The 144,179-nt window shown below is 41.0% G+C and overlaps 1 protein-coding gene across 8 annotated transcripts; it reads right to left on the bottom strand.

Annotated features, from left to right (window-relative positions):
* Window positions 1–43,847: 43,847 nt before the first annotated feature.
* On the bottom strand, window positions 43,848–139,927 carry epha7 (eph receptor A7). 8 transcript variants are annotated; one of them, XM_022193788.2, is made up of 17 exons: window positions 139,733–139,927; window positions 138,131–138,195; window positions 136,847–137,516; window positions 116,789–116,944; window positions 106,282–106,617; window positions 69,802–69,926; window positions 68,011–68,179; window positions 64,302–64,446; window positions 61,880–61,935; window positions 59,105–59,230; window positions 58,448–58,633; window positions 58,050–58,111; window positions 57,616–57,825; window positions 56,128–56,343; window positions 51,413–51,606; window positions 50,611–50,766; window positions 43,848–48,702 (listed from the first exon to the last, which is right to left on the bottom strand). In XM_022193788.2, exons 1-17 carry the CDS (start codon window positions 139,824–139,826, stop codon window positions 48,588–48,590), a joined length of 3,081 nt encoding a protein of 1,026 aa, XP_022049480.1. In that variant the 5' UTR covers window positions 139,827–139,927; the 3' UTR covers window positions 43,848–48,587. The 8 variants fall into 8 exon arrangements, with proteins under 8 accessions (XP_022049480.1, XP_022049485.1, XP_022049481.1 ...); XM_022193793.2 differs by having other exon boundaries at window positions 56,128–56,277; XM_022193789.2 differs by having other exon boundaries at window positions 59,105–59,218.
* Between the last annotated feature and the right edge of the window lie 4,252 nt (window positions 139,928–144,179).

Raw genomic sequence — 144,179 nt, 5'->3', positions numbered from 1 at the left:
GTTATACAGCCATGACTCTAATTTCTACGATGGATAAAAATTAGAAACACTAAAAACAAAATGCACCACAATCCATGGCCTCCAAAATGGCAATAACATTGAATCAACATCTCTCTTAAACAGTTTCTATAAACATTAACAAAAGTAAGACGTATTGCAGGACGGTTGGATTTAACAGCATTTTCTTTTGTTTTTCTCCAACCAATCAATAGCAAGCTGTATGGAGTACCCCTTCCACCGAAAGAACAACAGCTTGTGCAGCTGTGTAAATCTCATTCACACTAATCAGCATCTTCGTGTCCATTTTTCATGGATTTAGCCAAGTAGCTACTAGCTATGTTGGAATGTGAAGTTCACATTGCCTCTTCGGTCATAGTTTTCCCACACTTGATGAGAAATTCACAAGTTTCTCTCTGTTTTTGCAAAACTTTAGTCAATGTTGTCTCGATTCTGTTCCACATTTCCAGCTCAGTATTCTCAAGATTCTTTTCCCCGGACGGCATCACAAATATATCTAAACAGCACAGAGCCTGCTGCTGTACCTGCCCGCAGTATCTCAGGACTGTTTTGCTGCAGAAGCACGTCCTGCCGTACACAGAATCCAGAGGCAATGCTGTAGACAAACCGCAGAAGCTGCACAGAGGACTGACCCACTTTTTTAGAGCTGACTAGGAGTGAAGTGTTTGCTCCTCGACCGGGCGGGAAGGAGGGTAGCCGGGGCGATGGACGAAAGGAACAAACATCTTCTGTAGTTCACCAACATCACCTCGGGTCAGATCCGCACACACGTATGGCCACTCATCTCAGCTCAGCATAAGCGCCAGGTAGTTTGACGGACACGCTGCCAGGCACAGCAGCGGCACCTTTGAAGGTCCATCACTGTCACAGCTCTTCTCACTGTTACCGAGCTAATCACTTAGCCTGTCCACCACCCTGCAGTCCTCTGTGCTCTTCATCACATTTGCATTTTTCTTCCCTTTCTTCTCCTCTCCATCTTTTCCTTCCCCCCTTTTCATCCCTTCTTCTCTTTCCCTCTCAGCCGGCCATTAAAGAGCTTTGTCCACAAATAAGAATTGTGATAATTAATGACACAACATGTTTCTCATTTAAAATCTAATCTAAAGGAGGTGGACACAAATTATCCAGCCTAATTGAAAAGCAAAAAGCAATAAAAAAGCTCTCCCCAACCTTAATGTGATTCTTGAATGGGTGGGGAATGAAGTAAGGGGCCTCGGAGTTGGGTAATATCACTGGTGGTAATGTTAGCTTCAATAACCTTCCTCTTAGTGCTGCTTGCCTACACAGAGCTCCTGAATCACTGTCTGTGGACACATTGTCAGAGAGGAAAATTGCAAGCGAGCATTGTGCTGTAGTGTGTGAATCACTATCAGTGTTTCCAATGAGAATGACTTATGAAAGTAAGAAATTTGCAGTTTTCTCAAGAAAGCTGATTTGTGCTCAGTTTGCCAGTAACTACAAGCACAGAGGAAGTTGAAATGTTAATTTCAGTTCATGTTAAAACACTGAAAGGAACCGAAACTGCTAAAATATGATCAGTGGAGTGTCACTTGGTAGAAGTTGGAATTCTGGATTTTGGACTTTCTCAGTTTACCCAAAACTTAGCATTACAAGACTGTAGTTGTTGAAATGGGCTTTTCTAGGACAAGTAATGATCAAACAGCATGTTAGCAGAACATAAACGAGGTGGTTAAATTGATTTTTAATAGAAGGTTTTGCTTGAAAATAGTTGCAGGGCTGTAAATTCATGTCGGATCTCCGGGCAAATGCACAAGATTCCCATGAAAACAATAGGGGGCCGCATTTCGATCTCCTGGAGGGGCCTGGATGCCGGGACACAAGAAGCCGACTCTCACCATTCTGCAGCGCCATAATTCCATTGAAACCCAGCAAATGTGTCTCACAGTGGGCCTGTTCTCAGACATGTTCAAACAGCGGATAGAAAGAGAAATCTACAGGCTAATTATCCCTGACCTGGGTGGATTTGGAGGACCTGCCAGGCATGTCCTGATTGGTCGTCTCACTGGTTGTCAAGACTGGGATTAGCGAGGATGGCGAAGGGAGGTGGACAAACCCCCTGCGGTGAGCCAGTCAGGCCTCCACCCCACCCGGGAAGAGCACCAATAGGCCTCTTTATCAGGGTGCAGATGGAAATGCCTGCAGAGAGGGCCAAGTGTGGGTATGTGACTGCCTATTATGCTTGTCTTTTGTTGAAAGATGGCACTGGTGGGGAGGGTGAAGGGGGGTTTCATCTTTTTCTTTTTTTTTTCTAAGGCAATCTTGCAAGCTTCAGGGTAGAGCATGATCTAACTCCTTTTCCTGCTGAGTGTTTGATACTGTCGGCCTTCAAAGGTCCAAAATACTACCTGTGACTTATCTAAGCCAGGCCCCATCCAGGTTTTGGGTCTGACAGCAACTGCAGCTGAGCCTCCAGAGACATAAAGGGGAAGGGATCTGGTCGTCAAAAGGTTCACTGTTTTTTTTTTTCAGCCCCAGCTTGAATTTCTTTTGTTGAGTGTCCACAGTGAACAAAAACACATAGCAAAATGATGACTCGGATGCCCAAGATTTCTCTCTCTGGGTATAACCATTCAGAGAGAGAAATCTTGGGCATCCGTCAGTCAAATTGCTTGTGTGCCCAGACCAACAAAGGTGGTTCTGATTCTGAATTAGTGGATGCATTGGCATATATATATATATATATATATATATATATATATATATATATATATATATATATATATATACTTGGTGCACCTTAAATTTCGGCCTGCACAAAATATGTAGGTTATGTGGACACTTAAAGGACTCATAATTAGAGTTCTTTTTATTCTCAATTGGGTGTTTACGCATTTACAGGTGAGTAGTTCATACATCCAGAAGTAAATTTGCAAACACATCTGCTCTAACCCTTACAAACATGGGCAGATTACAAAATCGATATCACACAGACCCCTGTGACTGTGAGGATACATGAGGATAATTTGCGCTCGAGGAGTCTAGCATGGTGTGCCCTCGAGCCAATGGGCTGTTGAGGAGCCCAGTTTTAATTTTGAGAGAAATTAGACTTACCTCTTCTATTCGAAAGATAATTACTGCTTATTACACTTGGGTCATATTTTCATGGGTTTGGTCATCATTTCAGTTTCGTCCCTGAAGCACCAGTCTATTTAGCACTGTCGTCTCACACAAAGAAAGTTCCGAGTTCGAACCTGTTGGTCGACTGGGAATTTTCTTTGTGGAGTTTGCATGTTGCGTGCATGACTGTTTTCCGGATACTCAGGCTTTGCCCACAGTTCAAAGACATGCAGGGTAGGTGAATTGGTATTTCTGAATCGCCCGTCAGTGTGAGTGTGCATGGTTATCCGTCTCTTTGTATTGGCTTTGTGATGAACTTGTGACCTGTGTAGGGTGTACCACAACTCTCGCCCAATATCAGGCAAAGCTACAATCCCCTATGACCCTCTGTAGAATAAAACAGATAAAGCAAAGGGATGGGATGGAAAAACATCCACAAAGTCAATTTGCAACATATTCGCAACTGTACGTAAAACTACAAGGCCAAAATGAACAACCTTGGGCTCTACGGATAAGAAACTCTGTGGAGAAAATTCTCGGCTGCAACTCCATCAAAAATGATGCAACAGTCTGTCAGACATTCTTTAGCCAATGGGGACACATAACACAAGAGGTTTGTGTCAGAATTGTTAACATGGAGTCTGGTAGCACAAACAAGACAGCTGGAAGTGTAACTACAAAGACAAAAAGTCTCATCAGTGAAAAAGAAGCAGCGGAAACTCGGAGCAAGACGATCAATAGTTTACATTATTACTTTTTCGCCAGTTCTCTTGTTTCGACGAGTTTTATCGTCTCTTAAATTCGAAGTTTGTTTGATATTTGAATTTTTTTTCTTTGATTACCTCCATAGAAATGCAGCAGTATTGTGATAAACAAGTCTGATAAAGAAACTCAGACAAGAGCTGTCAGATAACCCAAACAGGTCGCAAACACAAAACTGAGTTAACCAAAAAAAGTTTGAAAGAAATTGGACAGTTAAACTTTCACAGTGCAATGACACTTTGCTCACTTTCAGTTTTACCTTCAGCTAAGTGGTTTAGGTCTAAACACATACATAATAGCCCAGTGTTCTCACTCTGTTTATAATTATACAGGTGATATTAAATTGACAGACGCTCCCTATTGCAAGATCAAGTTTAAACAACGAAAGGTAATTGAGGCATCCACATCAAAGCTTTACTAAGCTCTGGGCTCTTGCTAAGAGGCTCCTTTGGACCCCTAGTGGGCTTGTGTGTGCCACTCATCTTCAGTAATCCTTCCTTGGTCTGGATGAATAAGCCTCTTGAATTTTAGCCTATTATCAGCCATATTTTATATACCACATAGAAATACTCGACAAATCTGCAAAAGACTCAAGTTAAGATAAATTCTCTTTATGTTGGTCCTTAGATTCTTTTTTTTCTTTTAAATTGCCCTTTTAGGCAGTTCTTGTTTGGATGCTTAGGTTGTTGAAAGGCCCATTGGGGTGTACAGGAACTGGCCATCCTCCATGGACATCATGTCCCAGTCTTCAGAGCTCCTCAGAGCCCCAGCAGCGTAATGAGCGCCGTCCTCAGCATCGCAGGTTAATGTGTTTTTATTGCCATGGTGCAGCTAATAGAGTTGTGATGACTCCATACCTGCCACAGGCAGGCGTGAGGAAAAGTGGGGAAAAAAAGCCACCGTGAAGCCTCCCACAGGGCCCAGGGCTGTCCATGGGCAAGAGTGCAGCTGACAGATAAAGCATTTGACAGTGACACATTGCTATGGGATGACAACAAAAATGACTAGAATTTTAAAACACACTTTGTCTCTTCCCACTAACCTTTCCTCTCTCTGTCTCTTATCCATGCCAATTTCTTCCAGTCATTCCTGCTCTTACTCGAACTTAACATAAATAAGTGGATGAGAGAGGAAATTACATAGAGGCACAGAGGGTCTGTCTGTGTGAATTATTATCCTTATTTCCTCTCACAGACATAATTTGCTTGATTTTCTTTTCACGGATGACTACTTTTCACTCATCCACCCTCCATAAATTCTCCAATTATTGATCATTACATTACCCAAAATGTTCTTCATTATGGTTATAGTCTATTGTTTAAAATAATCTTAACACCAGTAGCAGCGCTACAAATTAAAGACTCACATTACCTATATGACTCCATTCTGTTCCCAGCAGTCACAGTAAGGGTTAGGAAGGTTGCTTTCACAGTGTCATCTACTACACAACACTGAACACCTGCTTCAAATGATGCCTGCTAATGGAAGAACAAAATCTCAGCGCAATCTCCTGATTTTCTGTTTCTTCTGAATTGCTTCTCTTTAAAAGAAATCTATAGTTGCACATTTAATGAAACGTTATGTCCTAATTTAGAGGTCTTATTGTGTGGCATATTACAGCTACTAATATCTATTGGACCATTTGAATGGAAAACCAAGCAATGCTGCACACTATGCCTGACTTGAACACACAATTTAACACAATATGTTAGTCCAAACACCTTCATCAGATTAAATCAGTCCAGACAAACAGTACCATACATACAAAGAAATGCTTTTTTCCCTAGTAGAAATGCTAAACCAATCTCATACAACTGTCTGTAATAAATTGACCAGTTTTATGCTATAGGCCCGTATCATTATGTTGGATAAGAACACTTTTACAAATCCGTCCCACAATGTGTCTGTAAAACATAGAAATTGGTCTAAAACTAAAATATCCCCAAGTCATTCATACCTGCAAAAACAATTCAAGAGGCCTCACATACTAATGCTGACGACTTTCTATGATTACCACCAGCAGGTCATGCAGCTGACATATTTCATTAATAATAGTAGAATGCATGAATATTTTAAAAGGTCTTGGCTATATAAGCCATCAAGCCATTTAATGTATAATCCTGTTTGTCCAAATGGATTTTGCCTGAGTGAAATCATAAACATGGTCACTGGTGATTTAACCTTCCAGATGCCGGTGTCTCTATACTACAGTCACTGGAGATGTGAGTATTGGACGAAGATGATCTCCATTTCACTTACCGCGTGACTTCTAGCACCACTTGGACTTGTGTTTGAAGTAGACAAGTCACTTATGCAATCATATATTCTGTATTTTATTTTATTTTTAATCAACTGACTTTACTTTGTAGAATCCTGTTTTCACTTTGACATGAAAGAGTCGTTTTTTGCAAAAGCTTGTCAGAAAAACCTCCTTATACTAATCATGATTCGATGTTGAAAAGCAATGAAACAAGCGATGACACAATGGGTTCAAGCCATGTCACTTTTGTGGTTGACTATAACTTTGCTCTGTCAATATTAACAGATATTCACAAACCACCATTCCAGTGTACATACAACCAAATTTAGAACTTTTTTCAGAGTCATTACTGCTTTGTTTCCAAAATATCCATATGGCTGAGAGTGCTACTATTAAATTCTGTTTCTGACAAGAGCACATTGGAGTGCTAGGCCATGAAATGTCAAATAAGGCACAACTAACACTTCAACTCTTAGTAATTTTACAGGTTGTAATCATCACCACAGGGGCTCTCAGCTATTTTGGGCAATTAGACTGCTGGTCATGTTAAAAGTTACATAAAGTTATGCTTGACATTACATGAGGTCACTGCTCTTGATATAGAAGTGCGGCCGATAGAAAGCTAATTGGTCCCTGATATAATAAAAATAACAGAGGTAGGGGTTTGTCAGTACAAGCCTACAGAATCACAAGAAGATTTATAATCAGCCTGTGTGGGTAGACTCTGAATGTGTAGAGTGGTTGACATTTTTCATTGTTTCAAAACTGCTGAAATTATTAATATCCGAGCAACATCCGGTGATTTATTGAATACCAAGATGTACCTTTTTGCTTCCAGCAAATGTCCTTGGAGTTGTTAGATGCCAAACTTGTTTTCTTATTCAGTTTTTTTCAAATCAGTTCAAGAGAAAAAAGCTAAAGAAATTGCTCATTGTGTTTTATTGAGGTTAACCCACCTGGCCCCATGAATGAAGGAGGGTCATGATGGCTGCAAGCTAAGCAGGGTATTCCAGACATGCCTCTCCCTAGCAGTGTTTTACAGCTCTCATTAAGGTGTTCAGAGGAAAGTTGAGATACATCATCCCTCCACCAAGTTCTGCATCTATGCTAGAGTCCCCTCCAAGTAGAGATGTTCCAGGAAAACCTCCAAAAATGCTACTTTCAGCCATTTCGTACTTTTGGTCACTACGTCATGGTGAGGGTTGGAATGAAGATGAACTGGTTGATGGAAAGCTTTGCCCTTCGGTTCTGCTCATTCTTTAACACAACAATTTGGTTCAATGCTGATGTTGCTCCGATCCAGCTGTCCATCTCACACTCCATTTTCGTGAACAAGGAAAAACTCCTTTGCTTTGGTCAGTAACTGACGTAGAAGGAACAATCCATAACTTTCTATCAGAGAACCATGGCCTCCGACAGACTGAAGGTCACAGCCTGAGGAAGCAAACAGAATCATGTCATCTGCAAAAAAGCAGAGATGCAGCTATAAAGTCTCCATCCCTGACAACCTTCTTGGCTTGACCACCTCAGCCATGCTGTAAGATCCTGACTATTGATATCACAAACAGTACTGGAGATAAAGGACATCCTTGGTGGAGGCACCCACCAACTAGAAACATGTCTGTCTTTCTGAGGAGGATACAAACACAGCTCTCACTTTGATTTGAGCAACTTGCAGCAACAGCCCTGGTACCCGGTACTCCTGCCGGACCTCCAATGGGAATCCTTGGAGAACAAGCAATCCCCAAGTGTTTAGGATGTGTGTCAACTGGCCTGTGTAATTCCAGTTCTTCCCTGAGCAAGTCTGCAAGGGGAATGGATTTTAGCTTAATATAAACTGAGTAATTTATATTAAGTTAAACTGAATATCAAGTATTTACCATGCAAGGTAGTGCACTAAAAAATTTTAACCAATGTTACAAATTGAGGGCAGTGAACCAAAATAGCATGATACTTGTATTCTGATATAATAGTAGATTATGAAGCATTACAATTGTACTTCCAATTCATTATGCAGGTATCAATTAAGTAATATTTTAAACAAAGTCATGTAAAGTACAGGTAGCTTTTGCTTTCCACCTGAATTGTGTAATTTGACCTCTAATAGTGACGTCCTCATCTTCCTAAGATGACATATGACAGCACCCACTGTGGCTGTCTTTGATCCAGTCGACACAACAGCATAAGTATTACAATTTGATACAAAGTCAGAGGGGAGAGAACAATAGTTTGAAGTGCTGTTACAATACAGAAGAAGAAAAAACAACAACCAAGAAAGCCCATTAGTTATTTGTAAAAGCAGCACGGAGCTTTGGGTTAGAATTTCCCTTTATTTCCAACCGCGTGCAGGTGCCTGTGTAAAATAGAAGTTAGTTGTCAGATTAGTCTTAATTCCATTTCAGCCCTGCCAAATAAGCACTGTATGACCAATCACTCAACAGTTGCATGACAGGGTTAGTTTGACACGGCACTAAAGCAACGTGAGATTTCAGAAAAAAAAAAAAAAAGTTTCTCTTGCCAAAATGTAATCAGTTTGGAATTTATTTAATCCCTGATTCATAGGGCGAATAGTAATATGTCTTTTCCTTAATCATTGTGTCTCCAGCAGAGTTCAATAGCAAGCCACATTCCTCCTCCCGACATCCCAGCCTGTGTGCACAGAAAAGCCTTTCATTCCCTATCACATCACTCTGACAACAGTGTAAAATGCATAGAACATCTAAGCACAGCCCAGCAGTCCTACACAGTGTTGGTTCAGCCCCAACAATAATCCACCTTAGATCCTCCTAATTCTGTTAAAACAACAGATCAGGGCAGTCACGTCTGACGGGAAGATTTCAGCAGCTTATCTTCCACCTTTCCAACGACTCTTGATTCTGGATTGTTTGATTATGTATGTCTGTTTGTGAAGACTCATGTATAGAGTCTGCGAGTATCGCATACATTCTGCTCAGTTTGCATGCCAGTACACAGTTTCTGCAGGAGTTTCTTGAAGAAGTACTCTGTTTAGTGTGTAGTTATGGTAGCAATTGCAGCTATTTCCTATTAATCTTGTTTTTGTCAAGCATGTTTCCTGATGATAATTTCTTTTACATGATACTCATTAATTTGATGTGGTGTTCAAGCTGCATCCATTGATTTTTATTTTATTTTATTTTATTTTATTGTAGGTGTTTGCAAACTATTTATACATCTAGCATACACAGAACAGCATTAGCATTGTTTTACAGCAAAGGTCTTGGTTATTTAACTAATTTAGCCCAACATTTCCTCTTCTTTTAGCTCCGTGTTGTTCTCCACTTTAGCTTCTACATATCCACTATGTTGACCAGGTGGTTGTGTTTCTTTTTCTATGCTGCTTTTTGTTGCAGGAATACATTTAGATTACTGATGCTTATCCACGGAATAGAGCTGCTGGTTGTTAGAATAACAATAGCTGTGAGACTGAATTCAAACTAGAAAGTTGCAGGTTGTATAACCAAAACAATGAGTTAAAACAGGCTGAAAAGTTCTGAGTTGTTTAGCGATTATTCTTTCCTTTCCTTACATTTTTGCCATCACATAGGCAATATGCAAAATATTGTTAGTGGAACTTTAATGTTGTTGTTATGCAGTACCAGCTGTCTTTGTGTGGCTATTTTTTTTTCAGGAATCAAACATTTGAAATAAAAATGGGTCACAGTGATGTTATTTTCTCTGTGTGGCTTTAATCCCACAGAATAGAATTCTATTCACCTCCGTGAAGCAGACATTGGCAGCAGACATCTCTTTGTCTGAAATCTCAAAACATGGGAAAATAAAGACAAAATGATGTGCGTGGAGATTTTGTCATTTCGGTGGTGAAATAAGTTTTTAAGTTTACAGAGCAGGCAATACAAAGGCTGTTGTTCATGATGGCGCTATAGTGTCAAAACAGGCATGCTTGCATTAAAATGTTGATTATTACAGAGAAGGTCAGAGGTCATTCCTGGCACTCACTTCTCTACTCTCCAAGAACATCTATATAGTGCAGCCTGTTCTGTGCAACTGATCGGTCATAGAATTTTGAGCGGTACCAGGTGTCTTTGACTCTCATTCGCAGATAGTGAGTCTGACATTGCTGCAGATCAACTTGCCTCTCCTACGCACACATTCCCACATACTTATACCTGCTTGAGTCACAGTTATGAAATCAGCCCAGCTTAACCTGCACATGCCCTGTCGGTTGAACAGATTGCATTCATATTTTTGATTCAAAGCTCTTCGCATCCTGGCTCACCTCCCCTGGTGGAAGCGTTTTCATTGTCAGCATTCAGTCACGGAGGATCCAGGATCCTGGATCATCTCCATGCTGCTTCCATCATGCGTTGCCTTCATAAAATGGGGCCTCGGCGCTGAATAGCACCTCGTTGAATGTACTGCGGTCACACCGGAAAGCTGTCCATTTATCTGTGTTTGTCCTGAAATCCAGCACTGTTCAGAACCCTCCCTCTCTTCTGAAAGTCGGATTATGTCTCCTAAGGGGCCGCTAAGTCTCTAAACCCCAATTACTATGCTACCATTTGATTTATGGGTTTATTTTTAATGACACATTAAAATGCAATTAGCATCTGTATCCAGAACAAACTGTGTGCATCCAATGAAGGACTTTGAGGGGAAAAAAATGACATGGATCCCCTTTCACCACGTCTCCAGCAGTCTCTCTGGCACACTGGCCTCGCAGTATTTTAGCACTTACTTTAGATGAAACAGCTCGGCCTTTAATGGAAGTCTATTAAAGCTGCACATATTGACTTCTTTAGGAATACAGTGGGGTGGAGAAGTTCTTTAGATGAGAGTACCCTCAGACTGCAACCTTAAAAAGAAATCAAGTCTGATTTACTTGGCAAACAGTCCTCTATATCTTTGTTTTTCTTGCTTTGCTTTCCTCAGTCACACACTCGCAATCAAAACCTGTAAATAGAAAGCTAACTGCAGACACATGCTGGCCCACACACACTGTGTACAAATTTGTGTTGTCATACTGGAATCATGGTAGCAAATAACAACTCAATGATGTTTACTACAGGACGTACTATTATCCAGTTCGACATGGATGCTGCGACATCTCCGACCACTGACCTCAGTAACTGTCATTGGACTTAACATGCTCGAAAACGCTATCAGTCAATACTGTGGCTGACCTACACAGCACAGCAGCAGATAGTGGGCTTTAGAAAGTCAGCTTTTGGACACGGCAAAAAGCAGAAATAGCAGCAAGATCAGCAGCCTGCATTCCTGCATGCTGTGCTGCATGCTGATTGAGCTGCCAGTATTGTATTCTCATAAAAAAATGGATTGGCTTTACACAGGCCGGCAGACAGACTAACTTTGAGAATCCTCCTCTTCTCTGGTTTTATAGCAGTTTTATGGGTCTGCAGGTGCTGCCTTGATATCCAGGTTAATCACAGCTAGATTAAATCCTTAAGAGCTTCCAGGAAACCAACTTGACAACTTTGACTGATATGAAGTCCTGGTCACACTGGCCTTTATTAAAATAGTCATATTGGCACAGTGAACTGCAGAAGTGCATGGCCATTCATCTTCCTACCTGTCAAAATGGGGATTTGAAATTAGGGACATTTTTTTTACCACCCCAACCTCTGTCCACATGCCTCTTACATTTAGAGCAATTTAGACACAGAAAATCCTGCAGACGCTCCTGCTCGTAAGCGCAAGTTTTATTTTGTGCACACGCATATGAAGTCATATTGAGGCATGTCAGAGCTGCAGATTGATCATATTTCCTGTTCAATTTGGCTTGGCACAAAGTCACAGAATGCAGTGGCTGCGAGCAAGCAAGAAACAAAGAGGCCAAGAGATGCATTGCCCAGTTGGTTTAAGATAGAGGGCTGCCCAGCATACTACCACCAACTGCACTGGAGGGGTAGGTAAAGTAAATCTGTCCAAAATTTAACGTGGAAGAAGTTTACCATCCAAATTTGCATTGTCGCCCAGTAGCAAAGTGCAGACAGCTGCCCTTTAAGGGAGCAGGACTACGAATACGTAGGATGCTGCTGTAGGGTCCAAACTAAGAGTACACTGATCAGATTTGTCCAGAAGGATTTGTCCAAGATCAGATTTTATTTCCTCCTTTTCACAGACATATAGTATAACAGAGAGGAAGCCATAACAGAATAGGACAGAAAAAAAAATCAACTGCCGTTTAGTAGCACTGGAATTTTCATTGTTTGAGTAGGTAGAGTGGTAGACATTACCTTACCTGCTACAGTAGCTCACCGCATAGCTTGGTAAATAGTTGGTATACCACCAATCCTCTCATGACACATATTTTGACCAACAAACATAAGGTCATAATCCCACAAAGGAACCTACCTGACTTAAGGCAGAATATGTCAAGTATTCATTGCGCTTAAAGACTTGCAGGCTTAATGGATATGTTTCTGCAAAGCTCGAGTACTTTAGACTGTCGAAATGCACAATTTATCAAGCCCACACAGTAGCACAGGTGGACTTTGTCAGCATTTTCATAAGTCTGCAGTGCAGAATTTATCTAATGTCCATCAGAAAGTTACTGTCAGTCAAGAGTAATATGGGTGTAATGTTGTAAAAACCCCAAAAATAATTTGCAACATATTCATTGTTGCTGTGTAAATTTATAGATGTTTTTTAAAAAAAAATTATTATTGTACATGCAGAATATAAATTGAATACTTCTGCTATTACCCAGCATCCTTACTTAGAAGGTTAATGCCACTGTGCTGGCTTAATTCTGCAGGATGTTCATTTGGATTCAGTCTTTTTTTTAATTTACGTCATTCGTACCAAGAAATAAAAGCAATGAGAGAGTTGGTGGCCTGAGCCAGACACGGTCACATGGTTTGCATCCTTGGCTGCCACAATGCCTCGAGGAAATTTACTTTGTTGCCTGTTTCCATGGAGCATACTTCTGTTTGTTACATAGCAGAGAAGGCAGGGAGTGCAGGCTGATACAACTCTGACTCCCAGTCAGCTGTTAATCAAACAGTGGCAGGTAGTGAGGCTGAAACTGTGATAACAAATCTTGATAGAAGTGAGTCATACCACAAAAGATAGAAACGAAAACAAGCTGTAAAACATGTTAAAACTGCCAGAACACCCTCAAGGCTCAAGTTGTTCATGCAAATTGTAAATCATTCACTTGATAACTTACCAATATCGGTTAAAGCAAGTGCCAGCGATTATTTCATCTGTATTTAGTCATGCCAAGCAGCGTTACATGACTGCAGAAATATGCAGCACTTTGTTTTCTTGCCTAACAAGCTGTCAAGTTAGATTGGCACAGGAGGTCTGTCTAAGTTCTTGAATTTAACTGGAAGACTTTGGTTTATGATTTCAAAGCTTTGTCTGTCATCTTTATGTAACCCAGATGTTGATATTGACTGAGTTTCACCATTTATGGTGAGATTGCAATTTTTTGTGCACAAGTGAAAGAACGTTATGGGGAGAACTCGAGAAGGCAGTGTTTATATGCAGCTGAATATCTACTAAATGTCACCAATCCATGTTAAATACAGTTCTACTTTTATCGGCTTTGTTCGGTTGAAGAAGGAAGATGTATTTTAACTAGCTGATATCTTACTTCTTTCTTCATGTGCCACAGTATAAATTCATTTCAAAGTGAAAACGTGCAGAAAATTTTGACATTGTTTGCATGCTACATGAATGAGATACACTTTATGAAATGCAAATGTAGGCATTTGTTAGCCATCCTGTGATAATTATGGCGAGGCAGAAAGATGAGATCTGTTTTTCCCATATTCAAAGTGACTGCCTCAGAACTACAGCTCTCATGATTTACAAAGCAAATTTAGCAGTTTTTTAGCTAATGTATGCTAAGATTAAATCTTGGTTTTGATTAAATAAATGTATTTTATCCCTAAATAATTACTTTAATAATTGCCCATGTGTCAAGTCATGCACTGTTTTAATTATAATTTTTAAAAAAAAAAAATCCTGTATAGGGGACATTTTTAATAGATTTTGGGATATTTATATGTCATTTTAAATCCTGTATGTCATAATTAGTGCAAACTTTCTGTGGAAAGACCGGTAAAGGTGAAAAGTAAAAAAGGAAAGAGTAGAGAAAGGCAGAAATTGGATTTCCTTTATTGTTCTGAGCAAGATCAAGCACCACTAACACAACACATGCAGATACAGAAAGTAGAGGTTGTAAAGAACAAGTGGAAAAACACTGCAATAAAATGAAATTACATAAAAACAGTGCAATGCCCAGGGCTATGGTAACAAATAATTTTATATGCACTGCTATAATACCAAAAGTGACCAAAAAACTGATTTCTTTAAGCTCCCCAGCAAAGTGGGATATGGGGATCTAAGAGTGTAAAATAAAATCAATATACAGCAATATACTGCAGTAGATAAAATATACAGACAATAACTTATCAAAGAGATCTAAAACAAAAAACCTGCACTCATAATATCCGTCTGTATGTGAGCACGCAGTGTGTAAAAGTCATAAATAATATATAAACATGCAAAGGAGGTCAAATTAGTTTGAGAACATAATGCAAAAATAAGTAAAATATGTTTTCGCCGAAAATAAAGCCCTTAAAACTTCAATTTTTTAATAAAAATAATAAGAAATAAAGTGTCACAAAACCCTGATGTACAACTAAACATGTCGTCAAACATTTTCTAAAATTAAATAATATGTATTAGTACACCATTTCTGTCCAAAGGATTTTTGCTTATTTAAATATAATATGTGTGATTTACTCTCAAAGCAAGAACTTATTGCCAATAAATCTCTAGTAAAACTAAAGAAAAGAGATTCACTATCACACAGATAAAGTAGTTTGTTGAGAAAATGCAAAAGTATTTACACTGAGGAAAGTCTTTTTGAACACAGCTGGAACAGCACCATGATTTCACTGTCAATGAACTTGACATGTTCCATGTTGGATATTAACTTGCATATTTTCTATGGCACAACAGAGGAAAGTGGGAGATAAACAGAAAGCACAGGGTGAAACATCATAGTGGTAGCTGAACAGATCTATAAAATGGATGTAGAGTCTATCCTTTGATCTGGGCGTTCTGAGCCACATTCTCTTCCTTTTTCTTCATGCTTCCATTGTTCATAGATACTGGTCCCAGCTGAGGCCTTAAGATGCAAACCTGTTGAGATCAGATGGTTGTTTGTATCTGTGTAAAGTATCTGCTGTCTAATAAAACAGCACTGAACACAGTCTCACAGCTGGACAGGGTATAAAAGAAGAAAAGATTCCGCAGTTTAAACCTGAATCCCATAAAGATCTAAGAAACAAGCTCCATCACAAGAGTGGTATAAATTACAAAACACAAACCTGCAAAACACAAACAAGCATTTAAATCTGTATGTCTAAATATTGGTGAAATAGCAGTGTTTACCCCCCATTTAGTGGCTGTGATAAAGTTCCCGAATGTCTCCATTGATTTGTTCTGCCCATCTGAACTGTGGTGAGCACATCAATATCAGGTGAGCGCATTCGTAAAAAATGAAGCGTATCATTACTGAATTAGATCTCCGACATTACAACAGAAATGACTCATAGAAAATAGCACATTGGGTCATGATTAAAACTATGACTCAGCTCATGACCTCTACTCAGTTTTTAAGGATTGAATAATTTAAGGTTTAGCTCAGCTGTTCTCCCCACTGGCAGCTCTAAATATGACATCTCCCCTGTCTGTATATGAGGGATGTTTGAGTTTATTGTAGAAACATGACTATCTTTACTTACTTTGTCATGAGTATGTGAACCAGATAAAACAGCTGGATAAAGGTGCCTGTAATGGGAACTGCTCTGAATGCTAGTTTGTTTTATGTATAAAAGCCTAAATGTTATGACCTCTCCCTAATTATATACTATTGTTTCCTTGCCAAAGCCTGGACTCTACAAGACCTCTGAGGGTACTCGGTGGTATTTGTCACATTCAACTTTAGCATGAGATCATTTGAGTCCTGTCTTTATTTTTGTTGGAGTCACAGCATATCTGACTTGTTCCACCCATTCCCCAACACCTTATCACCAATTCATCATCTGTCCATCCTTGGGCCACTTTTGGTAGGTCCCACTTCTGACCAGGAACGCCCCACAGTCTTTAGTTTTATAGATGTGCCAACAGAGTCATCTGGCCTTAATAATTTGGCTTGTGTCAGAGTTACTCAGTGTTTTACACCTGCCCATTTCTCCCACATCCAAGATGTTGACAACAAGACTCAACTGTTCTTATTGTCTAATATAACTCAGGCCCTCGCCATGTGTTGTTATTGTGAGATAATTAACAGCGGGAGAGGAGCTACACTACTTTATGGGTCTGGCCTCAACTGCTATCAGTGAACACAACAAGCTAAATGGCTTACCATGTTGCTAGTTTGCTCACAAAACAACAGCTGCTGCAGTCCATCTCAAGTCATTAATCAAACCTCTCTAAACTAATATCTACTTATCAAAATTACATATTCAGAAGATTTCTTTCCATAAAAACAATCCATTCAGGACTACAGAGCTATGGAGTCCCTGCTTATATCTTCACCTACACAATGCCAAGTTGTAACGTTGGTGTAATTTAACCATGCATGTTCAAACCACAAACTGAAGGCTGAATCCATGTTTTTGGGACTGTCTTTGAAATACTGTAGTTTCAAGGTGGACCAAAGTGTTGACTGCTTATTTTGCTCATGATGTGCATGTAAAAACCGCCATAAGGATGTGTTCACAAGGTGTGTTTTTTAAGACAGAGACACAGTGAAAGTAGTACAACTGGATTAACAGTGATAATTGCTGGACGTCTAGGCGGACCTACAAGACTGAAACTGTCTTACAAGCTAATTGGACTAGCCATTCCAATTTTGCTAATGCAGAAACAAGGTCTGAATAAGTGATTGAGAATCTGCTCTTAGCTTGGGTCTGATTAACTGAAGGTCAGTGGATGGCTTAAAAAGGTTTCTAAGATAAAAACTAGCCATTTCAGTCAGATAAGCAGAGATAATAACAAAGTGCATATGAAGTTATTTGGAACGGCCACTGGGAAACTTAAAGTTCATATAAGTTTGACCTCTTTCCTTGAGCGAGGATGGGGTTGGAAGGCAACTAAAGGTACATTTATGGCTGGAGAACGGTGTCTGGTATCATCTGTCAGATGAACAAGCAGATTCATGACAACACAGAATGATACCCACTGTAGGTCCCAATGACAGGTCAATATATCATTTGACGAACCTGAAGACTGGAGTGCCACGCGAATGTTCTCCCAACTTTTAGTATATTTCCCTCTGAGTGTGTACTAACAACACCCTAGCCAAAATATCAAGTGCACATCTGTCTCCTGGTGCCTCCTTCATTTGAATCGCTCTTGAGCCTGACACTTAACCTTTAACTTAAATACTTGAGTAGAGCTCCTCAGTGACCAGAAGATTAAACTGTGGCTGTGGCAGAAACCTTCCTGGTATAAATGCTTTAGTTACGCTCAGAGAATCTTACCTGGTGCATGGGTCAGTTCAAACACTGTTCACATACTTGTCGATTTGACATTCTCTAATAAATAGCACAAAGAAACTTCCCTTTACCCTATTGTTTTGGGGGCACAGCAGAAGTTTCTGAAGGTAAATAATATATTTAAACCTTTGGACAGAAATTTGAAACAATGAATAGGGTGAATAATGATTTATTGTCTTTTTTTTATTTGAGTGAGTTGACCTTTCAAATAATAGTAAAATGCAAATTCTCTGTGAATCAGGTTATTATTTCTATAATGAGGAAGTGGGACTATAGCAGAATAAGCTATGTCTTGATAAAAGGCAAAGTGTGCATGATCAGATTATGACAAAGGTCCTGCAGGAATGAATGCACAAAAGTATTCTACAATCTAGCAAGAAATCATCAAAAGTAACCTGTGATACTGTTTGATATATTAATTTGTAGAGCAGAACTATTTAGCTCTGTAACATAATCATGTTACATGTTTAGTAAAGACCTGGTTTGCATTGTGCATATGTATAGAGTTAAAAAATCTAAAATACTAGAAAAGCACTCAGAGTGCAGACCTCTGTCAAGGATAGAGAGGAAAACAGGAAACCCATACAGTAAAGGAGCATGAGCTGGAATCAAACCTGTGTCTCTGACACAGTTCTGTTTATGAATCACCTTCTTAACCAGTTGAGCTATGTGGACACCTTACTCCAGTTTGTTGGACGACATACAAACCGAGGATGTTTTTGTCCTATTTTGGACCACACACTAAAACATACTAAAAAATTCAAAGTGATCCAGAATCCAGGATCCTTTCCCGATTGCCACCAAAACTAAATCAGCTCTTCCTCTTACCATAGTCTACATTCCCTCAAAATTTCATGTGACTCTGCCCTGGCGTTTTTGAGTTCTCTTGCTAACAGACAGACAGACAGACACACAAATGCCGGGTGTCACATAACCTCCTTGGCAGAGGTAATAATTACAGCAAACGTAGAATTAAAGAAAAAATAATAGGAAAGTGTTTCAGAATTAGAATCAGAAGCAGAGAAAATTTTCAAAAAGATTGACAGCAACTACAGGCAGAGGTTCTAACACAGTTAGCAAATAGCACATGAACTGCATTCAAGCAAGTCATGTACACATCCCAATCTAACCATAAAGCTCTCATGGGTACACATTATGCTGCACACTCATTTTGACCAAACGACAAGGACACAGCTTTAACTAGTGACTGCGATGTTGCAATCTTACTTTTTGAAATCAAATTCAGCAAAACAATCTGAACCAACAACAAATTCTAGTCTTTTTTTCCTTGAATCCCTTGAAATTTGTGGTTGAAGGCGGATCTCTCTACAAGAAATTCTGTCTGAAGAAAAAAAAATAGGGGAATTTATCTTGAAGTCTTTTTTGTAAAGGGGAAAGTAACAGTGTGTTTTATCTGAAGCCACATTGAGAATGGAATTGGTGAATGTGTGTGAGATTCTTCCACATGGCTGAGTTAGTGTGAGGCGACAGAGAGGACTGACCCAGCAGCGTCAGCGGAAATGACATGACTACAATTGATCTTACTCCGCCATTGCAGAGACCTTGTGTATAAAGTCTGACAAAGGGTCAACAGCTTCTTCCAGGCGCAGACAATGAAAGAAATATAAAATGCCACATTAGATTGCAGACGGCACTGCCACCATGACAGCCACGACGGAGGAAGCTCTCGTTGTGAGTCCTGAACCCCCCTGTGCTACCATTAAGCAATTAACACAGGTGGAACATATGGGTGCTGCAGACTGATGTAATCACTTATGCAAATGTACAGAGCAAATTTTTGGCAGATTAATTGCAGTCCAAACATGTGCTGCAAGAGATGTGCTGCAAGAGATGTCCTGATTATCTCATGTGCAGATGGAAATTAAGATGAGGTTTGTGTCAAGCAGGCTTGTCTCAGTTTGCATGTTTATCGTCCCTTTAAAAAAAAAAAAAAAAAAAAAACTGGCAGGGATGACAGTTGACCTCTTGAAGTTGAGCTTGATCAGAAGTTTTATTTACACTATGCTATTTTTTGATTCAAGGTTTAGAAATGCTCTATAAAATACAGGCGGAGATTATTCATCTAAAATAACTTTTTAACAACAATAAATCCCATCACAGACAATAAAACAGAAAACACCTCAATGCTAATATATTGTAAGATGTCGTAGGAGCCTTTAAAGATTGGTCATTCTAGTATCCAACAGCCATGACAGCAAAGGCACCACCCTTTGAAGGTAAACCTTGAGTCTGAAATAACCAAAAGGAGATTCAGGGAAGGGTTTTGAGGTAATGAAGTAATCACAAGGCAATAAATTCACATTCTTTATGTTTTAAAGATCATTTTTACCTCAGTAAATTGACAGGAAGCTGGTGCTGGTCCTCCAAGGAGTCCAAAGAAGGGTCTGTCTAAACCACTCAACCCAGATTTCCAGTCCAAGATTAGTTCCGATGGTCTCTGTTGCTTTTTTCTCCCAACAGTGAATTAAGCTGTGATTAATAATGTAGCTTTTGAATCCTGTCTGACTGAAAAGAAAATATCACTTTTCTACGAAACCTCATGGCGCATTTACTATATTGTTTGTAACATTCTGCATGGCAATTTTGTTGTGCATAAGAAAAAAGCAAATTAGACTTATGAATAACCATAACTTTCAACCAAATCAATTATCAGACCAAACCTGACCATTTTTATAGAATCTTGAAAGAGTACTTCACCAGGTTAGAACTGCACTCCAATAACATTGTCAGATTCATTATGTATAAAGATTCAAACCTGATGTAGCAGAATCAGACGTATCCTCTTTATATTGCACACATTTATCTTCCTTTTCAAAACAGGCCACCCACACAACCAGCTGTCTAACCCAAACGACTATAAAAGTACCAGCAGCAGGAGATGTGCCACAGACAGTTAAAAATCACTGCTGTAAAGAAAGGGAAAAAAAACAATAAATAACCCTTTCATGGTATCTTCTTCTACAAAATTTTAGTTCTTTCATTAAGTTTATAATGTTTTTAAATGATTTCTATAATAAGTAGGTGGTTAAAATATGAAAATATCATGATTCAAAGAGACAAAGCTGGTTGTCGGTTTGATTAGTCCAGTGTTTTATTAACTCATCCATCGACCCCGACCTCCTCCCAACACTGACATCATCCTTTGCTCCAGTCATAGCTACTGAGGGCAGTAGAAGGTGTTGCCACTTAAACTTAGCATTTGTGGTTTTTGGGAATTTGAGGTTTTATGGAAGAACACTCTGCACCTATACTGCCTAAAACTCGACTTCTGGCAGTTTGCTCAGAGATTTGAGTGTGTTACACTAGTAGCAGCTAATGCAGCCTGGTACCACTCACCTTAACCCATAAGAACCCATGGTGACACCAGTGTAACAAGCACTTTGAGTGCCCCAGTCTCCTCCTTGTAAAGCTTTATGTCTGACCTTAACTCATTAAGTCCTTTAAGGAAAAATGGGTCTGGGTTCTTATGGGTTAAGAGAGTTTAGCAGCAATCCACAGGTCTATATTATAACGTTTTAAGTCCTGTAGTCTTCAAACAAAAAGCCATCAATTCAAAACATGCCATCATCACGTTATTATTCACATCCTGTTCTGTTTACCTACCTGTTAGCTGTTGTAATAGACTACCTTTCGTTCTTTTCGATACATATGTTGACAGAGCATATAAAAACATTTAGTTAGTTCTGTAGATAATGTCACATATGAATTTTGAAAAGCCCAAATGATTTAAGAAAGGACAGAATAATCTTTACAGATTAAAACCATCCAGAAGTCACATTAATATAATTAGATTTTTTTTATTTATCCCACATATTCTTTTGTGCTCTTTCAAATTCAACAATTCTTGTATTTTATTCCCAAGAGAATATAATAATTGCTGCACTTTCCACAATTAATACAACAGTGAACAGTTTTAGGAATCCCAAAACTATAAAATACATGAACTTAATTATGTCATAAATCATCTAATGTTAGTTAAATACCTGCAGAATATCTTTATTTTAGGATGAAAAAAATACTAAGTACATGTGTTAGATTTTTGAAATCTAGTTGATAATTTTGAAATAAAGTAGGACCGAGGGGTGAACCTTGAGGTACTCCACGGAAGGCCCTATCTTAAGTTAAAATATAAACATGTGGCATGGATGCTAAAGTCATTAGCAAGGTGTAACACAGAGTAAGTTTTGATGTCCCAGACAATACTAAAACATTTTGGGTGATATTTGAGAAACAATATTTCTTGCTGATTATTACCTTGTTTGTCTCCCTTCAGCCTCCAACTGCAAAGCCATAGAAGAACTAATATTTGGAGGAGGGTTTGGTCAGACTCCTTCTATCAATCATAGAAATTACTCATCACCTTGCAATATTTATGATAATGCAACCAATGACACAGTGTTAATTGCATCCATTTCTCACCTCTTCTGATGGCGTGACACGCAGATCAGGAGGAAGCCAGTTTTGTCTTGCCGCCGCTCACGCTCAATCCATCATCTTCTACCCTTTGTGTGCGATGAATGCTACATTTATGGGGCATTATTTTGCTTGTTTGCATGCCCCTGCTGCTCCAGTTTAGCTTTTTAATGCGAAATCAGACTTCTGTTTGACAACCAGATGCCAACAGTGTGCATCTGTATGTGTTCATACAGTCTGTATTTTGCAACAGCAAGATTCATTTGGGAGGGAATGCAGAGTTTACTGGATTATGATTTTCTGAAAAATCTTCCTATTGTCAGCACCTGCACATTTTGTCATGATCGTCAGCTGCAGAGTAAGCTACTAAACGTGCTTTAGGAAGATGGGCTAGGGTTAAATCATGACAGAATAATAAAAAGATTAGCACTAAGTACAACTGTGAGGTATAACATAGAATCTGCGCCTGTTTTTAAGGTTTAAAAATACCTCATATTTCCATAAAACACTAATGGGATACAAATGCTAAACTGGCGACAGTGTTTTGATGGCTGAGATTTAAAAAAGCATAATGTGTTCTGTACTACAAGTTTCCAATAACCTCAAGAAACTATCTTTATATAATTCTTGAGGTAAAATGGATAATAAAAAATGGGCAACCATGGTAGACCCAATGCTGACACATTCCTAACTCAATAGCCAAGGCTAATTAATTGTTAGAAACATTAGTATGGAGATTGGATTTATCATTATGGCATCATACAATATGTAGGCATGTTCTAAAATACACTAAAGAGCTACTTTTAAGGTACAAATGTCCTTTATTGAAAGAGTGAGAGCTGTATCAAGCCACCACTTCCTACTTTTGATTAATTCCATGTATGCTGAGACAAGACTATACAGTGAGACTGAAATTACGCCTGTTTTATAGTCCATTCTAAAAAGGGGGTGGCATTGCAAAGCTTACTTTTTCTAATTAGTTTTATTTGTGTGACAGATTGTGACCAAACAAAAAGAAGCAAATAGAGACTCACAGTGGAACATGCAGCTGATACATCAGACAAGGAACCAGCTGCGTTACCAAATGGACAGGCAGATGTGCAAAAAATAATGCTTTGAAAGTGGTCACCTGAAAGATCAGTGTAACCTATTGTTTTTGTGGTTTGCAACCCTGATGAAGAAATCCAGACATCAAAAGGTAAAAGCTAGTTGTATAAGCTGATAGTATGAAACTGAATGTATTTAATTCATCTGTTCAGAATTCCCAATGCAGCTAAAAACTCATTTTTACAGCGAAAAAGCCTCTAATTTTTAGGTAATTATTCTATTATGAGAAAAATGTCCAGGAAATCAGCTGGATAATGGACCAGTACATAAAATGTTACCTAAAAAAATCCCTATAAAATCATATTAAAAGAACAAAGTTTACTCAATAAAACATCCAGTTCCATTTTTACGGCGAAACAAATGTCCCCTTTTCAGCTTGTAAAAGTCGAGCAAACGGATTTATGATGTTTTCCCAGGCTTTAAAGTCTTATTCTCAAAAGAGGCATACCACAATAGTTTGGAAAGGGTTAACAACTCAACACTGATGTATATGCACATTTGATGACAGATAGCAAGTAGGGAAAAAAATCACTGGTTTTGTGACAGTCGAACTGAGCCAAAACCTGCTGGAAGACGTTCACTTTTCCGATTCTTTCTCGCTTTAAAATCACTCCATGTGGATATTCTGAGTTATAAAAGTGAAATGAGTTATTGCCTATGTCTAGCAGTATGTTGATTGAGTCTTTATAGGTCAGTGAAGGAAAAGAGGAAAAACTTTTGCTTCCTCAGGCAACTGACTAACCATCAGCAGAACAGCAGTTTAATCTGCAGGCAATCATTTTATCTTGCATTTAGTTGACCTTTCTCATAAATCACAGCTGAGTGATCTGATCGAGCTCTGCGGGGTGGGGAAAAGTTTACGCTAAAATGCAAAGTGTCCTATTTTGTCTCTTACAAAGCATCTCTGTGCTATAGTTGGTGGATCTTCTTTGCTCCACGTTCTCAATTTCCCTGCAGATGTGCACTGCAGCTGACAGCTGCATCAGTGGCTGAAATTGAACGGGCGATTGCAAGCAAACAATTCATGTTAACAATCACAGTTGAAAAGTGATCTGGAGGTTAATTTGGTAATCAGTGAATCCGCAGTAATGATAGCTGCTATAAATTATGACAACGGGAAACATCATTGAATCAAAAGAAAAAGGGATGTTTCCCAGCTGAAACTTGACAGGATATAAACGTGGAGGCTTTAAAATTGAGCATGAAATTAGAAATTGCTTCGAAATTATACACCCAACAGTAATCCACATGAACGTCCAAGTTTATTCATGGACAGAAACAACACATGCAACATTTATAAAGAGCTTGATTTAGTTTTATCATTATTCCTATTAATCAGAAGATGAATAGAAATGAAAGAAAAGATGAAAAGTAGCTGCCGTTGTCTGCGTTCTGCACCACAGAAGAAAAAGTTTGCTCTTCTGTTTTGTTTTATGTTGCTTGACGTCAAGGAAGTTTGGTTTTTTTCTTTGATCTTTGGGTTAAAGTGAGTTCACTGTATGAAACTCTGTCACCATCACCACACTTTAGCAGGATGCTGGTGTCTTTATTAAAGTAACATAGCGATTAATGATTAATCATACATCAACAATAGCCTAATTTCACACATGATGAATAGGAGAATAGAAATGCATGGCAAAAATAGCATACTGTCAGTATTATAGCGATCTTCACCCCCACTTCCCAAAGTTACGTCTTAGGGGATCTTTATGTCTCATATCAAGAGGAACTAAACTCTCCCTGGCTGCCCTGTAGTTCACGCCCAGCCTCTAGCACAAACTTTCCACATCTGAGTGAGTCAAGAAATGGACACCTGAGGCCATTTCTTTGTTGAAAGTATGAAAGTTATAGCATCTAATAGTCATTACGCCATATCTTTGGATCTCCCTGTCAACTTAATCCATCCTTGAGGAGCAGTTGAGTCACTAATGGCTTCACACTTGCGTCAAGGACAATATTTAGCTATTTCTTTGAAGAGAATCTGCTTATATCACACTTTCAGGCTTAAATTTGTGTAGTTTTCCTGATAGAGCAGCACAAGGGCTAATGCATCTCCCTCTATTTTTATAGATTCTAACTCTGATGAACGGTGTAACTCTGGTGATGCTTTTACTCTGCCAAGAAACGCGGCAGACTCATGTGATGATCGGCGTACATTTGTCTGTCTGACCATCTGTTCGTCTGTCTGTTCGCAACGTTACTCAAAAATGGACTGACGGGTTTGGATAAAAGTTTCAGGGAAGTTTAGAAATGACACAAGGACCACCTCTTTAAATTTTGGTAGTGATGAGGCTTATAGTCTTCATCTCTGTATTAATCATGACCACAGTCCTCAAAAGAAGAAATTTATGTATATACTCATCTACATAAAGCGGTCAAACTACATTTACTGTCACAGTTGTACTGACAAATCCACCTGCAGTCTTCTAATGCAATGTGCCCTTTCCTTTTGAATTAGATCTCTGGGCAGGTGGGCCATACCGGCTCTTATATATGCATCAATATATTATTATCATTTCTCTTTAACTTGACACTGAGCCTCTCCAATGGAAAAAAAATAAAAAATCCACTATTTACCTACCACCACTGAGTTAGATTGGGAGGTTTTTGATAAATCCTGTTAAATAATATGCAGTTTCTATCAAATAAAATAGCTTTTTCTGCATTTTGGATCTGCTTAAGTGCATGGTATGTGGTTTCCATGTGGCAGTACACATATTTTTTCATATTGCACTAATCTTTTTAGTTATGCATGACCAGGGCTTAGATATTTTTGGGCAACACATATATGCCCCAGCTGTCAAGTTATATTAATAATACAGCGGCAATCTATCAGTATCTGTGTTTGTTCATAAAATGTAGAGTCCTGTGTTGTCTGTGGAATAACTTATGCTGTATTGCTTTGAATTTATTACAGAGAAAGAGAGAGTGGGTGGCCTGAATGCATTCTCCTAAAACATCTTCATCATAAACACTCTGAAGGTCTTCTTCCCCAGAGTTTCCTATTATTAACAGCTGCTTCTCAGTCGAGAAAGAAAAAAGTTTGTAATGTGGATGTGTTTGTCAAACAAGTCGTGAAAAATATGAAGAATCAGGTTGTGCTCTGTACAAGATCTTGGACATGATTAAAACCAGGAAAATGCAACATATGTACAGATATTCATTTGCAGATATTGTAGTATGAAACTGAACAGCAGTGAAGAAGGCTTCTAATACTAGCAAAGCAATATTAAGCCAAACCTAGCAATTTTGTGCTTAACCCATGCAACCTTTTTGTTGAACTTTGGCTAAGAAACACTTGGGTTAAGGAAATATAAACTGCTAAATTACAGCTGGATGTAAACTGCCTCCCTCCCTGCCCATCTCAATCTCAAAACAATCATTACTTTCAACTTTGCCCCATTGCTTCCCGCACTGACTCAGTCTGCTGGTGTTGGATATCATCAAACAGAATTCCGTCAGCTGATTTGTGTGACAAGCTACGTCTTTGCTGCTGAAGCCTCATCCTCAGGGGCTGCCTGTTTATCTGGCCTTAAGACTGACGATGACCTCTTTAGCACTGTGCGCCGCACTTTATGTGCAAGCATACTCTGGAAGCTAGTTTACATTCAATATACCACATCAAGGTCATTAGGGGACATGTAGGCTATACATCATAGCTGGTGGCTGCAAACGCTTATTCAAAGGGGGAGTGAAGCACTCAAGGGTAGCCTGGTTTTCCATTATGAGCCTCCTCAGCTGCTTTTTTACTATATTAGCTCCCCTTTCGGCAACAAACCTGGCTCACACTTACTCAAATAAACATCTCCCAGAACAGTTTTGTGCATCTGAAAGGCAAGACAAAGTGAACACTTCTGCCCCAGTGTGTGATCCAAATTCTGAGGGTGGAGAGCACTTTTTTTTTCTGCACTCTTTTCCATTAGTCCCATGGGGTGAGCACCATGCGAGGATCAATACAGCCCCCATTACGGACCCCTATTGGGTCTAAGCATCGACCCGTCCATCCCCGATCGGTGAAGAGAGGCCCTGCTGGCTGCCGAGGCCTGTCCCCCCTCCATCAGCTGCATCTCCTAAAGGTGCATCACGTGCAGTTGTGACCTCTCATAAATTCCAGCTGAGCAGCGTTATTATTACAGTGATTACTGGACGCTGTTTGAAGCGTGTTTATCAGCTGTGTTTATTGAAAATCAAGCTTCCTGTGTGAGGACAGCCAAGCAGCTGCTTGCCAGTGCGACCAGGCTATTATAAATTCAGTGTAAGAGTTGCAATGAATTGTCGCTGATTTCAGAGGCAGCAGAATGTTATCTGCAAATGTGTTGCTGCAAAGAAAGCAGCGAAGGGACAGATGTTAACAATTTCTGCTCATTTTATGAATATCTGCAAATCTGCACAGTCTAATCATTCCTAAAGGAATGGCATATCATGCACGTTATATATCAGTTTGTAAGTAATCTCCAGGCAGCGCTTCAACTACACCGACTGTATAAATACTCATCTATTCTTTTGTTTGCCCATCACCACTCACCCAAGCCTTTGGGATCCTCCACCTATTCATTCGCCATGAATAATGCGGCACATCTCATGTCAGATGGAAAGATAATGGTGTCACAATGCTGGCCCCACATCTCCCGCTCAGCACAATTTACAATAGGCCATTCTCTGATTTTCCCGTCACTTCATGCCTCACATTGCTGCCCAGTGAGAGGGTGATTTGCAGTGAAGCACGTCCTGACCTTACACAGGCATACACCCACACAAATCACTCTTGTTGACCTCTGACTGCTGGGATGCTACTGATCACTCCTGATTGGGCTGGTTTCTTCGCCTCCCGCGGCTCTGCTGATAAGACGCTGGATGCAGCGCTGCCTTGAGGGAAATTCACTCGCTGTTTTGAACATACAATGTCGATGAACTTTGCTCTTAATGAACAAGTTGTCTGAATTGTTTTGTAATGAAAACTGCTCAACACAGAGCTTTGACTGTGAGAATATGGAGAAAAAGGGCACATATGTATGACATAAAACACATCAAACAAAGAAGCATATCTGAAATCAATACTACATAAACCATGCTGGATTTGGCATTTGACCCTCATTAGTTATTTTGGAGTAGCTGATACACTTGGAAGCAACCTTTCAGTCAGTTTTACATTCAGCTTAAAGAACTAAACAGATGATCCAGTAGAGATGAGTATGTGTTGTTATACAGTCATGGAAAAAAATATTAGACCATCCTTGTTTTCTTCAATTACTTGTTAATTTTAATGCCTGGTACCACTAAAGGTATAATACCTGAAGAATACAATGAACACAACAAAAAATGCAGCTGATTACGTAACACTCTATGTCCTATTTGACATGTTTAAGCTTAATTGTATTCTCAGGGTATATAAGAGGCCATTTCATGTCATAGGCAGCACTGCACATGTCATGGACAGCGGTGCCCCTCTCCCTCCTTCATCCTCTTGGGGCTGGGTCATCGGCTTCTCTCTCTCTCTCTGCGCTGGCTGGTGATCAGCCCAGAGGAGGATCAACCACCTGAGGCACATCATCATCAGCGGCTCTTTAAAAGCTAGCACCACACAGCCTTGGGTGTGGGATTGAACTGTTGGACTAGCTGCCAGAGTTGGAGCACCGTCTGCGTGAACGAGAGGCTACGAGAGATTCCAAGTCTGCCCACTGACAGAGCTGTCGGCCACCTCCGGTGGGAACCTTTTGATAAAGGTATTTGGACCGCACTGGCCTCTGGACAGAGGACGTGCCCTGCGCCAACCTGCTCTGCTCTAGTTACCGGTCCCCAGACCTAACTCCAGCTGCCTGCGCCAACGTGTGCCTCCCCCTTCTTCCTCCCTCATTTCCCCACTTGTGAGTTTTGGCCTTTGTGGCCAGTTTTGGTTAGCTTAAATAAACAAATCTGTTTAAACTTACCTGTGTACCTGCGCTGAGTTCTCACCTTTAGGGTTCTAACTAAAAACATCCTACACCCTGACAGCACATGCAGAAGCCTCGTGGTTTTTTGCTGACATTCAAGCTGTAGCACAACTCCAAAGTTATCAGCTCTCAGATAATACCTAAAACAAGAATTATGTGAAGCCACAAAGGCAACCATCTTGGCACTGCTGGAAATTGGCATGAATAAGAGACAGATGGCAAAAAAAAACAAAAAAAAAACTGAAGATCTCCAAGTCAGCCATTTATTAAACCAAGAAAAAAACAAGCCGTATGTGGTGCTACCAAATTGCTAGCTGTTCGTGGCAGGAAACGTCTTTCTACTCCATGAAATGACGGTACTCTCATCTGTCCCTGTATCAGGAATCGTCTTCAGACCTCCAGGGACCTTAAAAATAACTGGGCACTGTTGAGGAAATGTGACTTGTTCAGCAAGGACAGTTTGAAACTGACTTCTTGAAGCTGGTCTGAAGGGCAGGAAGAAGCCCTTCATCAACAAAAGGCAGAGGAAAGCCCAGTTACTCATTGCTGGGGATCACAAGGATTGTTGATGATTGGACTAAGGTTCTGTTTAGTGATGAATCCAATTTTCACTTGATGCCCACTCCAGCCAGCTTACTGGTTAGGAGGAAGCCTGGAGAAGCCTACAAACCAGACTCTTGCCTGTACAGTAAAACATATGGGTCAATCAGTGCCCATCTGGAGTTGTTTCAGTATGGGTGAAATGGGGATAATGCACTTGTTTGAAGGGCGAATGAACCAGGTCATGTACAGGGCTACTCTTGTAAACAGTCTTCTTCCATCAGCTGGAAAACTCTTTCCTGCCTTTAATGACACAGCAAGTCCAGTTGAAGTCTTGATGGAGAATCAGAACATTGGAACGATACATTGGCCTGCTCAGTCATCAGATCTAAATCCAACTGAAAACTTGTGAAAATCATCAAATGCAAAATGGAGAACCACAAGCCCCAAAACAAAGGAAATTTTTTGCAACAGGAATGGGCTGCTGTGACAGAGCAATGTCAGAAGTTGGTGGAGAGCATGCCAAGATGCATGGCTGCAGTCATCAGAAACAATGGATATGCAATCAAGTACTAACTCTTGTGTATCATGTGACTAAAACAGACAGAAAAGAAAACATGGAATGCCTAAAAGCACTGTTTTTGGCAGTACAATGCCATAGCTATTGATGTAAAAACTTAAGTGATTTTGGTTATTATCAAAACAACCATGGACAAATGGCTAGATATCGGCTCTTAAATTAAATTCTTATGAGCTATTTTGTTATCTTTATATTTGTACAAACAAATATACCTTAAGCCCTGCGACAGACTGGCAACCTGTCCAGGGTGTCCCCTGCCTTCGCCCGAGTCAGCTCGGATAGGCTCCAGCACCCCCTGCGACCCTAGTGAGGATAAAGCGGTGTATAGAGAATGGATGGATGGAAATATACCTTAAGCTGTACCAGGGATTAAAATAAACAAGAAATTGAAGAAAACAAGGGCGGTCTAATACTTTTTTCCATGACTATATATTTCAACTTTAGTTTGATTTACAAGCTTTTTTTTTTTTGTTGTTTTTTTACATTTTGTGGTTATGAGCACTGAGTAGATCTCCCTCAAGTGTCAGTCAAAAGCTTGAACACCTCCTCATTCAAGGGTTCTGTTTTTTATAAACATTTTTTTACAGTGTCAAACAAAACTGAGGACATCCAACTTTGAAGTAAAACAAATGGAATTACGTAACAGACAAAAAAAAGCTTCAAATTTTAGATGCTTCAAAGTAGCCTCTGTTTGCTTCAATGACCGTTTTTCATACTATTAACCAGCTTCATTAGGTCAACACCAGGGATGTTTTTTAGTTTACAGGTGAAACTTGTCAAAACTGGTGAAATTTTCTGCCTTTTAAATAAAGTCAGTTGTGTTGAAATAGTCTTGGCTTACATTAAACTGACCTGTCACACTACAAGTAACTGCTCAGAATTGCTTTGTGAACCTGACAAAGAGCCCAAGACATTAACCTGGCCTCAAAACTCCAGCTCCTTATCCAGTCGAACATCTATGGAATCCATTGGAACAAGCCCGATCCATGGCAGTCCCATTTCGCAAGCCAGAGAACCCAAATAATCAGCTGCCATCATCCCTTTGTCATACTCATGACACTCTGAAAGGTCCCGTATCAATGCCTCAATGGGTCAGATTGGTTTTGGGTGCACAAGGGGGATGTGCACAATAAGACGCAGGTGTGGCTTTAACACCATAAAAGAAATGTCATTTTCTTCTTAATCCCACACAAATTTGTGCTACTGCACCTACATGAACCCAAATAGCAGAAATGCTTGGAGATGCTGTCACATGCTGTGCATTCAAGACCAATTGTTTTACACTGCAATGCTTAGATAAGGGCTCTGAGATTTTAAAGCCATTTTAGACTTAGCGAGTGCTTAACATAAATGCTACAGTTGACAGTGTTGACATATTCATGCTTAGCAGGTAATAATTATCTGTTTGGTCAATCCTGCCACACCTATCTTTCAGGAGGGGTGTGACAACCTTGTTTCCCTTACAAATAGCGAGTAAGAATGAAGCCCTTAGGGTCACCAGTCTGTCACAGGGCTACATGTACAGACAGACAATCACACACACATTCACACGTTTGGGAAATTTAGAGTAATCAATTAACCTGAGCATGTTTTTGGACTGTGGGAGGAAGCTGGAGTGCCCGGAGAAAACATGCACAGGGAGAACATGCAAACTCCATGCAGAAAGATCCCAGGCCCACCCCGGGATTTGAACCAGGATCTTGCTGCAAGGCGAAAGTTCTAACCACTACATCACTGTGCAGCCCATGGTCTGGTTAGTTTTAGGTTAAAATACAACTTTTTTTTTTTTTTTTTTGGGGGGGGGGTGTTTGTCTACCAGGTTGACAAATCCTATCCAATGTAATATTTGATGGGTTGGTGGAGACGTGAAGAACAGTGAAGCAGTGAAGAACATGGCAAAGTTGACTGAATGTAGTTGTATAGGAACATAATTTTGTGGAGATTGGGCTGTATTTCCGACTCGTATTTTCAGCCATGACATTGTATTTATGATCATGTGCCTAAAGAATCCTATTGGAAAATGAATGAATGAATGAATCTGAGATGTTCACCAAATACTTCTTTCAAGTCTTTTGTTATGCATTCCTGTAGCCTATATGACAATGCTGCTGCAGCTGAAGACGTTTTCTTCCGACCTCCTTCACTCCCCTTTAAGTTAAACTAAACACAACACTGTAATTAGACTGAATATCAACACATAAACATTTTAGTTTTTCCAAATGTCAGTGCATTATTGTCATCCAAGTGAATCTGTTGAACTTTTCCCAAGATTGCTCCATGGTATTACAAAAGTCACTCAGTCTGATCATCAACAGAGACTGCTGCTCTGCAAGCTGTTGGACGGGAGTAAAGATGGCAGCTGCTGATGAGGACTGCTATATATTTGTATGTACTGACAGTACACCCAGACTTCAATTTCTATCAATCAATCACACTGTTAACCATCTGTGCCCGTGTCTTTGCATTAAGAGACTTTCGCATACTTTTGTTTTCGCTGCTATAGTACTGCGAGAGCTCATTAACTTTATTACATGCAGCTGCTGTCAGTGTGGCCGCGCTGAACTGCAGTTGGTTTAGCTTTAAGAATAAGTTTAAAAAATGGCAGGGAATACAAACAAGATGCAAGAATGAATTTAAATCAAGGCAGGATGAACATACTTATTTCTATAGTGGTTCTAGTAATAATTATTGTTGAATCTGAACGCTGTAATATGATTTTCAGGTAGTGCATCGGCTTATGTGGTGAATTCCTTTTCAAAGAAGCCTCTCTGGGGCTGGAAAACAGAGCTGGGCTACTCTCAGCAAGCAGAAAGCTAATGGCAGCAGCACCATCACTCATTCTGCTCCACTGTGTCTTTGAAGGAACCATTGTATCTGCCAAATCCATCAACCTTTCCCACAGAGGCATTTGCCAGCCTGTGAAACTGATCATCTACCTTGGGGATTGCAGACCATAGTGGGGGGAGCAATATTTTACTGCCTCCTTAAACTTAATGCAGGAAGGTGCCACTGGCCCAGCCATAAAAAGGACCCCATGAATCCAAAGGGGCCAGGCCACTCTCAATCAGCCGAAAGCACCCTGAGACACTCTCGATCCAGACATTTGATGAATCTGACTGTCGCTGCAACACTTAATCAAGATGAAATTTAGTTTCAGGAAGAGAAGCAGAACGGCAAATTAGTGTTCTTCAAGGTAAGGTGGTCAGATTTGCATTAGAAACACATTATCCTTTGATTTGCCAGGAACAAATGACTGTAATCAACTTGTGGTGTACTTATCTATACTATCCTTTATGAATAACAATCTCTTTGTGCTTTGGGCAAGTCTTCCCCTGGGAAATGAGTGTGCTGAGATTATTGTAGATGGACTCACAGAGACTACAGTCGCACAGTCTTAAATTGTATTATTTACCATAATTTCTTCCTCTGGGTTAAAACATCTCTCAATCTGCTTTTGATGACAAAACAGTGATAGAATAGGAATCAGGAATGGCCTTCTTTACTATTTTAGTACGACCTTTCTAAATTAGAGTAATTTCTTGTTCCACTTTAAGAAAGTTTTAAAAGTACATATCAGTAATACATTTGCATATGACTCCAATGAAATCAAGTTTATTATGATTTGGTCTGCAGCTTATGGCAGTGGGTTGGGCAGTGACATCAAACACTTATTGAAGTAGAGTTTGCAACCCCTCAGAGACTTAGAAGATCTCAAGTTTTTCAAACTGTAACCATAGAGTAGTTATCATGCGCAGATACAAGTTTGAACATGAAAAGCATTGCAGCTGAATGTACAGAAACAAGATTCAACACAATTAGGGATATTTGCAGAACTGGCAAATGTGTGGATTGTGTAATTTACCCTTTTGATATAGTTAGTAGTTTAGTATTATTAGGAGTAGCATATTTAGCTAGAAGCTAGCAATGTTTGCTGCATTTGCTGGTATTAGTGACTGACTTCTCTGCAATAAATTCAGTTTTCTATAAATTAAAGTAAATTTTATTATCCTTAAGCTATAACATAATATTCTGCAACTTAAGCTTTCTTGTTATCAATATCTGGATGAACATCACATGAGCAGGCAGGTTTGAAAGCAGTATTAATTGATGTTTTTGCCCATTTATGGGCAACAAATGATTTACGGACATAGAACTGGCATATTATCACAGTGCAAAGTGAATATGGTAAATATGTTTGTTTATTTGTGCTTCTACTGACACATTAATATTCATTTATAGGTGTGATTCTGGGAACCTGACAAATGTAAGACCAATAATATTTCTGTTTTCAAAGAAAAATATCTTGATCTGTCAAATGTGGCACCAAATTCATTTCGTGTTTACTAACTTTGTTTGTCTTCAAAGTTAGCATACAGTGAATTAGCAGGAATTTGGGACCAGACAGCACAGAGCTGGTAAGAGCGTGGCGAGATGAAGAGTAAATTTGCAGGCTGTGAAACCAAAACACATTCCAAAACGAAGAGCTGAAGGGTGCTAAAATGCTCAGGAGAACTTATGGAAAGCATTCTCTGAGGTTCATTATTACAAGCAACGTCACTCATGGGATGCATCTGATCCATTGTTAAAATGAAAATATCTACAAGAGTATATTCAAATTGAAAAGAAAGGTGGACCGTGGACACTTGTCTGCTTGATCCTGTGGCTTATCAGTTTAGAGCCAGAAAGCATCACATTAGCATCCATATCTACCCGTAAAAGACTGAACCCACTTGACTGCTGCTCCACTTAGTGGCTGATAATATAGCAAAATGTCATGATCTGCAGCTTTAAATACGTGGTGGAGATCCATCCTATCAAGTGGATGTGTTCAGTGAAACACAGGTGCTCCAAATATTTTTTAAAAAGTGTTATTATCTGCCTTTTTCAGAAAGAATTTAATAAATTTAATATCTGCACTAATGTGGTAGTTAATAACTTCCTATTTGATGCCACGACGCATTATATCACTAAATTACTCTTAAAAACACACTTTGTGTTCGGATGCCCTTGTAACTGTCACTCAGGCTTCCTCATTGCCTCCGCTTTAATCACGTATCCTGATTTGTCAATCAGGAACAGATTCAGAGGAAATGCGAGGGCTGAAAATATGATGTTTACTCTGCTAATGATGAAACCAGAAAGAAGATTAAGCGGAGAGACGGTGTTTGATTTACCGATTATTTTGTTGACATCTGACACTTGGAGCCTGAGTAGCTTTATACTCGGGATTACACACAACATTAAAGGGAGAATCAGGGAAAAGCTCTGCTGTTTGCTGTATCAGAAAGCACCTCGTTGACTTCCATTCTGCTAACAACCAACTCTGGTGCTGCGTGGTGGTTGTTGTATTATTTGAAGACCCTTACTGAGATTGCTGCATCACTATCACTGTTATAATAAGAATGCATTTATTGATGTTTTGTCTGTCCTGAGGCACAATGGACTGAGGTTAAAGCATCTGTTTTCACCTTTAATTTAATAGCATTCAAATCAACATCTTATTGAATAGGTTTGGACATATATCCCTGTAGGGACACTCCACATCAAAAGAACAAGCAAGCAACAGTTGAATAGCATTAAGGCCATTGTATTATGAGGCTTCCTGCCTTTGTTTCTTGTAATCTCTTTCTATTTGTAAAAACAAAGCGCAACATTTTCCATTTTTGCATGTGCTACCCGTCTCTATCCACATCTATTCTGTCTCCATACGCTCAATTAATTGAATAAAGGCAATAAAAATGAGAATAAAGTGTACACCCTTGGATGTGGTTACAGGTGCAACAGAGCAGCACCACACCCATGAGTGTTCCTAGGTGTGGTCAGAGGTGCAGCACGCTTAAAGCTTAGACCCACGAGGAAACCCAGCTTTCCAGCCTAATATTTTGCTTCTCTTTCATAAAGGTCACGTGAGCAAAATATATCCAGTTCGCATGTTTTATTTTTGAATTTGAGTCCACAACAATCCATCAGAAAAGGAGAAAGACAGAATATATCAATTTATCGTGTCCACTTGAAGTGATCTTTAACGAAAGATTAAATTTGCACAGGAGCCTTATTGATGCTTTAGTGAGCGGAACTGATAAAAAAATCCAACATGTCCGTTTCTGTAATGCAATTTCTTGTTCCTTACTCAGTGACATGTGCACCAACACTGAGTTGCGATAAGCCGGAATGGCATCGTGTCAGTGTTATAGATACACATTGTTCATGCCATTGTGACTGATGGAAAGAAACCAGGGACGGTGATTTGAGATTATGATGTTGAGTCGCTCTGGGTTCTTTGAGGTGCTGCTTTTATTGAGCTATCAAACTGTAGTATGCCGACACAAGAGCTGGCGTGACATCGCTAAATTTGATTCGTAAATCCACCTTGGATGGGCGAACATCCACATGTCTTGTTAGGTTTGCACACTATTACAATTCTGGGATCCTAAAACATGCATGAAGCTGCTTAAGGTGTGTACTATTGTGCTTTTGTGGGTGTACATAATGTTGAATGTTCACATTGCTCATAAACTGTTGTTACCTTTTGTTTTCATCTTTCTGTCTTTGTATGTCAATGTGTCCTGCATTCTAATCTTGATTTGTACTGTGAACCATGTGACTGTTTCCCTGCAAGCAAAGATATGTGAAACATGCAAAAACATGCACAACTCCCATGTACAACTTGGTCTGATTAGCAGAAACACTTTCCACATAATGAGAATGAACATAATTAGGGTGGATTGATGTCTTCTACCTACAGGTAAGTCCATGACTAAACTTTGCATGAAGCACCAACTCTTTTTTTAGGATATGGGGCCTCATTCTGCTGAAATCACCTCCATTTTTCTTCGAGACAAGAGTAACAGATTAGGCGTGAAAAGTCTACGTTCTTGCATCTGTAAATACCACATAATATTTCCCCAAAGGATACACCTGAACTGTGAAAAGCATAGCCTTTGTTTTCTAAATGGGTCGTGATCTGTTTTCCCTGTGGAGTCCAACAGGTAAACCATTTGTCAGGCCTGCACATTCCCCCTCTAATCAATTTACACAGTTTAAAACCATTCATCTCCATATCCCCTGTTTGACTTCTATATTAGATGCAAAATGTCAGATACTGTAATAATGGTGAAGCAGGGCTCCGGATTATTGCAGAATCGCCAAATACAAATGATTTCTTTCCCTGTTATCTTTCTCTGGCAGTCTGCCAGGTTCTTCTGTTTTTCTGTGGCAGTACATCAGTGTATTGAGGAGATGTAGATGAAGACGTTTCAGGACCCGTTATATAAAGATTTCAATACGTGATGCATTATGGGGTGATGATTAGCTAACAACTGTAATATAATCGACTGGATCACAACTTAATAAGGATTGTGTCTACTTTCCTATTTAAATGTAGAGAACATGCAGATAAATTTCATTTATAGTCCTGAAAAATAGTGCTTGCCGTGTGGAAGACGGGTTCAGTTCTGTGTGTTTAGGGCAGATGAGGTCTGGAGATATGCTTAGCTTAGCATAGCGTAGCACAATGACTGACCGGAAGGAAAATGTGTTAGCTGGACCTTTTTGAATTAAAAGAAATACCTTCCAACAGCTCCAAAGCCATAACAAACTGTGTCCATAAAATAAAATACACAGCTCAGTCGATACTCGACCTTGAAAAACATCACTCACCATGATTGTACTGAGCAGCTTGAAAGTTAAAAAGTGCAACCTGACTGAGGAGTGGTACTTTTTTGAATCATCACTGTATTTCAGTTCAGTTCAGTTAAATTCCATTTTATTTGTATAAAGCCAATTACAATTCATTTTGTTTCAAGATGCTTTACAGAACCAAAATGGCCTGAACCTCCAGAGCAAGCCCGAAGGCGACAGTGACAAGAAAAAAAACCCTTTTAATAGGAAATAAACCTTGAGCAGAACCCGGCTCATATGGAGAGACCCACCTGATGCTGGCCGGCAATTTGCGAGATATAATAATGATAGACACCCACCAATACCTCTGATGATATTGTTACAATGATGGTTCTGCAGGGACACTTTTACTCATACCAACCATATGGATGCTAATTTGACACTTATCACTCACCTAAATGTTGTTTCAGATCAGGTTTCAGACCCTTGAAATGAAAAGTAAATGTATCAACTCCTTTGAATAGCTTAATAATGATATTAAAGATCTTCAGTGATTAAACAAAGTGCAGCTTCCTATGGCTCTGTATCTCACCATTACTGTGGAAAATGTAATAAAAGCACATGGTCCACATGTGATACATCTGTTTGGTTGATGTGGCTCAATGAACAACTGAAATGATTTGTTCATTGAAATCCAACACTGAAATACAAATTAGGATCTAAGCCATAGGTATCTATGACAGGACTCCCTTTGCTTTGACTACTGGATTGAACTATCTGCTCATTTTTGCCTATATGCAAATCATCGCGCTGTTGAATTTGCTGATCACAAGTGCTCAAACTGTAAGATCTTTTTTTGACTGATTGTAAATTAAATGCTCTTGGCTTCACTGAACATAAACAATAAGGTAAAGAATAATGCTGTCAAGTCATACATTTTAGGGAAACCACACTTGTGCTCAAACAAAACCAGACACTGTGAAAATAGAAAAGCTGGAGGGTTAAAAAAGCAATACGCAGGTGTCTATGTATTGTACTTGCCCTGAATATAGATAAAAATGATCAACATAACTTCATGTAACTTTCTCACTATGGCATGCCAAGACGCGCAGGTGTTCAAACCTCAGAGATAACATTTAACGTGCATGGCCCTGAATGAGTAATAAGCTTTGTTCTTTGATGATGGGTTTGAACATGCTCTCTTAAAACTGCCTTTAGAACAGACTCAGCCAACTCACATAGCGTTAATTATTATTTAGTGCTGTTAAAAGTTTTCATATAGTGCCAGTTTACGAAGTAAATCATCTCAGGGCTACTCAACACAGTAAGGTCATAACCTTAGAATATTAGACCTTTGAGAGAAACCTAATGATTTGCTTTCAGTAAGCATTCGGCACCAAAAAGAATTAAAGAACTTGAAGTGCAGATATTTGGCATCCTGATGTTGACCTTATCGTTACCTCTCAATGAAATACCAATCAGAAGCAACAGTAAAAATATCACAACTTTACACTTCGAAAAGTCAAAAAGTTGAAAAAATACGCCAAAGTGCAACTGAAAAAAATAAAAACTCATGTCGTAAATTAAGCCTGACTTAAATGTCATCTGCTTCTCATGTTCGTATACCAGCAGTGGATGGAAAAGCTCATTTATTTGCATTTTCTTTTGCAGGTTTTCCAGAAACTCCTGTAATATTTGAACTAGACTCAGCGTTGTCTCACCCAAAAGCCTATTTAGTGGCTGTACTGGAGCTTTCAACCATATCACATAATCTTCTTCAGCAGATGGCGATTGTTCAATTAGTGTTGCTTTCTTTCTCAGTATCCTAGTTACTGGAATGGGCTTTGCGCTGTTCATTATGTTTAAATATCATTGGTCATTTAGCTGAATGACCCTTGAAGTTTCTTGTCACCCGAGCTGCAGCTTGACTAAAGCCACTGAGATTTTTTTGACAGTCGAAACTAAGAAGAAGGAGCAAATCGGTTTTAAAGTGAGGCACGTTTGATCACACATTGAAAGTACCTCCTTTATCTACTGACTGTTAAGATAAGTATCTATCTTTAGATTTTAAAGCCTGGCACTAAGACAAAGCACCAGGGCACCATTCCTCCTTTCCACATGCTCAATCTCACTGCTGTGCTTCTGCAAATGATCTAACCATTGAAGCCGGATCAGTCTGTGCGGCTTAAGTTAATGGGAGCTGAGGAGAACCCGCAAAGAGAAACACATGGAAGGAAGCCAAATTCATGTGAAAACCAAACTGGTGCTTCACAGAGACAGTCGAGCAGGCTTGGAGACAGCATGATGAGCCACTGCTGGACTTACCAGAATAAATACTAGAACTGCTGAAAGATGTGATCAGAAGAAATCCATTCAATCTCGTCTGAAGAACTGGAACTTCTGGAAGATTAAAGTACAAAACAGGGAAGTTTGGAGGAGTGTTTGGACAGTTCTGACTGTCTTATCATGCACGCATGTTCAAACAAGCTTGCAAGCGTGTCCACACAGTTTCCCAGGCACATCGTCACACATAAAACCCCACTGGTGGTTGTAAACTAGGAAAAGATAAATACTTCTTAAAACATGTTGAGCTGTGACTTTTTTGGGTAATCTTCCCAATAAGCCACTCCATATTCCTATAATTATGTCCATACTGGATGATAATGCATGTCACCATTTACACCGAGTGGGAATGTTCAATGTCAGTCAGGAGGTAATGAGGGCCTTATGTGGTAAGGCAGCAAGTAGGGTGTGGACGTATGCAGTCCTACAAAACCTTCACATTATCTTACACAAGAGTTTTACAGTATAACTGCCTAACCCTGAGCATCCCATGAAGGTTTCATGTGGATTAATGTTTAAATTAAGGTAGATTTAGGATTACTTAGGGTGTGTTTGCATACCTCTCGACCTCTACAGAGTGAAGGACCATGGGATGCAATGACACTACGCATAGGTGGAATGCTGATTGGGTGAAACATCTCAACCTAGAAAGGGAACTGCCACTGCAGAGTTCAAATGCTTGTAGCTGGAAATCCAACAGGCCTGCCAGGAATGTTCTTTGATTCACTTCAACACTCAGTTTCACTCCAATATCTAGATGTTCTTTGTCCGCTGTGACCTTTGTCTTTTCCATCCCGTCTTGCAAAAGCAAAAGGACCACCAACAGCACAGACACAAACAAGAATTACCTACATTTCTGTTTTTTCCACTGCTTTTTTGATACAGTCCCAAGTGGCGATGGCCACATACAAGGTAGACATGCATCTGCAAAGCTCTACTTAGGAGGTTTTAGGCTTTACATACTGAAACTCATTTTCCTACACAACTGTTCAAGGCATTTTCTTCCTCATGAACCACATGTAGCAAAGACTTTACACTCATAGATCCGTTTATAAAAACACAACATACCTTTAATCTTTGTTTATTTTCAATAACCACATTATTTTTTTGTTATGTTAAATGACTGTTTTTGTTTCCTTGGGTAAGGTTTAAGAGAGGTGAATAGTTTCCTTAACCGTACATGTTTCATAAATACTTGCCAAGACCAAGATTATTTTTAACCATAACTACAATGCAGTTGGCATGTTCAGATAGTGAAGAACGGGAAGATTTTCTCTCTTTTTTTTAATGTAGCTTTGGATGGGATCCAGAGTTTTGCTAAATTAGTCCAATATCAGCGTTCTTGTCTGTCAGCGGGGTTGCAGGAGCACACCTGCAGTGCAGCGCCAACAGTGCCAGAGCCTGGAGCTAGCTGCACCCTACAGCCTTTAGAAGCCGAAGAAAACCTTAGCAAGAGCACAGTTTGGCAGGAAGAAAAAACAGGTTTATGTTTAGACTCAGCATGTACGCTGGAAAAGATCTCAGTATTATTTGGGCGTGTGAATCTGAAGCAGGATTAGAAAGGAGGAGTTTTGTTTGGGTTAATTTAGTAAAGCTAAATATTTTTTTTGAGAGCTGCAGAACTTAGACCAGTGGCTGTAAAAAGATAAAGAAACATAGAATTTACCCAAATTTTACAGATTCTTCATAAACCAATTAAAGGAATGGAGTTGGGGTCATGTAGAGATGAAAAATTCTTTTGACTGGAGCATATGACCACTTCCAGAAAAAACATTCTGGAAAAAAAACATATATCATTTGCTAATGAAAGGTCAATATTATAGGAAAGACCAATATGCTGCTGTAGTGTGTTACGCTACAATGAGACAAGCTGAACGTAAGATGATGCCATCAGCTTGAAGATCCATTACTGTTTTTGTTACCATTTGGAACAGTTGTCAAGAACTCTGAAGAACTCAACCCCTGTTGAACTGGGGCATCTTAGCTACACATCATCCATCTTCATCCAAGTGGTTCCTCCAGTGCTAGCTGTTCTGAAGGTAAGCAGCAAAGCAAGAACTTTGGCACATCTTAGAATGTAATTGTAATGCAATTACTACAACTGTACATGCATCCTATTAGATGAACTCGTTACCTTATGATCTGTATAATCAGATGATAAGGTGTAATCTTGCTTAAATGTAGAACCAGGCCTTGTAGCAAAAATGGCTGTGATGCCTGTACAACTAAGAGGATATTGTGTTAACAGAATAACTTATGTGTTGATGTGTTTGAATTTGCTTTAGATAGGAGAACACTATTCAATAGCATTAGTGGGGAGTTACTCGATCTGTCTGTCATGAAAGTACCACAAATCTACCCCGGTGTCCACATAAATACAAATTGAGCTGAAACTCAATTAGTTGATTGGGTTAGGAATATGACGTCCTTATTTTCAGACTGTTGATTTGGCATAGCAATTGGCTTTTTAGCAAGTTGTGACTGATATTGCTTTGTACTGGTATAGACTAGTATGTATGTACAGGGCAGTATATGTGGGTGTGTGAGCAAGTGAAGTATTCAATTTTGATCTTCTCATAGTCTTAAATAGAAATGCAACATGACTCATAGTTAAGTTTCATGCTTTTAAGTGGTGATTTTATGCTTTAAGTTGAGCTCCTGCATTGTTACTGCTATCATTATCAGTCACAGCACACTACACTATTTTCTGTAATGTGTGCAAAGTTGACACGGTTTGCCCATATGTACATCATCAAGTCATTTTTCTTTGGATTTTAGGATTTAAGTGGATTGTATGCATAAAGGTGAGCGCAATTAGTAAATCCTATGTTTGAGCTCTGTCTGGGTTCTTCATGAATGCAAGGTCTCGGCAACCACAATACCTCAGAAATAGTCCGCAAAATGAACCTACCGAGTTCACATATGTGGTCAACATACTTTATCACAATGCATATTTCTTTACTTATCTTGTAACGACGGTGCATATCAAGGGAGCATTTGGTTCTTGTCGACATGCTGAAGTAGGCAGGTGAGAAGACTTTGATAAATACCACATGATTATGTCCAGATGACTGAGTTGGAGGTTCAGTAGCAGTGCGTACCTACTGATAGTAGTCCGAGTGATGGTGTGTTAGGAGCTGTGCTGGAACAAGTCTGATCCACAGCAGCTCCATCGCTCGACTTACAGGGTTTAAAGGATCTGCTGCTGACATCTTGGTGTCAAATAACGGAGGGTACTTTCAGAGGTCCTGGAGAGTTCATGACTTGTTGGGTGTTTTGGCGCCTTAAGAGGGCCTACCAGCACGTTAGGCAGGCGGTGGTCATGATGCTTTGACTCATCAGTGAACAACTGTCATTTCTGAGGTGTATTTTACAAAATTCAAATGCTGAATTTAAACCTCAAGTCATAATAAAATGCAATTGTTTCAGACATTCCTATCTGAAAAGAAGCATTCTTGAATATTATGACTCTTTGTATTTTTTATTTTTTAGAATTAAATCAGTCACTTGAATTTTAGGTGTTTGCCTGAACTGAAAATGTCGATTTCTTTGCAAAAACTCACCACAAATGTGAAAAAATGTTGAATAAATGTGACCAAAACTCCATCTAAGATATGAAAAATGACATAAACACTGCAAAGGAGACCTGAAAATTCTATAGAGATTGTATTATATTTCCAAAAATATATGTACAGTCTATTACAAAGGTTACAAAGCAAAAAGAAGTCTATGTAACAAGAAATTGTCTAATTAAATGATCATACAGTTCTGCCATTGGGGAAAATACTTTTGACCAGTGAATATTCTCAGTACTTTCATCACAGAAAAATAAATAATAAATCGACAATTTGTATTACTGTACAACAAACTAAAAGGCAAAGAAAAAAAAATCAAAACAAAGGTCAAAGTAAAGATGGGAATCCTATCAGCTGTCTTTGGTCCTAAATGAAAAATTATGTACAACTGAAATCTTGTGGGTGACAATAATTCCTCTGCGAGATAGAAAAATATAGTGCATTTTCAATGTATTCAGAGCTCTCTACTGAGTAATATGTGTAAAAAACAATATAAATAAAATGTACAAGTTTTACAATTAGAACATATGCAAAGATCCCCTCAAATCTCGGCTCTTTCTGACACAATCGACAGTGCTGCACTCTTTGGAATTATCCACCACCTCGCCAGAGCGGTGAATCTAATTTCCAACTGCTGAACCACAAAATTTGAAAAATAACTTCTATCTGCTATTCCTGATTCCAACCAACATTCTACATCCTCCAGATTTATATATTTTTTTTGTCTTTTTACTCTTTTTTATTCTTTTTTTGTGTGTATTTTTTTCCTTTTTTTGCTGAAACAGAGCCACAACAAAACCTTTTTTTTGTTTTTTGTTTTGTTTTGTTTTTTTTACAATTTTTGTCCAGAGTCGAGCAACCTGAAGTTCAGAACGAGGATAAAACAAGCTGAAACGGACAGTAACGTTAATTCTGTCGGTGAAGGTTGCAGGTGATTTGGACGCTGAATCGATTGTATCCTGGCCTTAATCTCAATTTGGCTCGAACTGCTGTCTCCCCAGCACAGGGAAAAAAAAAAAAAAAACAAGGCGGGGGTGACAGAGGCATCTACCCTGGAGGTGTGAGGACCCTCCTCCTCCTGGTTTTAAAATCAGAGCAGGGAGTCAGAGGTGGGTTTGGTGGGTGAGAGATGGAGTGCTGCCTGTGAACTGGGGAGTTTTGTGCTGACTGAATGACTTTATGCCGGTATTCAATTCAAAGGTCTGGCCAAGGCCCAATTGCTGAGCTCTGCTGTATGGATAGAGGGAGGGTGTGTGTGACAAAGAGGTCTGGTTGGTGCTAATTTCTGGTGTCTCTTCACAAAGGTGAGTCGCGCAGTGAAAATGGACCAAAGCGTGCGTCCACGCTAAGCCAGAGATGCTGTTAACCTTGCCTGAAAATGACATACAGCCACATTAGCTTTTCATAGAGATCTCTGCCCACGTTGAAGCATTGAATCCTTAAGAAAACCCATGACGCACAACTTGCAATTTATTTCCTGTTTTTTGTGTTGTCAGGCAACAGGATGGCCAAAAATGCTGCCTGCTAAATAGGCATCTGAGCATTTTGTCTTGCACATTTATTCATGTTGTTGCTGTGATATAAGCCTGTGTTTCACATCTGCGAACACTCAACTGTCGTCTGCCCCAGTCCACAAATTAGTGTCCATGCAGCCACTACGCTCCGAACGCTCCGAGTGGAATAGAAAGTAGCCTAATAACACCAACTACACGTCCGCAGCTGTCCTTGTCTGCGTCCACACGGGAGTATAATCAAGGCCTTAGATGAAAAGATTGATAGGACTCTCGTGAGTCGCTGCAGTCAGGGTGTGGTTAGCCCAGCTTAGCATAAAGACATTGTTTAAAGTTCAACAACACACCTACCTGCGCCCGCTAAATCTCACCAATCAACACATCAAATGGAAATTTAAAAGCTGCAATTTGTGGTTTTAGGTGGAGTTTTGTGCTGAAACTAGTTCTTGGTGAGGTAGGAACAGTCATTTCCCAATAACTTGTCTAACTGCGAGGTTTCAGGGTTTTACATGTGGGCAAAAGTGCTAAACCGTCAACAGTTCTAACGTCTTAAAGGAGAATATTTGGGAGTTTTGGCAAACAGTTGAAAATTAAAAAAAATAAATATTCGCATGACAAAATACATCCATTCTGAGCAGAAATAGAGGCCACAGATCTGTGCAGATGGTTCGAATGCAGCCCAGACTTATGAGACTTCATGTGTAGACCACAAACGCTGATTATGTATTTGTGTAGTCTTGCACAGACATCGATTTTCAGACTATAACCTCCACTTCAGAGGTGACAGACTTTCGTAAAATGCAGCCCTTGACAGTGTCTCGGCAGACAGATGCCTTCTATGTTTACTTTGCTTGATTTATCCACTACTTTCATTCTGTGGCTTAGTGTGGACAGAGGTTAAAACCAGAGAAAAGAAAGTATTTTCAAATGTTTCTGGCTCAATGTGGACATAGTTAAGGAGGCAACAGAGAGAATAAAGAAAGCTTCAAATGGTTTTACTGCTTGTTAGAGAGCTCAAGGTTGATTCCCAATGTGATTAGACTTTCTCTATGCAATAGAGGTGAAAAAAAAACCTAAAGAAAATGACCGCAGCTTTGAAAATATAGATTTGTCTCTCAGGTTGCAGCAGCAGGGAAATAATGGTTTTCTACTGTGAACACCACCTCCTCTTTACGTGACTGTTGAATAACTGCATTTTCTATCAAAGAATACTGCACTAAAACATACTCAACATAGAAACTTTCCTTTCTTTTTTTTGGTCTTTGTTGATTTTTTTATTTTTTTTTATTTTTTTATTTTTTGAAGTGGAGACAGATGGCACCAAATAGGTTGATTGGCTTTTAGCACATCTTCTGCAAAGCCCCCCCGCCTCGTCTCTGTCCTCTCCATACAAAGCCGTATGGAAGAAAAGCAGAGCAATCTTAAGAAACACTTTAATGCATGTTCCATCACATCTACGCCTGCGAGGGATGAGCGGCGGAGACGCATGAATAAACAGGGGGAGCTGCATCGCTGCCTGCAGAGCCGGGACGGAGGGATTTAACAGCACGGTCTGCGTCCGATGCGGGCTCCATCGTTTGGTCCTGCATTTTCATACCCAAACCCTAAAGGGCTCTTTGATTTCTGGGCGGCGCAATGTGTCAGAAGATGATGTCAGCATGGCTAATTGGCACCTTTCTCGTGTTTCAGATGGTGTCGCTTTCATCTCTGCAGCCACTCAATTCAACATTTCCATGCCATGTACGATTCTCATCAAACCTTTAGCATATCATAGTGGCAAAATACGACATGATTATTTCATTTGATGACTTGGCACGGCAGTTTTCTGAGCACTTTCCAAAACCGTTTGTAGGTCAAAGAGGTACATTCCTTTTCCTTTTCCGGCAGTGACTGAATCTTTCCAAAGGGTTTGTCTCAGCACAGCACACACATGCATTTTTCTACCTAGCACCTTTTAAAAAAAAAAAAAAAAAAAAAAAAAACCTCAATTGAGGACCGTTTCTACCTGGTAATTATTGCTCTTTTTAGTCCAACTCTTCCACTTCGCTGACTGTGTCACTCGTGGTATTAAACCGTGTCCGTGCACACCAGTTCAAGTTCCACATAAAACAACATCACGCTACGAGGAAAACAACAACAACAAAAAAAGTAGGGAACTTGTCCACCCCTTGAAATGAGCCGCAGAAAGCATTGCCATTGAAGTGCCTAAAATAGCGGCAATACTAAATCTAAACACATTTTAAGGCAGTATTACGTCTACTCATTTCTTGGATCCACCCTTAAAAACTGTATTTGCAGCCGAGCAATGCACCGAAACAAACACTGTGTGCCACATTTTAGGCAAAATGATGGCAAATCAATATGCGGAGGCTGCAATTTCAATACAATCTTTCAACTGTGCTGAAACATTCTACTCAATAACCAAGTTATTGTTCTAAAACTCTGTTTCCCGTAGTGAACACTAAGATGAAGGATATTGCTACTCTGATATAAAAGTCTGTTGATTCGAAGAACAATTTGCCTCCCGCATCTCCTCTGTGTTGCACTTATCGGAAAAATTTCATTAATAAAAACTTTTGAAAAGTCGAAATCATGTGGAGAGCCCACTCCGGTAAGCATGTGAGGATACCATTTTCACTTCAACAGCACATGAAGGAAAACACAAGTCACTGCAAACAGTCCAGCACATCTCAGCACAAAAAGTACCTTGAAAATCTGCAACCTAAAACAAGTTCCCTCTGTGTTTGGATAAAAGAGTTACCCTGTTGTCAAATCCACAGAGAAGAGGAAAAAAAGAACCTTTGTACGTGACACAAGTCACTCTGGCAGACACACATAAAATTAACAACATTAGATAAAGAAAAGTGAAAACCACCGCAAATAGACAAGTCGTTTTTTGTTCTTTGTAAAGGAAAATCCATTGCCATGGTGTGCACTTAAATAGTCCGTTAAGTTAAAGAAACATAAGCGTCAAACTCCTTTTCCAATGCACCGTTTGATATGTGGGTTGAGCTCGTAAGCGCTTCTACAAAAAAGAAAAAAAAGTTGTCTTGTCCAGGTAGTTTCTTTTTTGTTGCTGTTTTTTGCCCTTTTCCTCTCTTTAGTGCCCTTTTGAAGAGGCGGACCACAATCCTTCACTGAGGAACAAAGGAATGATTTCACTCCAGACACAGCCGGAAGAGTCAGACATAACAGACGTCCATTTACTTTGACGATTATCCCGGTTATGTCTCCGGGCGCTGCTCCAGATCAGTTTTTTTTGTTTGTTTTTGCCCCGTCCAAAGGCGCCGTCCGTGGCAGCGGCTCGTCACACCTGGACACCTGTGCCGTGGAGATGCAGCATCTGGGCTCTCATAGTCTGTATGCTGCTCATGATCTTTTTCTGATGGCCCACCAGCGTGATTCCCAAGCTCATCACGTCCCTGCAAGACGGGACAGCACATCAGTCAGTGCACCACATGACCACAATATGGGGCAAAACAAGTAAGATTTACAGCCTGAGGTTTCTTTTTTTTTTCATTTGAGTGAGTAAGGCGGCTAAACATAGCGGACTTATGAATCTCAACACATTTTAACATCAATACCAAGGACGCTGTAGCAAAATGTATGATCTGATGTAGTCTGAAGGTTGGTTCTTTGAGATGAATTTTGGGGAAAAGTTGAGATGGGGACAGACTGCACAGAAATATTTATACCTTCTTAAAACCCACACATGACATGGAAATGAGAGACGTTATCCTGTGAGATGATGGATAAGTCACAGAGCTAGACTAATATGCCCGAGTGCGTAGCCGCCCTCAACTTGTGGATGTGCATGCTGATGGAAAAGATGGAAAAAAATGATCTAAACTTAGTGGGGTGTTTTGCAGAGCAAGCTGTAAAATATTTGCTCATAAAACAATACAAAAAAGTTGTTGTATTTGTCGAGACTGTTAGGTTTAACTGAGTAACTGTCGATTTAACTCTACCTGGCCTCCTTGAAGGTACCGGTCAGGTAAGAGAATTTGAATATGAAGCTTTTAAAAAGCTAAAATTGAAAAAAATAACAGCCTAGGACATTTATTGTTTCATTTGATCAGCAGTAGTTCTCTTCTGGTGTGTTGTGTTGTGAGTAATAACTTTTTGTAAATTCTCAAACACCAGCAATAAGAATAAAGGGCAGGAGTAACTAGAGAAGCACTCGGAGAACGCAGACCTCCGCCATGCAATCTGTTTGTCTGTCTGTCTGTTTGTTTTTTTGTCTGTTAACAGCATAACTCAAAAAGTCATGGACGGATTTTCACCAAATTTTTACAGGATGTCCGGAAGAGCAAAAGTAACCATCGATTAGATTTTGGAGTTGATCCGGATCACCGTCTGGATCCAGGATATTTTTGAAGGACTCTGTTTCGACCATCAAAAAAATCCTGGATCCAGATGGTGATTCGGATCACTTCCAAAATCTAATCGATTGTGACTTTTGCTCTTCCGGACATCCTGTAAAAATTTGGTGAAAATCCGTCCATGACTTTTTGAGTTATGCTGTTAACAGACAAACAAACAAATAGACAAACAAACTCCGGTGATTACATAACCTCCTGGCAGAGGTAATAATCAGCAAGGATATGGGGAGGGTGGTGGAATTACTGTACTTAAAGTAGTATAGAACAACAACACTGTTCTCTTAGCAACTGCACTCACAGTGTCAAGCCACAATCAACAAAACTCAGCCCTCTGTATGCATATTTACATTAATATCCAACCAGGAAATGGTGGAAATATACTCTTTGGGTCTCAGAATGGCTTGTATTGTGAAAAATCTGTGTTGAAAGTGTCGAGCATCACTGAATTTCACTCTAAATGACAAACTACAATGTAGATATGATTACTAAAAACTAGGTTTGACATGACTCTTTTTGAACTAATCGAACGAGTGCACTGGAAATTTACACTATACTAAGACAACAGGTAAATGTGCAGGAAGTGTTGAGTTCGCAAAAACAGCTAATTAAAAAAGGAGCAAAAAATCAATACATAGCCTTCCTACTAAATACAAAGTATAGTAGTAAAACAGTGGTGAAATAAAGTCTTCTCTCTGATATAAACCTGTTTGAGATAAAGACGTGATTCTCTCTGCAGCTCGGGTAAACAAAAGCCCGGGGCCACTATTTGAAAATTTATGGTAAGTTACTCAAACTCGTAAATGTCATGGTATGGCGCACTACCGCCTGAATACAAAGGTACATTTGTTTACTCGAAGGGAAAGTGTAGGTGAGATCAGAGCCGAAACGTGGTTGGTTTTAATGCTCTCCACTGATGCTTAACCCCCCGAGGGCTTTATATCTACTTACTCGATTGACATCCTGGCCACAGATTCCAGGGAACTGTAGCCAGCTGCTGTGAAGTTGTCTCGGTATCGCTCCATCTTGATGGCTTCCAGCCACTCTCCCACTGAGCGGAAAGCGGTGAAGTCTGGTGTGCTCTGATCTAACAGTGGGCTAATTGGTCTGCAGGATGAGCACAGAACGACATTTATGTCTTATGTGAAAAGGAAACATTCAGCTGAAAACACAATCAAGCAGCAGACGAGACAAAGCTGCGACCAAAGGCATCCAGCAGTGCGGTAAATTGCGAGGAGAAAAAAAAAATTGCTGATTGGAGGCTTCAATCAATAAGAAAATCACAAATAGATGCAGCAAGTCAGCCTCTGCATCTGAAAAATGCTTTTGTCAATATCTTTTTAATCTGAATACATTCCTGAATACATACCCCCATACAGTTTCCATCTAATAAAGTGCTTTTTAACCTGTTATAACCTCTTAGTTCCATCTCACCTCGGGAAAGTATGTTCTGACTGCAAATAGAATTCATTTGACAAACGTCAGACTGAGGTCTGGAGTTCTCACTGCACTCCAAAGTACTAAGAACTCGTTATAGAGATTGATTTAAAAGCCCTGCTATTGACCATAAAGCCATGGAAGCTGCTTTGGGGTATCGATCCCCTGGGATTTATCTTTCATCTTTGAACCGGAGACACTAAATCGTCCTCCGGACAGCTTAGATCATCTACTAATGCGCTAAAATATAAGTTAAAATTCTTTATTATATGAAACCAGATTTGAAAGTGATTCATTTGGGACTTTATTTCCTTACCTTGTACACGTTCCCACTGGGGTTTTCAAAGTGTTAGGGTTGCGGATCATCTTGTCGAGGATGCCGACTATCTGATCGAATTTGGGGCGTTCGGCTCTGTCTTTTTGCCAGCAGTCCAGCATGAGCTGATGCAGGCCTGGTGGGCAGTCCATGGGGGCTGGAAGACGGTAGCCCTCCTCTATAGCCTTTATGACCTGGGGGAAGCGAAAAAGACAGAGGTATCAGCATTTGGTATTGTCTGAACCTTAAACCCTTTAGGATTACCCAAGAACAAACCTTATGGCAAAACTAAAAAACTCAACCAAACTCCTTACTTCCTCTTGGCATCAGCCCTTAACATCAACTTAACCCTAAAACTGTAACATGAGCTCTTTAGTATTAGCCTGTAGTGCCACCTCTAACTCTGGCCTTTAGTTTCTCTCCAAACTTATCCCCAAACCCACAACCTTTTAGTGTCGGCCTTGAGTATCGCATTACCCCACGCCTTCCTGACAGCCTGAATAATTTACTTCTCTCCAGGCACATTTCATCCCTTTAACACAGTTTGTAAACAGCACTGGAGCTTAATTAATTCATAGTTACCTACAGCAGGTAGAGCTGAGGAATGAATGGCCTAACCAGATTTGATAGTTGTGTGCCAGCTTTGTTCCAGCAAATGGGGAAATGAGGACTCAAAGCAGGACCATTTAGAGCTGCCTCGCTGATATGCTTTGAGAAGGAACAGCAGAGCATCCGGTTTAGCATAATGCTGTATTTCTTTGTGGCATTATTCCACTAATACAAGAAATATTTCATGTCCACTAGCTTCTTCGATCATAACGAGGCTGCCAAGATCTTTTCTACTGCATTTCCTTCCTGCTCGAGCTGTTAATGATCTCCTCTTCTATCTGTGAAGCCTGTCGGCACAAAAAAAGATGATATGGTTTAAACAGCCCCTTTACATTGTTTACATTTTATGTCTGAGTCAATTTCCTCATCAGGGGGAAGTACTCAAGCAGGGAAAACTGGTTGTATAATGTCTCCTGTGGTACTAAAGGTAAATCTGTGATGCCAACTGGATTGATTTTCAAAGTAATTTTGGAGAGTGACTCAATCTAGAGACGAAAAGTGAAAATCTCTCGTCCGTTACATCCTCAATTATGATCATTTTTATGTACAGAAGTCTTATCCTAAATGACCAGAAAACTGTTAAAGACATTTAGCCTTATTTTAGATGTTTTCCATTGTTGAGATGTGGTTATACAATCAAGTCCAAATGGGTAAGTGCATTAGTGCTCACAGTTTCAAAAATGTTTTAAACAAATCTGAATATAAATGGACCCTAAATGTCTCAAACAGCTCAGCACTGCGTAGGTATACTGCATGTACATTAACAATACAGCCAGATCTCATCGAAAATAACAATGGACACATTATGCATTAACATTTGAATTCCCTAAATTGTTCGGATTCGTTTGAATAGTGCACAGAAAAGCTGACTGTATGACTCAGCTTCGTCTAACTAGTCACTGTATCTCTACAGCTCATCACAATCCGTTGGCAATAATGGCCAAAACAAAGGAAACGAGATCCAGCGTGTGGTAAATAAACAACATTTTATTTGACAGCCGTGTTAAAAAAAGGTTGCGCAATTTATTCAGCTCAGGTGCATTACCAGAATCAGAACCTTTTTTCTCTCATTTACTGATCCCTGAAAAGGTTATGCATGCTTTTATTTTGTCCTGACTCTAATCTAACTGGGCTCAGTTGGAAAACAATCTACTGTTCGAGTGAAACTCTGCAGCTACGCATTTAACCGACTCCTTTAGTGATAATATTACAACAATCCCTGTCAGTGCGAACACGCTGACTGTGAGTTTTAGATTTTAAGGAGGCATTATGAGGTCAGGTTTGTGGTTTATTTAAGCTCGTGCTGCAGTGTAGAAGGAGTTGTTTCCCTGAGATTAATTTCCCACATTGGTCATGTGTTTAAACAAAATACTATATTTATACAGCTCTGGTGAATAATAGAAAAGATCTCCCCGCAGAGTCTTTAAACCTAATCTATTGTCACTCTGCATCTTGCCTGCACTTTAGCGTAGAGTTCATTAAAAGCCAATGCTGTGAGAACAGTAGATGCAGTGGGCACTTTGATTTGAGCCCCGAGCTCTCCTGCCTTTTATTGTGCGGATAAGAAGCTGTGTACGTCTCTGCATAAATTCATCAGCTCCTCCTGTCAGGACTGCTCAGACAAGAATGAGTCATGGAGGGAAAAAGTGTCAAAACACTGAAACTGTTGGGAAAAATGCAAATAATGTTCTTCCTGTATCCCCCGGAGGATGTTTGCTGACGTCTTGACAAAGCGCAAAAAAAAAAGAAAAAAAAAAATTCTGACATTGATGTCTGTCAAGTAGCGGAGCGTCAAAACACCACATATGCCACTTTCATGCCCAGCCATCTTGTTTAGCATTTCTAACATCTGATTGTTCAATCAGCAGACCTCTGCTTTGGAGTGCCGGAGAATCTTAATCGTGTTTATCTAGGATGCTGCGGGTGCTAAACCCTGGAAGCCCATATAGGAATCTTGAGGCCAGAACTGTTTTCGCCGTCCGCCATCAATCAAAATGTGTCAAGCGTCCGAGAATAAGGAGCGGCTTCAAGTGGTCTGGCGACTGGCGCGGTCGGACTCTCTCAGTGGGAGTTGGCAGGAAGGCAGGCAACAGCACTCAGAGAACTCCGGGTGAGTCAGTCATTACAGCAATTTGTGACATTTGTAAAAAAAAAAAAAAAAAAAAAAAAAAGAGTGTGGGACTTTAAAAAGCAAATGTGGTCTTTTGAGGAAGCAAAGTGTGGACAACGTCAGGAGTCAGCTCTTACTATTTACTTAATGGCAAGGCTGCAGATATCCTCCAAGTTATGATTTGTAACTTTAAGCCTCTGATAGCTTTTTTTATGTTTGCACCTTTCAGACACACATATGGTGCAGTACCAAAAAACCCCCAAAAATCATAGCTTTCATAACATCAGTGACCATAATGGTTGCACGTTCTGGCACTTTGGATTGCTACGACCTTACTTTTTTCAGCTAATTTATTGCAGTAAAATGGGCGAGAAAGCCTTGTCTTTGCTGTATTGTGGTTGAGATTTGACTGATGGTAAAATGATAGTTATTTCTTTCTAACTACGGAGTGCAGCCACCACCCGATGTTGCTGACTCATGTTTTGGTTTTGTGAATCTCCAGCGTCTCTACCGAGACCTTTAAATATTTCATTTAAAGGTGTCAAAACACAGATAAAAGAGGCAGGAATACAATAGAAGGCCTCTTAAAAAATGAGAATATTTTTATAGTTGCTAGTTTTTACCTACCCTTGAGACATCCAGTAGCTTGAACATGTATCATCTCAAGGCCCAAGCTGAGATAATGTGCTAATAATGTCATCAGGATTATTTTTGTTGTACTTGAAAAAGCTCCCCCAGAGCCACAGAAAACATTATCCAGCTGTTGTCACAGGTTGAGTAAAACTTTCAGCGAGGAGTAAACTGGACTTGAAGCATATATTTTGGAACAACCCTTTAAAATCAGAGGATATCGATGTCTTGAACTCCACAACAAAGCAATGCGAGCGACGCAAACGGCAAAATATGCATGAGCTGTTTGCAGCGTAATTGGTTCAACACTGCTAGTCACACTGGTTCCCATTACCATAAGTCATTACAAACTTTTAAAGACATTTGAATCAAAAGCATTCTGCATGACAAGTGTTTTCCACTCTCGTTATTCATATTAATAGCACCACCAAATCCATGTTCTCAGGACTTCATTTTAATGCATGTCCCACTTCAGGCTTGTTTCTCCTTCAAATGGATTCAAAAGCCATGATTATAGCGAGACTTCTTGAACTAATTAAGCCCAAGGTTACCGTCCCTGCTGAGCTGCTCTCATGAGGGTCTTGTAAAAATAAAAAAAAAAAACCTCAAAAAAGAAACACAACCTGGGAATTTTGTCTGCGATCCGTGATTTCCTATGTTTTAGTGTTTAGAGGACTTCATTAGGGCATAATTAGGGATGGATCGAGGTAGAATATTACACTCTTACTATTCATGACCTGTCTTCAGATCATAGTTAGTTAAACAGTAATTCTCAGCTGAGACCTTGACTGAAGGTCTCAACTGTACAAACACTAGTTTAAGATGATCTTTCATTATCTTTCATTATTATTTTCTATGAAGTGGCCCACATGCCCAGTTTGTCCAGCCAACATTTCAAAATAGAAATATATCGATTTTTTTAATGATATAATACAGAGGAAATCTACAAAGTGTCACATTTGTGAAGCTAGACCCATAGAATGTTTGACACTTTGCTAAATAAATGACTTCAAAAAAAATCTAAATGTTGCTGAAAATTCTTCAGATTTTTGATTCTTAAACTGGTTGTGAAATTCTCTGCAGCAAAATGATACACAAAAGGTGAAAATATGAAAAAGATCCCTACTAAGGCAGAAAATACCAAAGACCACATTTCCCCTCTGGGATTACTAAAGTATTTCTATTCTATTCTACAATACTGCAGCAAAAGCTCTCAAATCGCTGAGTTGAATCAGTTTTTGTGCATGCAAAGATTGATGACATAAGATTTTGCGAGCCTTTCTCATTTGTGTTCATAAGGTTGTCCGTCAGGAGAATGACGAATTGCATTAGCCGGTAAATGACTTTATATTTGGCAGTAACTCACATCTTGATTGGACATGTCCCAGTAAGGCCGTTCCCCATAGGACATGACCTCCCACATGACAATGCCATAACTCCACACGTCACTTGCGGAGGTGAATTTACGATACTGGATGGCTTCAGGTGCGGTCCATCGGACGGGTATTTTGCCGCCCTGTTCAGTAAAATGCAGGTCAGTGGCTGGAGTAAAGATCAAATTCATTATATCCTGCATCTTCCCCTAAAACACCAATTAGAGAGAATTTCAGTTACACACATGGTCAGAAAACCAACAAACAACTAATACAAATGTTCACAGAAAGACAGATACCAATTTCTAATAAGTCAGTGGTAATGCAATAAACGGTTAATAAATCATTCCTCAATGCTGTGTAAGAGCAGGTTGTGAAAAATCCCATTGGCCGGTGTTCAGGTTTTGCTGCTGAGCACCTCTACCAAAGTGCATTCATTAACAGCGTATTACCATTTACAGCCGCAGACTTGACGGATTATTGTTACCAACTTAATGCGAACTTAATTGCTTATTAGAAGGCAATAAACTCAACGACTGTGTCCATTATTATTACATTTCTTACATCTGCATTTGGAAGTACATTGACAAGGTGGACTGATCTTAGCCGAAAGACTAGTCACTGGAAAGATTTTACTCAAAATAATGAATATTTTGTGTAGTTGTAGAGCTACAGTCAACTGGCAGCTCAATTATCCATAAATCAGTCAATTATTTATTGTATTAAACATGAGAGGAGCCATCACAGCTTCAGATTTCCTCACATTCAGGAATCTTGAATCATCAATTTGCTGCCCTCAAAAAAACTAATTCTGCACTAAATATTGAACTATTACTTCCTCAGTTGATTCCTGTTGGCCTTTTCTTTAGTAAATCACAGTGTTTTTATATTATTTATGTATGTTATGTGGATATTTACAGTTTGCATATGCATCGTGGACTGTATATTCAAATTTGTCTTATTGAATAAAATCACTTTTTTCTGTTTTTTTTTCATTTTTAATGTTTTTTTTTAACTTAAATAACTGCTAAAGTTTGTGATTGGTTGAAGCTGTAACTAGTTGTTTCACACTATGAATTTGATGATAGATAAGGGTCAAAACACTGCATCTGTCATCAACATATTCCATAAATGACCTCTTTGCTACTGTAACAGCAGACAAAATAACCAGACAAAGGGATTTCTCAATAACTGGCAACACAAATGTTCCTATTAAGGGCTTATAGTTTAACTATAAGACATTATTAAATGATTAATTGCCTATATTAAAGACTTACTTACAGCTTAAAAAGCCTTTTTAAAGTCTGTCTCACAAAAAAGTTGTGCAAGAATACAGCGTGTTTAACATATTAAAAACGGGTGAAAACTACTTGGCCGTGCTCTTGCGCTTCTCTGCTCTATTTTCATGCACCGGCAGTGACTTGATTAGAGAATTCAGACAAGGCTCCTGGTGGAGCGAGCGAGCACTTTAATTGACTCACAGTTGTTGTGTAGACAGCCTCGGGATCGTCGTCTATCACCCTTGACAGGCCGAAGTCAGACACTTTACATACGAGATTGCTGTTGACAAGGATGTTTCGCGCAGCCAGATCTCGATGGACGTATCCCATATCAGAGAGATATCTCATTCCCGCCGCTATGCCCCGCAGCATCCCCACCAACTGGATGACTGTGAACTGACCGTCGTGTTTCTGTTGGGCGCAGAGAAAACACAGGCGGGTCAGCCATCTTCACTGACCATGAGGGAAATGTAGGTCACAGCACTGCAGCAGCTCCGGCACAAGATTTATGATATTTATGCGCTACACAGATCCTGCTGCAGACTCGCTGCTCTCTGGGACACTTTCTAGCAAAAAGAAAAAGTTTGAAAAAGATGCTGCTTTGAGCCTCTCTGTGCTCCGAAGGTGATACTTACCCTGAGGAAACCGTCTAATGAGCCGTTCTCCATGTACTCGATGACAATCATGACCGGTTTCCCTGCAGAAAAAAAAACAAAAAAAACAGAGAAGGATGGACAAAAAAGGAGATGATTAATTAATAGCTAAATTTTATTTGCTTACAAAATGCTTCACAATAAACCGGCGCGCCAAAACCGCTTCCAAGTTATTTTTAGCTGCGCGTTTCATTGGCTTTTAATTAAAAGTTACCATCTGCTCCTTTTATTACAGTGTCTAAATGAGAAAATGTTCAACAGCGAAAGCGGCTAATTTAATCAGATATAATGTCACTCTAACTGCACCTCCCAAAGCTAAACATACCCTGATGATGCACATTTTACATGAGCTCATAGTTGGGATTTTGGACACCGTTTACCTCTTGTTACGACTCCCTCCAGATGAACTACATTGGGATGGTCGAACTGTCCCATAATGCTGGCTTCGCACAGGAAGTCCCGCCTCTGTTTCTCCGTGTAGCCCACTTTGAGGGTTTTAATGGCGACCGACACGTCCCGCTTTCCGGGAAGCTTGAGCCGGCCGCTGCACACCTCCCCGAACTCTCCTGTGTGGGATGAAACAATTCATGAGTGAGGGGGCTGGTGGGTAAAAAGGGAAAAAAAAAAACATCAAGCACTTCACGATGACAAATTTATTAGTGTATTTTGAGACAAAGCAGCTGTGCTGTGCTGGAATACAAATTGGAGTGCGATATCTTGTTATACTCAGGGGAGTGTAACCAAGACCTATAATAAGACATGCTAGAGATGCATAGATACTGTCATTGACCGCTTCTGTAAAACCCATGTGGCAGCAATTTTTCAACTGTGGGTATCTTCTCCATGACTGCCTCCACGAGACGCGGCCCACACATTAATTGCAATGAACTTTTTCCCCCCTTTGCAATTGCTCTATCAATATCCGATGCATGAAGCTGTGTCCCTTATTCAAGGTGTAAATATTTGCCTGTCAGGGTGATGTATGAGAGCACGGAGTGACTTAACACAAAGAGCTGAGAGACACAGGATGGGCTCACCTGCTCCAATAACCCGCTCAATTTTAATGCAGGAGGCGTCCAGCTCCTTGGCAAATTGATGGACAGCCCTGTTTGGGTCCTCGTAGGTTTCAGGGTCAATGTAGGTTTTGGTGCCTGGAAATTTGACTGTAGAAAGGTAAGAGGATTACTGTTACGATTAAATATGCACACTGCGCACCAGCGGGCGCTTGACAGGCAAACGATTACTAAGACCAGTGATTCAGAGGGAATTGCTGAACAGTCAGCGGCCGGTGTCAGAAAGGGTTTTCACACAGGGAAATTCAGCACAGAGAGGGAGGCAAAGATTTGAATAACCCGTGCGTGGGGCTTTTTATGAGGCTGTCGGTCACCTTTCACCTCCCTGCGACTGAAACCACCTCGGTGAAAAACCTGTCAAACCGGCCATTTTGGTTCATTCTCTGATACATTCTAGGAAATCAGGGTTTTTGATGAGCATTACTACACTGAGCACGTAACAGTTAGTACAAATTTTTAATGCAAGCAAAGAACTTTTTAAGCAACAGTTGTCTAGCCCTGAAATATTTTACTATGAATACCATTTATCAGATTTTATGTGGTTTGAATTCTCCTCTGAAAATTTTAGAAGGTAATTTCAACTTCTGCCATCGCTTATAATTAATTCAGTGAATATATTCCATCCTCTGGGATGAATTTTGGACAAAAAAAATCAGTGTTTCCAGTTTCCACGTTTGTTCAGTTTGGTTCAAATCTATCAAAATCTTTACATTTTCTGTCTGTTTCTGATGCCAGAAATTGCTATTACTTTTTTTTAAACTTGTGAACATTTCAGTTCCACCAGTAACTAACTCCATTTAAAAAAAAACTTGATTGCAAATGCTATTAATGTACCAAATATAATTAAAATCAAGTTTCATGAATTCTGGAAACATCAAGTGAATTAAAACTACATCAAATCTGATAAACTGATTTAAAATGTGATGTTTAAATGCTGTGAACTACTTCGTTGCACATGAAGTTCTCCGGCTTATTTTTTGCCCTGCGATTTGCCTGTCAGGCTGTATAAATGTTCTGTACCTCTAGAGATCTTCCACACCTTCAATGCAATTGAAATAACATATATTATTGTAATTCCGATACATTAAAGTAGTCCTCCCTCTTACATCGTTGTACCATTTCTGCTCATCGCTTTTCATCTCACTGCTGGAAGAGACACCACTCAGGGCTTAAGAATCAGCCCTTCAATCTACATTTTGATTTACAGATGACAATGAGCAGACATATGCAAGAACCAGTAGTGAACACGAAAGAAAGAGCGACGCGCTGGTAAAGGACAGATGCAAATGCAACATTTTCTCTTACAGAAAACGCCTCTGAATGAAGCTAAATGAGGGTTTGTGTGAAACTCTGCTGCAGCCTTCTTTTGTTCGAGACTGATGCCTCAGGCGAGAGATGTGGGACTTCGTAAAAAAAAAATAAAAAAATTAAGCCGGTGCAATTTCCAACAACAATGATATGGAAGCCGTTCATGAATATCCATGAGTTTTTGTGGAAAATAAGGAAAACAAACAAGGTTAGAAGAAGGCCAGCGATGGGGTTGGGGTGAGTGTTTTGCGCAGTGCTCTAAATTAAGAGCAAATTACAACATTATGCACTACTACGTTAACAGACCACTCGTGGGGGCTATTACGCGGTGCATTTTCAAATCCACTGATAGCAACATAAACTGTCAACTTTAAAATTTAATGAGTTGGTACAGCCATAACACTGTGGATAAACACTGGACCAAAAACAACACCACAGAGCACGTCCAGTTGGAGAGATGCTCTGTACGTACAGAAAAGGCGACGCTGACCAAGAAATACAGCAAATGCATTGTGCTCCGACGAGGGGAGCCGACATTTCCCTCCACTTGCTCCCATAATTGCTTCGTCCATCCAAGATGTCAGCAGATCTGATAGGAGATGTCTTATCACGACTTCCTCGCCTCTACATGGCAGACAAATTGGGTCTACATGTTGGATTTGCACGCTATCTAGCTTCTGTCGCCCTGGCAGCCTCTCGTCATTTGATATTGCACGGCAGATCCCTCCATTAAGCCCCGACACTCGCCTTATTTGTATTTTCTTCCACTTTTTTTGTGTTTTTTTTTTTTTCAGCAGGAGGGACTTGTGAGCTGCTGAGGTGGATCTGTCAGATACTTAGCGGCAGCCAACCTGGGCCGCCTCGGCTCTAGTCGTGCACTTTGTGACACTCCTGACCCTTTGTTTCCAAATCAGCAGTTTGCCTACAGTGCGGATCATTACGGCTCCACTTGGGGAAGCTGTCTGCAGCTGTATCTCCTGGGGTATCATTAGGTGCGGTGTATCAGTTAAGAAAAAAAAAAAGAACAGCTCTTACTGATAGAAGCAGCACGTATGATAGAGCAAACTGTGTGCTCGCCAGAAAATCTGTCACTCGCTAAAACCATCTGACTTAAGCGTGGTAACATTTTTGAAAAGAACTTTCTTTATTCACTGGTCAGCCTTTTTACTCCCTCACTGGAAGCTGTCACATGCATGCCTTTACAGTCTCCTGACTTCTTCATCTCCACACATCAAGTCTAGCCAATCAGCAGCCGATGTTGGCCTGATAGAGACTGGCTTTGCCTCGAACGGGGATAAAACAGCCAAGCCTGCAGGTGCTAATACTTCTTTTCAGTGTGCATCGATGGAGACGTCTCTTTCTATCTATGGTTGTGTGCATAAGTAGTATATACAGCATGTGTGCGTTTAGGATGATGAATGCAACACTCACACTGGAAGTAGAGCTCCTCATCTCCCTCCTGATCAGCTTTGCTGTACCCGCAGTGCCTGCACGGGGGGAGAGGAAGAGAGTGGCAGAATCAACTGATTGTGCAGAGGAAATAAACGCCCCTAAATTACAAGAATTTTAATGCGGCAACTAATGCCGCGCATGACAAATCTCTTAAGAAACCCCAGCTGAGCAGCAGGAACTGTGAACCCAGCAGCCGAGACCCGGGGAAAGTAGCTCAAGTCTCTAATCATGTAACATATCAAATAATACATGCACTGTAAAGGACTGTTCAACATGTCTTGTAATATTAATCTGTAATATTAACGTGTTGAAGGTTCCCTCGAGCAGGTGATTTACTGCACAAGGTTGGTCTTTGAGCACAAACTGGGGAAAAAAGCGATGACATGGGGAGGTGAAATAAGCCACAAATGACGGACATGCACTGTACACATGTCTGTAGCGTGTCCACTGTTCGTGCTACATGTTTTGATTTTCTTGAGCACAATTCTTCTTGGTTTAGTAGGTTGGTTTGCGGCTTTATTCAGAATAAGAGCCGAATATGCTACAGAATTGGTTGATAGTGTACTGTATGTGTTTTAGACAGGCTTCTGTGACATCTGGGTCCTTTTCCTGTATGAGCGGAGTGAAGTGTCTGTGTTCCAGTTATACATTACATGAACCATGTCGACGGGACTTTCTGAGCCTTGGTAATGTCGCAAAATGAACTGTAACGCTCCTATTGTTTTTCCACTTTTTTAAGGAGTACAGAAGTTGAGGGAGCTATTTTGAGCATCCCGAAGTAAAAGTCCCAATTTATTTTGTGCACAGACTGTGTTTTGTAGCTGACAGTTTGAGAACTCGAAGGCTTTGGAGAGGCATAAAACTCTCGTCCAACTCACAGAATCATCATCTGGTTCTTGGATTTTTAAAAAAAAACTCCAATGAATAAGCCTTAACGAGAATTTATGGCGTTAGCTATGACTTCAAATGAGCTGTTCTGTTGTTTAAAACAGTCAGTCACAGGTTAGAGTTAGTGTACAATAACTTTTGAAAAGTGTTTTTCAGAAGCAAAACTGTAATTGAAATTGATGGCTACGACATAAACCTATAATGATGTTTTATTTTTCTGATCTACTGTGTTAAAATGAGGATGTTGCTCAAAGAAAACCTCAAATCAGGGGAAAACATACCTGAAGCAGTAGCTGTCCTTTCAGGATGTCTGTGATTTGAGGTTGTTTGCATTGAATGTAATGCAAACAGGACAAGTAATGCTACCACAGAGTTAGCTGTGAACTACCAGATGGCTAATTATGCATATATGCAGTATTGTGCGAAAGATTTAAGCATTTTAGATGCTTCCACTACATGATATGATCCCAAATTCAGTCGGCTGTAGACAACAAGTCCAAACATCCAACTAGAATACTAAAAAAAAAAAAAACTATCTTCAGCTGCAAGCGGAGCGAGCATTCCTGCAACAGGTGGTGCAGCCCCCTCAAAGCCGTGATCTCAACATTGTGGAGTCAGTCTGGGATTACGTGGAGATACACTGAGACAGACTAAATCCACAAAAGAACTGTAGCAAGGTCTCCAGGATGCTGGAACAACGTACCTGGCAAGTAGCTTGACAAACTGTTGTAAAGGCAAAGGGTGCTTACTGCGAATACTGGTGTGATTTAGCTGTGTTTTTTCTCTTTAATGCACTTCGAAAGAAGTTAACAGAGGAAAAAATATTCACTGGACTATTTCTGAAACTTTACTTCATGTATATAAAGCATTTTAATGAAACCATTTAAAGTTTAAGAGGCTAAAACATCTAAATTTCGAAGGAGTTAATGGGTATTACGGCTTCTGAAGACCTAGTTTCCATTAGCAGCTCTTGCTTGCACCTGCTTTTGCTTGATCTTTAATTGATATCTCTGGAAAATGAAAGTCTCTTTGGATCTATACCTCAACAAAAAGAGGGCGATCTCAGACACAAGATATACCAAGGTTTAAAATAACACAGCTCAATCTATCATGAAAAGCAAGTTTGGATGAAATTCCTTCCGTGCAGATGAAAACACAGATGAAAATGGTAATATCTGATGACAGACTTGGTGCTTTTTTTATGGCAGGAAAACAAAAAGGAAAAAATGAGCGCCATGCTTTGTCCTGCACTCAGGATCTTACACACTGAAAACACAAGGAATGCAGAGCCAAAGCTTTCTCACACTGGAGTACTTGTCTCATTATGGCTCTGCAGAAATAGCTTAAAAAAAAAAGTTGTTGGTGGGGGCTTGATGTGGAGAAAATGATGCATCACAACCCATTAGCACAGCATGCCACGAGATGATGGGTGCACGTGTGTGCGCGTGTGACAACTCCACAGACGTGGAGGCCTGTGAGTGACAGAAAGGCTAATTGACAAGCGCAGACTCACAGGAGCGGAGAGTCAATGGGGCCCGCGAGAGCGTACCTTCTCCCGATGATGAAGCCAAACACCATGAACACCAGGATGATGGTCCCCGCCACGGCCACCACCGCGATGATGATGACGGGGTTCTGCTCGCTGGAGACAATCGCAGCTGATGACATGGACAGAAAAGACAGGGGGGAGGAGAAAAAAAATCATTCTGTGTGAACTTCAGCACATCAAAGATCTGCAGGATGTACAGTAATTGAGCCCAATGAGCGGCGTGGAGATTGATCACCCTTCTTCCTCCCCCAACCCCCATCTCCAAGCCCACCCCGTCCCCTCCGAGAGAGAGAGAGAGAGAGTGAGAGTGGAGGAGGGACGCTTCTATTTTTGAGCCGTCCTTATACACACGGCTCTACTGTTTCAGAAAGTGGGCTTAATAGTCCCAGACGGCGACGGCGATGCCCTTCATCTCAAACAAAGACACATTCAGGTTGAATTGTTTCCCATTCAGAGCTCTCACAGTGCTCAGACTGTTTGCATTGACAAACTGCCGATCGCTGAAGAACGACCGGCCGCGTATAAAGTCAACGCAAGTGGTGTATGAGAGAAGAAGCGGAGGGGAGAGGAGGGAAGGAAATTCATGCATTTTAAATCAAGCGAATCTGCACTGTATAAATGCTGAGAAATACTATACTGTCTGACAGGAGGAGAGGAGAGGAAGGGTTGGGGGGAGGGCTGAAAAATGTGCCGACATTCCCTCAGCTGTTACTCAATCAAGCTTCGATATTACCAATCGCCTATTTTGGGAGGGGAAGTAAGAGCACTCGACTGTCATATTACACACTTGCAGGTCTCCCTCTCGAGGCCGTCACGGAGGAGGCTGATGGTTCGCCGTGCCGGTCAAGGACACTTTGACTGGACTACAAGCTTCTAACCTTGTTACAGGACACACTCTGCATATGGTGTGAGTAATTAATGTGCCCTTTTGTGCGGAAACATTGGATGGGAGGCGGGTGGGAGAGCTTTTTTTTTTTTTTTTTGCGTGGGCGGGTCGGATCGTGGAGTTCTAAAGGGAGGAGAAATAAACGGATAGGTGACTTACAGGTAGTTGAATACCTAAAATACGCTAAGTATGCACTACCGTTTGTCCATGAAAACTCACACTTTCATCCATGTGCTAACATAATCGCACAAGGGTTTTCTAATCATCAATTAGCCTTTCAACACAATTAGCTAACACAATGTAGCATCAGAGCACAGGAGTGATGGTTGCTGGAAATGGGCTCCTATGTAGATATTCCATTAAAAATAAACTGTTTCCAGCCAGAATAGTCATTAACACGTTAGCAATGTCTAGACTGTATTTCTGATTAGTTTATGTTCATTGAAAAAACTGCTTTTCTTTCAAAAATAAGTGCATTTCTAAGTGAGCCCAAGCTTTTGAACGGTAGTGTATGATTAAAAAAACATAATAAATACCATCCAACAAGGGACCTTAACACAGGTTGTTTATCAACCATTATCAAAGGTCAAGTTCTGTCTTTTCATAAATGTGAAACAGATGGAACTTTACACATTCTTGATTAAGTTTGCTCGAATGAATATATATGGCTCTGTTTATTGGAATTTTGAAAGCATACAAGACAGAAATGGTCTCCAATTCTCATGTTTGTCTATGTTCACAATATCTAAGGATGCTTCTGATCCATAACACAAACCCCCATCGCTGCATCAACCCCCCTGCAAAGCTCACAACGAGGCACTGCGAGACTCAGGGCAGAGCTAATGTAACTGATTAGATTTAAATGAGTTTATCCTCTTGACACTACAGTAGCTTGTCCTTGTGCTTAGTGATTTTTCCCATGACGTGTTGTCAGCATAAAGTCAAAGCAATTTGTGTTTGCTTTGCTCGAAAGCAAATAATTTCCCTGGGCTATTACTACAGTAGCTGGACACATTAACAGGTTGTGCATAAATTTTTGTTTTACGCTCCAAAATGACGGGCTGATGCACTGCTTCGGTTCAAAGTCTGCAGACTTGTGCATTTGGAGTCAGGCAGCCTCAAGTGAGCTTTTCATATAAAATAGGATCGGACAGGTGCAAATTCTCTCCGTTTTACTGCTTTTGTCATGTAACACCCAGTTCATCAGCGCTTTTACAGCTGCACCGAATCTCCATCAGATTTCACTGACAGATGACTTTTGCTGTTGCACTATTAGCATCACATGTGCAAAATAAACAGTTTGAGCTGATTGTATATTGGCACAATATCAATGAAAAACCAAGCTGGACAGAAAATGATTCCAGATGATTTCCAGATGAGGAGTATGGAAACAAAGAGATATGGTTTTCCATCTTGACTGCATAAATAATGTATATTCATGCAAAAAAGCTATCACCAGAATGTGTTTTATATGTTTATTATTCAGTTTTGTAAAGCATTTATATTGCTCCCTCTTCTGTATTCAGTTTTCTTCAGATTTTTATTCTCCTCATATGCAAATCTGCACTCACATTATTAGGAACACCTGTGCAGTCTACTGCAATCTAATGTGAGAGCTCTCCTATAAATTCTACTTTTAAAAAGCTTCTATATGTCCAGTTTTTGTTGACATTGGTGGAAAATGGATAATTCTGCTTTCTAGTAGGTTTTCCTCTCTGTATATATTAAAACTGTGAACCCCAAATCCACCGGCAGATTTGAAAGGCAGATTAGTTGTAAAAACAAAAAAGCAAAAATGACACCATTTATCAGAGCCAGGAACTGTGAAAACAGAAAGAATCTTTGGATTTTCAGCTTCCTTGAAGGTCTTTGAACTACTCGTGTGTGCCATGTGGTTGGAACCACCAATGGCAATGCTTTGTCAAATTCTTGTTTTTCGAGATGTCTTATTTTTAAAAATAGTCGGAAAAAAAAAGACCTTTAGCACTAGTCGGGTAATATTAAAAATTCTCCATTCCTCTGCTCAACTTGGAAACCATGACTGACTGAGCTTTGACCAACAGTCTTGTGACAAAAATTCAGAGACTTTTCAGTTGAAGTGCAGGCCATGTTTACACAGAGCTAATAGTTGGTAAATATGGAAAGAGATTAAAAACGGTGCTGTGAAAAATTAGCCCACAGTGAGTGAAAATGTGAAATTGTTTGGGGTTCACAAGCTTATTGAAACAGGAAAAATACATTAGGGACACTTTTCAATGTAAAATCTAAAGCAGAATTTGTAAATTTAAAAAAGTAGGCGCTCTGGTCCAAGTTCAAATCAATCACATGAGAGGAAGTTCAAACCAAGGAAAACTACAATTAGAATTGCATGGGCAATACTGCATGATTTCTTTTAACAACTGAATGCTGTTCTTATAGTGAGACGAGGCCCACATTAATGCGTCGTTGGTCTAAACTCTCAATGAAACAAAAGAATAAGACAGAGTTTGACAAAAACAGGGGCGTATTAGCTGTGTGTGCAATGGGACATGGGTCAGATTGCAAACAAAGTTAGTGTTAAAGGCCAGAAAAATCTGATCTGAAGCAACTGTAGTTTTGCTGTTAGCGCTTCATTATTAGAGCACAAATGTGTGTCAAACACATGTGGAGAAACATCAAGCTTTAAATTGCATTCCACTGTTGAAAACTTGTTGAGCATAAACCACGCTGTTCATATCTGCTCAGGATCCACTTTCTAATCAGGTCATAAAACATGTGAAGCAGAAGTGACACAACAGTAAACGCTACCTGTGGCCTCCTCCTTGGTGGTTATCTCCAGTCTGGGGCCGTAGGTGCCGTATCCTGCCTCTGTGAAAGCCCTGATCTGGAAGATGTAGGCCGTGTTGGGCTTCAGGTTGTTCACTGTCGCCGACGTGGACTTGGACCTCACTGTGGAATAGATCCGATCCTTTTGATCCTGCACAGAGAGGAAATCATCTTTTTTTAAAAACTTTCTCCCCCCAAAAGTTTTTACCAATTAGCCCGGAAAAAGAACATCTAACCGCTCTGAGAAAACTAGCTCATAATTGAGTCCTATTGAAGTGTTGTTATCTAGAAAGTCTTTGCTTTGAACACACGGCAGATATACTTCAGAGGATGTAATTACCTGCACTTTCTAAACGGAATGAACCTGATATAGCAATGTTTCATCCAACTGGAGAAACAACGAAATGTGGCGATTTGAGACAAACTCATTCAAGGTTAGTGGCCTTTTTCATATTCGTTTTCTATATCATACACTGATCTTTACTTAAATAAGACTTCCATTAGAGAGTGACTTTTATTGCTAATTTTCCAAGGTTTTTTAAGTTTAAATGGATCTTGTCAAATTTCGCATTAATGTATTAATACCATATGATTCATGGCATTTTTGCCACATGACCTCCACAAAGATTCTAATTTTATTAGCAATTAAACTTAATATTTTTAGCTGTCAATAGTTTTTGAATTCTTTTATTGCTATACCATCAATGAACCACGTGCCCTTCACATTAAAAGCCATACAGTTGCTCAAAGTTCATAATACCACCTTTTCATTTTATATTTCTAAGGCAACACATCAGTTGAAAATGCTGCATTTTATTAGCATTTAATATATACTATAACAGTGATTGAGTTTCAATACAGCTATGTTTGACTTTTATTTATAGAATTTAAGGTATTCATAAAAATGAAGCCAACGTTATGTGTTCCTTTTTTTGGCTTTATACTGGTTGTATTTTACAAATGAGCTACAATTTCAACTGAAATGATGATCATACCATTAGGCAGGGCGCCACGTAGAGAACATAAATGCATCCGAAAATATCTTCCATATCAAGGAATGCATTGGGATGCACGGGCTGTATGCATTGTGTACTTTGTTGTTGATCTGTAAATGTTTCGCTCGGCAAAAGCCCAAATGGAATGCCAGGGTCTGTTAGGGGTGTAGTCGTTGTTTCCAATTTTCCACTTTTACAGCTGGGCAGACCACAGCCACAGTACGTGACACAGGAGACTGATTCGTCAGTGTGTGCGAGAGGCTGTGGCCAGCAGGACTGGCATCAGAGCTCTGCTACCCTGCCTTTGATTTGCCGGGTTAAATTCGCTCCATTAAACCTCGCTGTAAAAAGCTGATGTGTTCAGACTTGAAACACAGGGAAGCGGCGGGATAATCTATGTGGAAGGGGAAAGGAGATAACGGTAACAGATTGCTAATTCTGGCAGTGCAACAGCCATGGATTGTGTGTGTGTGTGTGTGTGTGTGTGTGTGTGTGTGTGTGTGTGTGTGTGTGTGTGTGTGTGTGTGTGTACTCGCATGTGCGTTGATGTGTGTGTGTGTGGGGGGGGGGTGGCTATGAAGGACCAGTCTGATTAAAATCTTATGAGCATCTCATTCATTATTGCAATTATGAGACAAAGACGGTACTTGCAGAATCTTGTGAATTCCATTCACAGCAGCATGCAGATAGAATACAAAATGAAGAGTCGGCAAAAGTGGATGTGAAGCTGAGAGACGGAGGGTTCCACAAAGAGGCGAAGACAAACAAATGTACTCACTTTTTCGTAGTATTTGATCTCGTATTCCGTGATGACGCCGTTGGGCTGCTGAGGCTCCTGCCAGGAGAGCTGGATGCTGCGCTGCTGCACTTTCTCCTTGATGACCTCGCTGACCTGGGACGGAGCTGTTTAGAGAAGAACATGTCAATAAGTGGAGGGCAAACCCTCTCGGCACACGCACGCATAAAGCTGGCCACAAATCAGCCGCAACCAACTCCTCCGCCAACACTCAGCGGCCCTCGTCGGCTGATGAATATTCACGGGGCCGCCTCTAAATGTTTACACCTCATGATCGAAATTTCAATTAAAGCGCGCACGGCGGAAGGTAGCGTTATCCCAGCCAGTGGAAAACTGCAACATGTAGATTATGAATGACAACTCAGTTCAATTAATTCCAACATTTCCAGTGGAACAAGCAGCCACTTACTCTCCCTGATGACAAAGCTACTCAGAAAGCCTCTGAGAGGGAGCGGGGTGTACCTGTAACCTTCTGACACCAGTCTTATGCACACAAATTATGTCTGGCTCTTTGCGTGACTCATTTGAAGTGTCTGAATAAAGTGCTAGCGTATTTAGATTTGCTAAACAGCACACAGCACAGATATATTTTTTAGTTGTCATACTAATGCCACAGGTAATCGATGGTACTGAACTTAACGACCTTGTGTAGATGGAGCTTAAGGTTACATTTGTGCCATGTGAGGTCTCTTTACTGCAACTACCCAACAGTGTATTGCTGTATCAACTGGCACAAGTACTGCTTCCAGTGAAAAAACATCTGCTACAATGCAATAATCTGCTACTGTACTGCTGCTGTTGCCGCTACACTCGTCCTGTAGCACCAACTAAAGTGATTATGCTTCTCATTTAAACACTAACGATAACATGGCTACTGCTGGTGCTCCTGCTATTCTTACCGCTCATGAGAAGCACCACTGGTTCTTTTGGAACAACCTCTACTGCATCATCATGCATGATTACGTGCAAAATAAATAGGGCAGAATATAGAAGCATAGATTAAATAAAATTTAAAAAGAATCTACTGTAAACATGGGGCACAATTTCAGTGGACTCTGACATTTACTTTCCACTGAAAACCCATAAATAAGTGATGATGCAATTTCTACTGCAGTGTATGCCAAACAAGCATGTTGGAAAATATTATGCGTTGCACCACAATGCTTAAAATTTTATGATAAGTTGTTTCAAAATATACATTTTTTAAAAACTGCAGCTCATGTTGTCTGGATGTTGCACTTCGCTACGTTGCAATTTTTATATTACTTTGCATGCCAGTGAGCTGACCAATGCTGATTTTTCCAGAAACTGGAAATACATGCAGGTCCGACACGCAGTCAGTCGCATTGCCCTTCAAAATTAAACATTAAAAAAAAAAACACAGGGCATCTGTAGTTTCTGAAAGGCTGACATGTGAAAGTCACTATTTCTAAGTTGCACCATACACGTGTTTAGACACGGCACAGGATTTCTGGAGATTTTAGAACTTCGTATTTTGTTTGTTCGCCACAATTCAACGCAAATCAAAGCACCACCAAGGTAATGCAGGGATCACTTAAATCCTAAATCTTTTCATGATGAATTTTAAAAGTATGGGTGATGGAGAATTTACTTGCACTTCTAATTATAACAAGCATTTGTTCTTAACACCATTTGTTTTCTCAGCACGCTTGCAATGTGTGCAGTCACAAGCATAAGATCATATAGGGACCTTCTTGTGGATGTCCGTGTGGATTCTCTTAGCCTTGGGCAGATGACAAAATATATACAGCGCCCTCCATAATTGTTGGCACCCCTGGTTAAGATGTGTTGAAAGTCTTAAAATAATTTCAATTTTTATTGCAGAAGCATACTCTCACACTGAAAATTGTAGACAAATGTATTATAGGAGAAGATTAGGTGCTGTTTTGTTGGCAAAAGGGGGTTGTTCAAAGTATTATCATCAGTCGTGCTAATAATTGTGGCACACATGTTTTGATGTAAAAGTATTATTTTTTAATGTGTGATCCCCCCCCCCACTGAATTAATGCACTTGAATTAAAGGTTGGATTTTTCTCCTTTTTATCATTGTGTCCCATATTTTTTTGAAAAATAACAGAATTTATTAGAAGCTAAAGAACATATCTTAACCAGGGGGGCAATAATTATGGAGGGCGCTGTATATCACATGGAATCTTGCAGATATGCAAATGTGGAAAGCATGAATTTGCCTTCAGTTCTTGTGTCCATGTAGCTAATGAAAGTCAATGTTGCATTCCCTCATGAATACATTTTGTTCTGCTTTACTATGGACTCCTGGGGAAAAAGTGACTCTTTAAATGCTAAAACCTCCACTGTGTAAACCATGAAGATGCTAACTTTGTTAGATACATGTGGTTGTCCAGGTAGCACATAGCAGGAGAAAACACCTCCCTGCCGTCACTGGAAGTGTAGTTTATCAAAGCTTGAAGACTGAGCAAAAAAAGCGGAAGCCTGAAACCCAAAACACTAAGCAGAAAGACAGTAAAATGGGAAACTAGAGAGAAAGGCAGACTCGAGGGACAGTTTCTGCCTTGTACACTTCATCTCACATCTGTTGTAAACCTAATAACGTTTGATGAGTAAAATGTCGATCGAAGAAAGTCGAATGTTCCAACCTGTTTCCAAAACAGACAAACTTCGGTGAAGTATTTTCTAAAATCAGTTTGTTTTTCTCAAATTAGGTGCAATAAGTGCCTTACTTTCCTCTTGCTAAGATTGCATTCTTATTATGACTAGATTCAAACTCTTCTATTGTGGAGTTTTACTTCATGTAATAAAAAAGGCTTTAAAGTCTTCACAGGATTTCGATTTTCTGCAGCGCGTCGCAGTCGCCACAAGCTCGGCAGCTGTGCTCGATGCTCGCAGTACATCTTCCATTACCTTTACAGTACATCATTATCGTCGTCATCTTGATTATAATCACCATCATTTTACAGCACTTTTCTTAAAGACCCCAGTGAGGGAAAAAGAGGGCAAGCTTTTTGGATTACTAAACCTCACCCGGAGGAGATGATGCTTTCAAAAAAATATGCTTACTGCAAATCTGCACTTTAAACATCCCCGAAATCCTTTCTGTAAACATACTGTGAAATCTTGATGACTCACACTGCTCTTGGGGCAAAACATATTAATTAGCACATCTTAGTAAGTTTGAAAAGCCGTCCTGGGGATGACTTGAACTCTAAGGTAAAAGCCACTCGTCAGAAGCCGTGCTTTGATTTGTTTCCTGCGCCTTTGACAAAATCTGCAAAGCGCTTTCAAACGGATCCAACGGTTATAAATGAGGAATTTACACCAAAAAAAAAAAAAAAAAGCAGATGCGAATTCTTAAATGACACTGTAATGATACACATTTAGTTGATCATGTCATTGAAAGCAATTTACAAATGATGAAGCAGATCAACCAAGTTACCATTTGGCTGTTTAGTATGTTCTTAAATCTGGTTAATTGTGAAGCCGTAACATTAAGTCAAGTGACAGAGATGTCCTACTTTTCTTTACTTCTTTAAGTGGAACAACAGCCAGCTAGACACAACCCCTTTTAATGGACGACCAGAAGCTGCTGAAGTGTCAGTGCCATGCTCAGTGACCCAGTGGGAGTGGACCTCTGTAGCCTTAATACAGAGTGACCCCAGATTGTTTTAAGATGACCTGCCACTAATGACTCTGGCTGGATTAAAACCTCATTAGGCCTCATCGGCATTCCTGACAGTAATGCGCACGACAGCAGACACCCGAGACCTTGTCAAAAACCTGCTGTTGTGACACGTCCTCTCATAATCCACCCAAAACACAGGAACAATGTATCCTTTCTCAGCGCAGCCGGCTGGTCAAAGGGACGATTGAGTTTTCTCTCCCGAGTCACAACAAGCAGTTAGTGCGGCTTAACTTCATCCAATTTGGCTGCTTTCTCTGCCCCCATCCAGACGGTGTCCTTGAAATATGGACTTTTCTCTTCACGATCCTAATTCTGGTTCGGGTTTATGGCCGCTAAATGATGCTTCTTGTCTGTATTTACTGCTTTAATCTGACATTTGCTTTCATCCCCTGCTGATGCCTTTTTCTATCCTGCATGAGCATAGAGAGAAACCACTTCACTACTTTGGCAATGTCCTTTGCTTATGACCAGAAACGAGAGACTTTTTACAGTTTGTAAAATGTGATTAGACTCATTGAAACATGGTCTTAAAATAACCAATTACTTCTGTGTATCGTTTCTATCATGTTTTGTATCGCAACACAGGCCTCAAAACAAAGACTGAATGGTGACTGAGCTGGTTCTGACCAAAATTATCACAATACTTGGGCCCTATAAAATGCATATACACTAATCGGTCACAACATTGAATGCACCACATACATCGATCATCCTGTCACAGTGCAGTGCTCTCCTCAAAAACCTTGGGTCCAGGCCTTCATGTGGATGCTGCTTTAGCTCATAAAATCCATCTAAACGTCACTGCAGACTAAGCACACGTCCCCCACGGCAACACCGGCCTAAGGCGTCGACCTTGCCTCCAAATTCCCCACATCTCAATCCCTTCGAGCATCTATGGGATGAGCCAGAACAAGCTCGATCCACAGAGGCCCCACCCGACAACCCACAGGAACACAGGATCTGCTGCCAACATCCCGGTGCCAGACACCACAGGACACCCCTAGAGGTCCTGTATCCAGGCCTCAACGGGTCAGAGCTGTTTTGGCGGCATATTATGCAGCTTGTTTTAATATTAAAAAAAAACAATCAATGAGAAAGAAAGGAACTCACATGCTTTTGAAAAAAGAAATCAAAAAGGCAGAAAAACAAGCACAATGATTCACACCAACGCTGCTCATAATGCAGTCCAACTCTTTGCTTTAATCTGTATTGCTTCCAGCTGTATAGAAAGCTTAATTGTTGTTTCTGGTTCCAAATTATATACTTTTTTTTGCTCTTGTCAGCCTCTCTACCTATTCCAAAAATGTTTAAAATGTCACGTCTTAATACAAAAAGGAGGTTTCATGGTCACGAACAAGACAAAGTACAGTCAAAATTGATGAAGCAGATGGAAAGACATCCCTTCATTTTTATTCTGGCTCCAAAAACACTGGAACAAACAATTCCCCCTGCAACTCAGTAGTATTTCAACCAAAGGGACTGGTTGTCTCAAACTGTCAAAACCACGGTTGATGGATGATTTTTGAATATCCTGAGTTACTGAAGCTATCCTTACTTTCACCAGGTTTGGGGTAAACTCTGAAAATGCTGTATCCCACATATCCCATAATGCAGCTTGGGAGCGTCTCTAGCTACTAGTCCTGGGACCAGATCTGCTTTTGTAGATATGCTGAGATATCCTGAGTTGTAGTTCCTACTCTGGGACAAGTTCCAAAACACTGAACTCTATACTTGAGATACTGTAACTTAAAGAAGGAACAGGCCACAAACTCCAGATGTGGCTTTTTATAATATCCTGAGATATTTGAGATGCATCAAGGTGACTCTTTGGCAGGATGTAATCTCGGATATTGCTGGATCCCACACTTTATACGACGCAAATTGGTTGTGTCTCAAACTACCCAACCTGGGACCAGGTTTGCTATTTTTAAGATGTGCTGAAATATCTGAGATAGGATGAGTCCTAATCCCTTGTGTGGTACAACCTCCAAAACACTGAGATGATCTGTAGCGTTTTTCGATAAACCAGTGAGCTCCGAAAATGCTGCATGTTACACTTCCTCTTATGCAACTTGGTAGTGTTTTTTGGTCAGACCGGAGTTCTAAAATTACTGGCCTGGAGCGTGGACCAAAATACCAAACATGCGCATATGAGTTTTGTCATCCCTGTGCTAATTTAAAAAAATATAAAAACAACAGTTCTTGCAAAGAGAGGAAGTTCTCCTCATTTCTAAAACCGTGTACCTCTCAGAGATACGTGGTTTTTATGTAGCAGGGGTGATGTTGCCTTATCCACGGAGGAACAAACAGTGCAGCGTGGTGAGTTACTTTACCCCACAGCACAGTGTGAAGTGGACTCAGCCACCGTATCTGCCCCATTTACCCCTTTTGCCCCACGGCTGAAGCAGCAATGACTCAGCCCAGCCTCACCCCTCCTCCCTCACCTCTTCACGGGTGACAGAAAGCTGTTGCCCAGTGTTCCCACAGAGATCATGAGATCAGAGAACAGTACTAACAGACATGGGCGAAAAGGTGATCGTTTTAGAATTTCCGAATAGAAAAGACCACAGTTCTGCATTAATTCCGAGTCAGAATGCTCCTCTGGCTCTCCGGCTCCCCGGCGAATCACTCAGGTGGCAATGTGTGACAGCCATTAATGACTGACTTGATATCATGGAGACCAGAACCAGTCAGCCACTCTCAGACTTTTAGCCTACCTGTGGGGCTTAGCACAGCGGAAAATTGTATAATTGTTATGCCAGTCTTAAAGAGACTGTTTGGGCAGGCATTTGTGCATTCATTTTGCAATATTAGAAAATGTGTTAGTGACCCTGAACACCTTCCCCTGTAAAGCTAACTGATCCAGAAGCCAGTTTCCACCGTGCTCTGCATTTGAATATCTTATGAATACATTAGACGGTACATTTTTAATATCCTCCTCTTTCACTCAGCCAACTGATTTCGACTCCGAGGCAAAAAGCAGAGCGGAGGTAGTTCATTACATAAGCGTCTTTCTCTGCCTCCGTGCTCGCCTCATGGACCGTACGAATGCTATAAACTCATATATTAATTACTGCTGTTTTCAAGATGCGCTTGTGTATCTTAACGCCTCCGGCACCATCTGTGTTGAGGTGCACAAGATTTCTGGTGTTTAACAGTGTTTAAAGGTTTTTAACAGGTTTTTAATTTGAACAGGAGATTACAATGTCTTTTTTTTTTTGAAGGAATAATCCGAATAAAATCCTCCGGGTTCAAAATAGACACAGAAACAAACAAAGCAAGACTGTACCTCACAATATCAAATATGGAACTGAGATGTGTTTGACAGGAGACATTTGGATGTACTGGGGGCTTTTTTCACTTACAACATTATGTGCTACATAAAAGCACATGACACTTGAATTAAAGTTTTTCATCACCTCAAGGCTGTATAGGTATTTCTAAAGAATCTATGTTAACGTACTTAAAATCTTGCTTTTCCAGCTGGCTCGGCTCTCTATCATATCAAATTTTTCAAACATTGACAGCTATTGATGCATTTAACATACTGTGTAGGTCTATTCGGTTTCCCTTTTTTCAACACTGCAGAGCTGAATATATACAGTTCAGGGGAGTCTGGTTATTAGACTGAAGCCTTTTTAACACATCAACTCCAGTAGCCTGTGAAACAAAAGACTGGCGACAGTTAGGTCCCAGGCTGGGTTGATACTAACAAGGTATGACATAATCACGATTACTTCTATTTTATGTTGTGACTCCCATAACAGTGCAGAAAGTGACTGCTGCTAAATGCTGGCAGCTATGAAGAAAACTGACGTTTGAGGAGTGATCTCGGCATGATATCCTGAAAACGCTGATTGCTTACTATGGACCCAAACATTCTTTAGAGGAGACATTAGGTTAAAGGTGCAACCCAGTTATTTTGTGCTGCAGTGACTCATGGGAGGCAGATTAAACGAACAATGAATGGTCCAAACAGAAGCACATAGGCTGAGATTTCTAGTCCTAAATATGGGATTCTACAGTTCTACAACTAATTAGTACACCAAGGGTCTACAACTAGACACCAGTAGGCCAAATCATGACTTAAAGATATGCTGGGCTTTTTAGATGTGTTAAGTTGTAGTAGTGTGTATGGGGTACGCCTAAAAAACACTGGATCCAACAATCCCCATCATGCAACGCGGCAGTGTAGTGTCTTTTGTTGGTGCGGAGACGAGAACTAACCTTTTAGATGTGATAAATGGCCTATACTTACAAAGTACAGCACTTTTCTATCTCAGCAGTACTCAAAGCACTTCACAGTGTTTCTCTTTAGGCATTTACACACACCAGTGGTAGTGGTGGATCAACTTTGGGATCAGTCTCTTGCTGAGGGACACTTTGGCATGTTCAGGAATCTGGGAACAAACTGCCAGCAATTTGTGGAGACTCGCTTCACCGCCTGAAACCCGAAATACTTGATCTGGGAGAAGCTCCAATACTACTTGATCTTCCATTTCCATCAATGCAACCAACCATCTTTTTTGACAGACTAACAGGTTTTGTCAACATTTTAAAAAAAAATAATCCAGAAGCACAGAAAACTAGTATGCTGACTTCTTTGCACAAAACAGCTGGATTGTATCACTGAAGTCAAAGTTTTGGTTCCTGAGTAAGTTTTGCTCATGGTTAAAAAATAACAACCACTTTAACCGGAAATAAACACGCCATTCTGGCATGGAAAAATTGCTTGCATGATTTGGGAATTATACGTGGGTTGCCAGATTCAGCAGCATCGTCACTTCCACCATGACCTGCTGCTCTCCACGTTGTCCTCTCTCGGCGGGGGATGTTTGTTGACTACCTGCGTGGAGGATCCAATTAGAATTTTAAAACAGTGCAATAATTTTTTCAAAATTTAATGCGACCCCAGCTGGTTTTCTACAGCCAGAGTGCCTGTGTGTATATTTATGCATGTTGTGTGGGCATTCACTTGTCTGTGGAACGAGTGTGGGCATGGGTGATTGTCATCTGGCCCCCCAACTACTCTCCACCTGTCTGGTTGTGGTAACTGGCCAGACTGAAACCAGCTTGCAGCTAGTGGAGGCCATTCACCTACTCCGTGGGCAACACACCTACAGCGTGCTTGAATGAAAAGCAGCTTCCCCTTTAGCAACCGGAGCACGCTCAGTGAGTCACAGAGTAAAGGACGGAGGACAATAATAGACCTGAGCTCTGATGAATGTGAGGGGAACTGTCAAAATTGGTGTGACAAGCTTCTTGCTCTTGGGGCTACAGAGGAGAGTGTCTCCCTGGTGCCTCTGCGACTCCGCACGGCATTGTATTTTACCAGCCGCCGACGTGTCACCTCTCCTTAGACACAAACAGGAAAAAACGCTGAAGGTGTTGCTCGTGGAGACAACTGAACACATGACTCTTTATTGCTTCTTTTGTTTGTTCTGGTTTTCCTGCCAGCAATCTTTGCATTCAAGTCAGACAACTTCATCGTGTCCCCTCGCTTTTAAATCCAAGCCGACACCCTCATAGGCATCTACATCAACCAATCTGATCAACCTAATTCCTCTACAAGCTCCCCATTGCAAAGATCATGTGGATTCCGGCCAGGCATAGCTAACACTGCAGCATGTTCACAATCAATGGCTAACAGGATCATTTCTGGAACATTCTGATGACCTGATAATTCCTATTCATCGCGACCACTTTCAGGTAGAGGTGTGCGAAATACCCTTGAACCAGGCGTGTTTGAAAATAGAGATTTAAAGAGCCTGGCAGAGGACAGGGTGCTCACTGCATAACAATGCCGGTTGAGACAGGGACACCTTTAGTGACCATGCGGGGAGGTCAAAGGCGGCTCTGTTTGAAAGCAATTAGCTAGGCCTGATTTGAAGGAGACCTAGGCTGGGTCTTTCATGCTTTCATGTTCTATAGGGCTGACAGCTCCAGAGGTGATGGGATGGTTATTAATACATATCTGATGCATTCATTGCTGACAGCTCAACACAGCCATCATATCCCCGCCTCTTCATTATTTCCCAGTTCAAGGACCCCACTATCATATATACACATCAGCTCTGTGGATCAACAGAAAGGAATCAAATCCATTTCTTTCTGCCACCGGAGCTTTTTTCTTAACTGTAGCAGCGAGGCTTGATAGAGACATGCTTATCAAATGATGCTGGGGTGTGTTTGGCCACAAAATGAGCACATTAGATGTCAATGAGAATTTCTTCACTTAATAGAATCCCTCCTTCAATTCCCCCCCTCCCCTTGCGCTCAAGCAAGTAAATGTTTTTTTTTTCTTGTCGTTTGAGTCGCTGAGTGCATCGCCCACACCTAACAGCTTAAGTATAGCCCAGTGCGCTACTGTGAAGCCAGGAATCAGAATCACAGTGGAAGGTCAGCGGGGGAAATTGCATTCATGCTACACTGACATGCACACACAAGGCGCACTGTGCATGATTGCCCCTCCAATGCCTCCTGACAGGGAGTTCATTTTAACCTGGAGCGGTGCTCCGAGCCACTTGCTCTCATATAATATCAAAATGCCATTCGGTAGTGTAACAGATGCAGAAATCATTGGTCAGCTTTGTTACATAATTGTGAAACCAGCAGGGACCCCGCTTATTGAAGGAGCACTCAGCTTTCCTGTGTCAGTGTCCAAATTAGGGAGCAGGGCTGGCAGCCTATCATCAGCAGCTCTTAGCACACTCCCTGATTTCTTCAAGTCAGCTGGAATTGGGTCTGAAATAGCCACATTTATTTTCCGTCTTGTCGGGCAAGAATAGAGCAATTTTGACTCTATTGTAGCAAGGCCTGAATTTACATAATCGCCCACCTGTAATGGTGAAACATAGCCGTGTTCACAGCAAAAATGCATCATGGGGTGACCCTCTCACATACAGACAGGTGTATATAAATGCTGATAGTATACAAGGTCGGGGCATTTTTGGTTTGCTTGCACACAACATACACATTTTTAGGAACGATTTCCATCTTCTGTTGCTGTTCTTGCAATTTAATATCACAATCGGGAGCCCAATCGATGTTGGATACTGGACACTACTTCTAATAATGGGGCTAATATTAATTATGATATCTGACCAAGATGTACTAAAGTACAACTGGTGAACAAATGTCATTTTAGCATTGTTTTTTAATGATCCTACACATATATTTGCCATTCTTTGCATCGCCATGTCTTGTTTTCCCATTTTTACGATCATTGACATCGATCTGCAAGCTAATATTGTGTTGCACAGCTAAGTTAGTGGTTGAAGTCATTTCACAATATTAATATATATGACAATATAGTGGTATTTTTGGGAATTCAGTTGATAAACTATATGTTTAACATAACAATGTGGTAATGACTGTTCTTGCATAATCAAGGCATGTTTTTGCATCCGTTATTGCAAAAATTCTGTATATCCACTATTTAAAGCAATAACACCCCATAAACCATAGACATTAAACAAATAAAAACAAACAGTGCACAAATTGTGCTCAATTTCTATTGTCAAAACATGAGTATCCTTTAAATTGCTCAAAATGCCTTTTTTTTTACGTTGTTTATACAAAATAGCATCATCTCCTGCTGGCAAAGGTTCAAAATTTGCTTCCAGTGAAAGAAGATGGATGAGAAAATTTCAAATGAAATGCAAAAGCGTCGAAAATTATCCCACAGAGAAAGCCAGAAACCTCACCACCATTATCACTCCGGCTAATCTCACTGGACTCACTGAGACTCGAGCCAAATTCTGAGGTGTTCAGGGACATACGTGACCACAAGTAGTAAAGCCGCAGCAATCATCTTCTCTGGCTTTATTGCCAATTGCAAATGCAGGTTTAATCTTTTCACAGTTTACCACATACGATATGCTATAAAATCAAAGCAGCAAGGCAAATATGATCACAAGCAATCGGTCGAAACGCCTTTTAATAATGCCAGGTGCGGATAGTAATTTCCTGCTCTCTCTCAGAAATCAGGTCATGTTTTAGAAGGTCATAATGATTAGCTGGAAAGATGGGAAACAGCGGTATGACTCAGAACAATGACATGGAGCATAAACTAAATGTGTGCTGCAGCTTGATTGTACCAAAACCAAGCATTTACCGCAAACATTAAACCGAGCCTCTTGATTTCAAATCCTGACTTGCTCACATACGAAACACAGGGACCGGATGTTTGTAATGAACGTCCCAGGCTGCCAAATAAGAACATTTGTTGACTTACTCTGGCAATCATAATTATCATGACAATACACAGCAGGCCAGCATGTGTGTGCTGGAGGTAATGCGATGTGAGGTGGTGTGCTAGGATGCAACGAAACACTTTGAGATCGTTTCAGGGAGGTCGCTGGAACGAAAACGACACGGTCAAAAACAGGAGGAAAAGCCCCTCGAGTTTGTAAATAATAAACCTCGGTTTTGTTCGCGGACCGTTTTCCATCTGAACCCACTTAATCAGAGCAAATCCCCAGGAACTGCCTGGCGGTATGATCTACAGCCTGATATCCTCATTCTTAATTGCTGAATTTCCTGAGATCTGCAGAATTCATTGCCCAGACAGCCTGATGAAGTCATGAAAGTATGCCATGCCTGTCCAAATCCCTTTTGCTGGTGAGCTGTGTTATAATGATGCTATCTAACTCGGGCTCAGCACATGGACTGTCAGAGAGAATACACTGTGAAACAAACAGGCACAGGCCAGATGAGAAATGAAAGCCCTGGTACTTGTTATAATGTACATGCTTGGCTTTGCTTATCCGCTGCCTCACTGACCTTTCTGCTACAAGCAGCTGCAAGGCATGTCTTTTCGAATACATGACCAGGCTAAGCAGAGATATGCGTTTGCACACACAGTGGCTTTATCGTTTATCTTAATAAAACAAAGACCGCGGAGTGAAAATTCACAGAGCCGATTACAGCGAGAGCCCGGCGCGGTGACTGTGGATATTTACAGGAGCCGCTAAGCAGCCAAACGGCCTTCCACCTCTTTGCTTCCCTTAAATGTCAAAGCACAGCCTGAGGGCCCCGCGCTCCAATCTGAAACCCTGATTAGACATCTGAGCTCCACGGGGATTGATAAGTGAGATAATTCACAAAATGCACTGCGCTGTGGACTGATGGTGTGCACCGGGTCAGAATCCTGAGGCACTGCTATTATTTTGAGATTGCGACCCCTATAGTCACACTTATCTGTGGCTTCACACAGAGGCAGCTGCTCCCAACGCTGCTCTCATTCCCTTATCATCACCAAATAAATCTAATGTTTGGCATCCGGCAGGAGAAATATTGAAATTTCAAATTAAACCCATTGTTGCTGTTTTGCAGAACGCGGGGACATATGATTGCTGAGGGCTGGCATCATAAACATCCATTTATTATAGAAATGCGTCTGTCATCAGGAAGATGATCATATTAATCAGTGCTCATATGCTCTTTAATCACAGTCTTGGATGGGCTCCATCCCAGGGAAATCACATCCAGGGCCCCTCCAGCCGCCTCTGTAATTTTGCACGGAGCAGTCTAGTCCAACATGCTGCTGATTGCCAACAGATCTAGGCCAGGCCTGCAGTTCTGCGAGACAAGATACAGTTAAATCAGATCACAGTCCAATACGAGCCCGGCATGTACCGAGAATGACCCCACTCATAGCGACTGCGGATGGTTGCGTAAGGTGCAGAGTTCGCTCCCTCGGCGCTGCAGTCGGGTTGCTGAGCACCTAGAATCTGTCAACAAGTTCAGCGCTCCACCAGATGAAGTGACAGACACACATTCCAAGTTTGGTTATTTCAGCACTGGGCTGCTGTTTTGATATTTCATTTTGCAAGAAGACAGAAAACAATCCGCCTCACAGCAAGTGGGACAAATCTGCAAAAGTGCAAACGCACCTCATTCTAGGGGGATCACCTTCATCTTTGAAAAATGGAAATAAACTAGCCGGAGACAACAACCAGGGAAAAACGTAAGGAAAAAAACACAGGCAGCTTTAACCTCTTCAACTCCACAGATTCCTCAGCACAAGTTCACACTGTGTGGTTAAAGCTTTGTTTAAACCTACAGACCGCTGTTACAAATTCTAGGTGAAATGGCAGATTTTTCACTGATACCAAATATGTCTGTCTGAATGCCGGGAAATGCCCATAAATTGATCCACAAAAAGTCTACAATAGCTCTAGGTCATGAAAAACTGCAGTTAGAACTGCAAAACCAATCGTGTTAGGTTGTGACAATCTCATAAACTGCACATTTACACAAACACAATATTCATTTACTACTGGAAAGCCACAATATATATATATGTTTAAAAAATCATGGCTTACTTATATTTGTAGGTGATAGAGCACTAAAATAATAAATATTGCCAAATAAATTTCAAAGGCAACACAAAGTGCATTAAAATGTAAGAGTACTAATTGGTCTCTGTAGATTTAGATGAAAATGTAACAAAGATGCCAAATACTGAAAGCTGAAACAAGAAGTCATTAAACTGATTATTTGGTAAAATAATTCTGTCTATTATATTTGGTAAAGTAGCCAACACTCTCACAATAGGTATTGATATTGAATACAAAAAGTGCATAAATTGCACTGAGCTTCTATTGTCAAAACATTGTTATCCTAGAAATACTCAGAAAGACATTTTACTTTACTTTTTTTTTTTACGCAAAACAGAATCACCTCGGGTTGGCAAAAATTCAAACTGTGGTTCCAGTTAAAGAATGTAAACATCATTAAAATAATTATTTTTAAAATCACTGGTTCCAGCTTTGTAAATGTATATATGTCCTTGTTTTTGTAGTCTTCTGTGATTGGAAAAAAAAGTTGTTGAGTTGCAAAAGTTTTTTTTCGCTATCTTAGTATTCAAATCATTAATAAATAAATAATCCTTAAAAAAAGATCATTATTAGCTGCAGTCCCTCACTATACGTTTTCTACTGCATATACTGTGCTCTGGCACAGAGGGGGCCAACAGGGGGCCCTCAAGTTCCCTCTTGCCCCAAGGCCTTCTGGCAGATTAATCCGGCCCTGGGTGCAGCCAGTAAAAACACCCAGGGCTTCCATGCATAAGCTAATACAGAATATATATGATACTGTCAGACAGAGAGGAGAAAGATAACAGCCTTACGGGGAAATAAAAGTAGATTTTAGATGATAGTAAATTAGCAGGACGGGACATCTCTAATGAAGTAGTGACTCCTGATGCCCTTGTGATTCTGATGTCTTCTGTTTTAAAATGCCTCATGCTGAAAAGTACAAATGCTTGGGTCACATTCATGCAAGCAGTCGTGAGGTTCTTTTACTTTTTTATATAAGTCCCGCACTGATCCGATACATGCCTGCTTCAAAGCTCCGCTTAGCAACACACCTAAGTCTGTCTGAGGAAACAGAATCCAGATGGCAATAGCGACCTTACACGGAAACTACCGAGCTCATCTGCCTGCACACTCCGGTTTTGAGTCAATCGAGTGCATCTGCAGGAAATCGAGTGGCGCATTGCCAGGGTAAATGTACCTGGTGATAAAGGATAAGACTGGAACGCCCAGCCGACTCAGCAGCAGCCCCGTAATCAAGGGGACGGCCTGATGCCGGCAGCTGTGCTCGTGATGAGTAACCCCCGGGCCAGACACTCCAGACAGGCCTCCAGCCAGACGGCATGTGGGAGAAAAAAAAAAAAGATTGCACAAAAGCCTACTTAGTGGCTGACTGTAGTTTTAGGGATTGGCTCTTTTTTTCTGTGTCTGTCATCAGCAGTGAGCTCTTCTATCACTCAACTGTCTGCCATGAGCTCACTTGATGTCTTCTTTATGCGCAGACAAAAAAGCAAATGACAGGATGTTAAGGGAACCAGACGGCAGCGCACGAATGCTTGCGACTGGGTGTGTCGCGTCACGCTCGACGAAAAACACACGCCAAGCATATTTGCCCTGGAAGAATAGTTTACAGGGGCGACAGCTCATGTGTATCACTGCACAGAAAGGGGCTGATCCTTTAAACGACTGATCTCCTCTGAGCTTTTTTATGTTCTGTTAAGTTATGGAAGCAGCTAACTGATTATGATTAATGACTGTTAAGCACAGAGAGAGACAAGCCCTAACTGTGTGAAAATTGTGCGGGTTTAAGAAGGGGAAAAAAAAAAACATATTTCACGCATTTGAAACAATTTCAGAGTTGGTTTGTCGCAACTCACTGCTCTAACAATCTGCTTGGATCAAATTCATAACTGTGATTTATTATCGAGTGTCATGTAAAAGCTGTTTGCGGTGCTAAAAAGCTGCCGAGTCTAACAAGAGCTGATTATTCCCAGACTCGGGACAGCAGAGGCTGCCCTCTACCCCTCCGAATGGTTTTCAACCGAAACTGCGCTGAGTGATCGGCTGCTCGCGGAGACAAAGCCGGCTCTCAGGTTGCCCGGCTGAACTTGGTGCAGATCGGCCCCCCGGCTCCCCTCTCAGTGCTCTACAAAGCCGTGGCCACTGTCCTTTGTCCCACATATGCCCCCGTATGCTGTGCCATGTTTAGCAACTGCAAATTCTGCAGTATGCAAAACGTAAAAGGCTTATAACTAAACCAGATCCTTGATTTGATCTGTGACCCTGTGCTAAAGAAGGCCCTTGTGAGAAATTCAATGTGTTTAGTTTAGATTGTCACCATATAATAGTTGGGGTAGCAGATAAATAAAGTCTTTACAAATATATAACTTGATTAGGGCTCCAACAGGTGATTGACACTCAGTCTATTGATTATGTTAAAGGTAATACATTCATCCTTTATTCTGCATGCATCCTGCTGCATGGAGGTGGCATCTTCATTACTTAGTGACATTTATCATTTTAACTCTTTTTTTCATCAAATATTGGCTTCTAGCTTCAGATATGATTCATCTTTTAGATATGAGAATAGACGGCAAATGCGTTCAAACAAAACAAGACAGCAAAGGGGAAAAAATAGAATTTTTCTGTGCAATCTGTAGACAAACATGATCAAGTTATTATTTGAAAAATTATAATAATTGCTACTTGTAGCTCTAGTTTCCAGCCTGTAATTTTCATATCCTCATTGTCCATATTGTCATTTTACTATGTTGGTCCTTTGCATATCAGATGCATATTTTTTCCACAATCAAATTGAGGGTTTGCATAGATTGTAAAGTTGCATGAGACAAATTCAGTATTTATGGTATTTGGTAGCATAAATGGAACTGTCTCGACTTGAAAAAACTGACATTTGTCTTAAAAAAATCTAAAAAATTCCTAGAAGTGTTTCCAGCTTTTTTCCTGATATCTGACCAGTTGATTCAACATTTCAGCTCTTTTGTGACATATGATATAGCAAATACTCTTGAAAAACATTTAACAATGCTCCACTGTTCGTCCAATGAATTAAATACCCCCAAAGATCAAGGAACTTCATCACAGTGCGGCTAAAATTCAACCATCACCATCCACTGCTCTGCTATAATTCAGATGAAAAAGAAGAAGACGAAGGAGTGGGTGCCGGCTTCTTCCGCCACAGACAAGGATTCTTTGCAATCACAAAAACTATTTCGGTCAGGGTCACGACTTTCACTTTCTCTCAACTCGGCTTTTCCTCTCGCCGCTGCACTTTCCACCTGTGCACAAAACCCACAGCTGACAACAAGAAGTTCACACCGCCTCTCAGTGCTGTCAGAAGTCAGGGGAAGGTAGGAAATCACTTAGCTGAGCTGAGGGGAGCCAAATATCCTCAAAAATAAATTGGAATATTTCATTTGATTGAATGTATTCAGTGATGTGGAAGCATGTAGGCTGGCATTTTTGCTTTCAAGCTTGTGTCCAAATTCAGAAATCTTAGTAAAAATGACTTCAAGCTTCTTCTTTCTTTTTAGTTATTGTCTGTAAAATTATTATTTTTCAGTTGAATAAAAACTGTTTGGAAAAGGCAGTGTGAGTGAGTGTTGTGCGAACAAAAAAACTTCATACTTCAACAGCACAAGCTCTGGCTCACTATCATTATAATGATGTCATTATTGCGAGATAATTAGCCTTGAAAATGTATCTTGGGAAACAATCTCATAGTTTGTATTTTCTCCTTCGAGCAAAGTGTCCCTGTTTTGCTGCCAACTATATATTGGACCTGATAATGACTCTTTTCTTCTTTGGCTGCTTACAGAAATTTACTCCACAATATCCAGCATGATCTTTTAGGGAGGGTAATACGAATAACAGACACTCTAATGAGATGTCAGAGATCATCAGCGAAGCTGGGGAGAAAATAACGGGGATATTGAGGAGAACTTCAAAACACTGCTATGAGCCGAGCAACATAATACACCCAGCGCTGCTCAAGGTGGCACCTCGTGGCATTAAGCAATCCAGCAAGGTAGTTTTTGTAACAGCTCTATTAGCTGTATAATGTTTTCTCAATTTGGCTTTTTCATGGCTTTGTGGCGAGCTTATGGAGAGCTGCTTATAATGAAAGAAGCAGGGAATGGTCACATAAAACTGCGGGCTGAGCACACGAATCACTCTCCCTACCGGGGAGGAAAGAAGCCTGTGGAAAGTACTGTACCTCCTTGAAGTCGGCGGACTGATTAAAGTTTGGAGATTGGCCAGACAAAAAGAAAGAAGGGGAAAAAAAGCTCAATCTGTACTTAACTGATTTTTTTCTTCTGTTGCTGTGAATCATATTTCTATTTTCTTTAAGGGAGGAAAAGAAACAGGTACAGCACAAAGAGGAGCTGTCAAAGCGGTTTTATACAGAGGAGAAATAAAAAAGCTATTTCTTAATCTATCCCTGCTGCAAATACCGCGCTCTGGTCGAATAAATTCTCATCCTCCACATGGAAATAATCAGCAGTCAATGCCTTGAACACATTGTGTTGTCTCCTAACAAACCCGGCCTAACACAACTGCTATTAGTCACACAGGGACAATTAAAAAAGCTGCCCTTGCCTGTCCTTTGTAACTCTGCCTGAATTGCCTTAATCCCTCACTATTAAACTCAAGAATAGTTGGTGGGACCATTCATATCTATATAAGGCCCCTGATCTGCGTTGCAGCCGAGCAGAGCTGTGTGGATTCAAGCTCAGAAAGCAGCAGCATGGGGTTTGCTGGGGGGGATGTGGCTGTTTGTGATGCAGATTCCCTACTAGAAGAGGACCACCAGCAGAGTGGAGCACAAACACACAGACTCATACAGTGCGCTGGTTTGTCAGTATGTCAGAAAGAGTCTGGCCTTGTAGCAGGAGTCATGCATCAGCCAGTCAGTGTTGTCTCCTGCTGATGTGATGGAGGGAGGCTTAGGATTTTCCTCAGCAGACTGCAGAGGTGTCAATCTGTTGCAGCATTATTTAATTACATGACGAAAGAACTGAATTCATATTGAGGTGAATTCGGACTGGGAAGCTCTGAAAATGGTCCACATTTTTACACATCCTGGTCAGATTGATAACCTGCATCCTCTCTTTGAGCTAGTAGTTCCAGATTCCCACTTCTATAAGCTAACTGCTAACAGATCTCGCTCTCAACTGTGACAGCATCCTCTGTTTTGGACTTTCATGCTCTCCTGTCTCCTCATGTGTCATGACGGTTTGTTGTTTCTTGCAGGGATTTACTTTCACCGCTGTGAGCAAACTCATTTGCACCAAAAATGGTCAGATTTTAGTAAAATTGCAGCCTTAACTTCTGGTGTGATCATGCCTTTAAAGAAAAGTTTTGGACCGCAATGATGGGGAAAAATAATTGGAACAACAGCCAAGAGTAAAAACAATACTTAGACTTTTTTGGAGAACATTGGAGAAATGTTGAAAACTCGGCACAAACTATCAGCTACTGGCAGCGTTAATCAAACATCCTATTGCATTGGTATGAATGCAAAACACCATGTTGGTCTGATGTAGCACACACAGACTAAGCCTTAATCCCAACTTTAAACCAAGTCTTCACCCTAAAATACAATGGTTTATATTAAGATTGATTGGCATTTTCTTTACTTTAAAAGCAATCCTTGTCAACCTCAGTGATCAAACCTAACTTTTCCCAAAGTCATTTTGCCCAAACAGTGAGCCGTCAAGTAATATGGCAGCTTTCTTGTTGTCAAATCAAAGGACAAAAGTATAAAAAGACAGAATCCAGAGTTTTGATAAGATAATAAAAAAAAAAATGAAGTTGAAAGTTTTCATGCGATGCTTACAAAGTCTAGAGTAAATGGCCGTGAATATACAAAAGACAAACTCCCTCACAGACACTTTCTCTTCTAACAAAGTCCAAACAGGATAACCGCGCCATGTGAAATTGGGCCAAAACAGCTTAAAGTTGCGAGTGACAGCGGAGCTCGCAAATTGAGAGATGAAGGCCGACATCCTGATTAGCGCTGGCAAGGTGTCACATCATTGTCTGCCTTTGTGTATCGGCTGCAAAATTTTGCCATTACGGTAATTGGTGGTTCGTGCGCGATAGGCAGGCGATGGGAGACAAGGCTTAAGACTTAGTGGGAGGGCTTCTGGACGAGAGTTTTGCTTTTCAGGGTGCCGAACGTCTCCCAGACCCCATCCCAATTACCTCTGGGACAATGACAGACAGCGGCTTTTGCCTCTTTGTGTCAGACGTCCGGTATGTTTACTTAGCGGATCTCCAATCCACTTTGTCACCAGTTAATTGGAGAGTTAGTGAGTTATTCTAATGTAAATGCCAGACGTCTTCACACCATTCAAAGTGAGTTACCTTCAGTTAGCTTGAGGTGACGGAATAACAAAAACTGTGTTGGCAGTGTGAGGGGTGAAGAAGCCTTGGTTTCCTGCAACACACCGTGCATATATTTTGGCTTTACAGTATGGACTTATCTGCAGCGACTGTCGGATGCTTTGGACTTCCAGGCTGAATTCATCTTGCGTTATCAACTGCAATTTAATTTCAGCCAGAAAGCAGAGGATGTTATCTGTAATATGTCAGATTAACGAACCCATGCAGCTGAAATACATCCAGTCGATGCATTAAGTCACTGGATCTCGCAAGCTAGATGTAATTTAATTTCGCATTGCAGACAAAATCAAATAACGTCATGACATTAATAAGTGATTATCTCTCTTCTCGAACACGAGAAGAGTGTTTTAAGAAAAAATAAAATAAAACCGAACCTGCTGAAAGCACGGGGGTCTCTGCAGGCCTTTAATTTCATCTCTCATCTTAGACGTCTGCTGCCAAAGTATACTGGTCTTAACACATTGTGACATACTTTTTGGCAGCACTCGACGACGAGTCACCAGCGTGATAGGGAGATGATTTGGGAGGAATTTACAAATTTAATTAGCTCGGTCTCTGAGGATACAGGCTCTTCCAACTTTCATTTAGATGTAATCTTTCTTCTGAGAATACATTTCAGCACACAGTTCTCGCAGAAGAATAGCTCCTCTCGGTCTCACGGCTCGACGACATGAAATAGAAAGTGGCTGCTTGGTTCCACAGAGTGTGTTGGCAGCATGAAAAGTGACAGACACTCGATCATAGAAATATGGCAGAAATGTGAATGAATAATGTGTGTGGTGGATATAAAGGATCCACATTTTTAGGTCGGACAGAGCCACTGCCAATATGGTGGATAATTCCTGGACACCTGCAGTTCTATTTCTATGATGATGCCCTAAAGAAAGAGAATTATAAAGGAGCTCCACTTATGTAATAGACATTCTTGGATGATTTTGCGCCAAAAGGTTTAGGCATGCCTGACAGTTTTGGATTTCCAAAGTCAGTTTTTGTTCCATTCACCAAATTCTCCAATGTTACAAAGCTTTACTGGCAAACCACAACGGTTCCAAGTCTTAGATGAACAACAAATAACAAGAGTTCTACAGCCAAAGCTTCCCCAGCAAGTGCTAAGGCTGCAGCTAATGATTATCTCCATTATCCGTTAATCTGATGGTGATTTTCTCAATTAATCATGTCTTTATATTGCTGATTTCATCCAACTAGTGATCCAGAATTTAGATGTTTTTCAGACAAGAGAGAAAAACAACAAATCGTTCATTCTGAGAGGCTGGAATCAGAACATGTTTGGTTCTTTTTTTTGCATGAAAAATTACTTAATGGCAGTTAATCAATTTTTCAAATTAAGCGCCACTTATTTTGTGTCGATTGACTAATCAGTTCAATAACTAATCATTGTTGCACTGGTATGTTCCACAAATGCCAAGACATTGACCTAATTAGAGTGCATTGGACTAACTTCAGAGTAATTATTTGCTTCGTAGGGTGTAGCGAAGCAAGGACAGTCTGCCAATCTGAATAGCCTGTGCCGAAGAGTTCGGGATGAATTTTAAACAATTAAATCTCCTGTAAAGGAAAAATACACCTTTAAAGTCGTATCGTGGTTGAAAATAGGGTTTGCTGGTCTCATCCTGGGCTGGTTCGAATCCCAGATCATGCTATTCCTCTAATGTCTCTCCCAATATCCTGTCTCTCCTCACAGTACTATCAAATATACACTAAAAAAGGCCAGAATTAAATGTTTTTTTTCTTAAATAATAAACCCGAACCTTCAGATTATACTTAAAGAAAAAAGGGTTTTGTTCTAGACTCACCAGCATTCAATTATATGGGGAAAAAAAATCCATTGAAGTAGATCAGAAACATCAATTTCTCCACCAATAACAGCCTTAATAGGTCATTAAACAGCAACACAAAGTTAAACATAGGAATTCATGAAATAGAAATGAGATCACAGACAATAAAATCCAGTGAATAAGCAACAAAATGACTCAACGCATTAAAAAATGCAGAGATGTAGCCCTGAAAAGGTGTCCAAATGTGTTTTATTTACTCTCTGAGTTATACAACCAAATATCCTGCTTCTTAGAAATATTGCCGTAACCACCTGCCTGTGAGCCGCTTCTCTGAAAATGTCAGGTAAAAATGTGCAGCTCTCTTGCATTTTGTCAACAATCTCTGAAATCACAAGGTTAAACGGGCAATTATTTCTCTACCGAGCGGGACTCACGGCGCTTCAGTCAGACCCAAACACTTCCCGCTAAGTCTTTGTCCCAGCTGTCCAAGGATACAGCAGAGAGAGCAGAGAGGACGGACGGGTGAGGAGAGATCATCCAGACAAAGGACGGGGCGGCCGCACAAAGCTTTTGGCCATGTTACCTTGTCACAGCATCCTTCTTGCCCTCACTAACTTCCTCCAGCCCAGATGTGAAGCCCATCTGCTTCACAGCCAACGCCGGCGTCCTTTCGGATCCTCGGCTGCCATAATCTTTTTACCGTTGTTTTAAACCAAATAATTAAAAGCAGCCTACCAGATGGCTGTCACACACTCCCTCTGCTTTGATAAGGAAAAGGTTTTGGTGCCGCTCCGGTTTAAAGCGAGCGAAAGTACAGATGAGGAAGCTAGCAGGTGTGCAGGACTAAACCGAGTCTTGGTCGAGCCCTGAAAGAATTTGAGGCGACAGCTTTCGAGGGTCAAAAGGTCGCCCGTAATTGCCAGCGGCCTGTTTGAGTGAAGGCAAGTGGACTTTTCTGGATTTTTTTTTCCCTCTTTTTCCTTCCCCCTTCCTTTCTCCAAAGCCAAAGTGGTCTGCCACAAACTCATTATGATTTCCAAGTGTGATGATCTGAATAAAAGGGGAGGGGGGTGAAGCAGGGGGTTGAAGACATAATTAGTTTTCCTCACTGCAGGAGACAGTATGCTGATGAGACAATGAAAGACGGAAAAAAGCCGAGCTGTCAATCTCCCCCGACTCCTTTTCATCTCACAAAGCACCAGTGAGTAATGCTCACAGACCCCCAAAAAAAATCCCCACACACCCTGCAACTGCAGTGCACGACTGTGTTGCACAACGCCGGCCTCTGCCAGCTCTGCAGCCATAAAGCATTTCATAGACCTCGGAAGGAAGGAAGGAAAAAAACAAACACTTTGGAAGCTTTCTAGCAAACGGAAATCGGATTTTATCAAGCTAAAGTGCTGGAAATAAACAAAAATGTTCAATAGATGTCAGTAACCTCAACCCTTAAACCTATCCTTAACTCAAAAGTGCTCTGAAAGTACAAATATATTCACTGAAAGTGTCCTCTGAAACCCACATATATCTAAAAAACCAGTCAGCTTTTCATGAGCTCAGATAAACAGTCCTGCTCTCAGCTTTGGGACAATGCATTCTCCAGCTAATTCTAGATGAGTATTAAATAGTTTATTTAGCTTAAGAAGTAGGAGAAACTTCTCAAATAATAAAGGAACACTTAATCCTTCAGTCTATCACAAACTTTTTAAAACACCACATTTGGACATGTGTGGTCTTCACTGGGCAGGAAACTGACAAATGGCTGATATCTACAGCTGACAGACAAATATAGTGAAGTGAAAAGCAATGCTTGCCTTGGTGTCGTACAGAAGAAGTACTAAGGTACATAAAATGGAAATGCACAATTAAAGTACATGCAGTTAGTTATATTCGACCACTGACGAAAGCACCACACAAATTGATGCAAAAAGGGGCCTTAAAGTGGGTGCTACATTATTCTTATCCATTCTTCAGGGCTAATGTCTATACTAAAACTTGTTTTGCTTCTATACCACAGCTATCTATGATTCTAATCAGCAATTCATAACTGAGCTAAAACACATCTGGAGCTATTTTAAAGCTGCAAAAATGGATTTTATCCACTTGGGGCAACAGAACAAATTAAAAACATCACATCTGACACATCAAAACCTTTGCTAAAATGGTTGGTAGTTTGCTTATTTTCACACATTTGCACCTTATATGTACCTTTTGCACTCCTTTACGTCAGAACATCATTATTTAGTAGTGTGTCATGTCAGTTACACTGCTGTTTAATGGTTCCTAATACAAACACAGTAAGTTTAATCGCTGCTTTTATAGGTTACAATTGCACATAGTATTTTTCTACTGTGTTTCTTTATCTTATATTTGCAGATTTCTCATTTTACTTTAAAAAAATGTCAGATTTTTGCTCATGGTTGCTTAATTTCATAGTACACTGAGTGATGAAATTCTAGTCTTTTCTACTCATGCTTACCAGAGACGGCGCAAAATTAGCATCAAACAAGTAGCAAGTTTATAGGAAATGAAACACATGGGTCTTTAGCTGCTAAATAATCCACTTCTTTTGCAAGCTTTTAAGCTGAGCAGGTATTTTAAAGGTGGTGTGTCACCGATTTTTTTTTTTTAATGGAAACGGCTATGGCCCACAATCCAAAACAATGACCGAATAAATGATCCAAACCTCAAAAAAAAAAAAAAAAGACAAAAACTCTAGATATTGCCAAAATTCCTGGCTGAAGTGACATCTTTACTTTCTTCACATTTATTTGATCCATTACTAATAATAAAATATTGATCAGTGCAGCTTTAAAGCTTCTGTAGATCAAAGACATGACAAACTGTTGTACCCCTATAGCAGGCTCAGGCTGACGTTGCTATTTTCCTGACACAAAATTCTCCTGTGCACCACCAGAAAAATACATCATCGCCTCCAGGACACAGCGATCAAAGTTTAGCTATTGACTGTGGATTGCTGCTGTGACTGTGTATGTGCGTGTGTTTTTTGTCCAGTAGGGGGAATTCTTTGCTGTTGGGCACCTCCAGCATGCAAACCCTGCTCGGCTTTTTTATTACCTTTGAAAGTCCTTTTAACTCCTTCAGCAGGAAATGAAACACTCGAATGGCTCTATTGCAAAGTGCCGAAGCCATTTGCAGCCAGGGCCGTGACATTCCCGAGCATGTGTTCCACATAAAGAGAGGCTCGGGGAGTCACAGGTGCATGCCGACTGGCTGCGTGTGTGTGTGGCATGTGTGCGTTTGCATGAATGTATATGAGAGAAGAGAGTGCAAGCGAGCGAGCAGATAAAGAAAGACAAGGAAAGAGAGTATTTGGGTGTTTACTGAAGCCTTACAGTCACCCGTGGGCAGTAAACGGAGAGCTGCCGCATTCCAGAGCCGAAGCCAGCTGCCTTCACTGACTGGCTTGAAAACACACAGGGCAACTTTAAATATGGAAGCCGAAGTTCACTTTTCTCTTGGGCCGTTTCATGTGTGGAGGGGGAAGGAAACAAGACGCTGACTGTAGATTTTCTGGCGATTTACGGTACGCTGTAGCACCGCAAGTAACAAATGTTTTTATTATCAATTACTTTCCTGATTACTTGATTACCCACTTAGCATATAAAATGTCAATCACAGATTCACTCGGCCCGTCTTCAAATTGATTGCTTGGTGCGGCTGCCAACCTGAAAGATACTCGCTTTAGAATAACACAAAACGAAAAGAAAGCATGATATTTGAGAGAGTTTGACCAAATAGCAACAAAACCCTATTTTTTCCCTGCTACTGACCTCAACTTTTCATTTGTTAGAGGAAGAACATGTTTCCTTCCTTTCAAAAAAATTGCGTGCTGCGGCTTTAGAGCCATTAAACGATAATGACTGCCCCTCCCCGGTTGCTTATTTCGCTCGCTTTTGATGCACTTTTTCTGAATTTAGAACGCCAGGCAGCAAATAAAACTTCCACAGCTTCAACTTTATTGAGATGCTGCTGCAGGAGATGATGATTATTGCTAAGAATGAAACTTTCTCACAAGCGGCAGGGGAAAGCAAAAAAAAGAAAAATCATCAAGATTTAGAGACAAAAGAGGAATAATCGGGTGCATTGTTCCGCCACAATGAGGGCTTTGTTGCTGGGCTTAAGAGCACTGTGTGTCTGGGTGCTTCGTAGTACTGCTAAATATATATATTCTCATCGCAGCTCTTTTGTGCTCAGGTCACACTGTTATTTGTCCCACGCTTCATCTGCCGCACCAGACTGACTGCCTTAATTAGTGGCACTCACTGAGAGACATTAATAAGTGTCCAACAAACCTGAGATGGAATATATTAGAGTTCCATTTTGTCGACAGTGACATTTCTCATCAACTGCCCCTCAGGTCTGTAATTTCACTGAGCGAATACTCTCTGCTCATGATCTGTCACCCTGTGGTGGTGAATTAGGAGGCACTGAGAGGGCTCCGGCTCTCCTGCCTTTATCTGCTCGTGTGCCGTTATCATATAGATGGAAAATTCAAATCGGAGCATGTATGGATCTGTTGCTCCTTTAATACAGTACGCTAATGCTTCTTCACACAGCAAATTATAATGGATTAAAGGATTCGTGCTCATAAATTACTCATTTTTTGGAGTAAATGGACATATTTTCTGAAGTTTTAGCGAGAAAAATCAAATATACGCATATATGTCTCCACACCAACATGATGAAGGCGGATGGAACACAATAACTTTCACAGATTTGCAGATTATAAAGGATGTTTCCAGATTAGGTATACACAATCTGCATAATGCATGAGCGCAATTACAAATCTAACTGTTACAGTTTATCCAGCCAACGTCCCAATAAAGGACTATTTTGCATTGTTGCAGCTTTAATTGTTGGATGCCCGGACAAGAAGGACACTCAACACACTGAGGAATTTTCATGTTTTCTGGCTAGTGGGTTCTGGATTCTTTCATCTAACCAGTTATCTAGTCAACATCTAGTTTCATCATGAGAGAGCCATACTCAGCCATGTTTGGAAAAAGTGACACCTGAACACAGCTGATCTGGAACCAAGCCTTCTTGCAAATTCTTATCAAAAAAGAGAGCACACTTTGTAGAGAACTACTGGGAAACTGCAATATTTACTGTAGATAAATGCAAAGATTTTAGAGCAAAATGAGCTCTCAACCCTTAGAAGCACTAAAATTCAGGTTCGCTTGTATTTTTTGAGAAGCACAAATTATACATTGTCTGTCGTCTCTGGTCTTTTAGAGGAACAACGTCTAGTCTTTAAACCAAAAAATAATTGACGGTGTGTTTTATTGAATTGTCCCACTATTTCCTTCACCAATGGAGTATTATTCCATCACAGGAGATCCGTATGGCTTGTTCAGGGTATAAAATATCAGAAAATAATGAATTGCATATTAACATACTCAAAATACTTGTCCAACTAACAGCAAAAATCCAAAAATGACCTTGAGTTTTAACTATCAACGAAAACTAGCTCGTTTTCACACTGCCGGTACATTTGAAGCATTTCTTCTTACTTAAAAGGTGAATCTGTTACCTAATTGCTTGCGATTCACATTTTTTTTTCTGTTCAAATAATGTAGCCACCAGGGGTCCAACAACAATTTTTACCCTTGGTCTCTTTAAAAGTTTCTTCCACCCATGAATCAGCACGAGCTACTTTCTGTGCTCTTTGAAGTCAAACTTAATATGTGGTAAAACATTTTGAATTTGCCTGAAAAAATGATATTTCAGTGAGCAAAAGCCTTAAATCCTAATGAAAACTGCTGAAAATGAGATTCCCAGAACACTGTTTGGTATCCCTGCTCAAAATCTAAATGTAAATTTCATGATTTTAGCTGAAAAGTTAAAATTTGTACACCTTTGTTCTATTAGGAGGATCAACATCACAGAAGCAGACGTCACAGGAAAATAAAACCCTAAACTATTCACATGGTACACAGAAACATACCACCGAGTCGGTCATTTGGGTGAAACCACCCTTTAACATTCTTGCACACTAAATGTCCTCATTGTGAAGATTTGAAATCCATGTCTGCAGCGTCGCTCTGAGTCACATTAAGGGACGTGGCGGAGCTAAAAGCAGCTGCTTTTTCACCGCTGTATCAAGTAACAGTGTGGTGACCGTTATTTGGAAGGAAAATCAAACAGCCTCGGCTTTAGCATCCTAAATGGAATGCTTGTGCTTCCTCCGACAAGTTTGTTGTTGCTTCCGTGTAAAGACAGATCCGCTGATAGAGGGATCACAATAATCGGAGCCTCGCTGACACTTTGATAAGTTTGCATATTAAAGGCATCTGGCTCATTTTATCCACAGCGACGGAGCAGATTAACAGTTCTTGCTCAACGACGCAGCTCTGTTATGTGAATCTTTAACTCATCGGCCTGTCAGCTCGAACCACTCGGCCAGCCTGTCGCCAACATGTAAACAGTCCAGTCAAACATCCTTCAACATCTCAGCTTCCTGCTTAATGCCTGCAGAGGAATTTTTATTTGTGTACAGAAGATACCGTAAAATACACAAATATAATATCCCCAAAACGCTGATAAGTGCAACAATATGCTGGGAAACTTGTTTAGGGGCTGACTTCTGAGAAAAAAAAGAAAGCGTTGTCAAATGTCTCAGCTGATAAATGAGAGCGGCTGACGTCTGTGAGAGGAAAAGAAAAAAGAATCCAGTAAAGGTGAGGGTCTGACTGAAAAGCCGAGCTGCTATGTGGAAGGTAAACAGCAGATTGAAGGCCAAAAAAAACAAACAAAAAAAAAACATTGCCTCAATCTCTTTCTGCTGCCTTGCAGAGGTCTGAATAATTAAAGCTGTGTCTGTGTCTGCTCGGGGGGAACACAGCCTATAGGATGAGGCTGAATGCGAATCAGCGCTCCCTTTTCAAATTTCACATATTCCCAGCTGAGCCCCGAACATCAGAATGTTGCAACTTTTCAGACAGTTTTCAGAATGAAATATCTCTCTCGCTCTGCAAATGTTCCCAAATTAAAAAACGCTGCATCCAAAAAAAAAAAAAAAACAACCCACAAACAAACGGAGTCGGAGGCAGGGTTTCTATGGAAATAAACAAACGTAATCCGCAGAAAATAGGAGTTTCAAAGAACAACGAAAAACTGATAAACAGTCACTGGAGTCGCCATCGTAATAATAGCTCTAACACTGCTATTAGAAGTAAATCTTTAGAGGTAGACCATGAGTGCAATTAAACATGGATTTTTGTGCTGGTTTTAACTCCTTTAAATAAGTCAATATTTCAGTTCTTCCAACCAGTAGAGTCACCTGTTATCCTGCTGCTGGGACACAGGAACAAAGAATACGGATATTTCTGCGTGTGAGTCTGTTTGAACTGCACATCTTCAATCATTTTCCAGTTTTTGCTGATATCCTGGTTTTCTCTTTGGCCCACGACTGGATGCTGACTCCCTTCTTTCTATCTCTGTAATGTTTAGTTTCATGTTGCAGGCACATCTACATTTGTAGCTCTATTGTTCATCGGCTTTAGTAAATAACAGGACTGGATTCCTGCGTCTTAACTCCCTTGATCTGGGTTTGGGAGCTGATTATAGCTTTGCTGCACGTACGGCTGGGAATTTTCTTCACTTTAAAGTCAGTTTTGTCCATCTCTGATGTGATGATCCAGCAATATTTTGTGGGAAAAAACGGTGCAAAAAAACTGCAGGTTCATCTAAAATCCACTGACACTCCCCAGAGGTTGAAGCCTTTGTGTTTAAGACTCTCTATGACCTTTCCTCTAATGATGCTGTCAAGCCAATATATCTGCTTTAACCAAAAAGAATTTTCCTCAGTAGTAAGGATAAACCTGAGCATATGAACAGTGTTTTCTAGGAAAGGAACAAAAACGCGAACATTTTAGGTACAAATACAGTTTTATTCTGCAGCCAACCAGGTTACCTACAGATTTGAAGTCCACTGGGTGATATGTAAATCTTTAATATCAGGCCACAAATGTATAGTTTCATTTTTAAAAACGGCTCACTTGTCCCTTAAAACAGCTGGGAACTGACGTTTTTATGAAATGTGACACATATAGTGGAATATATTGCATTTTTGGGTACTATTTTCAGCAATGAATAAACCCATATTTGGTGCAACAGCTGAGATTTTGGGCAGCATAATGGTGGAAGTGAGTCAAAATAAACTGCAGCGTGTGTATTCATGGTAATGATGGAACATGTCACAGTGCAGAAGTGTGGCTCATTTATGCGTTTTTATATTTCTGGGCAACAATGAAGCTCCTTGGCACAGAGGAATAAGATAGATCAGGCTACACACAATACTTCCGAGCAGGACACATTCTTTGTTGGTTTTCATACGATTTCGTAACAAGATGAACAAATACAGATGCTGAATATCAGCATCATAATATCTGAAAGCTACCATATCAGCCCTCTAAAGCCCACACTGGCTGAGGCCTATTCTTGCCTGCAGCCCTGCATGGATGTGTCTGCCTGTGTCCTTTCCCAAGTCGGTGAAACAGCCGGTTGCTCTGACAGGCTGCCTGCACCGAGAGAAAGGACCGTCCAACGGCTGTGATAGGGACCAAGTGAAGGGGAAAGAGGCAACGCCAGCTTCTGTGAGGGAGGGCTCATTCAAGCACGGCAGATTCGGGGGGATTTAGGGAGCTCGTCTGCCAGCAATAAAAGGCTGAAACAGGATACTTGGTGAGATTAATTACCTAGATAGGCCACGATAATGCCATTTAAATGGGAAAGTAATTAAAGTGCACCTTCCATGAAAATTATTCATTGCTGACGGATTGGGTGACAGACAAATCAGGAGGCATTTACAGAAAAGCTACAGGTTAAGTGCTCCGAGCTGCTGCTCTGAGACCACCACAGTTTTATTGCAGCTGTTGAATCTTACTGCTTTGCCCGGCTCTCATCAAATTACTGCGAGCATGTGGGGTTGGTGCGGCGGGGGTGAAACAGAATGGGCTCCCAGGTAACGTAAAACCGGGGACAAATGCTACAAAGGAGGATCCGCTTAACTAGAAAATTACACTGGCTGGCATTGGTCAGTGGGGACTCCTCAGAATCAATCAATCCTTCTGTTTAAGGCCACCATGGCAGATTAGAACACAAAAAGGGATAAATCAATGGCCTTATTGTTCCCCAAGTGTTACTTTCACAAATGCTCTGAACAATATCCATTTAGAGATGATAAAGTGTCAATAAAGTGGACGTATAGGTTACCGTCGAGGTGCCGCGGATCGGTTAGCACCCGTGAACATTTAATATTTTAATGATCGTTGCTCTCTCGTAGCGGTAAATAATTACAAAACCATGCGGCAAACTTCGCAATCTTCCCTTTTCTGAACCGCAGACACGAAACTGCTGCAGGACAGTGAATCAGACTTTGACTGAAACAGCCCAACTGAATGGGAATATTTGCTTCTCACGCAATGCAAAGGCACAGAGGCTTTTCAGATCAAAGTAAAATGCTTAGCTTACATTCTTGTGTGCCTCCGTGCCTTTTTATTTTTTTTTCCTCTCTCTGAGCCCCCCCCACCGCTCTTGCTTTTTGCACTGAGAGATTGTACTAAAGGGAATAGCCTGTTGTTCTCTTTGAATGTTTAAGTAGGTTTGGACTTGAGGGGGAACTATAACATCAGCCTACACTCACACAATGTTACACAACAAATGAAGCAAAGAATGGCTAAAAATAAACACGGAAGACCTCTGATGTGGAAAAAGTGTGAAACTCGCATCGCAGATTTTAAAAAAAAGGACGTCTTGGAATGACGGTCGAAGCATTCGAGGCGTTCGGAGTCTATCCAAACTACTGTTTTGCTGTGTAAACACTCCAATTAAAGATTAAGGATCTTCTTTTGCTGCAGTAATGGTATCTAAAAACATAGCCTAAAAACAAAATCTTTATACCACGGCATAAATGGCAAATATCATGCATTTATGGAACAGACACAAACAAAGGGATGCTTTGCCAGACAGATAAAGTCTGTAATGTTACACATCCAATGTTCAACTGACCTGAAATCCCAAATATTAGCAGGAAAATTATCCAATAAGGTAAAATTAAGTGGTAACCTGTGGTTGACTTGAAATGACATGTCCCCACAGTCTAAACAATGCATCTGGCATTAAGTCACTCCTCCTGTTTTCTGCTCTGACTCCCCCACTGAGCCTGTGAATACTTCGGGTGCAGAGCTCAACTATTGTCAAAGTTGCTATCGGAGGGTAACAGGCTTTGTGCTGCTGCATAATCCAAGCAGTGCACATTAAAATCTATTTCTGCGGGCTCGTCCTTTCAGAAACATGCTGTTTACACCTCTAGCTGATTGCACCTAAGCCACATCTCAACGGAATGCGTACACACAACATGTACACACACAAACACAGGTCCTGTAGCCTTTCCAATAACCAATTTCCAATCCTATTTCTGTGCCCCCTTTCCACCGTGATTCTTTTTTCTGGCTCCAAGATGTGAACACCCGCTTGAATAAATATTAATGGTAATTCCGCGAGCAATGCCCACTCACGAGCGTGCTGGAAGAACAAAAGGCCTTGTTTACAAGTGCGCTCGAGAGAAAGCTAAGGCACGAAGGGCCTAGGAGGGCCTCTGAGGTTGGCTCTGTGGCGCTGTTGACTCACAATGGAGTGCTGATTGAAACACACTCTTAACTTCCAGCGTAGGGTGGCAGCGAAGACGGCAAAAAAGAAAAAGTCCTCAACACGACGGATTCCTATTCAACCGCCCCGAGGACGGAGCCGAAGAAATCAAGCTCACGAACTTGCAGCCTCTACTTAAACTCATTTAAGACAGAGCTGAAAGGTAATTAGGTTTCTGGGAACAATAAGCACTCAGTACCTTGTGTAGCTTCAGCCTCGCTCCAGACATTTTCTTTGGTATAATTAGGGGAGGTGTGAATTCCTCATCAGATGGATCACCATCTGCATTCACACACCACTTGCTCGTTCCCCCAATCCCCAGCTACGAGCCCATGTTCGTGCTGATTATCATTCAGCAGGTGGAGATGGGAGCGATGGAGGCGAAGGGCTTCACTTTTTTAAGGTTCTTTCAGTGCTATGGGCCTCCAGCGGCTCGCCATGCAAAGGTTAATCAATTCTGAATGATGAGCCATAAAAGCTTTAATAATGCAGTCATTCTCTAATGAGTGGTCCTGCATGCTCGCCCAGGAAGGCCCGATTGTTTTAGGAAGCTCCGACGTTCCAATTACAAAGCATTCAAGCATTCGCCAGCAGCCCATAGAATGCCGGACACAGTGAGGGTCCAGTGAACAGGACAATGAGCCTGGCAGCGTTAGAGCTAATGTCGGCTGAAGATGAGAAACAAAAGAGACTCATCACATGCTTGTCAATATAAAGCTAATGCTGACTACTAGTTTGCCCTTCAGCTGAAAGTTTTGAGTGCCCCGTTCAAGTCTTAGAAACTGTCCTTAAACCTGGAGCAAAGATAGAACTTATTATAGACGCAATGGAGCCGTAAAGCTTCATAGAGAGGAGATTGGGGTGGAGAGATAGATCAACAGAGCATCCAACTTCAAAACAAGCGCTTTTCTTTACTTGTTTCATACCAAGAGTTGACAGTAGTTTGTTTACACCACAACCGTCTTGTTCCTTTCAACCAATTAGTCATTCTTTTAACCATGAAGACAACTATTTTCTTTTGACCCAAACCATAATTATTCCCAAACCCTAATCAAGAGCAGTCTTTCGTGACAATGGAAATGTTTGGCTACTTCTCATGTCATGATTAAAGTTCTCTTCCTAACAACTGGGAAATTCTTCACTTGTGACTATATTGAGATCCCAATCAAGTAGTATTTGTGGGCAAAATAGCCACGCAACAATCAAAGAGTGCTTTCGAAAGCCATTCAAAAGACATTATATATTTTCCTGCACTTGGCATTAAAATTTAGATTAGGAGATTTTCCCAGATAGAGACTAATTTTAGTCTCTCAATCAAAAAAACTCATTGTAACTACAGCCATTTAATGTGTTCTGGTTGGAAAAGAGTTATCCGGAGTTAGATCGCTATTGAATGAAGACTGACCTCTTATTAAATATCTCATATCACTCAGTTATGCTGTGCATTATAAAGAAAAAAATATATTAAACCTGCGCTGGTTTTCATTCTGCACATTCAATTTATTCTTTTCAGTGCTGTCTTCTGTAATTCCTGCCTTCATTTTAAAGGTATTATTCTGTCCTGCTGTCCTGCCATTGAACAGATGGAGAGGGTCGCCTCGCCTTGAAGAGCTGCTAACCACGAAGGAATTTGATTAGTCCGGGTTTCAAAGAGGAGTTTTAGCAGTGCATCATGATCTAAATACTAATTCAGACACTAATCTGCCTCCCATACCATAAAACACAGCTACAAAAATCAAGGAATCATTGTAATAATCTAATTTACACATACTAATGATCACTAAAAACGGTTAAAATCTCAGCTTTCTGTTCCATTCAGGCCAAAAGCGCTGATTATAGTGTTAGAGCACGTTGAAAGGTGGCACTTATTCAAAATGATAAACATGACACTATCTTGGCCGACACTGCACTGGCTTTCACAACAGCTAATGGCTAAATATTCCGCCAGGTTAACTGCGTAATTGTGTGTTGTCAACATGCCACATGCAATTATGAGTGACCACAAAAGAGCATGTGTTAATTGTTATGTCTCCTTTTTTGTCCTGAAGGTCATCCTCCACCCGGCATCCTCCCGTCCTTGGCCACGCAACCCCTCGGCGCATTCCAGCTCATGTCTCTGTCACGAACTGAGCCACGCAAAATACATCATCCCCAAACGCTACATCCCTCTCACATTCATTCAGCCGATCGCCTCTATCTTTTCCTCAGTCTCTTCCACAGACACACACGTCTCATAAACGAGAGATATTTACTGTGGGGTTTTTTTGTAGCGCCACATGCAGCTAGACATTTCTGAAGAGAAAATTGGAACATTAGCTGCTTTATTTAAGACTAAAATGATGACATGAATGTCAGCCACTAAACCAAAATGATGGTGATGTAAAAGCAGCGGGACACGAGTTACCCAAACATGGCAGGGGACAGGTGTAGTTATCCAGAGACAGAAGTTGTATATCCAGCTAAAGCCTCAATACTCTCTGTGCAGCCTTCTTTTTATCACCATAGTCAGAACATAGTCTTTAGGGCCAACTGTGTTTCACGGATGCTCAAGCATGAAAGAGGAATCTTGTTGGGTGGATCCATAGAAATAATGAATAAAAAAGGCTTTAGAGTTTGTCACTGCAAAACACAGCATTTTAATTACGGCAAATTCCCTCGAGACCGAGCTGCAAATACACTACTAGCTGTTTAGGTACCGCTGGGATTCTGCATTGCTAAGCTAATAATGTTTGCCACTGCAGTGCTGATATACACATTAAATTAATCTGGGTAATATGCATACTGGAAATATTATGGATCATATCAGACTATAGCCATTAATGTTAATGGGGAATCATTACCGTGGTTTGCATATGAGAGGTTTTCAAAATTAAACTGTCAATCGACAAGGTCCTAATGTCTAATGCTCTCTCAGCTGTGAGCGCCATGCTACTGTAGAACACACCCCAGAAACTGTGCAAAGGGCAGTACACTGCAGCTTTAAGGATATAATATAACGTGTAGAGAAATGTAGGGATTTAGTGCAACACTGTAGCAAGGACATAGTGAGCTTAAGGGCTAGTACCTGACCTTGACGTGTTTGTTTCCAGATTGAAACTTACATGTAAAAATATAGGTTTTTTTATGGGTTACAATAAATATTTTTGATGAGCAAAAGCATAAGTCTTACATCTTTAAGAATTTGCCAGGAAAAACTGCACCCTCGCATTTTTATTTAGGTATACCCTATAAACAAGATACAGTGTGATAGGTGTTGAGACATATTGGCAGGTGTATTTTTGAACCATGGAAATATGTATGCTTGGTATATCCTCCTGTTTTCAGTCTTCGTGTTAAGGTAGGTGCAATATTCAATTCCATATACAAACCACACACAGTGGTATTCATGAAAATCTTGGACGTTTATCACGAAAATGGTAAAAAAAAAGAAGGTGCAAAATCAACTGATTTCCAACTCTAATTCAATTAACAGGCACGTTCACTCACAAAAGAGCACTGCACTGCAAAGAAACTGTCCATACTCATGAATCCATATTTTCAATAAACTTTTTGATGTAAGACTCCTTACCTGCTTGACCGGTAGCGATGCTGACCGCCGCAAACAGCCTCTGCGTCCGGCTCAGGTCCGACACCCCGTTGACAGCCTCCACCTCAAAAGTGTAGTTGGCATGGGCGAGCAGGTCCATAATGGTCACATAAGTGTCCACTAATCCTGACTGCGCCGGAGAGTATCCCACATTTGGCCCACACGGTACACACTCCTCGGGTTCCCAGCTGCAGCGCCGGCATATAACCCTGTAGGTGACGTCGTTGCGACCGCCGGTGTCGGCTGGCGGGCTCCACTCCAGGCTAACGGTGGTCTGGTTGATGTTGTAGACCAGGTTCTGCGGCGCCGAGGGAGGTCCTGTCAGAGGTGGACACGGGAGAAGCCAGAATTAAATAACTGAGTGCCAAGGAAAGTGACAGCCAAGAGGGTGCATTGACTGGATCTGTGCTTTCACTGTTCTCTGAGAAAGAAAGAAAGAAAGAAAGAAAGAAAGAAAGAAAGAAAGAAAGAAAGAAAGAAAGAAAGAGGAAAAAAAAAAAAAGCTACAGGACATGCCAGCTCCAGCCCCAGAGCCAAACATTGACACTCAATTATAATAAGACTCACATCCAGAAAAAAATGGTGCAGGTATACTGAAAGGAAGTGAGCTCTGGCAGGTACCAAGGTCAGTGTTAGAGGGCTGAGAAATAAAGCAGTGGAGCCCAGACTTTCAAAGGGAAAATAATTTGGTAATCAGAGTTCACGCCGCGCAGTGTCTGAGGCCACTGTTTTTATGAATTATCATTAGAGGAGCAGTGCATCCGTCGAACACCTCTGCTTCCTTTTCCATCAACATCCCTGACACTGTAATTAAACAGAAAGTAGGATTATAAAGTCTAAAGGGTTTTTTTTTTCACTTCAAGGCACTGGCATTGTCTAGCTTTTACATTCACAACCATTTCAGATTTTAAACACACGTTTGTTGTTCTGTAAATGGAAATAGTGAGTTGACTAAAACTGAACCCTCAATGATACATTTGAGATTTTAGTTTCTATTCAGTTTTTTACAGTACGATGTAACTTTATTTTCACGTGGAGGTTAACTAAGCTCAATCAAATTAGTCCGGCAAACTCAAAAGTTTAAATTAGAGACACTTTTGAGGAAAGTATAACATACTGAATCAAAAAATAAATAAATGCAGCATGGTTCCAAAACTGTATACAAAGGAGCAAGTTGTTGGAAGATACATTCTGCATGGTGAAACATCAATATAGAGTTAATGTGCAGAGCACTGTGCAAAAGTTTGCAAATGATGCAAACGTGTAAATAGTGTAATATGTGCAAATGTAGAGTTGCCTTTTTTTCAAGTGTTGGCAACATCTGTGGACACTGAAAAATGTACCATTTCTTTTTTCATAGTATCCAAGAAATTCAACTTTACAGCAGCCAAACTTCAACATTAATTAGGAGTTGCTTTTCCGGCCCTGGCTGAATTTGAGTCCATCATTTTCTCTTCTTTGTATTTTCTACTGGTCTCCATCAACTCCTCAGCAAAAGATCTGTGTCTATATGCTTCTCCAGTTCATCACAGCATTTTCACAAACAAAAGCTGCTGATTTTAAGGCCATATAAAACCAGTGAGATTAGCCATCAGAAAAGCTGCCAAATTTCTTAAAAGGTAATTTTATTTCAGTCTGGCACAGCAAGTGACCCTTTTCACATTTTGTACATGGTCATTTGATCCCTTGTCAATATTAAAAATAACGATTAGTGCGACCTTAAAGTAAGCCTGCTTCCTCATATTTTAATTTTAAACCAGCCTAATGCTCTTTTACAGTGTACTCATCCATGCAAACATAGCTGGTGATTCATCCAGATGGACTAAAGGCTTTGTTTATATGGCGAGCGTTAACAGCATAAAATCTGCAGCTGCTATGGAAATGATTGAGACAGGGCTGCATGGTCAGACAAATGCTTCGCAGGAAATCAGAAGCCACAGACAGTCACTCGCAAAGTCTTCCTGTTCTCCAAAAATATATGCAGCTATCCCAGCTGGAGACAGCGGCTTTACTGGGTTTCCTCGGAAAGGTATATCATGTAGACAGCCGCGCACTTAAAATTAATGTCATCCAAAAAAAAAAACTTTAAGGCCTGTCTCACCCACAGAGTTTATGAACAAGATTTAAACCTGGATTATCACCGCCCTGTAACTGCCATATACAATTTCACTTGACATACAACAACAACGAGCTCAGCAGCACCAAGAGTGCACAGGACTACAGACCGTTCGCCTATAAATGTTCGCATAACGGCAAAGAGATTAGCTCATCTCGTAAAACAATGAATAACAAATTGCTGCTTTCATCTTTCACATTCCAGGTTGTTGGCTTTTATGGTCCAGATGTTGATATAAATAAACTCCCCCTAACACAGTAAAGATTATATGACTTGTGTCCTTTGTTTATGAATGTTCTAAGAATATCTTCATTTTCTTCTCTGGGAGCAGCGCTTTCTCTGGAAATATTCTGAAGGAACCTAGGGGAGGGACATTGGAAGTCATTAAATTTGTCACATTAGCTAACGAAATAGGTCATGCATATGCATAAAACCGCTAGCACGATATTCATTAATACAGCACTTAACTGTTTTTCCCTTTTCCAGTCATTAGAACAGAGGGCTCAGCAGAGACATCCATATTCATGATTATCAGGTAAGATAAGAGACAGGCAGTGGACTGGGAAGATGAAAGAGCCACCTGTGGCAGGTGAAGTGGAGAGGAGTGACTGCCAATAGCACCACTCGACTTTAGCCTTGGCATTGACACTCGACCCACACTCTCAATCTTCCTCGTGCACAAAGGCAGGGGTGTGCCTCGACACAACAACCCCCTCCCCAAGACCAAACCTCAGGGATCTTTTATTCCGCCATTTCCATGGCCACGGAAAGCAGCGATAACATCTCATTTCACTCGTGCCACTCTCCGCCAGGTCTCAGGTGCCACAGATCAAAGGAATGATTTCTCAGCAACAAGAGGCAAAAGGAAATTAGATTAGACTGACCCCAGATCTGCATGACCTTCGTCTTTTGTCGTGTTTTTTCAGACTGTGAGTTTTGTCTTTCTCCTCTGAAGGCCTCGGCAGGTTTGAAATGAAGTGCTTGACAGATAACTGAAACTCCCCCTTTCTGAGTTCTTTAACTTTTTTTTAAGCGTTTGTGGAGTTGTGGGAGTTAGTAAGGTTTGAACTTCTCTTTCAAGCTGTCTTTATTATTTAATACATCTTGCAGTACAATGATGACTGAATGTTTTCAAGGAGGCTGAGAATGGGTTGTGTAAATTGTTGTGTCAAGGCTGCAAAGACACTAAAGACACAAGTTCTTAGAGAGAGAAAAAATAGATCGAAAAAGACTATAGGTGCTTTTTTCGAGGGTGTCCACTTTAAAAAAAACACATTTTTCTTTTGCCGTGGTAAGGAGACATATTATACAACCCCGTTTGTTTGAAGCATACTGAACACCTCAGCTTGCTTTCTTCTTCTGCCTTGGCGTCTCTTTGTTTCTTTAAAAAAATGCTCTGTCTGGACTCAGGAATACGAAACTCTTCTTGCCCCGACGTCACCTGCAGCACAGATTTGCACCACATCCTGAGCCCTCCACTGTCTGTCTGTCTGTCTGCTCATCCTTATAGCTCAAGGGCTTGTCGCTCTCCTTCTTCTTTTTTACTCTTTTTTTCCCCGTCTCTCACTCCCCCACTCTGTCTTATCTTTTCGTGTTCTCTCCTCTCACCCCTCCTCCCAGTCAAGTTTCATTTCACGGATTAGCCCGCCAGAGCCCCCACAGCCTGAAATGTCTCAATCACTTGCGAGCTTCCTTCCAACCCTGCCACTGTGACCAAGCATGGGTGAACATGTGTGTGAGCGAGGGTATTTCTTGTTGTCGTGCATAAATGTGGAATGTGTGCATGCATAGTTGATGTTTCCTGCTTCAACATTTGCATGCTAACATGGCATAGATTTCTGAAGCAGAACCTGTGGAACTCCCAGGTGTGAAAGCGGTGAGAAAAAGGCTTCAGCTGTGCAAGAAGTAACCGCTACATCTAATAATCTACCGTATGGAAAACGTATAGTAGCGGATCGTTTTTAGGTCATGTTTCAAAGCCCATCTCCGCTCGGTGCAGAGTTGTAAGACCTGAGTAAATCCAAGCTTAGGAGGGAAGAATCTGCCGCTTATCGGCCTTGAGAGGTGCTCGGGGCTAACTTAACCCTCCACAGCCTATTAGCTGGCTGTGCTCTAATTGGGGAGCTGTGGGGAGAGGGGCGGCAGGGGTGAGTGGTATTCAAATCGCCCATGAGGTAATCCTCACTCTACAAATGTGTGTTGTGACCCCGTGACTTCGCCTCTAATGATGTGGCTGCAGCAGAACCCGTATGAGGGAAGACGAGGCCAAAGAGGAAAAAGAGATCGGAGGAAGAGTTTTTTCGCTGAAGGGCCTTCGACTGCTGTTGGGCTAATAACCAAAATATCAGCGCTACTTCAACACCACACTGAATGCAATATTGGATTTGCCACTCGCATACAATGTGAGCTGCAAGCCAAAATTCCATTTCAGCCTCAGTCTCCGGAGAGGGCACGACGGCACGTGGACGGGAATAAAAAATTAAAGCAAAGCATGGCTAAGACTGTGCTAGAACAATATGCAAACTCTTTTGTGCACTTCAGCTGCATGAGCTAAGAGCTTTGAGATTTGTCCCTCTTACTTGCCTGCTGAAATACATGCCAAAAAAATACACAAATCAAGTTTGTGGAACTGCACGGTGCTGAGTCTCCCATGACCGGCAACGTCTGTGAAACCATCCGTCTTTGAACAATGACCAAAGCCACTGTGATGCCGTAGATGCGCTTACATGTGGTAGCGTTTCTGAATCTTGTTTTGAGTGAACTGGCTGTATTTGCATGGCCTCATCTAATTACAGACTGGACACAAAAACATGCAGTGATTTACATTGAATTTTCATGTGCATGACCAGGGCATGGGCCTTGGAGCTTAAAGGATAAGTCTGATTTATTACAGTCTGCCCATCATTTCTACCAACAATTTCAACATTGTACATACCAACATGACAGCTGGATTACCATATCACCATGCCATTACATGTTTCCCAAAGCAGACATCTGCACCACATGTGAAAGTCCTCAGAGGCCTTAGATTGCATGTGAAGCAAGTACTTCATGCTAATTTGATGAGTTTGCTTGGTTCAGTTTAACATTATATACACTAAAACAGTAAAGCCATCCTTTCCTGTCCTTGCTTCTAACTGTGGTTTAAACAAATGCCATATTTCCAGTACTTTACCTTTAAATTTAAAAGAAAAAGGCCTTTTGTTGAAGAAAGCAGTTCACATCAGGCTTATACAGTGCGTATTGTTGAATTAAGCCACTTTCAATCCAGATATGACCTGAATTGAGGTTATTTTTTGACCTTTCTGTTGGAAAATCCAACCCTAACCCATATAACTGCAGAAATGTGGAAGCATGGTGACTTTACCATAAGATCTGATGGGATGACCAACAACTTGGACCATTAGACATGCTGTAGACAAATGAGACGAGATGATTTGACCAGATTTCCTATAATGTATGAAAGCGAATACACCCAAAAATGCAACTAAGAATCCTATTTTAAAAGAAAACTGTACAACCACAACTGACACATAAGAGTAAGATATAGTGCAGGAAGCTGACTCCTACTCCTACTGAGCTGAATATCTGTTAGAAACTCGAGCCCCTCCATTCTGTAGCTCTTTAGTAGTCCCCTAGCAACCCTGGGCAGGATGGACTCCCTGACGGACGTCAACTTGTTGAGGTGGCACATTAAAGGGGGGTGGCAGGGGGTCGGGAGGAGGAGCCGACTGCTCACAAATGCCCCTTTCAGCGCCTACGTTGCACCGGCACTACTCACAGCTGTTGCGTGATTGATGCCCAGCTCCCCAACCTGTCAACAACTCAGCTCCGTGCCTTGCCTCTGGAGATAATGCCGCCGGATGGCCATCCACATATACCTTATCTCCTCGCAACTTTGCATATGAATGGCATGGACAAACATGCTACAAACAAAAGCATCTCTCCCTTCCACCCCCTCTCACCACACACAACATTGGGAGACAACGTATTTGGAGCTATGTTTTTTTTTTTTTTTGGAACTTCTTCTCTCATCTTTATTCAGCGTGGATTTGGCTTTTCATGTCCCCACATTATATCTTCATCTCATTTCCTCTCAAATCCTCAAAGACACATCCTTAATCTCTGTGTGCCAGAGATCCATCTCACTGTTTTGCTAAGGCATACAATATGGTAGCTTTACAAACCTCTATTTAAAAAAAATCTGTCAATCAAGCTATTTATTCAGGCAGTGCAAATTCATTTTCAATTACTATTCACTCTTGGTCTGGATAAGGCTTGGGAGAAAAAAAAGGAAATCACAGTGACTATTGGTCACACTGACTTAATCCAGCGATGAATGAGGAAATGCACGTACAGAAAGCCGTGCAAAAATTGTGCTGGGTGAATGAGGAGGAGGGCGAAACTATTCATACAAGTTAAAAATACATATTTACATATAATGGTATGGGGTCACCAAGTGTAGACCCAAAGTTAATGAAAATGAATAATGGAAAGTGTGCATTAGGCAACTTCAGTAATTACTGTGCTACTTGGCCAAGGTGATTACCCAGAAGGGAACAGCCAGAGGACACTGCAAAGAAGTGGGAACTTTATCCCATTCTTACCAAACGCTTGTGTGTCCTGCCCTTGATCAGTGGGGGATGTTAGAGTGAAGCGTTAACATCCGATTAGGATGGTTGGAGAAGTGAGTAATGGACCTGTCTTTTAGAACAAGATCTGTATGGTTGCCTCTGTGCAACACTGAGAGATTGGTGGTTTGTGGTCATTGCTCGGCCTCAAATTTGCTTAGCCTGAGTTATGTCCTTGTCTGTGTCAGACGGCGATGGGAATGGAGTTAAACAGACAAAGCTAAGTTTGGGAAGGAATTTTAACATTCTAACTGCGGCCGCCGAATTTATTCAGGAGACACTGGAAAGACAAAAAAAAAGACCTCAACAGACTTCAACAAGTCCAGAAGGAGGCTGCCAGGTTAGTTTTAAGATGCCAATACCGCACCAGCATTGCTGAAATCTACATTCCCTGTTCAAGTCAGACTTCACCCGCTATTTATAAAGAAAGGTGCACCCCGTTCATTCTCTGACCAACTGCTATATCCAGATCAAATGCATACCTGCCCAACACATTGCTCAAGTGACTGCGATTTAATAATTCACCACCCAGAAAGTTGTTATTTTGCTGTAGTAGCAAAGTCCCTGAGTCTGCTGAATTTAACACGAGTATGTTTTATTGCTTGTGAACTCAAAGTTGCCATTTCTGTGTGGGGTTTTTTTTGGAAAAGACTTTGACAAGGCTGTTTAAAGGTGCCCTATGCAAGTCTAATCCGATACTTCTTGTTCATTCTGTGAATATCTCACGGTCCACAACCTGTCTGTTCTGTCTGTGTACTGAAATAAAATCCAATGTTCCTGCACAGCCACGGCTCTGTAAGTAGGAGGCAAACAAAATGTCTCGGGCCGATCTACACAGCACTATTACAATGTGTCCTGTGCACATTCATGCTCATGCAAAAGGCAAATACTATCTAAATATGCAAACTAGTTAAATATCAACAACATTTGTACAGAACTACAATAGAAAAGGTGGGTCTCATATTGGCTGCAATTCAGCACCATGTAGTGAATCACCTTACAGCATGTGAAGACAGTGTTGAACATCTGGAGCTGGATATGACTTCACCAACTAAGAAAATCCCCTGCAAAAGTCAACATAAAGAATTTTATTTTTCAATAGAAACACCGTCTAATATGATTTCCTTTTGGAATCCATGAAACTTTAATATTTGTAAATTTTTGTCCCAGTTTCTGCAAGAACTAGTTTCACTTTCCTGACACCGCCACAATGTAAAATCTATGAACTGAGCAGGAACCTGTGGAGGTTCAAGAGTTGGAAACACTAATGCAACATGGAAGCCGATACAGAAAGCAAGAACCTTTTTTAGGCTCATCTTTGCCAGCCATATCCTGTGCTCTTTAATGCATCTAATGCTCCTACTCTGAATCTTATAAAAGCCCTTCCAGAGACGGGTGTTGCAAATTAGCATTTGCCATAAACATTATGATACATTATGACACTGGACAGCTGTTTTCAGTTTATTTATGTATAATGCATCTGCACTAAATAAATCATAAAATAAATAAATCAAAAAAGTTATGTATTATACTTCCTGTTTTGTACAAGCAGGAAATGACACTGTCCAGATTAATCAGGAGCAAATATTTGCTTTTGGCCTCTGTTAACCTCACCATCCCACCCTACCGCCATTACCCTCTGTCACTCCCCGGACTTCGAGCTTCACCCGTCATTTCAGTTGATGTTTAGCTTTGCATATTCGCAAACAAATGTGTTATTCATTAGCTGACAACCAATGAACCAGGGGGGTTGCTTGGGGGTCTGAAGCCCAGGGGCAGATGCACCAAACTAGCCTTGAAAATGAAACAATCCATATACTGATAGAACCTGCAACACAGGAATTAAATTTTAATTTGAATAGAACCGGATTCATAAATAGATGTTCGTCGGTGGTGCTGCAGCCAGAGCCGTCACTCTGTGGTCCACTTTTTTTCTTACATTTTTTTTTAAGTAGTGTGTAGCTATTTTATTTCTGCTCTACATTGCAGTGGGGTAGCATAGTACTCAAGTACAGTTAATTAATTACACTGTATGCTCAAGGCAGGATTAGATTGACAGATTTAGAATACAGGAGTATATAAGAGAACACAGAAAGTCAATTCTGCTTCTTTTCCTCGAGCTTAAATCCAGCTCTGTTACCATTTTAGCACTGGGGCAAAAGGGAAACGGCTCACTCTCTGATCTAGCTCGTGCACGAAGGGGGCAGTTAAAGACACACCCGAATACTGAGAACATTTCTTCCAAATTTGTCATACAGTGAGAAGAACACAGCCGGCTGAAGTGCATAGGCAGATGTTTGAAATATACCGTTTGTGGAACATCACAGCTCATTAACAGCTGATTTTATAAATCCCTGCTGCTTTAGTATATTTTTTTTCCTGCAACCTTCTAGCTCAACCAGAACTCTTTTTTCCTGATAACTCTGAACAACCAGCACAGTGGAATTAAAGAATCTAAGAAAAAACTTCAGGACAGAAGCAGACGTTTCTGGCAACTTAGGCAAACTTATGTATGTTGAAATAAATATGGGGGAAAAAAGTTTTGGATCAGGCTGAGACAGATTTGTTGCCCAGCAAAGCTGCTTTACAGACAACCATAAATAAGAAAGAATCATTTTTCATATGGAATTTATGACATTAAATCCAAACTGCAATCCGTTAAATCCTCTCTTTGATTCTCTGATTTCATGCATAGACAAACCAATGCAGTGCTATAAAATTCTACTATTTGCATAATATCTCACCAGCAGTCTGACACACACACACACACACACACACACACACACACACACACACACACACACACACACACAGAGAGAGAGATACACACATTAGAGATTCTGACTTGGCCTACTTTGGGTGCACAGGGAAAAAGCAGCGCTGCTCAGGATGTGGACCAGGCATGCATATTTTCCTACACATGCATATCTGATTTTGTTGTTTTTAATCAACAGAAAACGGGTGCAAAGTAAATTACCACAATCTGAAATGCTAATTTATCAGCTCTCCCTAATAGATACGTCAAATTTAAAAAAAGAACGACAGAAGTGTTATGTGTAGCAACTGCAAGCCTCTGGGCCAATCCAGGGCTCCCGCGATACATTATCGGTAGAAAGAAGGCACACAGATAAGGTGCAGAGATTATGTTTAGGGGTCCTGTTTACCTCCACAGATAAAGCAGAGAGCTAACATAACCCTGCTGTGGTTTGCCACTCCCCCGTGCACAGTACCTGAAGGCAAAAGAACAAAAGAAGGGAAAAAAAAAACACCATCCACCGACACTTTGAAATAAACATGTTTGAGAATGTAACTGGAAGCAAATGAGCCCCACCCGTCAGACTGAGTCCCTGTGTAAATAAGCCATCAATGGCTGTCACCGAACTGTTACACTGGCCAGGACAAATGAAGACACAGGGTGCTGCATGGGCTGCCGCTGCCGACTGTAATTGCAATCTTTCAGACGGGAAATGGCAAATTGCTACTCTCATCATTAGCAACCAGCTAAGACAGAAAACAGACACGCAAGCCTGCAAACATAATTAGAATGACATACTGGGAGGCAGGGGAGCCGCTACGGAACACATCTGGGGCTTTCATGAGACCAAACTGACTGAACAGGTCTGGACTGAGCGTGTTGAGTTTTTTTTGTTGTTGTTGTTTTTTTCCCTCCACTCGAATGTCCGGCTGTTTAAATGCAAGCGATCCGAGCTGTGTTTACCTAGCAACGACATGGCAGACTTACTTGTGCAGGCCACAGACGCAGGGTCAGAGAGTGCTCGGTAGTAGCCGTCCTCACAGTCGCAGCGCCAGGAGCCCTCGCGGTCGTTGAAGCTGTGCGCCGGACACCGAGAGCACTGCAGGTCCTGGGACGAAGACTTGTAGAAACCACGACCACACGCTACAGAAAGGAAAAAGAGAAAAACACTGAGTCAATACCAATGAATCTGCACATTAATCTCTTGATAAACGGATGAATAGTTTCATCTATAAACTGTCCCACAGCCCAAGGTGATGGCTTTAGTTGGCGTCTTGTTTTGTCCAACTAAGAGTAAAAGCAGAGAAAAGCAGAGAAAAACACAAACTACCAATAAACACATTTGGCAAATTTGCTTAAAAAATATTTAAATAACTTCCAATGAATTATCTACCAATTGACTGGTCTCGATTTTTAAGAAAAAGATGACAGAATAGGGAAGTGGATGCCAAGATTTTGGATTCAACTTCAAATTGACTGTTCATTCTGTTAAAACTTGTCAGACTGATTCATTCTTGCAACTGTTTGAGGCCAGAAGAGGTAAAGTTTCACAAAGTTGGACAAAAAAATGTTTATGTAGTAGAACCTGTCTTATTTCCTGTCCAATTCATCATCTTGCAACACCTTGTGTCTCAAACCCTTAGTAGAAAACCACTGGCATAGAGAATTCCATCAGTATAAAAAGGAGTTCTGGGAAGACTCTAACTAGTATTTTGGTTCCAAATTCTTGATCATATTCTTTAATTTCTGGCTCAGCTGCTTTAAACGGACAGCTAACAGGAAAAACATGTTTCTTCGCTTCAAACTCCTTGAAAATTAAGCGATCTGGCTGTGAGGTGCCCCAGAAGCTCTCGGGTAGCTGTGTGGCATTTGGTTAGGATAGCCAAATCAATTTGGAATTTTTGAAACTGAAACCCAACATGATGCATAAACACATTTTTGAGAAAGATCCCAGTTTTAAAATCATCTTATCACCCAGTGCAGTAGGACTGAGAGGTCCGGGACTACATTCATCTGGTGCTGAAGACAGCTAGAATATATTTCTAGAGATACAAAGTGAAGACAAACATGAGCCTTTGTCCACTTTCCAATTGGATTTTCCAGTTTAGTAACATGACTAGCTCTGTGAAGTCACGGCTTTGTGTCACTCAGACAGGGTTGACTTTTACATTGAAATTTCATACAGTTGTTTACCAGACATTCCAACACTGTTGTGGAAAGAGACATGGATATTTAGCATCTCATATGCAAGACTACACATCACAGAAAGATACGCTTTAATGTATGAGACTTCAGTTTGCTCTCTGATCTTGTATCGGACGAATTCCCAAACCATTTCTGCAAAATATTTTCAGTGGTGCTGTTGTTCAAAATATGCCTCTTCTGTAGTCAAACGCAGCACTATAGTATGTCTGTGTTTGATTTTTGAAGTGTGACTTCCAAAGCTGTCATGCCAACATGTTGAACAACCATTCGATTAATCATAAGAGCTTTAATAGAAGGTGATTGAACCTTTTTATGGTTTTCGAAGATTTTCCACCTCTCATCCATCTTTAGTTCTTGGATGAGAGGAGAAATCTTCAGCCTTCAAGAACTAAGAGAGAAATAAAGTTACCCTCTACTGAAGCTCTTAGGATCACCGTGACCTTGGTGACCGAGAGTCCATACAGACATTCAGGTCAACAGAAAAACTGTCAGTGGAAAAGACAGAGTCCCTGGAGGTATCCAGTTCATCTTTGCCTATGGGTCACTTATGGCTCAATACGTTCACACTGGTAAAGAAAATACAAACTATAAGATACTAAAAGAGAATTTAAAGAGGTCTTTGGGATTCTCACAGCATTTCTTATTTGGCATATCCCACCTGAGCCAGGTTCACACAGGACTGATGATCTCAGCCGTCACTAAAAATCACTGAATGTCTGGAGGTGATATTAGTCCCGTGTAAACAAAATCTGAAAGAGTCAGCTTCAGACCTGAATTCCCATCATGGAGAGGGCATGACAGAACAAACCACTCCGCTCACATCTTGATGCAGCCGGTATTTGAATGAACCTGCCCCCCTTGGGCTTCATCAAGCGGGCTGAGCCATGAAACGGCATTTCAGATCTCATGATGAAGCATTCGCCCTGGGATAAACTACAACCTCTCACTTTGAGAGGGAAAATAACAAGGCTATTTTTATTCTGATGAATCTTCGGGTCAGCGAGGGGTTTTGACTTGTTTATAACAAGTCCTATCTGTGAGAGGAAGCATTCTTCAGTAGAGCAGGGAGATAAGAATACGCATCAAGTACAAGCACAAGGATCATTTCAATCTTTTACCTTTGACCAGGCAGGTAAACAAACCCAAGGCTGCTAAAATGACTAATGGAGACAGCTTCAATGAGCTTGTGTGGTGAAATAGTAATTTAGGAATTATGTTCTTAAATTCGACTAATTCATACACCCATCATTCTTCTTTAACAGTTCTCATGTCCCAAACGAGCCGCGGAAGCAAGTCACGACAAAGACAGAAAAGGATAATGTAAAACAGATTCAGTGATTCATAGCAAGCTCACTATGAATCACATGGTTAATGTTTAAACACTCGCAAAGCGTAAAATGTCTATTCTGGGGTCTTGCTATTTTAGCCTGGAAGTCAGCTTAATCCACACTGGCCGGCTGTGTGTGCAAAACACAGCTAAGCCTGGTGAAAAACTGCAATCTCGGCCACATGATTTTCCTAAACAATCTGCAAGAAATCTATACTTCTGTGAATTGCTCTGCACACAAACTATCAAATTATACTGAAAAAATGCATTTTTCATGAGCCACAGGGGGAAATGAGCAATGATTTTCATACTGGCTTTCGCCCCTGTATCAGATCTCAATTCGGTTCTGCTACTTTTTTTTCTTTTTTTGAATCCTTCGGCCACCACATCTTGTGACAGGTCCGGAATAAGACGGCCAGAGGAATCAGAGTGCTGTGGTTTTAACACTTCCAGAGTGGCACGAAGAAGAGGCCGAGATTTGGGGTATCCCCATTTCAGCTACATGAAAGCCCTGTCATTCTCTATTTATCGCACTGCCGCAGCCTTGTGAAACAAGACCTTTTCCCTTTTTTTTCCCAAGAGGAAAAAAACGACATGATTTTTTCTTTAATCTTTCTTTACCTTTTCGAGCAGGTAATTGAAAACAGAGCCACGAGGAGGCTTTTGAGCAGTGGGACCTGAATGCTGACCGGGCGAAACGCATCCGCAAGAGCCTCCCAAGTACTTACTCATCATATTTAGCTGTTTTTTACTGTATGTACAGTTCTGATGAGCGATAACGTTCGACAAACAGCAAAGCAAACCATGTCTAGTTGCAGTATCAGTACATAGTGTCAACACACTCCCCCCCACATGGATGTTGATAATGACACTGAAGGGCTTTCTGCGGCGAGTTAAAGATTGGCCAGATCCCACTGCTGTCGCCCACCATGCTGGGCTTTTAAACATTCCGATAAGCCGGCATGTCTGTTTGCCTTTGGGTTTTCCGAGAGCTCATCTGTTGGGTGGCCGGTGTGCGGAGGGGAGGAAAAAGCCAACTGGGACTGAAGCTATCTCCCACCGCGACCCCCACTCCAGCAGACAAGAGGATCCACAGTGCAGATTAAGACGAGTGCAAGGCCTTTGAGAGGGAGGCATTGGAAATTAAACGCAGCTTTAACTTTGGTTTATTACAACTTCACTCCTATTTTTGTGCCTTTCACAGCTTTTCTATTGGAGTTACGCTCGTTGTCTGTTAACTTCTTCCAATCTGCACCCTAGTTTTGAGTAAAAGCAGCTAAAATGATATACCAAAATTTAAATGTGTACAGCTTCTAGAGCATTCTCACTATATTCCATGAAGAACTCATAGATTCTTGTGAATATGTAAGAAAACATGGAGGTGATACAAAAACAGAGCAGTCAAATAATTTATGTACCTTTTGTAATCCTCTGACTTTCGCATTCAAGACCCAACTGGCAGCGATCCCCATGACCGGACAGGAGGTGTTTGGTTGCTCTTGCGTAACATCCAGCACACACAAAATAAAAGAAGATTGCTGCTATTCTTGCAAAGACAAAGACTTTCTGATCCCCACAACACCTTACATTGACGTACTTTGCATTGTCGAACGGAAAGAAGGGAACCATAGATGCAGGGAGTTTATAGGGTCAACACCGATTCCAACAACCAAACTTGGGGTACCCTCAAAACTGCAGATCAGATATTTACTTTATTTATCAGTGGAAATATTCATATACCAGCATCTGTTTTAGGCTTGTGAACATGTAAAAATTATATTCATCTAAAGGACTTTGTTCAGCACACACACACTCATCCATCTGTTCAACAAACCACTTCACCTGTGGGGGGTTTTCTCACAGAATCAGTATTGAACTGCTTAACAATGCGGCTCTCCACCGGTACTTCTTTTTTTTTTTTAATTGAACTCCTTTACTTGAATTCCATTTGTAAATAAGATGTAACCCCAGTCTCCCCCCTTTTGTTTGATCCATCCCCCTCTAAGCTAAGTATAGTAAAAATATGTTTTTAACAATGTCGTGATAATAGGTGTTTGGTTTAGTTTAACCCCTTTCCCCCCGAAGGTCCCTGTATTAAAATGCAGCGGGCAATTTTCAGAGCTTAAAAAAACACAGCACATTCAATGAAGATGCCGCCTAGTAATGCTACGATTAAAATAAATGCAGCATCTGTTCTGCTTCATTTCTCTTGCATCAGATTGGGTGGAGTTCAATAACAGCAGTGTTTAGTGGCTCATTGTTATACGGCTGCTGTTTGGTTTTTCAGATCTGGTTTCTCTGGAGTGATGATCGGAAGAAGGGACTCATTGTGTTTCAAAATTCATCCGTAAAGTCAAATGTCCCTTTGGCCATACAGTTGGTGTTATTGACTGAACTTTGGGATGTTTTTTCAGGTGGAATTTAAAAAAAAAAAAAAATAGCCAAGAGCTTACTGGATCATGTACCAAAAACATTCCTCTTTTACCAAGGGGTGCTTTTGACCAGATTTAGCTATGTACACTGACAGTCATTAAAAACTTTGAGACCATATTTTTCAACATAATTTTTATTTTGAAGCCCCAAACTGGATTTTCTTCATATGAATCATTTGTTTAGCATATTGGCATACAGAAACAAAAATCTAAAGTTTCAAGAATGATTTCAAAATAAAGAATTTCACAAAAGAAAACGGCACCTGCCAAACACAAAGTCACAACAGTCAATACCGAGTATGGCCTCCATTTGCTTCGATGCAGGCAGCAATCCGTCGGCGCATGCTTTGGACCAGGCTTCTGATTGTGGGTTGGGAACAGCCCATACGCCTGGCTACATCACTGTAGCTCAAACCGGCCTCCACCATACCCAGTGCCCGGAGACGTTGTTCATGTGATAGACGCGGCATGATGCTGTTCACTGGACTAACAATGGTGGCCTTTTCTGGGCCTTTATATAGGCCTTCAAAACCCATTCTCAAACTGTGCAGATACTCACTGAGTATTGCTTGGTGTGTATTTGGTTCACTTTTGCAAAGTGACCAACCCATGTGCAATGAATCATGACAAAATGACAACTCATCATTATCTTAACTACCAGGGCACTCGATCATCAGTAAATCCACAAGGAATAATTACAACCCCCCTACAAGTAGAATTCTGCGTACATTTCTACCTCAAAGTTTCTATTGACTGTCAGTATATTACAAGGCAGGTAGACAGAAATGTTGGGAAACCATGAATGTCATTTTCAACACTTCTGATCTAAGTGAAGACTTTCTACTGCCTTCATATCAAAACGAATTTCATGCTAAGCACATGCAGAAAGTGGGACATTTCAAGGAGGCAAATGGACAGAAAAGACCAGAAAAAATTAATGTAACCAAAACCTAATCCGAATAAAATGGTCAGCATCAGCTCTTACAGCTTTACAACCTGTCTGTGTTTCTCACCTCATCGGACTTCATTGTTACCAAGTTTCCCAAACTCTTAGAAATTGGTGAGTTTAATATTGTCATATTTGCCCAAACAACAAAAGTAAGAACCCCCCTTTTTCCACTTTCACCCTTTAACTCAAGCTCACAAGCAAAACATGCTTCATTCTCCATGCTTGCTTTTTTCTTTCCCAGTGACAGCCTATGTGTTTATCAGTGCGTCCAACTGGGTTTGGCACCCGGAAATGTTTACAGAAGCAACAAGGCGGCAAATGAGGCCTCAAAAATCGAACGACTGTATGACACGGGAAACTAAGTGTTTCTGCACCTCTCCCCACCACTGGCAGTGCGTTGAGTGACAAGTACAAACACAGCCGTCCCGTCCCGGCCTGGCATTCCTGTCCCAGCGAGCCGCACACACCGAGTCGCTGCTGGCGAGTTCCCCCTTTTCCTGGCACCAGATGCCGAAGAGACGCTCTTTTGCTCGAGATGGGGTGATAGTGAGTGAGAGGCTCTGTGCCGGCTGTCCCTGCAGCAAACTCGCGCTTTCTGCGGAAATATCTATGAAGCAATTACACCAAGTCTGTTCACCCGGTAGCGCTCTCCGCCTGACAAAATGACTGACACCTCACTGGCAAACACTGACACACAAACATGTTAAAACATTGTACCAAACCCCAGACTCTTTACTCTTTGCACTGACTTTGACAAGAGGACTTATAGTCCAACGTGTAATTACATTTGTAAGGATGAAGTGTTTCAAAGTGACTCTTTGGAAAAAGGCCCATTTATGTAAGTCTGGTCTTCTTCTTCTTGCACAGATAAAGGCCGACTGCCGGCTTGTGCTTGTTGACACGGGGCCTGTTAAAGAAGCTCAGTGGCAGACACAACAGCAGGCTTATTTACGACACTGAGAAATTAGTCAGTCCTTAGAGAAGCGAGTTGAGGTTTAGCAGAGAGAGAGAGGGAGAAAAAATACAAGACTTACATTCCAGCCAGTTCCTCGGCAAGCTACAGAGCCAGCATCTGTAATTTCCCTTCCAGTGGTCAAGCACTTTCATTCAGTGATGTGTGGGGGGACAAGCTGCAGTCAGCAATTTTACACAGAGCGAGTAAGAGGAGCCTGAGAAAGGAGAGGTCCTCCGAGTAGCCGGATAGAGATAATCAAATGCTCCTGTGACTATGCTGTCTCAATCACTGCAGACACTGGCCCGGAGAGTAAAACAAAGTCTCCTTATCTTATGCAGACACACATACACATACAAAAAAAAAACGGATTTCTGTATTTTTGTAAGATCTCGGTTTATTTCTTTTTCGTCCGAGTTGAGCTTCTTAACATTCTTGAATTACATCCAATTTCTCTCACGCTTTGGCAGTGTCATGACACTCCGGGTGATGGACAGAGAGGGAGGAAGGAGGGAGAGCAACACTGACTCCTTATGCGACAGCCTGACGTATCCCTCTCTGGCCAAAATAGAAAATAATTATTTCCCTAGTCTGGGGGTGCACCACGGCACTTTTTTCTTTCTCCTCACTTAATCTTGTGCCTTTGCTGACAGATTGGATTCCAAATTTGCCTCTTTAATTTTCTGTGTATTTTGCAGGGGCTGGATGGTAAAATAAGTCCTTAGCATCAAGAAGCGACACTGGTCAGAATCGGACAAGATGTCAGAGAAAGAACGCTTGGTTTTGAGATCCCTGAGGAAGGGCAGATGATGATTTTTTAAGTCACGTGGATGTGGAAACTATATTGCAGCTTACTGCATGTGACCAAACCAGAGCAAGAAGAGCCAGTAAGATGTGGTTTATGTGACTTTGGGTGTCTGCAGTCACTATGTATGACATGAGCATATTTTGGGCTGCTCATAAAGGTGTTACTGTGAACTCTTGTGCACATGGCCAGATGATGATTTAGACTTGTAGAAAAGCAGATGTGGTATAAAAAAAAAGTGTTTTTCTGTGTGCGTAACTCAGGGGTCATATTTGCATCAGTGTGGACAAATTTCTGACGATATCCTGCCCTCAAAGAACTGGAAGCTAAGCTTCCTTATTTGCTTACAACCCACAAATCCAATGAAGGTTAAAATCCTTATTACTGCTGAGCACGGAGGGGACTAGCTGGTCCACGCAGGGCAGCTGGGATATTGAGTTTCTCCCCCATTTGTCTCAATATTGCTGTGGACGGGCTAAAAGTGAGCTGCAAGTGTGGGAATGTGGGAGATTCCCCCTGTATTTTTTTGCCGACTGCCAGAGCCACAGTGAGAATGACTAGTGTGGGCCTTTCTGTCTCCACGGTCCTCACATGATGAGTCCTGTCAGGGCCGGGCCTCCCCCCTTCTTCTCCCGCTGCCCTCCCGTCTGGCCTGATTATGTGTTAAATCCGCCCGTGTGTCGGGATGGATGTGGAAAGAATGCGCGCTGAAGGGAGCCTGAGCAGGGCTGCGGAGACCCGGAGAGAGCAGCCTGGAGATAGCACCCCATTAGAGTGATAAAAGAGGCAGAGGGAGGGGAACAGCCGACAGGACCAACATGCAGGCCCGGCCGCTGATGAATGCCAGGTGGAACGGGTCAAGCGTGATAAAGGAAACAGTTTATTTTCTTATTTCAAAAAACACCATTGCTTTCCGTAAGGAAAAGAAAAAACGCTCGCCACGGCCGAGGCTGCTCTGATAGGGAAATGTCTTTATAAATATCAGCTGTAAACACAGCCGTGGTACAATGTGGAGCCTGTCGCCGATGGTTTATGAGGAGGTTTCCTCTCGTTGTCTTTTCTTTTGTCAGTGCAGACACAGAGTTCTGTATTTTAGGAGATTTTCTTAAATTTTTTCAATCTTCTGCAGCTGATTACAGACATTTTGGCACCTCTACCAAAACGCCACTGTTTGGAATACGTGACTTCATTATGAAGGACATGTTTTTCTAGCTTAGCAATTTCCGTTTGCTAAGGAACACCATGGGAGGCGACGGTCAAAAGCTTTAGACAAAACGCTACTTGGTGACACTAGAATATTTTATCATGGAGGTTTCTCATGCAATAAAAGAAGCCCAACTTCTAAGAAGCAAAGCTGGATTACCAACCAAGCGGGCAATGCACCTCCACAACTCCAGGGGCCTCAAAAGCTTCACTGTGTGTGTCAACTAGCCTGTGCAAATTTGGGAACTCAATAGTGGCAACAGCTCTAAAACTGAGTCTTCCTTCTTGGCGCCCTTACAGAAAAAAGTAATTTCCAAACCCTATATTTTATGAGTGTTGTGGGCATAGCAGGTATATTCCTACATGAATGTGTTAAAACGTTAAAGTTTTCACACATTAAACATGTGGCCAGAAAATATTCCAGCGTAGGAATACCAGACGCATCGCCCGGAGAGTGGGAGGGAACGGGGGGTTAATTGGGGCCTGGCAGCACAATTCGTTTCTCCTTGGCAGGTTAATCTGCAGATGCTCAAATGTTAAATGTTTGCTAAACACAAGCAGCTGCACAAGGTATTTTGGAGTCAAAAACCAAATGATTTTAAATGAGGACCTACCTGTTTATAGACAAGGTAACTCATTAACTGAATAATATCACCAGAAACTGAATGCCAGCTGTGTTTTGGATGCATTTTTTTTCCTGATACCCACCGCAAAGGCCATTGTCACCATCAAACATGTCTGATCGCTTTTACCATACTGCAATTCACCGTTAATATTGCAATAAACATTCTCTGTTTCAAAATGTCCTGTGTCTGGCTGGATGTTCAGACAACCATGAAATGCTATTTAAAAACCCAACTCCCACTTTATGTTTTCCAGTTTTACTTTTCAAGGCATACAATTAGGACCATGAAAATGTGTTAGGACTACAGAGAAGAATGTCAATAGCTCACACGCAGCTTATTTCTTATGCATTAATGTAGCCCAAGGCCTACGTGCATTGGTCTTATTAGATGTGACTTATGTTCTTTGCTTCAATAAATGGTAGGCATCGGTGTGGACATTCATCAGGCTCTGTTTACTGGCATTTTATGCATGCTGAACTATGGCTGCATCTCTTTTATGGACTGAAGCCTGTGGTGTTTTCCCCTGCAATGTAAGAGGCAGTATATCTTGTGAGTAATTTCACCGAAGCGGAGACAGGTAGAGCCGAGAAAAATCCTCGCTGAGTGTATTCCTTCTACTTTAAAAGCCAAAGGACAGCTCGATTGATCTCATCTCGTGGACTTTTATAGCTGCAAAGGTTTTTTTTGGGAGAAATCAAGTGCACCTTGAAGGAAGACATGAGTTATTTATTGGGCTTACTGCAGTGCTTGCTGATATTATGTTTATAGCTCTGCATCATCTAAACTGTATTCAAAGTCCTCTAATAGCATGCGGTAGAATTCTTTCAGGTTTTAATTTTTAGCTATTTAAACATGTTTGGTTTTTGATCACATGAGTAACAAAGACAGCAGCAGGTGTTTGATGATTTTTTTTTTTTCCTTTCTCTTTTCCCTCTGAGCCCGGTGCACTGCTCTAAACCTTTTTATTTTTTTCTGCCGGTAAAGAAAGAGATGCTCAGCAGCTGGGTTTTTGCCCGCAGACATGTTAATCTCCTACCTATGAGGATCGAGGCGCCTAACCAGCTCGGGGGAAACAGTGGCAGAACACACAAACAAAAAGAAAAGACCTGCTGAAAATCTCTTCACGGGACCGAGGTAGAGTTTCAATGTCAAACCCCTTCCAAATAAACTCATTTCCAACACCTCCCATGGGCTTTGGAGGAAGACGAAGGGAGGCGAGGCTACAATAGGGCCAAAAAAAAGAAAGAAATTAAAAGGAGCCACTGAAACATATATTAAACCGGGTAAAAAATCTGATGTCATACTATGCTGGATCCTCCCTCCACCCCATGCATACTTGGAATGGCTCTGTCTGGCGGCTGCTGCACTCCACACAACCGCACAACCGACCCATTCATCCGAGGTACCTGTGCTTAGCGGGAGATAAGTAGCTTTCCATGAGAAACAAAGAGAAGATTAGCATTCCCTTACACTGTGTTGGAGGGCATGCAGCTTTGCCCTCTAAGCAGGGAAAGCCCGAAGGAAGTGCTTGCTTGGTTGTACACAGCAAAGATCAAAGCCAGACACTGATTAAGTTATACGAAAATTCAAGCAAACGCTCCTGCTGTGGGGATAAAACTAATGCTACAGCCAGTCCAAAAAGTTGAACCCAAAAGTGGGACAATTTGGAATTAAAGAGCAAAACTAATGAAAGCTTTATCAGGTCAGAGTCGGATATTACTGTCACTTCGGGTAATCGCAGTTTATATTTGCGTCAGATTACCTTCAACAAGCAACTTTAGCATCACTAATTATATTCAGTTTCACACAAAATACGACATATTTTTTTTACATTTGCTATTATTTCAGATATCAGATGTTACTTCAATTAGCCACACCTCTGCCTAACAAATAGTCTCCACAATACTGTTGACAGCATTTTCTTAGGTTTTTCCAAAATGACAAAGATATTGTTTCCTTTAAAATGCCCCCCCTTTCGATCCACTGAGCACCACGAATGATATTTATTCTCTCTTTATTGTATTGGAAAGGAGGCAGTAATCTCAGAAACAGACAGGCTGAAGTCAGTCTCTTTTTATTTGATTTGAGAAAAATGCAAAATAACACCAGTCTTTTTCTTTAAACCTTAATATTTAGAATAGATCTAAGATTACGAAGTCAAGACTATCAAACAAATGCATCTACAAAGGGTATGAGTGAAATTTAAAGTAGGGAGTAATATGATCTCACGAAAGACAACTGCTTCAGCGGCGTTAAAGTCACCGCTGACAGCAATACAAATGACAAACAACAAACTCCAACACCTGTTTTCTCTTTCGGCGCTTCTCCTGATTTACCGCACGGATTTAGAGGTGGAAAATGAAGGGCATTTTAAGATTAAGCCCATTACATCAGTGAATTTACGGCCTCTCACTCTGCCAGAGCCGCATTGTGAATCGGTGCACAGTCCTCCCCTAAGAGGTCTCTGCTTCTTTAAGTTATCATGCGGAGTGAGCTTTTTGAAATGGATTCTCAGTGACATGGAAAATGTCCCTGCCTAATCGTCTTTTGTTTAGTTCATTTAACTCACATGGAAACAGGAGAGCGGGCCCTTAAGGCCAGCCAGGCAAGCTACCTTTAATGGAGGGGAGGTGGTCAGCTCTAAAAAAGAAAATAAGGGGGAGCAGTTGCTGAAAGACACTGCAGATGAGGCGAGGACTCTACATTCTGGGGATGAAAGCACAGGGTCTAAAGGTCTGACCGATCCAAAGCCCCCTGCAGCCCAAGCAGAATCGCCACTGAAAATGTCCCCAGTCAGCAACTGAGCATTATCTCTGAATTGTGCCAATGCCTACTAACCCTCCTGAACCCAGCCCCCGCCCATCCCGGTCCAGGCCTCCCTCCACCACCAAACCCCTCTTCTGGTCCCAGAGCTGCCACAGAAAGGAATGGAACAATGTCAAACCAGTCACCGCTGTGGCCGGGCCTCCCGATGACACACAAAGGCACCAGTTTTGGCCTCAGATGCCAACGAATGCTTGTGCAGATCTGGACTGCTCTTAAAGGGTTGGTTCAGTCAAGTAACAAAACACATTTTTCTTCTTGTCGTGTATCCTGGGGAGCTTTTTTTCCCTACTGTTTTCTGACCAAACATTTCAAAATCCTCACCATATAACTAAATCAGCTGCAGCCCTAAACACTCTCAAACACTGGCACTCCCTGTTTTACAATTCATTCTGAGGCAACTCTCTGGAAGAAATACGCGAATTTCCTGCAACAGAGCCATCCTAAGCACATTTAAAGTTCTGCTTCCTCCGCTCTGGGTGTAAGAGGGGAGGGGTGGGGAAAAAAAGTGTGAAGTTATGTAATAAGTTATTGATTTTTCTCTTAAAGGAAGATTGAAGCGCAGAGCCAGTGGTGTGAAGCATCCCAGAGGATCAGCTCCACTGACAACAGGGGCCCTCCCCGCTGCCTCTTAAGGTGGCGAGACCCCGGGCCCAGTCGCATATCACTTTCACCCTCTTGCCACGGGGAAGACAACACAGAACACCAAAGACATTGTCTTCTGACATGGAGTTCGCCTGTCTGATCACATCCCTCTCAACCAGTCAGCAGGCAAGCAATTACAAAAAAAGACATCTGCGCCACAGTTTGGATAGCTAAAAAGGGCAAAAGCTTAGAATTGCAAGAGGTATGGAAGCAGGGATCGATGGAGATGTCTGAACCTGTTAGTGCAAGCGGAGATGAGAGTCGCTGCGCTGTGGGGAGGGCTCCTTTGTCATGCGGGGAGAGGGAGGGCTGGAGGGGTGACTCTTCTGGCGATCAGGGGTCAACTGCTGCGATCATCCATCTTCTTTTTGACAGTGTCCTGTCAGCCGGGGTGCTCACGTTACTAAACACAACCGGCAGGCCTCCTTTGTGGCGCTGTGCTGGTCTGCAGCCATGTGTAAATGAAGTTAATATTCACTGACCTCATGCATGGTCAACTGTGGCCCTTGGTGTCACCTTGGAAATAACGCTATCTGACGCAGAGTCACAGAGGTCTCCCTTTTTGGGGGTTACAAAGTCTTTAACCCGTATGGCTGACCATACGCCTTTGTTTGCGTGAGAATGAGGAATGTTTACTTGGATTCTGTCCATTCATGTGAGGCAACGTAGGGTCACAAATTTGGACTGGCAGGTCAGATTCCAAGACCTCAATACTGATAAGTCGCCACTTGCCCTTTTTTTTCCCCCTTGCTGACTTGAAATAGAGTGTTTTGTATCAAAAATCACACCCTTTTTTCTTAGGATCAATCAAACTTGAATGTTCATGTTCCAAGAATGAGCATACACGGAAATATGTCGATCTCTGATTTACGTCCAAGTTACTAAACATCAATAAATCTGCTTCGAAATGTACTTTTAACATCATCAATCACCACCAAATGCACATTTTCTCTTCTATATCATAAGTAATCCTGTTTCTTAATGTCTGCACGTCCAATTTTAAGCAACATAATTCTACCAAATCAAAGTCAATTTCAGTGTCATACGTGCTTCTTTTGATTCCCTTTCCTCTGTCCATTCGAATTTGGTGGTTTTCTAGGTGTTACTAACCTTTACCAAACAATTTCTTATTCCATAAAAGTTGCATCTATCATAAAATGTCTGCCCTACATCACGTATAGTACAACTGGCATGCCGTCTGTGGCTGTTTCTGAGTGGACTAAATTAGACTGAAAATAACAGCACTCGCCCGCCTGCCTGCCTGCCTGCCTGGCGAACACAAGCTGTGACTTTGCCATGAGCCTGCTACTGAAGAGAGTGAGATCTGAACAAAAGAGTTGAAGAGTCAAGAGTAAAGATCACTAAGGTTGCTAACATTTGCAAATATATCTCCATTAGATTTGTCTTTTAATGTTTCTGAATGTGTTTTCTGACCGTTTGTGCACCTTCAACGTTTAAGTTAATTGAGCTTTTACATCAATTGCTTGACATTCATGAGTGCATGAGTCGGTAGCTGTAGGTTATCAGCAGAGGTGACAGACGGATCCATTACACCGAAAGCCTCCTGCCCTTCACCGAGATCAGTTCTCTGAGCTGAGATTGTGTGTTTTAGATCACCTCAGTGTGACGTCTGCAAATGTGGAAGCCAGCAAATAATTAGTCCTGAGCGGCTTTTTGTTTCCTTTGCTTTATAAAAAAGTGCAGTTAATATGAATATCAACGTTTCAAGCAACTTTGTGAATGAGCCTCAGAGCGCGACTTTTTCGTATGCAAAAAGAGGCATTTGTGTTTAATTTGATGTGTTGACAGGGCGGCCGGATCCCACAGAAAGAGCTGCTGGCAGTGGCTAGAGCGAGTGTATCCCAGGAAACAATCTCTTCTTGCTTTTACGTCTCCTTTGCAAGTGTGTATTTATAAAGGGGGGTAGATGGATGTGGAAGTAAAATAAATACTCTTTATCACAGGCTGCCAAATCACAATTTCAAACATTCTGCCCTCTTTTCATCCTCTGAGGAAGTAGCTGCGGTTTTAGTCGCTACTAATGAGAAGAAATTAGAACTGTCGGAATACATGTACATCTGTTCTGCAGCAATATTTCACCTTTTTCATTAGCCGTTTGGGTTATTTGACCAACTGTTGTTCTCTTTCCTACAGAAACCTAGTATTTGCATTGTTCTGTCCACCTCCGTAGAGAGAACTAGTTTCGGGGGTGATACTGAATATCCTTGAATGCAAGAAATCAGTAGTAATGTAGAGATAGTGGAAGCAACTTTCAAGACAGCATATTTAATCATAAAACACACTGACTCTTACAGGACATCAGCATCATAGTGAGAATTACTGTCACTGAAACTCAGAAAATGCTGCGCCCCAAACTGAGAAGTCAAATTTAAGTTTCCCAGACTTTAAGCAATCATTTCATTAATTGATTAGTAGATTGCTAAATACAAAACAGTCAAAATTCAGCTGATTAACAGCTTTTCAAATTGTTGTTCTTATATTCTGTTATATGACAGTGGAAGTTTTTGTGGTTTGATTGTTTTTAAGGAACAGAGACATAAACTGACAAGTAAAAAAATAAAAATAGGATATGTACTAATGGGTGATGAAAATGTTTAGTTTTAGCACCATTTTTCAAAATGTTTACTGACAGACGAGTAAAAACATCATCCTGTCCAACAGACAGCCCAAAAACAGAAGAAAATTTTAGTCTATACTGGTATAAAATGAAGGAAAGTTGCATTTTTTTCCATTTGGGAAGTTGGAGCCAGTAAATGTTTGGCATGCTACTTGATAAATAACTTAAAACTACTATTCCATGCAGTGGGTCAGTGCCAAACAGTTTTGTCTCCACGCATCTTAGACTTGGATTCCTCCCTTAAGTGATCAATTTTAGGACACTGCCAACTGTATTGGTAGAAGCATCCTGAGCAGAGAATACTACATCTGTGCGCCTGACTGCTACCTGCCAGGCCAAGACAGCAAGGAGGAAGAAAGCCTGTGGGCTGTGGAAGAATGCTTCTATTCACAGGAAGCACACACTGGCAGTGATCGGATGAGATCCCATCCATCACCAATTTATTTCAATCTGGAGTGATTCAGGTCCATTTGGGTCTCCTGCGGATTCGGCACACACCTGTCATTTGCATAATTAAGCTCCGGAGCAGTTGTGAAAGACAGCCATTTGGTGTATTAAATTCACACCTTATCAATCAGGGGAGCATCAAGATGTATGAAGACCTCCTGAGTCTTGGCTTCCTGGCTTCATTTGAAATGCTAAATGCAGCTTTTTCTCTCCAGGCATGAGGCTTGGCCTGGGCTACCCAGGCTGCCTGGTGGCTTCCATATATGTTAGCTGTCGTGGTCAGACCCCGACTGCTCAGCCTTTTTTTTTCCTTTGGGGGGCTCAATCATCAATCAGTCTCCAACTAACTTCTGTCCAACTCCCTGACAGTTGAGATGGATGATGCCAGCGTCTACAGGATGCTGTATCCTCTCATTAAGTCTCTTGTTAGCATGCACCGATAGCAGCGAGATACGGGCTTTTTTTTTATCAGTTTTTCACCAGATAGGAGGCCTCTCCCCTTTTTTGGGCAACGGTCAACAGTTAATCATTTCTCAGGGACTGGTTACTTAGTACCACAATGATGTGATGTGTCAAAATCGGACAACATACATTCCCGGGATTGAGCGAAACAAAGACGCCAGTGTCCTCCCACAAGAGCCCTCTCTCTGTCTAAACGACTCCGTGGCTCCACTGCAACCAGTAGCCAGCGCTAAACAGAACCGGCGGATGAATGGGCGCTATTTTCACAACACGCACTTCGTCGCAAAATGAAGCCCTCGCAGGCTGCGGGGACACTTCAACTGGCCTTTTTCAACACCCATTACACTGAGACCACTGAACGAACACAGCGGGCAGAGAAGAAGAGTGACATTTACTGCCACAGATTGCCACACAAAGAGTTAAAGACAGACAGACAGACAGGGGGACGGGAGGGGGGCGATGGGGGTGGCTAGGAGTGAAAGACAAGGGGTCCCTCTTTACTGACGGTGATGAATGAGTGGATCACAACAAGTTTGGGGAGAAGGCCTTTCGCATCCACACAGGGGGCTCCTCAAGTGACATGACTGACAGCTCAACTCGCTTACTTCACCTGCCCCGCCCGCCACCCCCGGCTGTATAGTTCACTCAGTGTCCATGTTGCAATCATAGCACAGTACATGGAACAGGGCGGTTACGGACCACTTTAAAAGGTCTGATTGCGCTTGTCAAATGGGCGAATTGCATCTAAAATCACCTTTCCGTTGTCGAGTTTTACGAAAGATGTGTCCAACAACTTTAGATCACATCAGGAGACTAAATCAACAAAAATATGTTTAAAGAGTTAAATGACCATGCACTGATTGTGGATTATGTCCTCAATGATTATCAGGATTATTTGTCATGACTACTCACTGATTTCAAGGACAAGGCATTTTTTTGCACTTTTTTTTTTAATTTAAAGAAATGGAACGCTTGTACAATGTGCTATAGTCCTGCTAATATACAAGTATTTGCAACAAAGTAACTTCTTCTACATATTTCGTAGATGTCACACACACTTCCTGAGCATCTGCTTACCAATAAATTATTTACAGATGCTTGCTAAAAACCTCCATTGCAGGTTAGCGTATATGCTATGTAGACAGACGTGCACAGAGAAGCCTCTAGTCTCCCCACTCGGTTAATGCAGCACACGCAACTTTAAAAAAGCTGTTCGACAAGAACTAACATGGAAAGACTGGAAAAAAAAGGGGTTTCAATGTTAGATTTTCCCAACTTAAAACCAAGTGATTTTATCTACAGAGGCAGTTTTTGATGAGCGGAGTCTTCTATGGGCAGGATTTTCTATGAGCGGAGCATTTTAAACATCAAAATCACAGCTGATCACATAGATTAAAAAAACATATGGGAATCATGATTCACCAGTCACCAATGTTTAAATTCTGGTCACGCCACTTATCCTTAAAAGCCTGAATCTGCTTTGGACAATGTACCTGTTGGATCTGCTAAACAGAATCAGTTGAATTTGGAGCACAAACACACGGAAGAGCCCTCATCTGTCAGCTGTGTCCGGTGGTAAAGTAGTTTGAACTTATCTTTTCTCCAAGTATCACTATTACCGACTCCTAAAAATGCATTAGAGGAGAAGCTTTCAAAAGAGTCCGCTTATCTTCATTTGGGACATTCTTTGTCTCCCCACTTTGGTCCGTATGTGGCACTATTTAATTTTAAGCATATATAACCTTTACAGTAAAGGTGCAGCTTAAACCACGAGCTATGATTAGAGAAAACCTCCTGAGCTGAAACATGATGTAGATGTATTTTACAGCACTAGGACAAGCTACTCTGAGGTCCACTAGACGGGATCTCACTTTTTTTTACGGTCACACACACTTGGACTTATTGCTCTGCTGTTCAGCTGATAGAAATACTTTGAATAGCTTTTAGATTGTTCTGGGGGAAACTACTGAATGGACAATTTGATGTCAGTGGAGCCAGTGGAAGAAGTGCTGATGGTGCACCGTGATTCTCATTTTATTTAGATTAACTACCCCTTAATACAAAAGCTTCTCATGCCTCAGTGGAGATAAAGCTCATAAAAGTGCAGTGTCAAGACTGGAATTTGATCCACATACACATTAAGGAGCCTCCTTCCTCTGGCTTTAAACAACCTGATCGCACACTCATTGTGCTGCCGCCCGTATCTACGCGTGTGTGTTTTAGTTGACACATAAACAGATTAATTAATAGAGACATGCAATAGTCGTCTGTTCCGAGGGCTTTGCACCGAGACACAATAAGAAAAGGTGGCTAAAATTACTCTGACAAGCCGGAGCTATTGGTTGTTATGCTGCATTGCTCTCCCTGTGGAAATAAATCGTGGGCTTTCTTTCAACCTGAGGGCACAACTGGATCTTACATCTATGCATATTAAAACAACAAAAACAATAAGACGGAGCTCCGTGGGGTTGAATCAGCGATAGCCTGCTAACATTAGAGACACGGCACAACTTGAGGCAGGCTGTGTTGCTCTAAATTACATGGCCTAATATATTTCATTAACACACCTCCCTCAGAGGGGTCCCTAATGGATGACAGCGTGGCATAAAAGCTTGTCTGCCAGGGACACTAATTTGTTCTTAGACGCATTCCGTTCACTTATTACTGGCTGCTGCTCCTTATAAGCTGCTTAGATTGAGGTTGCCCACTTTGCAAAAGAAGAAGAAAAAAAAACACAAGGCTTGGCTGACAAGCCAGGCCACTTAAGTTCTGTGACCTAAGTCACCCCCTTTTAATCCACAGTGATTTCTATCGTTCGAGTCAGGTGGCCACTGAAAATAATCCTCTGAGCATTAGGAGTGACAGAAAGCATATTACTGTTAACTGTGATGGCACGATCCAGCGGCACAACAACGCAAAGAGCAACCTCTTCCTGTTTTGCCCCTTCACAAATATCCGAAGGGCTAAACGCCACAGCACGACGGCTATTTGTTTTCCCACTCTGTCAGGGTCATTTGGCCGGGGCAGAGAGACACCGAAAGACTGGCTGGACTTCCTTGAGACCTGTGTATTCTGCTGGTGATTGTCTTGGCTCCCAGCCAGTTAGAAAGAGAAGGAGTGTTTGAGCCGAGGAGCTAAATTCAAGTTATTATTTAATCCCAGTGCCAACAGAATCATGCAGATAAATTAAGAGCCTCATAATCAATTAACAGCAAATCCAATTATTACACTGAAGATGTCTGGCCTTAATATTTTATCCAACTTTACTGCTGTCAAATCAGCCACTTTAATCCCATTTGCCAACCAACTATTCCGCCACTGGTGCCTAAATTGTCATTCACCTGCTTTGCATAATCAAATCACAAATGCTCCCCAGTTTATAGCCTGTTTTTTTTTCTTGGCACACCTTTTGTCGTGTGGAATCCAGTAAGCTGCTGACTAATTTCTAGACAAGAAACAACTCTGGAAAATGAGTAAATAAAATGACTCCTGAATATGTTTTTATTTTTTTTAAAAAGTAAAGGCACTCACGTTCACATGCGTCTCCTTTCTGATGAAATCCAGCTTTGCATATACATTTCCCAATGGGCACCAGCCATTCCCCCTCAGCGCTGCAGTGCATCTTGGGCGAGTTGTCGGCCTCCTCCTCAGCGTCGCTCACGCACATGCCCTCGACCTCCACCAGCGAGGAGAACTCTGATCCCGTCACGGTGTCTGGGAACGTGGCCAGGTTCTCGATGATAGACCAACACTTCTTGTAGTAAACTTTGACAGAGACCAGGGCAATACACGCCCCTACATCCTGGAAGGCCAGGTAGAAGCCTCGCCTGGACAGGGGGCCAATTATGCGCACTTCTGTATTCAGCTTCATCTTTCTCTCGCCCAGGTCGCCCTGAGTGAAGCTTTCATCTGCAGCGATCGTGTCAATTTTCACATACTGGTTCTCCCTTAAGCTCCTGCCCACCTCCGAATCCGTTTCCTGGTAATACAAGTTGAACGTCTCCTTGCATGTGCCCACCACACCGGGTAGGCTGTTACAATCCCTCAAGGTGAACTTCAGTTCCACAAAAATTCTCTGGGCATCGCCCTTCTCTATCCAGTTAGTCCGAAGCCAGTTATTCTGATTGGGCTCCATGACTTGGCAAACTTGGTATGTGCGGATGGGCGTATAGTTCTCATCCAAGCCACTGATCTCTTCCCACTGAAACAAGATGACACACATTTGTAAATAAATGCACATACAACGAAACGCATTTAAGCGTGAACACCACCAAGCAGAGATATACATCTAATGATTGGCAATCAAACCTGAACTGGAGCTGATTACTCTGTAATGAATATGACAACGGTATATGAAATATTGTCATTTCAGTCGGTGCTGTGTACAATAAACTGCAGAGAAGGGAGGCAGATTGCATTTTTTATCACACAAACACATCTTTAAAGAATGATTGTGCTCAGTTTATCTGCTTGTGCTCACATTATTTATTTAAAAACTTTCTCACTGCCTGCTTTTAATCAGACCAGCAAGATGGAATAGGTTTGCTTAAGGCCCTTTGTGCTCTGAATGTCAAAAGCCGAGAGAGTTTAGATGCAGAAACAGTCTCTTTTGCATCCTTTATCTTATTGTTCTGGTCAAACTTTTGTGAGCAGAGGAATATAGCAACACAGTACTGTGTGGATGTGTCCTTTCAATATTTTTATTCCTATCACAAACACTAGACATCACAGAGAGAAGGAGGGGGAGGGGTGCGGTGGGGATCTACAGATATGGACTACATCCGTGCAGGTGAAGCAGAGATTCTGCAGACTTACCCCATTGGGAGGATAGGAGATCCACTCCAGTTCTGTCTGCTGTGCCTTGGAGTCCAGCAGAATCACTAGTGACAGGAAACCAAGAGGCAGGTGGTTAAATCTCACCGGGGCAACGGGCCTCGGAATTACTGACAGGCCACACATCTGTATCTATAGCGCATATACCTGTGACCTAATTTCTGCCAGCAGCAGCTAAAGCGAAAACATGCAATAAGAACGTACACACTGCAGCAGACACGTCCTCATGTCTGCGGGGGAACTTTATAGTAGACGGATAAGGACACTGGCACTGTGTATAAAGAAGAAATAAATAGTGTGGAAGACATAGAATGTGCCAGGCGTCATTACGCACGAGGTTTTACGCGCGTTTCATTTATAATTTGGCGTGTATTAAAACTCATTTTTGGAGTGGAAGTTGTCGAGTTAAGGTCAAAGCAGCTGCTTTCACCGGCGACGCACAGACACCTGCTTGAGAATGGAGGGTATTTTCTGCCACAAAACTCCAGTGAGACCATCTGCAACATGCGGCTTCGTTTGCAGTTGAAATCAGCGGAGGAGAAATTGTCAAAGCAGCCTGCTTTATGTTCCGGACGCGTGCGAGAGCGCAAAGCGGCACCGCGGCTGCTTCCATAAAAAAATGAAGGAAGTTGTTGAAATTGTGTTTAAAATCATCAGACAGTTCCATCCTGGGAAGGAGGCGCAGCAGCTAAGGCGCATCGGCTTAAAAAAAAAAAAGAAATAAAACAATAACTGTATTAATGCTCCGGTTGCATTTTTACAGGACATTGCGTGATATGGAAAATCCCGCATAAAAACACCAAGGAATTACAATTCATATCAGCATCCGCGCCGCGCTCCGTTATTACACTACGAGTTTTTGGTGTGAAAATCAATACCAGCAAAGTGGATTTCTGTTTTTACGCATGCACCAATTTCCTTAATTTACCAAATGCCATCAATTAAAGGTGCCATCCCCCAGCCTTTTGGAGTTACATAAACCTTCTCTTATTTTAGGGGCTTTTATTGCCTTGATTCTGACCAAGTTGCGTGTCAGAACACGGCTCCGCATCAATATGCTGTATTTTCCTTCCAAGAAACAACACCAGACAGGACTGACAGAGCCGAGGCCACTTTGGAGGAAAGCAGCCCTCCGAAACTGCGTCCTGATGGACGGGCGCACTCACTGCTGGAACGATCGATCTCCCTCATATTACCTAGTTTGTCATGATAGATTGTTAATCTACAGCGAGAGGGCTAATTGTGCCGATTGCGCACTGGTGCTGGAGTGAAGTAAAAACGGGAGCTTCTGCGTCTAATCCGCGTCCTCCAGCGCTTAACCGCCGTGCGTAAAAACACCGAGAGGTCGCTCGCAAAAACAAAAAAAAGAAAGAAAAAAAACCACAGCCAGACAGCACTGACATCCCCGCACGTCCCACTCCACCAGACATCCAACATTTTTTTTAAAGTTATTTTAAATCGCCGAGAATAAAGCGTAAAATAAAGTCAGCCCGCTGTCTGCTGGATTTAGACGCATCGCTGTGGATTGTGGATCTCTCCAATATGCGACAGGATGGAAGAAGAGTCCAAACTTTAAGAACTTACCTTCCTTCGCGTTCTGTGCTTCCCCGCTGTCCACATAACAGCATAAATGAAGGCAAAGCGTAATCCACAGACACGGAATAGACGTGGAGAGCATGGTGCAGCTGCGGATTTCAATCTAGACCGTAACTCGCTTTGCCACCGTCTCGCGTGCTTCCCATTGACGACACTAAACCGGCTCTATGTACAACAATCCGCTGGTCCCCACTCAAATAGCGTCTGCTGCCGCTGGGAGGAGACTCGGGCTCCGCTGCTGTCAGTCAAGCAGACGAGCGGAGGGATCATCCAATGGCAGAGCAGGATTGAAAACGTCACGAAAGCGCAGAGCCAATAGGCGCCTTGGAGGAGTGTCTCGTTTTGGTGAGGGGGAGCACGGCGCAGGAAATGTTACCACAACTTAGATCAGATATTTTTGGGTTGTCTCTTTTTTTCTTCTCTCCTTTTTTTTTTTTTTAAGGAAAACGTTAAGGGATGCTCGAGGAGGCACATCCATCCTCACTCCACCACAGGCTGCAGAATGAAGAGCTCCCACATATGAAGCTCCACAGAGTAAAGAAAAGTTTGAAAACTCCCCTTCATTCCCCTATTATGTCAATTTGCAACTTAATTAAATGCTCCTCTGTTAATTCTGCAGCACAAAAAGCAAACAGTGTGGGCCCAAATACAGAGTCAGTGAAGCGGGGTTACAAAACCACAATAAATTCAGCTTTAATTAAAGACATTTGAATGTATGATTTAAAGGAGTTTATTAGAAAGAAACAACACATCAGATGCTGAACATGCCGCAGTTAACTTATCATTGATTGCTATGCAGGGGTGGAAGTAAAGAATTACAAATACTCTTATTACTGTGACTAAAGTATTTTTTTAGGTTATCTTGTACTTTTTGAGGTACTTTTTCAAGTCTGTAATCGTACTTTTAAGGGTTTGCATGACTCATCCTAAAGTGGGGTTAAATGCAACAAAGTACATCGTTCCACAGTTTACCACATTGCCAGAAGATGCCTCCCATTCATTTTTACAGTAGTTGGATTTGGATTTAGAGATATTTTCGCAAACTAAACTCCCGTTTTTCGATTATTTTATGCTGCATGTCAGGATCCAAATACAGCTGTCTGGTTGCTAAAAACATAGCACAGTTTTTGAAGCACTTTACCAAACAACTGGGCTTGAGAATAAACTCCACATGGCAGGATTTGATGGAACACAGTGATACAGCTTAGCCACCAAAAGTGGATACAGATATCAAAATAAAAGCAGCTGCATCTCATAGCTTTTTAAATCTCTATTAAACTGAACACATGGATCCCAAGCAGTGTCGTGTGGCTCATAAATGTCTTTTTAACACATTATAGTCCTATGTGCTTCCGACCTTGTACGCAAAATTTGAAATTGTAGTGTCTGACACAGTCTTTTGTGACATTCAAATATATTTTTGAAACAATATGTTTCATCTATCTACATCTGTCAGGCCCTCAATTTGAATATTCATTGATAATACTCCAATAGATGATGAATAGTCCTGTATGGATAGCTGTTCATTCATGCATAATGTGCATGAAAGATGCCCACACATACCTATATGTATGTCATCTATCATGGACGGAAAGAGATGGATACATTGATGATATCCATATGCATGTATCATCTGTATATCAACTTTTCTATCAATGATAGATGGTTGTATAAATGTGTATCAGTCACTGACAGATCCACACAAAGTACCCACCTTTAGTATACAAGTAAACTTACACTGAATTAATTGCTTTCAAAGTGACTTTTCTAGCAGTTTTTACCACAGAACTTTGCAGCATTTTCAGTAGAATTGCACAGAAATCTTAGTTTTACCATTGTGAAGGCTTTGAATTTGCTACATTACAATTCCCTCCTTCTCTTAAGTTACCACAAATGCATAAAAGTGACTGGGAAACCTATCAGATGAAGAAAAAAAAAACTGTTTGCATACAATACCATTCAAAAGTTTAGGGTCACTTAGAAATGTCCTTATTTTTGAAAGAAAAGCTGTGTTTTCAATGGAGATAACATTAAATTAATCAGAAATACAGCCTAGACATTGCTAATGTGGTAAATGACTATTATAGCTGGAAACAGCTGATTTTTAATGGTATATCTGTATGGATGTATAGAGGAATACTTCCAGCAGCCATCACTGCTGTGTTCTGATGCTACATTGTGTTAGCTAATGGTGTTGAAAGGCTCATTAATGATTAGAAAACTCTTGTGCAATTCTGTTCGCACAAGAATAAAAATGGGAGTTTTTGTGTAAAACATGAAATTGTCCCCAAACTTTTGAACAGTAGTGGACATAAAGTCATATTTCATTTCCCTTCTGCTTTTATAGATTTTCAGTTGTGAGAAACTGTGAGCTGTAAAGTGTGATTCATTATAATCCTTTAAACTCAGCAAATAATGCAACTTAAAGTGTAAATGAGAGAAATATTTTCCTGGAAGCATAATTAAAAAACAGGATTGTGCAGCCTGAAAGAAATGTACTAAATCTTTGAACTTTAGTGTTTGTTATAATGACATGAGCTTTTAAATCAACATTCAGTTTCTTTACAAAATTAGGCAATAGGAGCCATTTTGGAACACAGTGACAAAATCTCTTAATTATGAAATCATTAAAAAATATTTCTGCCACTACCCAAAAAGATGGATTATTTGAGGATGAGAACTTGACTTGTTTATTTGACTACATATCCAGTGTCCCTTTCCATCATATAGAGCAAATACCAGATCAATTTAACAACATTGATAGGGTGACTTTATGCTGTGCAACATGATTGAAATAACTCATTTCTGTGAATTCAGCTTGTATTATGTTTGTCTGCTTATTTTATGCGCTGGTGAGTTGTTTGTTCTGCAGCCAGTCAAACACAGAAGACATAAAGAAAGAAGACTGTGGTGGAGCTGAATGGGAATCTGGCAGTCGCTTGCATAAAAATTCAGGAGGCAAAATGAAGATAAACTGTGAACCCGTGAGATGCAGTTAAGATCGACACAACTGCTGTGTCCCTAAAGGCACCGACTGCATCCATTAGATGCGTCAGTCCGCGGTCTGCAGCAACACTTTGCCTGCATCGTGTTGCAACAGCTGCGCCACTCCCTACCGACAAGTCATTGTTGCCTGTTGTGACAGAGCACCTACTGAACCTAAATTAGCACGAAAGGCTCGACTGACGGAGAGCTGGTGCACGCAGACATGCAAAGTTTCGTGGTTCTAGCGGCCTCCCAGTGACCTTTTGACACGTCGCACGCTTTCACTTTTCTCTGTTAGCCAATCAATTTGGCGACAACAAGGCAAGACGGTGGCAGCTTCATTACTGTCAGTGCTGAACATAATACCTCTGATGCTTAGTGTCACTTCCATGAGGACAACAGAAACACTTTAATTAGGGGACGCCATGGCAACGGTGAGCATGTTTAGGTTAGATACAATGAGGTGAAACAGACAGGTTCCAATTTAACGAGATATCTCACATTAGCCGGCAGGTACAGCTACTGGCATGATAAACAACAAGGTGGTTTTCTGGGTTTCATTGTGCTCTTAACTGAAAAAAATAAATAAATACAGAAAACCTTCATTATCTAAGCTTTTTGACAGGTGATACTTAAGGAAAACTCACATTTTGTTGATTCTAACCTTCTTAAGGGATAGTTCTCATTTAGTTTTAGGTCATACTTTAAGATTTCAGGCAGTTTGATTATGATACTTTTGTATTCACCAATGTAACTGCTGAGAACATGGCAGTATTTCTGCTAAGAAGTCTGAAGGATCATCAGCCCTGGATCTGTAACTTGAACATGTCAGTCATTCGGAAGGAATGCTGAAAGTGTTTGGATGGGAGGTGATCTTTAAAGTGAATCAAGGGGTGGAAAATAACGACATCAAGAGGATGCAACATAGCCTAAAGTTTAAGAATCCTTACCAAGCAATGGTTTGACAGTTTAAGTCAGGGCAAACACTTATAGATAATCCAAGAAATGTCAAAAATCTTGACCCAAACCTGAACCCAGAGTCGTAAAACACTATCTTCAGCCACAAGAAGTGCCGCAACAGATGGTCCATCCCACACTGAGTCCTGATCTCAACATCATGGAGTCAGTTTAGGATTATAAGACACTGAGACATCCTGAATCCACACAAGAACTCTGGCAGTTTCTTCTGAATAACCTACCTGCCAAATAGCTTGAAACTCTATATGCAAGTGCACTAAAAAGAACTAGTATTAAAGGCAACGGGTTCAAGTGAGTTTTTTTTTGTCTTTCTGCACTTTGCATGGCGTTAACTGACAAATAAATTATTCATCGCGTTATGTTTAAAATCCATTTAGTGCGTTAAATGTCTGCACTGTGCTGTATATCACGGCAATGTTACTGAATAAAAGATTTAAAAAGTACTGAGGTCATGAGTCTGAACTCCTGCAAT

Source organism: Acanthochromis polyacanthus, chromosome 16 (genome assembly GCF_021347895.1).
Source record: "Acanthochromis polyacanthus isolate Apoly-LR-REF ecotype Palm Island chromosome 16, KAUST_Apoly_ChrSc, whole genome shotgun sequence".
Taxonomy (NCBI): domain Eukaryota; kingdom Metazoa; phylum Chordata; class Actinopteri; family Pomacentridae; genus Acanthochromis; species Acanthochromis polyacanthus.
This window is presented reverse-complemented; position numbering and strand designations above follow the sequence as displayed.

Coding starts and splice junctions, on each gene's coding strand:
- epha7 (XM_022193788.2), bottom strand. CDS start 139,826: ATGCTCTCCACGTCTATTCCGTGTCTGTGGATTACGCTTTGCCTTCAT. Junction 61,936..64,301: donor CCCATTGACTCTCCGCTCCT/GTGAGTCTGCGC, acceptor CCCCCCGTGCAG/GCACTGCGGGTACAGCAAAG. Junction 58,634..59,104: donor TGAGCGGGTTATTGGAGCAG/GTGAGCCCATCC, acceptor CATCCCACACAG/GAGAGTTCGGGGAGGTGTGC.